A 134,101-nucleotide genomic window follows, 5' to 3' on the forward strand; every position below is an offset into this window, starting at 1 on the left:
TTTTCGCGGGAATAAATTTAATTTCGCGATGTTTTTGAAATCGAGAAAATAAGCAACAAAAGATATTGTATAAATTTCTAAATGATTGACTGAGCCCGAAATACTAGTGGTCTTCTCTAGTCGGCGTCGTTGCTAAGTGTCACGATGTGCGGGGATAATAATTAGCATCGGTTATCTGCACAGAATTGTTACAAAAATCATAGCCATTGTCATTTCATAATGGGTAGCTACAGAAGCCGAGTTACTGTTCATCAAAATTAACCCATTATCGTCGGGTTTTCTTTGATCTTTTTAGCCCGGCAAAAATTCTTCGGTCACTTTGGTTAACAGATGTCTGAGATAAGTAAACATGTAACAGCGAATAATCATCCTCAGTAAATGGAAGTGGATTGTTTTTCACTTTCCACGAAAGGAAGTTGAAACCCCTCGCGGGGGTGGGAGGACTCTTATAGAAGCTATATGGGAATGTGCCTCCCCAAAGTGTATGGTTATTTTAGCTTTATTGCTCAGAAATTGGGCCATAAATATTGTCATTTACCTTGATCTCAAATAGGCTTAGGATTTCAAGAGCCGCGTCGCAACCCCCATTTAAAAAATTTCCGAGGAGTGCCTTTCCCCCCCCCCTCCCCCCCACCCCTTTACTGAGAGTTGAAGTCTCTTAGACTCTCAAAGAGGTGCGGAGAGTAATGTGTAGTTAAGTCGACCAGTTTGTCTACAAAATCGAGATTATTTCAATAACCTCCTTCCGTTTCTTTTGTTCGGATAGCACTTTAAGGGAACTTTTTCGTTTTGTCTGTTTGCTCCAATCCTCATGTTTCGGAAATACACAACAGCTACTTAATTAACACGGTAACCCAGAATTGTTGCAGAAATTTGAGGAAGATGTTCTTGTAAAGCCGGTTCACTTTTTCAGTAACATTTAAGGTGGGCCTATTTAGTGAAATCTCTCGGTTATATACAAAACAAATTCTTTCTGTGATCCAAGAATACTGATTTATCATTCTGCTGGGTTTATTTTTACCTAGAATCTTGTTTCTCTTTTTTGCCCGTGATTGTGAAACTACAATGCGCTTCCGATTTTGAGTCATTGTTCTATTAAAACAGAGTTGACATTTTAAAGGTGTCGATTGCATTATTCTAATAATAAAATGACATTTCAAGTGAATGCCCGCCAGTTAACTTACAGCTTTAGTGTAAATATATCATATTAGTTTAAAAAACAGGGAGGTAGCAAGACCTTTTACATATTTTGCAATAGCCACTTCGTTTTCTTGCAATCGCAGCCAAGAAAAAAACGTTAAAGAAGGTTGCAGACGTCCCATTGACTTGATGAGGTACGTGTACATGTATTGAGTTTTTAAAATCCAAAAAACTCAGTCTTCAGCTTTTCAGTTCTCGCCTTTGCGGGCTAGAAATATTATTCTATTTATCGTTTATATCATACCCAATTAAGACTTGTATCTCAACAACAGTTTACTTCAACTCGGCCAAAGCCATCTGTAAACTTACCTTATAACCTAATCTTTGGCTGATTTTCGAAACATAAAAAAGAAAACAGTATGGATGCGATTTGGGTGGCATTTTATTTGAATTTTAGCTACACTTTCATTTGAGCATTTTAGAACTTTTAGCGCAAGCCATCGATCCTAGCTATTTTTCACACAGTTATATTTAATGTTTCTTCTGCAGTTCTTGTGGGACATCAAACAATGTCACAGCATATAGCGTATCCCATAAATGATTATTTCCTTTATTCTTATCTCCATCCCACGATAGATTGCAACGAGAATGTTGTAATATTGTAATGAGAAGTTAATTGTTGAACTCACGGACTTGGACGGAAATTATAAGAAGTCACTGATTTCTGACCATTTTTTTATTTTTTTGGAAAGGGGTCGAATATGAATTTTGAGTAAAATCGTTTGAGATATTTCATAAGTCCTCTGGTGGAAATTTGAACTAACCTTCTATAATTCTTGACTTATTGATCATTTTCCGGAGTAATATCGTATTTACTCGATTAAACGCCGAGTACCGAATAAACGCCGGGTCTCCAAGGTGGAGACGGAAATAGGCCAGGCCTCTCGGGTATTTGTTTGAGAAATAATAAGCTGCAGGCATATTAGTTAGATACATGTTTGTCAACAATAATGACATGCACAATCAGACGGTAGATTTTCTTAGCCACATGAGAAAACGTAAATGACTCAAGCCTGGAAACCTAAGGCGGGTATAATCTTGGGAGTTGGAAATGCGAGGCAAGAGGAGAAAGCGATGTTGCTGAAAACTTAGCTGAACCGGCTCGACCGGTGCGCTTGTTTCCAATCTCCTTCCGACAATGAGGTCGAGCAGGGCCTGCGCATGTTGTAAACCATAATGTACTGTGAAACCATGGCCAGCGACTGGTTAGATTGGTGAAAACGAAACTGACGTTATCCAGTTACTCAAATTTTAATGTATTGTTGGCTTAAAAAGAACGCACATTTTTGTGACATAGCCTGAACAGAAAAAGTCACCGTTTGTTGACTTTGTTCTTTTTAACAATGAAGCGCGAAAAGCCACGAAAACAAAGTGAATGAAAATGGACGTTGAACTGTCGGACGCGCAGAATTGGAGAAAGCAGCGGAAATTAAAAATACTTTGTCTGGGGTGTCAACGAATCTTCACCAGATCGTTTTTTGTCTCCGATATCAAAACGGGACTTTTCTAACACCAATCGCGTATTTGTTCTTATTCCTCTTTGTAATACATGCCAAGCTTTAACCGTGCAGCGAAACTTTCAGATCCCGGATTTAACCTTTAATTTATGGACACAGGAAAAGTTAATTAGACTTCATTGGTTCATCTGCCTGAATTGGAAATCGAAATCTAGAACAGAGTTTCAGCAAGATATTTGAGTCATTTCGAAATAATTGTATATAAAACGCTTATGGCAACCGGACATCTCAAACCCCAAAATCTTTGAAAAGCGCTATGGTTTAGACCAGCTAACATTAAAATATTGTGTCTCTATTTAGACCCTGCCGGCTGCATGGCCTTTCGATGCACTCCAGAGACAAATCAATAAATTCCTTTTCTTGACTTTCGTAACTAGAAAATGATATTCAACAAAGCATGCTTCCGATGCTTAGCAAATAAAGGCTAAACAAATGATCTTCCGCGCAAATTGAAATCTCAGTCATAGAAAAACCGACGTTTTTACACTAGCGTCATAAATCGAAAAAGGTGATAAAAGTACCGAATAGTTTAAATTCCCGCAACTAATTTTGTCTTCCCCAATATCTGAACTGCTGTTACACAATTCAATTTGTATCTCATAAATTATTTTAGTCGTTATTTGCTGAGAGCGCATTTGTAGAAAGACTAGAAAAACAGCATTTGTATTCAAATTCTCTGGCGCTGAAATGACATCGATTATATTTCCGGCAAAGTTTTTGAACGGCTTCAATTTCCCTCAATTTATTTACAGTTTTTCCACAAGATAATTAACCATACAGTTTCGCAATCAGAATTTAAAGAACTGAATTTTTGAACTGTTTGAACGCAAATCAAGTTGACATTAATAGGCTCCTTTAGAACGTGGGAGTGTAAACCATTCAGTTTTTATTGTTACTTCAAGTGTTCGCGCTTGAACATTTATAAACAAACAGTGATGAAATAGCCTCTATACAAAATAAAACGCATGTGCAACCCTAAACTGTAGCCTTGTAGCCTTATACTCGTTAAGAGGGGCGAAGAGGATGAGTGAGTGAGTGTGCAACCCTAAACTTATCATTTTCTGCAGGGAAACGGCTAAACTGACACGGATAATAGCACACTGAAGTCCCCTAGCTGTAGTTCAACTGAAGCTACTTCCCGTTTTAATTCTTAAAAGGTAAGCGTATTGAGTTAAAGAATTCCTTCAAAAATGTATTCAAGTTTTTTTTTATCAAGTATCACCTAAGTTATTTGCGATATATGACGAAATCGAACGAACTGAAAGTGTGAGGCCAGCCAGGGGAGGTTTTTACAAAGATTACATGACTGCCGGCACCAGTGCTTACTCGTTTCTCTGCCTTGGATCAGAATACCACAGTCACTCAATAGGTCAACCAGTAATCCTCCACAATGTTTTTGGTGGATCCGTCCATGTCACCATGGTGCAAGCACGTAGGTGTTTCAATTCTTTAATTCCAAAGAATTATCAACAAATCAGCTTTATCTTTTCAATAAATGGTGTGTACCAACAAATCATCCGAACTCATTACTGCAAAGGAAATATACTGGAAGGAGCAAAAAAAACATTTATTTTTCCCCTGAAGCTAAATAGCAAATCAAAGGAAAGACTGAATTCAGTTGCAGTACAGCGGGAAACGCGTGGTTAACACGCGCACTGTCATTGTCTTACGGTTTGTAGAAGGCTTTATTTTAAAAGCATCGTACAGCCACAGCAAAATGGATCGAGCTTTTGTTATTATTTTTGAATGTTAAATGGATGTCCGCATAGATACCATAGAATTTCGATTGATAACCCAAATAACATCCGAATACAGAAACAAACGTCCTAGCAGTAGGTCGTGGCAACTATTTAGAAGTGGACGGAAATTGCCTAGTGAGTGATTGAGAACATGAGATTGAGCGAGCTTGCTGGTGACACGGTGTACGTGGAGAAAAAAAAATCATCAGGAAACTCACTTTTTGTCACGTAGTGGCTATCCCACAGTTTTATGGCACGGAGCCAATATTATTTATGTGTCAAACATCAGTCTGATCGGAACACTGACATGTTTTCAGACAATGCAAGCTGTTGTGACTGAAAGCAAATCAAGTGTGCAAAGCCAGTTCCTAAATTTATAAAACATGTCTCGCTTTATAAAATACAAAACGGTCGAGGCTACAAATTTCAGCGCAATTTTTAATATCAAGTCCTCGTCAATGTAAGAGTATTGGTATGTATCAACTCGTTCAAACTCGTTGTATTGGGGGCGAATATCAAAAAACGCAGTTGAAGGGTCAATTGCCTCACCGATCTCAGTCACACAGGCATTTTAATAATGAAATAGTGCGGTGTAATTAGTCGAATCGTTTTATAGGTACAAAGGAGTAGGAATTATATGTGGTTTCCAAAATCAACTCAAAATAAGCCCGAGGCCGAGGGAGGAGGCAAACCACATGTGGTCTACAGGTGATTACCGCCTGACATAAAACAGTAATTGACATTCGATTCGATCGCCAGTTTCTCGTGACTAGCCCCGATCAAATTTCCCAAACACAGGATGCAGTAACGGCGGATGCTAACTCTGTCATACTTTATATTAATTTGCAGCCTATAAATCGAGCAGTTTTCAACTAGTTCCTGTCCCTAACTCCTGTGCAACATGTTCGCTGTGTTTTGGGCCGTTTTGATGCTTGCTACGCTTGGAGAAGGAGAAAGATGCCCCGATAAATGTGACTGCAACACGACCAACGTGCACTGCTCTAAGATGTCCTCTTTTCCAGCTCTGGGCGGTTTTCCGACCAATACAAGAAAGCTGTAAGTTACTATTGCTTTTAATACTGTTTCTCGCTTTTTATATATAACCAATCATCGCTTTGAAATAGCTCATCTCATTTCCTCCCTGCCTTCAAAGCAACTGATCACGCCATCCCAAGTAGAGTCTACATGTGAATGTCATTTATCCCAGCGATGTAAGCGATATGTGTATTTTTGCAGTAAGCTCCTTGCCTCGTGGCATTTCGCAATCGCGTGCAAGCGAAGGAAATTGGGTTTTAAAAATATATATTGTGATTGAAAATAGCGCCTACAGAAAAGCTGGTGAAAGGAAGCTTGCACATGTTACCCCGGTCTTTTAACTACATATTAAAACGACTTCCGGTAGAATCGCTCTGTCCTTTTGTAACATTGTTTTTGTCGCGAGAAAATAATTCCATTATCACGCAAATGATATCGGTCAAGGTACACTGAACTTTAAATGGACTTCACACTTCATTGCACAATCTCAATTCCACAATTGAGATGCACTTTCTTAATCCTTATTGGGAAAAGAATCGGTCTCAACTTGTTGTACCAAAGTCAGATATCTTACAATTCTCGCACATTTGACTGTCAAGTTATCAGGTTATAATCGACTCGTAGGATTTGGCGCGTTCCCGCCTCCCCCATAAACTGCAAAAACAATTACGGAGCGCTCGCAGAGTTTCTCGTTTCGGCTCTGCTCAGTACGTTTCGAAAAAAAATATACCTCTCGTAGGAAAAAAAGGAAATCGTTTCCCACTTTAGCTGTTTCGAATATTTTATTTTATTATTATTATTATTTTTTTTTAATTTTATAGTTGGCGTAACCTAGTAAGAAAAGAAAATTTCTTGCCTAAAAACAAATTTTTCCAGACACCTTTGCAAACATTAAATGCAGAATTATAAGAGTGGGTATGTAATTATTGTCATATTTAAAGTCAACATCAATGCAATAATTAGGTTAACCAGACTGGCAGTGTTCATATGGGCTTAAAAGACTGGCTGAAAATTTCGGGGCGGCTTTTTATATTCTAAAAGCTTCCAAAGTCGGCTTGTTTATTTCCCTTTTGTTTTCCGCGCCGCCGAAAAACCTGACGCGGAAAAACTCCTTCTGCTTGCTTCGCTTGGCTATAATAACCAGTTTCCACCTGCCCGAGAGCTCTCATTTCAGTTCCTTGTTCAAAATTAATTATGAATCTAGAATTTTACTTAATTTGAACAGTAAAAATGCGAAACAAGACTGCCGAACTGAACTAGATATTTAGGGAAACCATTTGAAATAGAAGAAAATCGTTTGCGATGTTTGCTGGGTTTATTGATGTATGTTTTTCTCTGTTTCCACAAAGAATAGCCTAGTGTTTATATATACGCCTCCGAAATGAGATCGTATTTCGAATTTTATATTCCTAATCTCACGATTTTGAGTGCAATTTGAGAAAATAAACGATATGCGTACACGAGTTCAATTAGGGCATCTAATAACAGCAGATAGATAAACTAATACTTTGAAGTATAAGGTTCAAAAACAAATGATTTTGAAAGGCTTTACAAAACTGAAAGAAAGCTTGGAGTCTAAGTTTACCACCAGCTTAGCTTTTTCAAGTAGCAGGCAAATAAAATCATACTGTATGAAAAACAAATTTTATTGATATTCGTTTCAAAGGGATAAGGTTTGAATGAATTTCGTTGTTTTTCCCTACAAAGTGTGCTCAACCGGTTATTCACAACAAAGAACTTTTAGTTTATCAAGGACTCTTTTGTTTTGGCTGCGTTGTCAAGTGAGCTCACAGTAATTATTTCTAAAGATTAGCTGGTACTTTGCTGGTAGTCCTTGAACCACCCAGGACGAACTTTATCGTCTGAGCAGTTCAGAATTCAAAATATTCTGAAACGTTGTGAAAATACGACATTACAAATTACATCAAGTTTTTATCATCCTAGTCAATGGTTTTCTTTTTTCTCCTCATCTATCTCTTGGACATTACACAGATACTGGGAAGAGAAATTACTTGTTGATAACCAAAACTTTCTGCTCTTTATTAAACATTTAAATAATCACACTGGTCACCAGTTTCTACCAGCTGTAAGAACGTTTTCGAAACAAAAGAACATGGATTTCTGCTGTGACCCACCGCAGTGCTTTTGAGAACGACCTGGCTGAAAAACGTAAGCTCTACACTTGGTAGAAAACACAAATATGCAGCTCTGTTATTGACAGGAAACCGCATTGTTTGTAGTTATTTTCAATGAAAAAAGATAGCACTTCCTGTACAATGAACAGTGGTTGCTGGGCAAAAAAAGTGGCGAAGCACGTTTCCAAACGGTCGATGCCGTTTAAAACGACGCTTTTTTTTCACTTATAAAATGTAATGCTAACTTTCGTTTTAAACGAAAAAAAAACTACACATCACTACGCAGGTTTGAACCCAGAACCTTTGGTATGCTAACATTCTTCTCTTCTCTCCCCACTCATTACACCACTACTTAAGTCCATTAAACCCCGAAAAAATATCTAAGGTGCCTTTCTCAAATACTACATCTACAATAGCTGACCCTATTCTAATCAAAGCATGAATTTTACTAATAATCGCCTTATCTGGGCCTGATTTCATCTGTTTTGACCCAGTCCAGGACTATGACAAGAGAAAGATGGCATCGTCCATTCCGAAAAGCTTGGTATCCAATGATGCCAACGATCTTTTTCGAAAGGGAAACTCATCTCGAAAACTGCGTAAACACGCGCGGGCACCGCGTGGTACTCCCTCGCTGCGTTCAAAGCAGTTCTCGTGGCTCGATTGAGAATTCTCTATGTTTGCTTCGCTCTCATCTAAGAGAAAAGAATAGTCTACTGTGAGCTTGCAACCTGTAAAGCAATCAGAAACATGCCACTCTCCAGGATGCCGTACAAGTTCAGTTGCGGCAACATTTCTGTAACATTTGAAAGCTTCACATTTCCTTACCCTGATTCTCAGACGGTCCCCGTGGTTCACAAGGAAATAAAACCTCAAGTTTTAGTTATTCCGTTTTAGTTTTACCAGTGCTTCAACCTTATAATGTCCAGCTTTCTTGCAATTTTAAAAGAGATTAAGATTCGAATTTGGTACACACAAGATCGACCCAAAGCGGGGACAATTTCTTGTCACTGTCGTGTACACAAGGTTGCGTGTTGTTTTGTTGCGAGCACACACGAAGCTTGCCCCAGGCTAGGCACGTTGCTCCCACTCATTCTCCCTGTGATGAAGATACAGTGGAACCTCGATTTAACGAACTTATATAAGTCGTTGGTTTTTGCGTAAAAGTTTAAATTGAGTTTAAAAACAAAACAAAGAAAAAAAAAAAAAAAACAAAAAAAAAAAAAAAAAATAATACGTTCCCCAGGAAAAATATTTTTAAGGTCATTACCCTGAAATAGAACCGAACACAGATTTTTAACCAAACTTCGCCTACTGGTTTAAATTTTGAAATAAAAAAGGGGGGTCACCAGATTCGTTTAGGAGCAGGAAGAGCTTGTATATTTCATATAATTCCTTTATAATTCCTCTGCGAGTACTGCCAAAGTACATATTTTTAGCGATAATTTTTTTTTCAAACATAGGAATTGATCTGTTTTCATTTAAAGAATTCGATCGCTTTACCCATAATATGAGAAAAAATTGATAGGTCACCAGACTCGTTTACGAGAAAGCGACAGTTTACTTCTCTCGCGGACTAAGCTACATAGAAAAAAGCCGCCATTTTGTTTATGTGCGCACGCTCGCACACGCTTATCATGCGTAAAATTCTGCGCAGTAAGGATGCGCAATGCAATACAGGGCAATGACCTATAATACCCCTTTTCAAACGATGTCGATCTCACATACACCTTCTTTCAGGAAACAATCGCAATAATTAAAAAAGCTTAAAAAGCCTTTGTTAAAAATGCTACGACCTAAAGGCTTTGTCACGTATTTTACCAAATTTTTGAACAGCCAAAATTTATATTTGTGTCATAGAAAACCTAACAGTTTTATTAACAATTGCTATAATGGAGCACTGAAACTGTTAACGAGCGTCTTTGGCTTCGGGTGGCTCGGATACGGAATGGTCCAGTTTGCATTTTTCAAGTTGTTTCCGCGCTTCTTCAAAAAAAAATCGATAATTATAGCCGTAGCTTGTTTTCTACCTGCAAATTAAGGTTATACCTTTCCTTAGATGTTCGAAGATAATAATTTTCACGGGTTAAGTTGCCCACCACTAATTTCAAAGAACAGTTAAGACCAAATATCTACGATTCCCGTAACCTATCCTATATCTCTCCATCCATACTTTCATTCTCTTTCCCCCCTCTTTTGCTTTCATTCACCCATCTCCCCCCCTTTTTCCTTTTTTTTTCTATCATCCTCCTCCTTTTTTTTTCGCCCCCCTCCTCTTCCCCCTCCCCCCTTTCTTTCCCAAATTCCCGTAACGTAGCCCCTTCAATAACAAAATCTTGCTTTTGTTTGACCATAAACAATATAGCGCAGTTTCAATTTGGAAAATTTAACACGTTTTTATTCTATTGCAGGCAAATAGTGCAGTCCTCTTTAGCAACCATTCCAGCAGGCGAACTAAACAAATTGAAGAATCTATCAATAATGTATGTATTTTATACTTCTTACATTACTCTACCTTGCAGACTTCCACGGACCATCAAATACATGATCCTAAAGAGATATGTGAGCACGAGGGTGGGGTGGGGGAAACGTCAAGAAAACATCAGAGGTGGTCCCAAGGATTGCGTTTTGCATCGATTTGCGACGATTTGCGTCCTTGACGATTGAAAAGCCAATCGCGACCCTCATTTATCGCTTTTCGTAAACTTATTATTGGACACAACATTTAAAACTCCAACAGATCTTTCTTGGTTGAATTTTCAACAGTAGATCCTCTTCTTTTTCTTCTGTTTGATCCTCAAAAGACCTCCACTGAAAATTGACAATAAAGGGTATTTCTAAGGTTTGACGGATATTATTTTATTTCTTTATCCATTTTATAATTGAATACCAAAGACATTCTTACAGCAGAAATTTTAACACTGGATACAACACTAACGGTACATTTTGATGGGTTTTTTTTATATATATTAATATAATCTTTTCCTTTCGTCTTTGATTCACAGACTTCTGGACAACAACGAGATAGTCAGCATTCAAGATGGCGCATTCGATGGCCTGGATGATCTTTTTGAAATGTAAGTATTTCGTCGAAATGTAGCCTTACAATAGCTCACAAATTAAATTTTAGTTCGTACTTTCCAGGATAGGAATTTACAACCAAGAGATTGTCGAACAATAAGCACAAAAAAGTGGGAAAAGTCACCTCACGCAAAACACCCTGCCCATTTATTTTGCTTCTTGATCGACGGTCCATTAAGGAACGCAGGGGCTGCTTGGAGTCTCTATTTCTAAAATCTTAAATATATTTTAGTCTATTTGAAATTTTATATAGTTCATTCTCACGATTTTCTTTTATATTTCTAGAAATTTGAATCACAACAGATTGACGAAATTTCCCAGTTTCAAGGCCAAATCGCCCCTAAAGAAACTGTAAGTACAAAAATTTCTTGAATTGTAAGAACTTTAAGTCGAATTGGTCGAACGATTGTAAATCAAACTCGAATCAACCATTTCCTCAGGGCTTTTTGGTCAGGGAAATACTATTTTCTGTTTGGATAGTAAGAACTGACTGGCTTACTAGAGCGCGTGACGAGTGTGCGTGACGCGTTACAGGCGAGCGTGAGAAGCGCGCGTTACTAGCGTGTAAACTTTCAGCTTGTGTTCTTGTACCTAATAGCGAGACCTCTGCACATATTGGTCTAAGATAAACGCTTCAAATGGCGGAACATATGTTTGAGGACACTTTAGCCAAGGGCATTATCCTCCAATATACGGGTTTTTTTTTAGGTATCTAAACAACAACTACATCAAAGAACTGTCACGAATATCACTTAACAATCTCCCGGAGCTGCAACTTTTGTAAGTAACAACACATAGAACATCTGGTTACGTGATTTTAAGGGACTGATCATTAAAGTTTTTTGAGTAAGGAGGAGCGATGGTTTGTGCAATTATATAAAAAATCCGGCGACAGATATCAAAACGGCTGAAAAAATTCGTGCAAGGGTAGTCGTGAGGCGGGGAAAAAAAAGATAAGAAAAAATCTTTAAAAAAATTCTTGCATCTTTTTCAGATATTAAACAACAAAACAACCTGAAGGTGAAAAATTGCCCAACCCCCTCCAAAAGGAAATAACGGTCCGTCCCTAACTCTACAATTATGTGTCCATTAGTTTAAAAATAATCATGTAGTTTCAATTCTTTTATTTCTTCTTGCAGAGAATTAGATGGGACAGATATTACAGAAATACCAGCTTATATGTTTAACAAAAACAAAAATCTTTTGAGTTTGTAAGTACTCAGCCCTTGCCGGATTTTTTTTGTGACCACCTTGTTTGTTTGTTTGTTATACTTAAGCGTTTTTCTATTTCATTGTTTTTGTTTCAGTTCATTTTCCCTGCTTCAACGGACTTTTTAAAATCAATTTACCGCTTTTTGAGTTCTTAGATGACTTTTTGTTAGACTAACTAAGTAGAGTTTGTTACAGTAAGAGAGGCAAGCATAGGATAAATGACAACAAAATAGTACTACTAACAAATAAATTTATCTTTTTTGTCAACACTTAAATCATTCTGTTAATTTATGCTTTTAGGAGCCTTCAAAAATCCTCATTGGAAAAAATTGACGACGACGCTTTTACAGATTCAAACCTCCAAGAACTGTAAGTGTTAAAAGACTATCAGTGTACCCTTGAATTCCCAGACTGGGATACATTTGTAGTTCAAAGCTCGCTAGCAGCAAGATTCTACGTCCAAAACCAGCCATTCCAAACCGGCTAGAAAACAAATCCTAGCCAACTATGGCCTAGCATCCCACGCAGTCATTTTTAGAGGCGATTGTGTTTCACTCCTCTCCAAACACGATCGCCCTAAAAACGACTGCATGTGAGGCTAAATATGGCCCAGCTAAGCCTGCAGACAAGTACTCGTTAGTTATTTACTAATTGCAACTTGATCTGACTAATCGTGTTGCGCGACCTCTCCCGCGCTTTTTAACGGCCTTACGTAGTATCCCGCACTTTGTACCTGTAGCCCTGTAGGCATTTTCCCGCGCATGCCAACCGTTACATGTCGACGTCTCACAACGCTTTCCGCCATTACAGATCGTTGTGTGACTCATTGCTTCCGAAAGAGGTGGTTGTCCTCACCGCTTTTCTGCTTGTCTTGCTAGGTTTTTACAAGAGACAAAGATCACGTCATTACCAGCCGCAGGACTTGATCATTTAGAGAAGCTAAACCTTGAAGGTGTTGAAAACTTTTGGTCGATTCCTCCTGGTTTGAGTAGCATCCACGAGGTGTACGTGAGTCAATACAACTCGTTTTTATGCTGCGCTTTCTACTTGAACACATACCCGCGAAAAGTCGCCAGACGAAGTAACAATGGAGGAGATTTAACTTCTACACATTCGACGATAAAAAGTGCAACGAAAGAGCCACCCAACACGGTAAATAGTGAACCGTCTACAAGTGCTCCCGTCACTTCTGAAGTCCCCAGTACTGCGACTACGGCTTCTCACAATTCGAGCCAACACGGAAATTTTTCAACGCCTGCAGTGACCACAACTTCCAACCCATGGGGATGGGGAAAGAGAAAGCGTCGAGATAATCCCTGGCCGGGGGGATTTGAGACACCGGCACCAACAACAAACGGAAGCTCTGCAGGAATTACCCCAGGGGTAACTACCTCTGGGTCAAGTGGCGGGGGTCCAGATATCCCCGGTGGGGATGGGTTTTTGACCGCAACGGTCCCCCTCCAAAGTACAATTACCCACGAAAACACACCAAACAGCAGCATTCCTGTAGTCACAGAACCACCCCCTAAGGACGTTATTTGTTTACCAAAAAGAGACGCTTACCACCCTTGTGAGGATATTATGGGTGCAAAATGGCTAACTGTGGTATCGTTGATGGTAGGAAGTGTGGCACTGGTCGCGAATCTTGTGGTGGTTGTGGTTATGCTGTCAAGCGATCGTCGACTGAATGTTCACCGTTTCCTGATGAGCAATTTAGCCTTTGCTGATTTCTGCCTTGGTTTATACATATTTATACTAGTATGCGTATCGATGGACACTTCAGGCGAATATTATAACCACGTCAGAGCTTGGCAGTACGGCGCTGGATGTAAAATCGCGGGCTTTATCGCGGTGTTCTCCACAGAGCTGTCGGTCTACACCCTAACAGTCATAACAATCGAAAGATTTTTTGCCATCGTGTACGCTATGGAGGTGAATACTCGACTTTCCCTTCGTAAAGCTGTGAAAGTCATGATCGCTGGATGGTTATTTGCTTTTCTTATGGCCACCCTTCCACTTCTTGGCGTGAACAGCTACTCGAGCGTGGCCATTTGTTTGCCCTTCAATTCCGACACAAAAGGTGCCTTGGCCTACGTGGGTGTTGTCTTGGTACTAAATTTTGGAACTTTTCTGGTAATCGCTGGCTTGTACGCAAAAATGTTCCAAGTTGTTGTGGGACCCGGGCCCGTCGAAGGAGCGCCACAGCGAAACGACGCAAAAGTTGCCAAACGGATGGCTTTGTTAGTATTCACTGACTTTGTCTGCTGGACTCCAATCGCCTTCTTTGGTCTCCTAGCAGCCTTTGGAACGCCCCTAATAGGAGTCGAAGATTCAAAGTTTCTGCTCGTTTTCTTCTTTCCACTTAACAGCCTGTGCAATCCATTTTTGTACGCGTTTTTCACCAAAGCGTTTAAACGTGAGTTTTACTCTCTGTTAAGTCGCTTCGGGTTTTGCCACACTCGAGCGTTGCATTACAAGGGCACGCTTTCCTCGCTCATCTACTCACGGTCACGCACCAAGCGTTCTACAATAGCTGAGGACGACACAAGATCGAAGCGTATCTCACAGATATCTGCCACATCTGGCAATGAGACAAGACCTGGGAACGGTTTTCTAAACGGCAACGTTTATGAAAATAACCAATCTCGCACTCCTTTACAGGAGTACATCCCCATGAAGGGTGTTGGTAACCCGGGCTTTGGAGACGAGTCACCGGTGAGCCCTGGCAACGATGACGTATTTTTCGACCCAACAGCCAGGGCAACGAAGGCAGAATTGTCTCCAACGTCTGCGTTGCAGAATTCACGATCGGGAGATGAAAATTCTGATTGGTCAAACCAGAGCACGCCCCAGATCTCGAGAACTCCAAGTATCGGCAGTTTTCACGCAATCGAGGGACCACTAGCTGAGAAACGCGCGAAAAAACAGTCCGTGTCTTTTCGGGATACCCCCCTGGTCCAGATCCAAAAGAGAGACAATTTGGAGGCCAAAGACACTTCAGTTTAATCTACGATGATGAACAAATGCAATCATGTTGTTTTTGGTGCGATTTGGCCTTTGATCATGTTTGTATTCCACATTTTGAATAACCAGTTTCGCCTATAAAAGGAAGTGATTAACTGCCTTTCTAACAATACGTCACCAATCGTTGTCCATGGAGCTTTGAGGCTCTGGTGCCTTTGACTGAGCCCGCAGTTTATGATCAGTGTGGTCTGCTAGCTACATGACGTAAAGGGGAATCGCACGATAAAGAAAAAGACAAATTTTAATTATGAATTTGAACAAGAAAGTGACTTTATCAAGCTTCGATCGAACAGGGCTGGCTTCAGTGTTTGATTCGGGTGATTCTAAATGGACATCAATTCAATTATCCGTCGAAATAAACCTTGATGAGGTTGATATGATTGCAAAACAAACTGTCGAACGCATCTCTTCCAGACGTCACGCTGCAGTCTCACGCGATCTAGAAGAAGGCCTGGTCGTAGGTTGAAAACCTAAGGAAACTTGAAGCCAAAACACTTCAACAATAAGTTATTTAAAACACATTATAGTCTAACAAAAAGTTTTTAATATATTGACGAAATTTAATGTTATCTTACTGGAAAACTGCTTGCATTTAACGAAACTTTGATAATTTATCTACGTAAAGACGAAAAAGACGTGTAACGTTGATGATTTACAAGAATACAGTAGAACTCACATTGAGGCTAGAGTGTATAACGATAACGTTATTTTAAAATAACAGTGCTTAATTCAATAGCCCAGAGCCCTTTCAATTTTTTCTTACCGGATTTAATGGGCCCTGGTAACGAGTGATAAAGCAGATTAATTAGAAAAACGGCCTGCAGAAGAGGTGGCTTAGCGCGTTGCACTCTTGTATTGCATTGTACGTTTGACACTGATCTAACTTAAAATTCCGCGTTAAACCGCCCGTGTTGCAGGCTACTTTTTAGGTCTAGTTACAGTTCATAATTTATATTCCTATCAGATATGTCCAGGATTGAACGCAATGAGATGCACGTTCCCTGACAGGCACACAAAGTGTCCTCGTTAAAAGTCACCAAACACACCAAAATTTGTCAAAAGTATGGAAATGTCAAATAACACAGTCAAACATGAAGTACTCATTAAACAATACTTGCGTTCAATCCTGCACATAAGTGATTCCTATTAGTGCGTAGCGCAGAAAACGACGACAAAAATACCATTTTTTTTTCTAGAGTTTTTTTTGTTTTTACGTTTACCTAATGTATACATCAGTATTACTTATAGCATAATCCTGTGATAAGTATCTAATTTCTCTTTACATATCAATGTATATAATCAGGGGAAAAAAGTGGTGAGAATCATGTCAACAGTCAATAGTCACCTTCAATGTTCTCAACTAGTTAAAGGGACATGGTCAGCGTTCACATTTTGAAAAAATTCCACTTTATCCCGAAATAAAATGGGAGATTTTAATTTTTTTTTTTTTTTTTTTTTTTTTTTTTTTTTTTTTTTTTTTTTTTTGAAAATAAATTTATTTTTTTTTTTTTTTTAAAAATTTTTTTTTTTTTTTTTTTAATTTTTATTGCCGGCGGAAGAAACCTCCCCCCTTAACAAACCGAACCATAAAAATAAGGTCATAGAATGTTGATCGTTTTGTTATGATAATAGCGACGTTTAGATTGGACTACGAGTACGAGATTGTGTACGAGTACAAAAAATTTTTACATCAAATTCTTACGTGTCTATGATATAATTTCTTATGACACCAGTCTTATCCCTAATGTTTATTTATGTGTTAGTCAGCAACAGGAAAGAGTTATAGTTTGGGGGATCCACAATTTTCTCAAAATTGCAAAGTTGTACTCGTACTCGACTTCGTACTCGTAGTCAAATCTAAACGTCGCTAATAAAAGCGTGGAAGTGCGAGGAAAATTAAAAAGATGGTAAAAAACTCTGCCCATTCATACCCTCAGTTTATTTTTATGGTGTAAATGGAAAGGGAAAGGGATAAAGGCAGCCTCGTCCCCAGGCGAATCCGCACTATACGAGTGAGCGGAGAAGGCCTAAAACCGAGCGCGATTGCGCGAGCTCTCCCGACAACCTTGGCGGGTATAGTCACATCAAAACTCGCCGGGGACGACTGGGGACGTAGGCTGGGATAAAGGGATAATTTTTGACCCCACAGGGAGGTAGGTGTAGCCAAATCAGTCCAGTAAAAAAATGGGCGCCCTTCCCCCTGGGTATATCTTTTCCCCTTGTACCCAGTGCTGACAGCGCTGATGTGGAACAAAATTTTCACGCATAATTTTAGTGGGAAATTATCATTGATCGGGTGTGGGAGGTGGAGGGTTCATTTCTTATTTTTTTTCCTTCCAAGTTCATAGAATTTGCAAAATGGTATTTTGAAAGTTGAAATATTCTCCGTTTCAAAGCCGTTGTTCTTCTTTTCAATTCTTTTGAATTTTTTTTTTTTTTTTTTTAATTGTGTAATATTTGTGATTGAAGAAGTGATTGAGCAAAAAATTGTAAGTTGAAGCTGAAATTTCTCAATACGGATAATCCATTTCTTTTACCGTTTGTTTTGAGAATTTGTAGTATACTAAGATAATATCTCTTGGATGATGAATTTTGTTATTCTCGCAACCATTCTACTTGGCTATAAATTGATATTAGTAAGGAGAATCAAGATTTCGATTTTTTTCCTGCGGGGGGGCACATGCTTTTCCAAACGTGACGAAACAGGGAGTTTAGTTAAATGAATCCTAAAATTTCGCTATTGATTCAATTTTTTAATGATAATAAAAGCGAGGAAAATTACAAAGACGACAATGACAACTCTGTCCATTTATACCCTCATTTTATTTTGAATATCGAAATAAAAAAAAAACCGTTTTTTTTTTCCTTTATTTAATTTTTTATTTAATTTTTATTTTTTTATTTAAATAAAAAAAAAAATTTTTTTTTAAAAAAAAAAAAAAAAAAAAAAAAAATCCCCCAAATAGCAACCGAATAACAATAGACCGATTTCGGGAAATTTGCCTGATAAAGCTTCAGATGAGAACTTGCCAGGGCAAAGTTCTCAGACGTAGATAGCGTAAATATCACAGCAGGATCTCCCTCCGTTGTCCCACTCGCCCGCATCCATCAAATCTTCACCATACCACAGACGCAACTCTTGGTATGAGTCAACCGAATAAGGATGGGAAAACAAGAACACAAGCTCGCGGGAATTCGGTGTATATCCGGGAATTTCGGACACCTTAGCACTCGTGATTTACTACAAACTGATCTAGCGGCAAAAGAATTTCATTGGCTGCGGTTGTTATGACAACCCAAAGTCTTTCAGCTTAGAATAGGAGCCACAGCCCCAGTTAGACCAAAAGGAATGGCTGTCGCGTGTCACAAGTCACGTTTCCAGACCGGTGAACCAATTTAATGGCAGCCAGTTTTCCGCCAGAGGCAACGTAGAACCTGCCAAAGTGGTTATCCTTTGCGCCAAAACACACAGGAGAGGAAGTCAGTTTGTGCCAGCAAGCTGTAAATTAAAGAGATGGTAAAACATCAGTTAGTTGATATTAAATTATAATTGAATATCATTTCTTATTAATTACTTAAGTGTATCAGTTTTACGAGTCGAGGTAAGTTATGTTCATTCCACGTCACAGAATTGTCGCTGTTGCAAGTTTATCACTCTAAACCCAGTTAAATTCTGATTTATTGGGATGAAAATTCATCTAAACAAGACTATACTAGCACGAAATTACAAAAATTCGGTAAGAGAGTGAATTAATTACTTTAACAAGCAAAAAAGCATTCTCGTTCCCAGAGCCCGCGTCCCCAAATTAGTCGAAAAAACGCGCTTAGTCAAATGTGAGTTGGTTGGCGCATTTTAGATCAAACCAGAAACTCATAAGGGGTTGAAACGTGTAACGCGCGTTCACAGCGTTTGAATATTTAGTTTTGCTAAGTACCATATTTGGAAACACGAAGACTTCGTACGCGAATGTTTTACACACGTAATGACACACGCAACAACATTTTCGGTTTTGCGGTGAGTTACATGCACTTGATTTTCCGACCTAAACGCCGTAAATTTCTTACAGAAACTAAAGAAATTCATTGAGCGTATTCAAGTGATGTTCTCCAGACTACTTAATGATGATAATACAGGAGAAATTAACCAAATTCAACTTTATTCAACCAAGCTTGTTCAAAAACAAGATAACGTCATTGAGCGCAAGCTAGCGCGCGCTGTGAGTATTGCAATTTTGATTGGTTAATTTTCTCTCCTGATTTTCCAAATATGGTGCTTAATGAAAACAAATGTGCAAACCCTTTGTACAATGCGAATCATAGGGAGTTACACGTTTCAACCCTTATGGGTTTCCGATCAAAGCAAAGAAGCAGAGACAGTGTCAATTTGAAAATGCAATAAAAACAGCCACTTATTAGCGGAGCCCGAAGGGTCGCAGAGCGGAGCCCCATACCCATAGAAAATCCACAAAATAGGAGAACCATGCATTTTGATTTTTCATGGTCGTCGTGGCTTGCGGCACGGTTCGCGGGCGCGGGCGCCTACCGTACGGCGTACGTACGTCGCTCAAACATGGCGGCAATACACCACTTTCATAATGGCGGCCAATTTATTTATTCTTTTATATGTATGTTAATTAGCCCTACTGGCCTCGTCAGCATGTGAAAAATTCAAAAGAATCTTTACTCTAAAACGAGGCCAGTAGGGCTAATTAACATACATATAAAAGAATAAATAAATTGGCCGCCATTATGAAAGTGGTGTATACTCTGTTAACGTCAGCTTACGTGTACATCTTTTGATATTAGACATCCACACTATTCGCAATTGACAGCTGTCAAAACAAGGCATCCGCAGACCAGTATCACATGACCATATCGCGGCTAAGATGTTGAACTCATTGAGGTCGCGTTTTTTTAAAGGTAACTGCTGACCGAATAATGGTTTTACATTGGATCGCGGGCTCACGGCGTATTTGTTTGTCTGTGGTCAGTAAATTAAGGGGGAGGGACAGGAGAGTACATCTCCCTCCTCCCTACTTTTTGCGCCAATTTCTCCCTCCTCCCTACTTTTTGGGGCCAATTTCTCCCTCCTCCCTATTTTTTGCCAAAATTTCTCCCTCTTCCCTAATTTTTTTGGCCATTTCTCCCTCCTCCCTATTCTGTACCTTCCCCCTCTAAATTCAGATTTGAATAAAGGGCAAAGTAAATAACCGGGGAGCTCCGCTTTTAGGCTTGGCTAAATCTATTTAATACAGAAAAACTGACAGCTTACCGTGAGTCATCGTGCTTTCAAGCTTAGCAGGATCGTGTTCTTGAGGATTCCTTGCAGTATCATCATGTGGAAGATCCTTGACAGCATCGCTTTCTTGAGGATCAAACATAGGCAAGTCGTATTGAGGAAATGACGTTGCCAGGCCCAAAGTTATGAAGAAGACAACAAGGAACTTCATATTCTTTAAAAAATACACAACATTAAATAAGTAGATTGCCAGTTTAGCTTGTAGACAGTATTAGATATATGATTTTTGTTCGTCTATCGTAAATCTGCACATACTTTTTAGTCGATTTGTAAAACGATACTGGTCTGCTGTTAGAGGTAGAAAAAAAAGGAGAAACATACCTCGAGGTAAATAAGAAATTAAAACGCTAGCCCTAACACAAGAATTTGGAACGAAGTGAAGGAAAATGTACTTGTTTATTAAGCAAGTTACCTTTTGAGACGGATTCAACTGTTGCTTGTATCGAGCTTGTAGGTAGAAGATCAAGTTTGGACACTCTGAAAGCCTCTCTTGGAATCACCGTTGATGGTGTATTGATCTGTTCATCACGGTCTGTTTAAATATCATCCAATGCCGTCATTAGCATATTTTGTGAACGCCATGAAAACATATGAAAGATCCAACAGGAAACGGATGTTAATTACTTCAGGAAACGGATACAAACATGCAACCAAAGGATACGGAAAACGTACTTTATAACCATGCGTGCACGAGGTATAACTGTGCTTTTTTAAGCTTACTGACAACCTTTTTTTAGCTCTTCAGGCATCGATTTTTGTTCACATGAGTTCCCTTTCTACCAGAAAATTTCCCCTCAGATACTCATTAACGGCTTGGAAAGTTAACATTGACTTTTTTACACTTTAAATGAAACGGGCATGATTTTTTGACCAATTTCATGTCAATCCTTTGTTCTAGACGTGAAAGGTGTCATAAAAAGCTCTTTTGACGTGTCGAAGGCATGGTTACATGCCACGTGAAAAGTATTTCCCGCTTATATTAAAAGACTGAGGCAAATCTTTACGTCGTCAGGGCATTCGACTGGAAATTCACGGGGAAATACACTCCTTATAACCGTCGATTCTTACTACTTGGGCATTATAAAGCGGTTTTATTACATTCCCGTTGTTGAACAAAACGTTCTGATAGTATTATATTCGGGTTACTGGTATAAACATCTCTCTCAGAATGCTGGTAAAATTATCATGCCTTCCTTGCACGTTTTTCGCGCGGCGACCTTTATCCTGCGATCAAGGAAAGTCTGGGTACGATTTTCAGGCGCCCAGGGAATCTGTCATGCTAAAATCATTTTTCCCGGGCATGATAACGGCTCGTTTTCGGTTTATGCCCAAGACCTTTTTTCATGCCTTTGTGCATGAAAACGGCTCGCATAAACCCGTTGTCGTGAGTTTTTTTATGCTGAGCATGAAAATGGCTCATAATCACCCGTTGTCATGGGTTTTTTATGCTGGGCATGAACATGTCTCGTCCCCAGTCGTCTTTTGAGTCCGTCGTGAGTCTAGAAGGGAATCATCATTCGCGTCTTGCAATTGGTATAAGAGACGACTAAGGACGAGTCAGCATGCTGGGCATGAAAATGGCTCATTTCCGGTTCATGCACAACATGAACCGGCCGGAATTCACCTGTTGTCAGAAGTTTTTCCTGCTGGGCATGTGAACCAGATTTTATGGGGTAAATAAAACATAGAAATAAAGGGAAGCCTTGAGCCAAGCGGCCCATACTGCCGGAGCTTATCCCGGTTTCTGTAGCATCAAAGCAGCTAAGAATATTTCTACTCCCCTCTGAATGGGATGCTAGTCCATCACAGCGTACACCCCAAGCATTATGTCACTGGTAACCATTTATACACCTGGGAGGAGAGAGGCACTATGAAAGGTAAGTGTCTTTCCTAAGAACACAACATAGTGACCCCGGCCAGGGCTCAAACCCGGACCGCTCAATCCGCTTTCCGGCGCACTAATCATTAAGCTACCACGCCTCCCACTTCAACGAAGTAACCTCCACATTATACTGGAGGTTATGCAGTGAGATTGAATCACAACAACAAAGATCGTAAAAACTGTTTAAAGTCTCCATCAGGTGAAATTCATTTTAAAATCCCATGTACAAACAATAATCAAATGCTTTGAACAGGCATTGTAAAATAACAAACATGCATCAAGCAACACTGAAAAACACAAGTATAAATCTACACACTTAAATGGAACTCAAGGACTGGTACTACTGCTTTTCTGAACTAAAATAGCTAACTGAGCAAAAGCAAAAAAACTGTACATCATAGATTGCGTGCATGGAAAGTGTCCATAAAATCTCGTTCTAACTAAAAACGTTCAAGTACAAAACCTCAACACCACACATTACACCATGTCTTTCTGATGCGAGGGCAAGGTAGGAATTGTAGAATACAAACAAGATACAAAATAATAATGGGTCATCTGCAGAGATTTCACTACAAAACCTAGGTTCTCTGTGATTATCAAATTACATGTACCCTGTTCTTGCAAGACCTTCCATAGAGATCGGTCTCTATGGCTAATATCTTGTACAACGTAGAGGGAACAAGAAAATGCACACAATTAAAATCCTGGGGCAATGATAACAGGTTCAAGATTAGACTTTGCCTAAGCTCATCATACCTGTAGTTGACCTGTAACATGATAATACGCAAGCAGTTTGGCAAGAACCTCTTCAGGTTGAAGAACAGCTAGCACCAATAGTTAAGTACGATAGAAAAACGTCAGTGCGAATGCATTGAAGATAATTATCTATAGCTCAAAATATACATAATGTATTACTGAGCTTTCTCTTTTAATCAAAGCTAAATGGATGTGTATTACCATGTGACAAGCCTCTAAACCTTGTTACTTTCCTGTCACCTACCACTAAAAAAAACCTAAACAAAAACAGCTAAAGTTAAACAAATCTACTTCTCTAACTACCTACCTACTATCACTAAAACACTTCTATAAACACTTCATGTACTCTATTTATCTCCAAGAAATGTCCATGGACAACCTAATAACCAGTACCACTGCCATAGCTGCCATACTGGTTCTGTTGTTGTGGCTGCTGCTGATAGCTGGCATAATAATTCTGGTAACTCTGGTAGGCTGGTTGCTGTGCAGTCTGTCCATACGCCTGCTGTTGCTGTGTATAGCCTGTTTGTTGGTAACCTGTGGTTGCCTGGTATCCCTGGTTGTAGTTGTAGTACTGGTTATAAGCAGCGCTTGTGCCGTACTGCTGTTGTTGTGGAGTGTAGGATGGGGTTTGAGCAGTGGTCTGCTGTTGCTGTTGGTTATAACTCTGCTGATAGCGAGGTCTCTGCTGCTGATTTGACTGCTGGTGCTGACGGTATGAAGACTGCTGCTGGCGGTAACCTCCACCTCCATACCCACCACCACCATAGCCTCCACCTGATGACAAAGAAAACATTAAAATCAGATCAGGATACATTAACATGATCTACACTACACTACAATAAACTCTCATTGTAACAAAGTTCCTAGTGACAAAATAATTTTCTACCTTTGAGACAAGCATTTTTTTTTTCCATTAGTTTAGGAACATGTGAATAGAGAAAAGACTAAAGACCACAGTAAAAGCTCATAGCAGGACTCAATTTCATAATGATCCACGACTTCAGGGAAAAACCCATTGAATGTGATTTGGAATGAAAATTGTTTCAAAGCTGAGTCTTGATTACAATTGCCTGTAAAGTGTAATCCCCATTTTTCGCACTTCTAAGGTAAATGAAGACTGGTCTGAAAAACTGGTAGTTCAAGAAAACAGGGGTAAAATAAGTGTTCCAATGAGTGAAGGGAAACTGCTTTTAGTTCGAGTTATGAAGCTTTCGAGAAATCAGAATTCCACTGAACCTCCTTCCCATTACAATAGTCAAAGACTCTTATTTCCATTTTAATTCAAATATAAATCATACACAAGACCATTACCTCTGCCTCCACCACGATGATCCCTTCTGTCATGGTACCCTCCTCCACGACCTCCGCGGTATCCTCCTCCTCCTCCTCCTCCATGCCCGTGATAAGGTCGGCCTCCAAACCGCTGGTAAGAGCCACCACCTCCACCACCCCGTCTGTATCCACCACGGTCATCATAGCTTCGATCCCTGTTGTACCCTCCTCCGTGTCGAGGTCTGTCCTCGAATCTGGAGCGTTTGTAAGGAGGTTCTGAACCAGAGCCCGAGCGGCTTCTGTATGAGCGGCCTTCTTTGATGTATTCATCGACAATGCTTTTAGCTTTGGTTTCAGGCTCGTCAGCATAGACAACTTCCTCAAAGAATTCTCCAACTTTTGGAAGAGTAAAACTCACTGGAAGAAACAAGGACAATGTTAATCAAAATGGTCACTGGAGTCCAAATTTTACCAAGTTTGCCACAGACATCAGTTTTCAAAATTTCCTGACTTTTTTCTGATAAAAATAAACTTCCCTGACCAAATAAATACAAAATGCCAGATATGGTAGCAGCCTCCAGTATCGGCTGCCAAAAAAAAAATCCCTGATATCACATTGACCTAAAATGTTTCTTCTACACTGTAGCCTTCAATGGTATTAAATCAGATGTTTAAATTTCCATTTTCCCCGACCTTCAAGAACCTTTTCCCTGACTATTTCCTAACCTGCCGCAACCTTACATACTTATCAATTGTCATACACGTACATTTATTTTTAATAATGTTTAACAGTAGAAACGAGACTGTACATCCTACAATGTACTGGATGACTTCCTTTATTCTCCCAACATACTTATTCAAGATTATTGGGATAATGTTGAGAGAAATTAGTTATGGATCACACTTGACACTCAAAAAAATTATTTGAACAACATACTTTTCATGTCACTGACAGCATTCTCAGGTAGTTCAATGCCTTCCTTCTTTCTGTCCTCTGTCCTCTTTTTAAGCTCTTCTTGAGTTGGAATACACACAATAGCTCGTCTGTTAAATCCTTCAAAAGGTCGGATCTTTTTCTTTTGTGCAGAAAGGTACACATTGGTCTGGAAAAAATCACATAAGTTAAACATACAGTCAATGAGAGTGCACTAACACATACACTGTACATGCACATAGTTCACTAATTTGAGACATTGCGACATGCCAATCAAATTATTTTAAGCCAGTTTACCTGATCCAGAATGTAATTCCTCTTCTTACTAGGTGCCAGCTCAAACAAACGGTGCAGACATTTTGCTGCCTTGTCCATCAACTTGCTGTACCCTCCCACATCTCTCTTCCTGGCAACTCCCATGATCTGAAATGACATTAAAAACTCATTACATTTTCAAAGCTCCTTTCTTGTGGTCCATCTGAGGATTATCCCTAACATGTGGTAAGGAAATTGTAGTGGAATTTAAATCCATGATTTCCAGATTAGATTGCTGTTGCTCTACCATCTGAGCTACAGGGCTAAACAGGAGCAAGTCATGAGGCTTTTACCCTGCCAGGGTAAATTCCGACAAGCTACATGGCCCAAAAAGTAGCGACAGCACATGAAATAAAATCGCGACAAACGACAACCCTTTTGGAAAAACTTAAATTCAAACAAGGAAAAGCATAAATTTTCCTTCAATTTTGCTACCGACAACAACGCGAAGTTTGATAAAACAGCGACACGGCGCATTTTTTAAATTTAGACAAGTGACACGGGAACCTCCCTGGCAGGGCCTCAGTCATGGGTTACTCAGGTGGTAATTCGTGCAAGACAGACATGAAGGACACATAAAAATTGCAATGCACTGATGAGTCACACAGCTAAGCTAATACTGAGTTGGAAACAAAAATATGAAGTCTCTTTAGAACAAAATTGCAAAACAGTATAAACAAACTACAGGATCACCCTCTTTGTGGGGGAAAAAAAAAAAGGAGGATCCACATTCACCACTGCTTTGCTTCAAATCCACAGTAATTACACTGCACTTGATGCATTACCTTCATTTTCTCCATGATAGAGTTTGTCCCAAGCACATTGTATTTCTTGTCTGGGTTTTCACTGACTTGTTTGCTAACCCATGTTGTCTTCCCTGATCCTGGCAATCCAACCATCATAATAACCTACAACATAAACACATCAGTAAGACAATTTATTTCCAAAGAAGTTATCTGTGCTTTATTATAGACATTTTAGTGCATTTAAGGACGTTCGCGCCAAAATTTTCTACTCGATAGATTTTTTTAAAATTTTTACTGCGGCCAGATAATGAGCAACTTGTTTCAGAAAATTAAGTAATGGTCCGTGTAAGAACTAGGCAGGCCAAACACAAAATCGATTAAAAGGTGTTAAGTCTTAATTGTTAATTTCAATTAAATCGACGCATGTGATTGGTCAATATCAAAAAATCGCCCAAAAAAACAAGAAAATCCTGTCAAAAACAACATTTTTTCACGTAGCGATCTTCATGCGACGCCATCTTGGATTTGTATTTTTCACCAAATCTATTTATTATATATTTCTCGAATACATACATGTTATTTATTACAATTGAAAAGTATATATCGTCGAAAATATCGATGAAAATGTCCTTCAAGAGTGACTGCTGCTTTTCACAACACGAGGGGTAACGGATTTGGAAATGTTGACCTGGAACAGTTGTTTGCTGTCGCCTACCAAGAAGAAAATTTTTGTGGCACTGGTAAATGGAGTCTAACTGGTCACAAGATTTGAAAGCAAAAGATATGCTTTTGTAGGGAGAGAATACCACTCCAAACGAGATGCGAATTTAACACTTGCATTGAGGTAAGCTGAAGGCAGTGGAAATATTTTCACACGTCCGCACGTGTTTGTTTGTTTCTTTCGAAACGGGTCTATCTTCACTCTTCTCTCATTCGACTTTGTTATTTTTCCAGGCTGCTCCGTTTTAAACTGCTACGCCACTTCAGAAATTGAACATACAAGTCTGGTGCCGGAATTGCAGAACAAGCGCTGTTCAAAGCTGAACCGTCGCTTCGATTCTTCTTCGGCAAGACAGCATAAACATTTTACAAAAACGAACATTTCGGCGTTCTCGTTATCGCTTGTATCTGTTCTTTGGAGAGTTTCAAAGAAATTTGTGCCAGGGGAATCGATTGGAGTACATGGAGTCTGTTTTTATCAAAACCTTTCCCGCGGCTCGGAAATGGACTTGACCTGGAAACGGACACGACAGACGGCGATTATTATTTTTGTTGATGTGGTGGACATTGCTTCAGCATAAGATGTATTAGAAGACTTGTTTTGAAAAGCATTACCGAACTTTTTCATCGAGGTATTTTTATTTTCAGTCTGTATTTAGAATGTTTGTTGCTGTTGGTGATATTTCGCGCGACTTTGGCGCGTTCCCGATATCCGCGTGAGTTGTTGCTGTTTTGGATCACAAATTGGCAGTTCCTTTGTGAAATCCGAGCGAAATGTTTTTCACGAGGTCGCTGATTGATGTATCGCTGAGTTAACGCCTGTGTCGCACATGGAGGTTGGGTGCCAAGGAACCTGGGGGCTGGAGCTGCCGACCCCGAACCCAGGTAGCAAGAACACCCCGAAAGCCTTCCCTAGCCACAACCCAGCCACGAGCCCCGCCCGCCACACCCAGCCCCATCCCAGCACCCGTCACACTGAAAGAAATTCAGTGGAAAAAAAAAAAAAAATTGAAGTAAGCCACAACGCCTCGAGCACAAAACTCAGTGAAGCTACGCGACTCAGTGAAACTACTAGCACGTGCAAAGGCGCACGCATAAGAACGCAACAGGTAACCGCTGACCACGAGAGCGCCGGAAGTTGCCCGCAGCGCTTGACACGAAGTAAACGCCATGCAAAGGAAATTGCCAGCCCGCCAATGTACGCTAATAAACGCCAAGCCACGCCAACGCCACGCTAACGCCAGACAACTACAGAACAGCCACAATTAGCTCCTAGTCGCTAACTAAGTTAAATAATATATTTAACCTCGTTAAATAATATATTTAACCTCATCTAATCCCAAAGTTATTTTAAATCATTCTATCTTTCTCCCTTTTGGCACGTAGAAATTGTCCAAATTTTAGATATGTTACAGTTTTGAATGTATTGAATGGGTAGCCGAAATAAAATGTTGTTTGAATGGTTTACGAGTTATCTTAATTAAAATTTTAAATTCAAATTTCGCGCTTTTTGCGTATGGGCCAATCAGGTCTCTCAGATTTAATTTGATTAGAGAAATTAGCGCCTGAAGCCTAACTGCCGCTATTTCACTAGCCTATTGTTCTTTTGCCTAGTTCTTACACGGACCATTACTTAATGTAAAAAAAGTTGGGGTCACCGACTTTGTTTCAGAGATAAAGCGTGTGGAAAACTACCCTGATTTTGAAAAATTGGTGTGCGTAATTCAGCAGTGTTTACAAGGCTTGTAGTTAAAAAATCAAAGATTAGTGAACGGAGGCAAACGATCTTAGTCACATTTTGTAAAAGGGCATCTGTTACATAAATAATTCATAGTGTTGATATCCTTTTTGTAAGACTTAACTCTGAAAAAGGCATTAAAAACTGTCGTACGGCAAAACGAAAAGCTCAAAAAGCGTAATTCAAACGTCAGTCGGACAATAAAAACAAACTTCTACTCGTTAGATTTTTTCATTTTCTCGCAAAACGTAGATATTAATTTACAAAAGTAATCCGTTAAGAAAAAAGTAGGGGTCAACAACCATTTAAGAGAGCAAACTCCAAGCAAAGTGAGCGGAACGGCTACCCACCCTATATGTTCTGAGAAAGTTTTCTCAACGCGCACGCTCAATGAATTGTGTGGCATGACGTTGCGACATGAATTACATGCGCAGTGAGGATGCGCACAAACAATTAGCACAAACGTCCTTAAGTGACCAGGAAGTGAAAACTTACCTCGCACTCTTTCTTAGTTGTAGGTCCTCTTGTTCCATGTACCAAAGACTCTTCACCAGCTGACTGTATGAAGGTGTACCCTTCCTTTGCTGGGAACCATGGCTCTTCCTACACAAAAGAAATATACAGTACATGTAAGGTCAAAGCATAATCACTGGTGTCCCAGTATTTTACAGTACATGTACATTCTGGCCTTTGAATAAACAAAAAGACAAACTATTGTAAATAAACAGAAAACAATTGTTTAAGTCCTAACATGTGAGTAGTCAACCAGTTGGCTTTAAACAAAGCATGAAGAAGTTGAACTTGAGCTATGCTGCCTCCACTCAAACAGCCACTGTTACATTTTGAACGACACAGTAGTAATTTTAATGGATAGAAACATTAACAGTCTGTTACCTGAGATCCAAAGTTGACAGTAAACTCAGCATTTTTGATGAGTACGTGAGGGTGAAGGGCCTTGTCTTCCAGATCTTCTGTCAGTTCAAAAGCCACTCCAAGGTCTTCACCATTTTTGCTGAATGAAATTGTTTTGGGATCACTCTCCAAGTCCTAGAGTAAAATCAGCAAAATTAATAAGTCTATTACCTTAAATGATACAGGTAAATGTACAGTGTACTCAAGAAAGACTGGTTCTAAGGCAGCATCTTTCCTGAGTCACTAGGAATTTGTCATAAAATGGTAGTTTGGACTATACTGCTGCTTCACTGCCCTAGCACACATACATGTACAGTAGTAACAAGATTGTAGGTAAGATTCCAAGAATTCGAAGTTGCAGCAACCCTCAGCTTCATCATGCACCTTTTACATGTATTTCAATCACCTGCAGTACACTCAAAAGTAAGTTGACAGTCCTTTGTGCCTTGATCCTCGAAACTTGATTCTCAAAGATTTTGATATTGCATATACAAGAAACCCTCTTTTCTTGATCCTCAAAACTCAATTTTTGCTTGATTCTTGTGTCAAGAAATTCAAGCCATTTGATTGACAAGATGCGAGAATTGAGTTTTGAGGATTCAGACAAGACGGTCAACTTACTTTTTTAGTGGTACTGTACAGTACAACTGGTGTGCAGATTAAAACACAGTTCAACAAAATGAAAACAAGACAGTGTTATAACAATTATTGTTACTTACTAAATAGCACCCAATTACATCATCAGCACCAAATGTTTGCCCATACTCTGTAAACTCTGAGTCTAGAGCTTTCTTTCCTGATGAATCATAACCATATGAGACCTTGTCTTCACCTGAGGACAAAACAGACAGCAAAAGTTGTTAACTAAAAAACCCACGCGAGCCTTGTCGAGTTATAATTTCTGAGAGAAGATGTAAAATTTCCAAGGAATTGGCAGTAGTTGCATGTTATCAAAGGTAGGACCAAAAAGGTAAACATTCATATGTCATGTACAGTAGATAATTAATCCTCTTTGCCCACATTAGCAAAATCTGTGTATTTACTCATAAAAAAAAAATAGAAGACAACTCAAACTGTTGAGTATACCCAGTAGAGTACCCAAGAACTCACATACAATACTGGTACACATATTTCAACTATGGGGCCTGACAATAAGAGTCACTTTATGCTATGGATATTTTACTGCTGCCTAGTAAACAGCCTTTCCTTGGCAGTGGCATTGCTGTTTCAAATACTTACCCAGCTGAAGGTTGGCAGAATCAGCTGACCACCCAACCCTCAAAACATTCTTAGGATCCTCAGCATCAGGCAGGTCTACAGACACAAATGATGTCACCTATGTATAAAAACAAAGACAACTAAGCCTTGTATAATGTACTTGATGATTGCTGAACAAGGTTATCTCCACTAGTCTGGTAGCCAGAAGCTGCTCAAAAAGTTTCAATCATCCACATTTTACTTTGATAAGTACACCAGTGTGGTATTCAAATTTCTATGCTTTGTTTGTAACGGTGTATGGTATAATACAAGACCAGTTGTACCACACTGATGATTTCACTGCCTGCAACATCTGTGGAAAAACTACAAGGAATGGGTTATATTCACACATGCAAATTCATTCTCATTCCCATAGCCCTCATTGCTTCTCTTAGCCGACAAAGCCTTGGCACAAGAAACTAAGGGCTCTGGGGACATAGGATCAAATTTATTTGATTGGCTGTTTGAAACAGAGAATTCTTGAACATAAGTAATAACTCTATCATACATTCTTTTGAAACATCATGACTATCATGACTGCATACATAAAACCGGAAGTCTAGAATCAAGGACTGGAAATCCCGTTTCCCCAGAGCCCTTTGTTTCTCCATCAAGGCCCAGCCGGCTAATTAAGAGAAACGTAAAGGGCTATGGGGACGATCTAACGATGCGAACCCACAACAACCGAATATAAGCATGTCTTCTAGTTCATCAGAATGATGGGTGACTTCTATAATATGTTGTAAATGGGGTTTCAATAAAACATCACGCCTATGATTGTTAATGTGCCCACCTTGCATTCAAAGCAAACTTTTCCTTTAGTGGTACCCCAAGTAGCTCTTGCGCCAGCAAGGAGATATGCAAACCCTTCATCCTCCAATGGTTTGCCACTCAGACCGTCTGGGGCAACTTTCAGATGCAGGTCGCAGTTGTCTAACAAAAAAAAAAATAAAACATACAAAAATTGAAAAAGAAGTCTCCTAAAAAGTGTGCATGACCATACAAGCCAAGCACGTTTCACAACTACTTTAGTGTAAACTAATGATTTCTTGTGAATTAAGTTTTGAAGTGCTCCTTTAGAATCTTATTGTTACAAGTGTATCTAACACATTGTACTCGCCGTTCCTTCCACTTACATTTGTCCAAGACGACTAATGAGTCGTCAAGCTGAATCTCCTCATCCTCGGGTTCAACTCTACTGGAGGGAAAAATGAAATGTAGAAAACTCAGATGAAATCCTCAGTGCAGTCTGCATCTAGCAGACGCCGCCGACTGTTGACCTATCTCCTGGGGTGACAGAAGCATATAGAGTCATTCCATGGATCAATTTGAAATCATGCTGCTACTAACAGATAATTGGTTGTTCCCTGCGCTAGGAAACACTTTTATACCCCTGGTTAAGATTTTTTGGATGCACTGATTTCGCTGCATCCAGCTGGGCTGCAAGAAATTACCTGGCTTCTGTGGAAATCTCTACATCATCGTCAGCGTCTCCATCCTTGTCTGCAGTCTCTCCTGAAAACAAATCCAAAGTAAACACCATTAACAAAGAACTTTTGGTAAAGTACTTTCTGGAGGTGATCAATACCTTATACATCTGATTTAGTTAGTTAGGTTTACATGTTCTTTTACTGTATGTTAGTAACATTTTAAATCTTTATCAGCAGCTTGAATCGAGCAAATGCACTGGAGCAGTCAGTGCCTTGATATGAAAGGTTCTCTGCCAGATGAGGTCAGATAAATGCATATCTAATTTATTCAGCCCCCGTGTATGTTCTGTTCACTCGGTGCTTCCAATCTTGTCTGTAACTCCATACAAGTTGAGAATTGTGGCTCCATTATTTCTCTCACAAATGTAGTTGCATCCTTGGCTCTTAAGTTGTTAAGTAACCATAATAACTTTCTTTTACTGTTTCTCTTGCCATCCACTGATCAATCTTCACATCTTCAGAATCTATCGTCAGATGTGGCTACTTGCTGTAGTGCTTCTACAGCAGTATGATTCATGTTTATATTAAGTATCTTCATTTGATTCTCTGCATTTCTCAGAAAATACAGTAGTTTGCACTTGCACTGCAAGGCCTGTTCTACAGCTCAAGGCTGTGATTGTAGGCTTTTTGTAGCATTGGGAAAGTTTGCCTTTCCCTGCTCGTAAAACAGACACGTACAGCAGAACTGGAGTGACTAACTGCTACCTTAAACACCAAGAGACTTGGACACCAATCCAGCGTGTCAAGTGAGCAGCTCTGAGGGCGAAAGGCTGTCCCTAGAATTTTGAACAAAGTTGGCGCAACACAGGTGAAAACACAGAACACAAGGCAAAACATAACAATGAAGACTTGCTGCACCTGGAAGTTTTGCCTTGCTTTGTTTAATTATTTAATTTAAATACGTAAATCGTCAGTACTGTATATAAACTAGTAATAGCTCTCGCTAAGCTGCCCCCGCCTTTTCATAATTTCTTTTACAGCAATAATCTAAGATTAGTGGATTCTTTTGTCGCCTTAAAAAATTCCGATGGACTACAGGCTCCTCTTTTACTGTGCCATGTACGCCACGACATTGTTTGCTGCGGAATTTCTTGTTGTGTGACGCCGTTACGTCCTGAAAAAATTCGCAAGTTCAAGTCGAATATATTACCTAGCGGAAATAATACGTAACACATTATTCGTGGCGACAACACGTGCCGGGCTTATAACATTCAAAATAAACTTACAATAATTTCCAGGCTTAAATGTCTAGCAATTCCACGAGTAACAGAATATGGCTCATTCAAAGATTTAAGAAAACAATTTTTGATTCTTATTCAACCCACTCTTTGGATAAAATAAACTGACAGTTTGTTAGCGAAACGAATTACCTTCTATTGCATGACAAAGCTCACGCTTTTGTCTATTACTCATCGTAAGATGTAAACGATTTCCGCTTGTTTTCACGACGTTCAGTCGCTGACTAAGAGAAGAAACTCTTAGTCCCTGAATGATACGCCTGTCGTGCTTTTCATGTCATTTTCAATATCATTTCAATTTCACGTACACGTTTCAACCATGTCTTCAAGCAACAAATGTTTCCTTTGATCACAGTGCGACGGCTATTTTTGTCCTTTGCGGCACTGACTTCCGTTGCTCATTTGTGAACGTTTCGGCAATCCTTTGCGAGCATTAGGGCAATCCTTTGCGAGCCGCTTTGACTAAAATCGAGATTTTTTCCGGTACCATTCACTGAATGCACACATTTAACCTATCTACGCGGGGACTTCTAAGGTGCCTCCTCGGGTTCCGGCCTCTGGGCCGGAACCCTGCGGGGGCAATAAATGTAACACCTCAAGAAAATAATAGGACAAATGGCTCACAATCTCATAAAACATTCACTTTTCAAATTGCTATCATGGCTAATTGATGCTATCACCTTTAAGTTGATAATAAAGTACCTGAAAGTTATCTCATGTTTTTTACATCTTTGAATAATTACTGCACTTTAATTTCTTTACAATTCAACACCATACTTTCACTGATATCACAGTAAATTTGACTTTTCTGTAACCACAGGCCTCATACGTCCAACAGTGCAACAAGGACGGATGAGACGAGGTAGCCACTGCACATTCTCCTTCCTTTTCATGTAAGAATTTTTACCAACATGTATTTTAAGGGTGGGGGGAGAGCAAGTATTTCATCAGCAGCTTTTATTTTTATTAACTATTAAAGCTTTGAAAGAATCAACTTTTTCCACTGTAGGTGTTTGACAGTCTTCCCAAAATCAAATTCATTTTCAAAAAATTTTAAACTAATCATTAAACTTCATTAAACAAGTGTAATGTAAAACATCTCAAGCTTAAACTTGTCATTCCCCTGTGCTCAAAGTTATGACAATTAAGTGTTGAGCTTTTTCTTTCCATATACATCTCGTATCTCGTACATCGCTTCTTTTATCTTAACTTGGTACCTAGTTGATGCAGAGTCTAAAGCCTCAACGCAGTCTATAGAACACGAGGCAAATACCATTTACATGTACAGCTGTATTTTACAATATTGAGGTACTCAAACTTTCCTTCTTCTTTTTTTCAAATACTAAGCTTTTATTACTACAACACCGTATGCTGTTGACTAATAAATAATTCACAAAATGTAAACACATTTTGCATTAAAAAAGATACACGATTGACGAAGGTTAAATAATAAAATGTCAGCCATCTTCAGCAAAGACAACAAAACAGAGAATAAATCATACGTTACAACTTAAAAGCCTCGATCTATTTTTTATAATAATAAGCTTGGATAAACAAGGTGAATTACGGAAATAGCCGTGAGTACGAAACTGATAGTATTAAATTTTTGAATAGCACAGACAAAATAAGCTTATGCATGCAAATAAAAATTTCAAACCTTGTGTCGTTTCTGAAGTTGACGCAGATCCTTGATTAGTCTCCATTGGTTCCTCAGATTGTGACACATCTGGCTGTTTCTCGGTAACGCTATCTTCTTTCGGAAGCGTTTCAGGAGCTTTCTCTGTCTCTTGAGATATTTTTTCAGAAGGCTTTTCTTCTGTTGAGACAGCGGAAGCTTGGTCAACTTCTGCAGGCGTTTGATCGACGGTGGTAGATTCGCTATTCGCTGTATCTGACAACGGTTCGTCTACTTTCGCTTCTTCTTCGACGCCATCTTGTTGATTTTCTTCAGCAGAAGTTTCTTCTTTCTCTTCTGTGACTTCTTTCTGCGGTTCTTCTACGCTTTCTTCGACAGCTTGCTCCCCATTTTCCTCGCTGACTTTGGAAATCGCTTCGAGCAAGCGCTCGACAAGAACGGGTTTGTTTCCCTTCGAATCTAGGCCCCGAGCTTGAAGCTCTGACCTTAATTCTGCTACCTTGAGCTTCTTTACAGCTGCCTCGTCAAGATCACTCATGCTGCAAGTTGTTTTAGGAGAAAATTAGAGCTAAAAATACAAATAAAACTCTCAAAACCTCAACACACGTGCAGCCGTTGGAAAAATTGTGATGGCGTTACCCCCCACGATGCACTTGTGCGCATGCGCTCTACCGCAAAATCTCAGTAATTTTACTTCGCACAAATGGCCCTAAAATTTGCTCATTTTTTCCACCAAAAGAAAACAGTAGTTGAATTTTAGTTATTTACGAGGTTAGAATACATGTTTTACAACAAAATATCAAGTGTATTGGCAATATGTTCAAGAAATGACAGAAATATACACGATTTAAAATCATGGAGAGCCATCAGGCAGATTGTTATCTTAACCAGCGGTTAACTTTAGAAATGTAGTCAGCCATGTTGTCTCATTTCTTCATTTTATCTTCCAGAGGAGATACACTGATATTTCGGGATTGTATCCTTTTCTCTACAATTAGATTTAGAATTTAGCTAGCACCAGAGTTTTAGAATCAGCTATTTGAGCTCAATCAATCGTCTCCTTTGGCTCAGTTGCTACTTTTCAAATGCTTTCCACAGCTCTGAAACTTCAGTTTTCATTCCATGTTTTTTAACTTGTCTATGTATAAATGTTCTGTTCTGCTACTCTTGTGTATTATTTTACCATTATTCATTTTTAAGATAGAGGTGATGGTGTGAAGGCGACTCCAGATATCTTCTACCGAAAAATTAAATCTGACAAAGAGAGTCTTCCTCCTATATTTGTAAGTGTAATATATATTTGTATATATTACATATATACAAATATTACATATATATATATATATTACATATATACATATATTTGTATATATTATTTGTAATTTGTAAGTATTAAATTTCCAAGATCGGCCACCTCTACATACGGAGATCGGGCCTTTTCCATTGCTGCGCCGAGACTTTGGAACACACTACCAACAACAGTAAAGAATGCCCCTTCAGTCTCCACTTTTAAAACACTTTTAAAGACATATTTATTTAGGTCGATATATTTTTAACAAGTTCGCCATGTTTTTTATTGTCATTTTTATTCTTATTTTTTATCAATTGTAATTAAATTAGGTTATCCTTAGCGTATTTTTATCTGATTGTAATTTAAATCGGGTTTTTATATTTTTACTTTTAAATTTCAAATGTAAACACACTGAGATGTATGTAAAGTGCGTGCTAAGAACTGTTATTATTATTATTATTATTATTATTAAGTGAAAAAAAAATGAAATTATGCAAGACAAATTTTGCTGCAAGACAAAATGCTGAGAAGCTGGCGTGTTAGCTTTTATGTGGAAAATAAAACTTGTCACATTTGAAAAATTGCTCATATAGATGCCTCTTCACATAAAATGTGGCAAATGTTGTGTCAGCATATGTTGTCCCCAATCTCCCACTGGGCACTGTTTGGGTACCTTATTATTACGAAACCATTATTACTAATTTTCGCGCGTACTTAATTTCACGAAAGTTCGAGAGCCAAATATTTTCGCGAGTATTAATTTTCGCGATTGCAAGAAAAATTTGAGAAAAAGTGTATTAAAATCTGTTGTTGCAGCATTAAAATCTGTTGTTGCAGATCTTGAAACAGACTTTACGGAAGTAAAAAACACTGTTTCTACGACAAACGATTTGTATAATGGCAAAATGGATGTCTTGGCGGATAAAATCGCACAACTCGAAAACACGTTCAAAGTGAAGATCGACTTTCTCTCAGCGCGTGTTATAGATTTAGAAACAAACTACGACTCTCTTTTAACCGAGAACGTCAAGCTCAAGAACGAGATCCAAAACATCAAACAGTTTAATAAAGGAACTATCAAACGAGTGGACAATTTAGAGGCTGTAACCAATAACACCACTTTTGTAAACGCTACACGGGATGCTACACCCGCTGAGCAACCGGAAACATCAGAAAAGAATTCATTGCCTAATAATCCCTTCAATGTGCTACTAACAATTGATCAAGAAAACCATCCTGTGGATGCCGAAAATTCTGTCCACAATCCTATTCAAGAATCCCATCTGTTAGATCATGAAGATTCTGCCCCCAAACTCAACCCGCAACTCAACACAACTCCAGAACAACTCAACACTAACCATCCTCCAGAACACACCGAATCTTCTCAAAACAATGACATAGTCCTTCTTATCGACTCCAATGGAAAATTCATTCAACAAGATAAATTCTCGCGGGGAAAAAACATGAAAAAAATCTTTACACCGACGATTTCTTCAGCGATCGAATCTGTTACTAACCAAAACCTTGGAAGTCCTTCATCGCTTATAATTCACACTGGAACTAATGACCTTGAGAAATCCCCCCCGGAGGCCTGTTTTGATAACTTTCAGGCCTTGATCGACCTGACCGCACAGAAATTCCCACATACCAAGATCATCATTTCTTCGCTTCTGGTACGCAACGACCAGTTCGACGCTACTCGTTCTCAACTTAACAGCCAATTAAGCCGCCTACGATCCTACCCAAATGTCCACTTTGTTAACAACGAAAACATTACGAGTACAATGCTACACGACAGAAAACACTTAAAAAAGCACAAAATAGGACTACTGGTCTCGAACCTCAAGGACTGTGTCTTCAACCGGATCTCAAGGCGTACCAATCCCCAATTGAACACAAAACCACGGATGCCGCCAATCAGTCACCCTCCACCGCTACTGATGGCCCCAAATGTCAAGCCTTTCACTCCTGAATCAAATGGTCCATCATTCAATCACCTACCACCCAGAGTCACAAAAACATACGCGGAGGTAGTCAAGCCACCAACTGGAAATATGGACAGTGACACTCTAGCACAGCTAATAAAACTCTATGAGATGATTCGTCAATCCTAAGTAAGCTTGATACACAAAACGTTTAACTATAATTTATAATTCATTTAATTTATTAATTAATCTCGTTTTTGTTTTCTTTCCTTGATTATTCTTGCACTTCGTCCATTTTTACGCTATAGTTCTTGCCATTTATTGCTAGTTAGATTCTCTATAATGTGTTTTTCGCAGGGTCCCGCCCCTGTGAAAAATCTGTGCAAGCTAAGTTGCTGGAACGTCAGTGGCTTAAAAAACTCGGCTTTCGGATATAAATTGAATGATCCTGATTTCTTAAACCAAATCAATGAGTGTCACATTATCAGCTTATCTGAAATATGGGGATGTGACGACATAGATGTACCTGATTTCAAAATTGTAGCAATGAGTCCTCCAATGAAAAGAAACACAAAAAGACCTGGAAGATGCTCAGGGGGGATCTTAGTTGCAGTTAAAAACTTTTTAACACCATATGTCGAACTTGTGAAACAAACCCCTAATTACATTTGGTGTCGAATAGCTTTTAACCTATTTCAAACAGACAAAGACATACTATTATGTTCGGTCTACATTCCACCAAGAGACTCACCTTATTTCGACCCAGACATCTTCACCAATCTCGAAAATGATATTAATAACCTAAAGAACGATTATTCGATTGTACTAATGGGTGATTTTAATGCCCGTACTGGAACAGAAAATGATTTTATAGTCGAAGGACTTAATGATTTTATACCACACGACAATTTTCCCTTACCAAGACAAGTACCAAACAGGAATAGTTTTGATGGCCACACAAATGAACATGGTAAAACCCTAATCGAAATATGCAAATCATTAGACTTAAGAATACTAAACGGCCGTTGCAAGGGCGACTCTCTTGGGAAAATAACATTTCACGGAAGCCAAGGAATAAGCACAGTTGACTACATCATAACAGATCATGAGACAATGAACATCTTTCAGAATTTTGTGGTCCGTCACCCCTCCCCGTTTTCGGACCATTGCCAGTTATAATTAGTTTCCTGGATAAAAGTTAAGGACTCCCTCACGCTTAAGGAGAACACAAAACCAACGGAAACTCTCTTCAACCTACCGAGACAATATAAATGGAATCCAGATTCTAAAGAAAAATTTATTTCAGCTCTACAGTCTACTGAAGTGCAAAACATGATCTCTGTTTTTGAAAAAGAAAATTTAACTCAAATAGGTGACATTAACAAGGCTGTAGATAAATTTACAAGGATAATAGATGCTGCTGCAAAGAAATCATTACAACCTGTTCTGGACAAAAAGAAGTTCGTTAGACATCGACATTCACAAGTCTGGTTTGATAAAGATTGCAAAAATTTACGAAAACGTTTGAGACGTATTTCGAACAAAAAGCAGACGTATCCTCATGATGAAGAGACGAGACAAGAATACTTAACGGTAAAACGACAATATAAATCCATGTTACAACATAAAAGGCAAAGATACCAAGATACTCAAATACAAGAACTCGTCAAAACAAATGACCCCACACAATTTTGGTCCACTTTAAAAACCATGTCAAAATCGGCTTCCAATACAGCTGATTCAAATGTCCCTGTAGACGAACTGTTAACACACTTCCAACAACTACACTCTGCTCCAAGTGAAGAAACCTTTTCCAAAACACAGGAGACTGTTATAGAAGAACTAAAACGTAATCAACAGTCTCTATTGCATTATAATGAACTTGACAATCCTTTTACGGAGAGTGAAATAAGAAACGGCATTAAAAAACTAAAGAACAAGAAGGCGGCTGGTACAGACCGAATACGAAATGAAATGTTAAAAAGTGGCGGTCACCTATTGATGACCTCACTGAAAAGACTCTTTAATCTTATTCTTGATGCAGGAATGTTTCCTGATTGTTGGTCCATGGGACTGATTACACCTATCTTTAAATCAGGGGAAAAGTCAAATCCAACTAATTACAGGGGCATCTGCGTGACTAGTTGCCTTGGAAAACTATTTACAGCCCTTTTAAATAATAGACTACAAAATCTCACCAAAAACAAAAATCTATTACATCCCTCACAAATTGGTTTCATAGAGGGATTTCGGACATCGGATCACATTTTCTCTTTACGAACTCTTATTGACAAATATGTAACTAATGCAAATAAGGGAAAATTATTTTGCTGTTTTGTTGATTTTCAAAAAGCTTTTGACTCTATATGGCATGATGGTTTACTTTCAAAGCTGATTACCTATAAACTAGGTGGACACTTTTATCAACTGATTTCAGATATGTACTCTAGATCCAAATGCGCCATAAAGTGCGGAAATCGTAGGACCCAATTCTTTAATTACAACAGGGGTGTAAGACAAGGATGTATTCTGTCTCCTCTACTATTCAATCTATATTTAAACGACTTTCCTTTTACTCTAGATAACTCTCGTGATACAGACGCAATTACCCTACCAAATGGAGATCCACTTAATTGTCTATTTTATGCAGATGATCTAGTCCTTATATCTCAAAGTGCTTCAGGTCTTCAAAAGCAAATCGACACACTCCAAAATTACGTACAAAAATGGCTGTTGAAAATAAATCTTCGGAAAACAAAAGTTTTAATTTTTCAAAAGCAGAACCGTAAAAGCACCCGGGAAAAATATTCTTTCTTTTTAAATGGAAACCAAATTATTAATACCCCAGATTACACCTACCTGGGAACAATATTTAGCTCGAATGGGAGTTTCACCTCCTCAAAAAAGAGTTTAGTCGAAAAATCTAGACGTTCAGTATTTGCATTTAAAAGGTATATTGAATTCAACAAACTCTCTATACCCAAATGTAATTTCTTATTTAATGCTGTCTTTCTACCCGTTCTTTTATATGGTTCAGAAATATGGGGGGCATATGATAGCCTCAATCTTAACAAATGGGAGAAAGATCCTATCGAACGCTTTCACTCGCAATTTTACAAATCTTATCTTTGCCTTAATAGAAGAGCATCGAATGTCGCAGCAAGAAATGAAACCGGAAGACTCCCTCTCAAACTAACTATTTTATCTAATACACTCAAGTTTTGGCTTCACTTACTAAACCTTCCGACTTCAAGCGTTGCCAGACAATGCCTTCAAATTTCAACTCAACTGGCAGACTCTGGAAAAAAATGCTTTATGCTCTCCATCTATGATATACTTAAACAATATGGTACCGATTTCTCTACTGATCTACAAACTATGATTGATACAAAAGGAGATAGATTAAAAACTAAACAGTGTCAATCCAAAATAATCGAAAACTTTAAAACTGGTTTAGAAATGCATCAACATGAATTGATTAGATGTAACAAAAAACTGAAATTTTACTCTACTTTCAAAACAGATGTTACTCCCTCTAACTCACTAGAACTAATTACAAATCTTAAACATCGACGGGCAGTAGCAAAACTTAGAGTAGGCAACCATAACCTACGAATTGAAACTGGTAGACATTCTTATCCTAAACTTCCTGAGCATCTGAGAATCTGTCAAAACTGCAGCTCAAATGAAATTGAAAACGAAGAACATTTTGTACTTAATTGTAGTAGATATGATACAATTAGAAAATCTCTAATAGACTACATTGTTAGTAATTATTCTGATTTTAGTTCTTTAGATGCCAATCAAAAAATTATATTTCTCTTTAATAATATAGATGCCTTTCTCTGTAAAAAATTAGGTTACTTCATTCATGAAGCTTTTGCACTAAGAAATGAATCGACAATCGCAACAATTGTCAATTAGTTGATCCTATTACTTGCCCTTACATATCTTTAGATGTAATTCGTATTATTATTATTATCATTATTTTCCTATACTTTTGCAATACCATTTGTAATTGGGAATGCAAATAAAGTGTGTTGTTGTATTAAATTTCGCGATTTTGTCAGTGTTTAATTGGACAGTCGTCAATGATCGGACTAAGTAACTACTGTAAACGTACAAATTTCTGGCTCAATGTAACTACAAGAAGCCTGCAAACGGAAACTTTGGTGACTGTACTAAAGAGGTTTTTGCCAATTTACAAGAGCGAAACAGTAATCAGAGGAAAGGTGCTAGTCAAAAACAAGACGAAAAGATATTTTCAAAGGTAGATAGTTGCAGTTCCAAACAGTTAAAATTTTTGTTCTTATGATATACAATATGGTATTAATTTTCGCATGTTTAAATTTCGCGCAATGTTTTCTTTGCGCGTACTAAATTTCGCAATTATTTTGACATCGCGAAAATCGCGAAAATTAGTACTCGCGAAAATAAGTAAGAATAAGGTAATTGTGAGTGTATCTCTTCTGTCCATTAGGGACATTACTGGCGCTTTAAACTTTGAACTGCTGACAAACAATTGTTGTCAAATGTATTTTAATTTGTCACATAAAAATTGCCCGTGTAAACCCAGCTTAAGGACAGTGCCTCCTTTTGTTACTGTGCACATGTCCCGTGACAAAATCCAGTTAATGAACATATATTTAGCCAGGAACACCTGAAGAGCAACATATTAGTAACCATAAGTGTAAAGTGGCCCAATTAACAGTTAAAAACTGATCACTAATTGCTCAGAGTCAGTCAGCATTTTTGTTCCATTTTTGTTTTTATATTTTTAATTTTAAGTCCTACGTTTTATACATGAGCCTCTGGCTCGGACATTGAGGAAGACCTTGTCCCACGTATGGACATTAAAATTGTATTGTATTATTCCAGATTAAAGCTTAATTATCTCTGAAAAATGCTTGATAACCCCCAATTTTCTTTTGAATTCCAATAACCCTTGCTAAGGTTTCATTTACCACAAATTCATGAACCACAGAAAAGATCCTCGTATTAAGGAGGCACTGTCTTTAACATTCCCAGCTGTTGTATTTAGGAGGCGTGAAACAACAGTCATAAATCTGTATGTTTTTGCAGGCTAAAATTATACCAAAATGACGTCTGATTCACACTAAAATGTCACAACTTTCCTGAAACTAGTGAGAGGGGGGCGTAAGAGTTTGCGGTGATGTGGTTTTGCGTTATTTTTCATGCGGTTTTGCGGTAATTTTTATTTTAACCTGCGGTATTGCAGTTTTACAAGACTACGCGGTGTGCGGTTATTACAAATTTTAGGTCGCGGTAGTCGGTGAGAAAATCGTCTGCGGTAATATGATTCTCTTACGTTTCCACTGGATCCTTTCACATTCAGTTGTTTTGCTTCAGTTAAACAAGCTTGAGCCAAGTGTTTTGTTTTACAGCGTATCAGCTTACACGATCACGGTTCGTTATTAAGCAAACTTGCCGTGTGGCTTGTAATTGCAGCCTCTTCCAGTTAATACTTAATGTGTTTAACTGTTTTATCAAATGATACGTTGACTTGATGACATTCTAGGCCAGATCTTCGGCTCAGATCCAGTCTTATCTACCGTTGTTGGTCATTTGAAATTGCGGTTTCGGTGTTTTGGTAAAATTTGATGCGGTTTGCGGTTTTGTAGGTTATTTCTGTGCAGTTTTGCGGTTTTAGGACCCCCCTTACGCCCCTCTCTAGTGAATTTATTGCTTGAACAGATCTGCTTATTCTGTTTTTAAAGTAAATAGATCATCTTTCAGACTAGTTTTAGCGTTTCACATTTTGTAAAGCTTTATATAATTTGGACAGCTTCTCAGCTGTAAGTTTTAAAACTACCTTTTTTTACTTTTACTTAATGTTTTACATGTGAGCTGCTCACAATAAAAAGAGTAAGCTTAAGAAAACCAACTACTCCTTTCTAACACCTTCTTTGCCTCTACAGAATGTTGATGGTATCAATTTTATCTTCATCAAAAGAAATGGACTTTACTTTGTTTGTACCACAAAGTTCAATATTTCACCAGCATTTGCAGTTGAAGTGCTAGCAAGGTACACAGTTTCAATCATATTATCATGATTATATTTATTAATGAATTACTGTAAAATTCTAAATAAAATAACCCCCCCCCCCCCAAATGCAATGTACCCCTATAACATTTTAAGGTTGAATTAGTAAAAAACATAATGTCAAATACTGTCAGTAGTATTTTTCTCATTCTTTTTTAATGCAAAAATTCTTCCCAGAGTGTCAGATCTATGTAAGGATTACTGTGGCGTCCTTGATGAGGAATCAATCAAATGTAACTTTCCACTTATTTATGAGTTGCTGGATGAAGTATTGGTAAGCTGCATTAATTGTGCTGATCATCAACATTGATGCTATACACATGAATATATTCATGACTCCCTTATGAATGTAGTTAGATTCATGTTGTCCTCTACCCAAGGTACACTGTATAATGTTCATCAGGGTCTCAGCTGATCTTTACCTGCTCTAGTACTATCGCAAGGTCTAAGCTAGGTTTTTAATTTGGGTGACTACAATGTATACTGATAGCTACATGTAATACATACACTGTCCTTAAAATCTGAAACTGTTTTTGAGTAGGCATGTTAGTCGTCTTGATTTAAATCCAAATTCTTCTAAGTTTTATTACAAAAACATATGAAAAACAGTAAGTAGAGTTTAGATATTGATCTAATGGGACTCGAAATAATTATGTCATTAGATAGATAGATAGATAGATAGATACAGGGCATCAAATTGCGCCTAATACAGGCGCCAATGCGACTAAATTTTTCACTTTGGCGACCAAATCCTGAAAGTTGGTCGCCAAATTGGTGACTAGAATTCGCATAATTGCATAATCGACCTCAAATCGCATTGGATTGTTTATTCATCAAAAACTGCACAACGCGTAAATAAATCGCACAGGGTGAGCAAAAGTACACAATAACTTCTTGCTTCATCTAAAGATCTTTCATCTCAGCTAAATATATTAGTTTTGAAGGTTATTTACCTGTCCAAAACTGTAAAAAACCCTCTGATATGGTTTGCAATCGAGCGTTGATATTTTGGGCGGGCAACTTCATTTTTCAGTTTCGACTTAGCCACACAAACAGCCACACAATAAATTTGCTTTCTATCTTTGCTCTTTGTATTGTATTGAAGTTTACAAGGCAAAATGGTTCAACTTGAAATGTTTACATCCATAGATGAAGTCAAAAACATCGCCAAATGACTGTCAAACATCGTGTAGTCTTCGATGCGTACTAAGGATGGGCCGATACTCGATACCAAATATTCGATACATCGATATTTTGACAATTTTGAAAAGTATCGATACTTTCGAAAAATATTGCGCTTTCGATACGTTTTCGATACTGTACACGTATCCTGAGCCAGCGGTCTCCTGGTCAGCACCTGAGGTTTAAAAATGCAATTTTGCACAAACAAATATTGTTGTTCTTGTCAAAATTGAATTTTTCTTGCCTTGACTTGATGTCCACACCAGGGTCCACACATGGCTGATGCAACAGTGAAACAAAAAGATCAAAAAACAACATTCGTGGCTAACATCTATAATGCCAGGACTGTCTTTGAATTCTTAGACGAATCACGTGACATACCAATGACGTCAGGACGGAGATGACGTCATAATATCGATATCGAGATCGATATCGAGAAAAAAGGCAAATATCGTATCGGTATCGTATCGTTTTGAAAAACCTGTATCGGCCCATCCTTAATGCGTACGTAGCACGTGCGCCTATTTTGATTTGGTCAGCGGTGTCCTCTTGTACTTCATGTAATGTCACCAAAAAGTCTTTCCAGTTCTTGTGCACAAAAAGCCATATTTCGAGATTGAAATAAATGCAAATGTGTTGAAAACAATTTATTTTAAAGGGTCTATCTAGTAAAATGAGACAATGAGAAGTGTTTTATTTCTTTATTTAAAAAAATGGCGACCAAATTTTTGGAATTGGCTACCATTTTGGTATATTTAGGAGCCAAGTGGCTACTGGGGAAAAAAGTTAATTTTACGCCCTGAGATAGATAGATAGGTAGGTAGGTAGGTAGGTAGGTAGGTAGGTAGGTAGGTAGGTAGGTAGGTAGGTTATTGATATTCTTACATGACAGTCTAAAAACTGAATTGCGTAAAAATTTACAAAGAGATAAATTATTAAAAATAAAAGTGGGTTTCATTAAAGTCATTTTTACATTCCAAAGTAAATGGGTTTCATTAAAGTCATTGCTAAATAATCTTCTTTGGTTGTTTTCTTTGCAGGATTTTGGTTATGTCCAGGTCACATCAACAGAAAACCTCAAAGCATATGTCTGTAACCAGCCTGAGGTGGTGACGAGAGCTGAGGAACCAATATGGCAATGTACTGGAAGAGTAGTGGTACATACATGTTCATTGTATCTTAAGAAGCAACTAGAGTATCAACAAGCAGCTATTTCAAAGTGAAGAAATAGCCAAGGGTTTCGTTTCCTGATCGCACGCGGAACGATTAAGCATAATAATATAAGTTATAAGTATGGGAGCAAAGTTTAAGGAGAGATGGGTTTGTGAAATTTTTGAGATCCTTGGACAAGATCGAATAAGTGTTATGGAAGAAAAGCAAAACAGCATTTGAATTATTTTGCATACATTCATTTTGCTACTGAATGGTAATTCTTCCATGCCAGCAAATATGAGATATCTGAAGACTCCAGTCGTCTCCTCTTCTAACTGCTCTTATTGGTGGAAAATTTACAAAATCAACAATACGTTATAAACTAAGCTAGAATATTTACACAGAAAGGGCTCTCACTTTGAACAATAACACAGAAAGTGTTGTAGTGTTCAGATTATTTCTAATTGAAATAAATCTCAATAACTGTTTGTCTCCCTGACGACTATATTTTCGATATTTGAAGAACAAGTTTTTACCAGGTTTTTTTGCTTCTACTAAAACGTGTTGACAGTTACAAGGCAGCGTTCTTCTGATTGGATAGTGAAAAAGTTCTCATCAAATCCAAACAATCCCTTCTTGTTTCTAAGTAAACGAGTCAAAAAGACTTATTTTCACAGCAGCTTTCCATGTGTTTCTTAAATATTGTTGCTTATTATTAATCTTCTTCATACATGTACACATATAACATCTCTACCAAAGAAATGCTTCTTATAATTTACGTTAGTTTTCTGGGTCCAAATCGATCCTTGCTTCTTCATCTCCCGTTCAACTGACCATTTAATGTTCCAGTACTCTACTCACAGTTTTACAGTCTAACAGGTTGTTTCTCACAGGCAACTATGTAAACTTCCTGGCTTAATAATAAGGCCAATCTTTGGATCTTTGCCTTGTGGCATGGTGTCCATTGCTTGATCTTACGTACCATTAACACAATTTATTATACATTGGTGTCACCAGCTTGATTTTGATTGGCTATAAGCACGCAGCTAATTCTTGCTTGCTGTTTCTCTTACGTCATACCTACAGACATTAGATTTTACATATGTAGAAGTGACGTCATACCTACAGACAATAGTTTTATGCATGCAGAAGTGACGAAAGGTTGTAAGCTTATAAAAGTATATAAACAATAAAGTTGTTTACTTACAAGTTGACTGTTGTAATGTGCATAATAAAACAATTATTGGATTCGGTTTTCGCATGACAGCGATAATTATCAAGGCCTCAGTTTCTGTTATCCGCCTCAGCCTTGGGCTTCGGCAGATAATAGAAACTTTGGCCTTGATAATTATCGCTATCATGCGAAAACCGAATCCAATAATTGTTAAGTGATTCTCACCCCGAGACTCATGTCCATTCCTCCTTCTTTTAATCTGGGTTTGGGATAGCCATGGAGGGAATGTACAGACATAAAAGAATTTCATTTTTCTTCCATATTTGATAGTATGGCACAGATAAGATGTCCTTACCAAGTGCTGCTGCAAATAAACCTGTGGTGCTTCCAAAGATGGGAAAGGTTAGTATTATGCAAAGATTGTAGGGTCACTTGCAAGATCATCTTGTCCCAGAAGTGCCCATGTAAAATTCATAAAAACAAATTCAAATTATGCCAAGATGTCATTTCTAAAAGTGCTTAAGTTCAAACTTTTATATAAAAAAACTTTTTTTTGAAATTACACAGATTCTTTATTGCCTTACATCCCATACATCAAATTCCACTTCTTTTCCTAACCTTCAAATTTTACATTGCAAAATATTGGAAAAGCAAGCTAAGTTTTCATGAATGGTCATGCATTGCATAATGAAGGTTTTTGTGGTTGTTTAAGTAAGGACATTGATCTTATCCCTCCTACTTGTAGAGGGAAAACAAGCGTGAAGTATTTCTGGATTTACTAGAGAGACTTACAGTGCTAATTGGTTCAAATGTAAGTAATTCAACTGAAATAATGTAGTATACTAAAATGTCCAAATTATTTGGGACATTTATTCGCTGATAATAATATGCTCAATATGTGTAATTGTGTAATACCTTACTTCACTAACTTGACTTGATTTGTACCCAAATAAGGTCTCTTGTCATCACCATTATTTCACCACAGATTTACTAGGGTAGCTGTATAGGTATTTCTCTGTATAGCTAATTTCAACACGGTTACAGTTTGACCAAATTTACATTGTACATGTACAGTGTACAGTAGTAACAGAAAATTGTGATTATTCCATCACTATAAAATATATCATGATAATTTTTTTTATGACTGTTTGTTTAATGACACCAGTTACTATAAGTCTTAAAGCTTCCTGTCGGGTTCTTGTTTTATCTATTTGACTGTCAATCGAACTTTTATTTAAGGGAAACATTTTAAGGAGTGAAATTGATGGCTGCATCCAAATGAAAAACTTTGTTGCTGGTCATCCTGAAGTAAAGATTGCACTCAATGAGGATTTCTTCGTTGGAAAGTCAGATATTATCTCACGAGGTATGTTTACTAGTGCTAATGTCAAGAGAAAAAACAATGATAAGGTGTGTAATTCAATTATGTTTTTCTTGATCAAAATGTAACTCATCAGCTGTGAGTATCATTTGAAATCTGATAAATATCCTACAAGAAAAAGTCACTGTAGATATTTTGCTAGTGGAAGCATAGTCATAGACATAGCAGTTTTTCTTGAAATTCTGTCCAAAGTTGAAAGGCGCAATGAGGTTTACCTCATAGAGAAGGAGAGGGCTGTGCAAAGGCTAAAAGTAGACTGTTGTTTCTTGATAATTAACTGCCATTTTTGTTGAAATCCTAACATGAGAGTACACTCTTTGCATGCTTAATTCATCCCCCATTCAAGAGAAGTCTAGGTTTTACCAAAAGATTCCATACTAATGAGGTGGAAGTAATAATTTTATAAGAGATCAGTTGTTGCTTGATATACAGCTATTTCAATTAACATTGTCAGATCAAAGCTTCAAGGCTACGACAAGACTGAAAGGTAGTATGGGTAGAAGTAGAGGGATGTTAACAAGGTACTTTAGGTCACACTGAATTTTAGAACAAAGTTTTCAAACTGAAAGACATGCAACAGTGAAAAAAACGCTAAAGCATAAGGTCTGAGAGGAAAAACAAATACTTCATGTGCAAAAATACAACCTTGTAGATTGCCTCTACACTGTTACTGGTGCAAATTTCCAATGAATACCCAGACCACCATTCGGTCTTGTCACATAGGCTTGTAACGCTTTTGTCCGACAATGTTAATTGAAATAGCTGTGTAAATGCCTGTAGCTTAAAATCTATTGATTCTTACAGAGCATATATTTTTTGTTTCTGCAGTTGACAGTGTGGCTGTGAGGCTTGACAACTGTACATTCCACGAGTCTGTTGACTTATCCAACTTTGAAACAACACGGACACTTGTTGTTAATCCACCGGAAGGAGAGGTTCAAACCTAATTTTCTTTGCACTGTGTTATTGTATTCTTGATATCTCAAAGTGTTGCTTCCTAAGGCCTGGTTCACACTAGCGACATAACGGCAAGGTCACGCAAATGCAAAAAAAAAAACACCTCACGTTATGTCGTTATGTCGCCAGTGAACCAGGCCTAACTCTGTAATGTTTTTTTTTTAATTTCATACAGTTTATTGTTATGAAATACCGACTTTCAGAAGCCCTGCAATCAAGTCTGCCCTTCACTTTGATTGCATTTGTTGATGAAAGTGAAGACTCAAAGTGAGTATTCTCCTATAAATTGCTTATATAAACTCCTAAAGCAACAAAAAATCTCAGTCCATAATATTTCAGACTGTCAACTGAAACAGAAGTAAACCACAGATAATTTTTCATGGCCAATCACTTAAGCTGCATCTAGCATAAGGAGCCAATCACAAATCATCCAAAAATATACAGTCACGAAAAGGACGGGAAAAGTCATGTGAGGCTTATTCTGAACATTATTGGCTTAGAATATAAACTCCTTCAATCTGATAAGTTTGAGCATGCTGTATGAGTCTTATGGTAACTCTCTTTTTCTTACAGTCAGACAGACAGACAAAGACAGTTTACTGCAAAAATAACCCTGCTACGTGTATCTCAAACTCGGTTATCTCAAAAATATTGTAGCTGAATTTAACCCTCCATCTCTAACTGAAGTACATGTACATCGTAGTTAGTACAACCGAACTCACTAGAGATAACCAAAACGTCACTATTTTTTACAGTTGTATTTGAACAAGGCGACTAATACTAATAATAATATTCTTCAAAGTATTTACCTGTTTATAATTTAATTTAGGTTCTAAAATGCAGGAAATAAAACTTAGCCATTGTTATACTGTACTACATTTTTTTTTTAGGAAAATACGCCAACCCTGTCATTTTGAAACCCTGACATTTTAATAGTCCGGCGGCATAGCTCAAAATTTCGGCTGAATTGTGCACTTTTTGTTACCAGCCTGAAATTTGGCACACAGATAGAGACTATCGAGATAAACATTTTAAGCTATAGAACCACCTCGACAGAGACCCTGTTTCCATGGAAACTGCATTTAAATGAGCTACATGTGGAAAGCGATTTTCTTCATGTTTAACAGGAGATATGGATATGTGGGTGTATAGGAATGGCCCGGAGCTGCCCTGCCGAGATGTACAACGGAATAAATTGCCATCGCCATAGCAACCGCATCTTAATTTATGCAATTTATGCATTGTTTGCAAGTTCAGATCAGGAAATTGAAAACCAAATCACTCATCATTCACACTTTAATTCCTTTCTTCTGCTAGTTAATCTGTCCATAATTATACTCTATTTTCCAGCTTATTTTTACTAAATTATAATATAAGCAAACTTCTTATTTTTTGTCTGTGTCTCTGTGTTGCTGTATTTTGTTGTCTTAGTCCTATCTAAATTTTATTCATCTTGTATTAAAATTTTAATTTAATTTAGGGTGCAAATGAAGTGTTGTGTTTTGTTGCTGTGTTGTTTTTTGTGTTTAATACTTCTCTTTAGAGGTACAATGTTGAAATTTGTCATGTCTTAATATGGCAACCTAGATAACTGCTGAGTTGATATAGCTTTTCACCGCTAGCGGCTCTAGTGACATACACAAAGCGATAGATATTGTGTCTTTCTAGATCAAAATGATGTCTGGAAACTATTCTCTTAAACATTTTTATGACACGCACAGACACACAGTGAAGTCCAAGGTAAATTAGCCTTTTACAGCACTCGCATCTATTGTTGCTACAGTTGGTCTTGCAGCCACATAGGATGAACTCGTGACAGAACATTACAGCTTCAGGCAGTGTGCACCGTATCCGTCGCCATGTTTCCTCGCTGAACGTCCAGTCCCATTCTTCTGGGTGCGATACCTTGGTTCCTCTATCAGATAAAGATGTTGATTATCGAGGTTGCCTCCGCAATTCTAGCAACAACTATTGCCTTTAGTTTGGTAAACAATGGACAATCTGCTCGGGAGGGGACTTTAATTTCGGCTGTTTCTTTCCTAGATCAAATTGACTGGCCTTCTCAAAAGATTACCCGGCCCCTCTATTATATTTTTGACACCAGGGGTCTGAAATGATCCTTGAACCTTGTTTAACTTGCATTGAAAGTACTCTAGCCTGCGTCGCAGCCGGACGTGTCACAAAACCTCGGTATAGTATACCGAGGTTTAGTTTCGTCTGCAACGCAGGCTAAAAGTACTCGTGATGGGGCAGCATGTGGGTGCTTGTCTTCATCACTATGTTCAAACTGTCTGAGGACCAACCTCGCTAGTTCAGGTCCAGATACCATCCACTTTAGCAACACACTTGGATTCTCTGTCAGGCCCCCGCCGTCCTCTTTGATAAGTTCAATTTGTATAGGGTTCGCGGTTTCTTTCTTACTTCTCCACGTGTAAATCGCATCAGCTTCTTCTCCCTTCTGGACCTTCTAAACAGATTTCACATACTTCCTGCATTCCTGTTTCTGAAGAATAAAAAAAGCTTGCTGCAGTTTCCTTAAGAGAGTACCTAGTGCGCGTAATATGTGCACAGTTGAGAAGCGATTCCGCCTTTTTCCTGCTGTAGTGATCTTAGCTTGTGACAGAACTTCAACCCATCCACTGCCAGCGAGCCAGGTTCCGAAAGCCTTTAATGCCGCCTGCTCGATGTGAAGACCACCAAGCATGACTTCCAGCTTATCTTCCTATGTACGATTCTTCTGAGCCCACTCGACTGTTTTTGCTAAAGCAAAGAGCGGCTGATCGCAAGCAATAACCACAGTATGTCCCGGACTTACGTACTCTACGGCTTTGCCAATAGCAGTTATAGTGTGAGTTATCATCGCCTCGGAATGAGTGCAATCTAAAAAAGGCAGTAGAAAGCTTATACACTTTTAACACTTGGGGGTACTAGCTCTATGGTGCTTGCACGAAATATTCGTTTCCCCTAAGTGGCTCTATGGTGCTTGCACGAAATATTCGTTTCCCCTAAGTGGCTTGTCCCCCCTAAAAGAAACAGCATTTTCTGTCCTACAGTCGTACTAGCAATACCACATCTCAATATCACCTGGTTATGCGATGCATTTCCTTCAATTTGTTTTTTTTTCCTACTGAAGCGTTTTCAATTTGGTAGTATTTTACTTCCTCATTGATACTACCTTATTGATACTTGTTTTGCAGGACTTAATTTTCGCGATTTTCGCAAATCGCGAAATTAAAGATCCCGCGACCCGCGAAAAATTTATTTTTAAAGATTTTTATTTTATTTTTATGTTTTTAACGTATCTTTTGGCCAAAGTGCGAATAGTAAGTCCGGCGAATCGAAATATTCCCTTTTATTTCCATTTTCGCGAAATTAAGTTCTCGCAATATAGTGCGTGGTATGACTAGCCCATGACGCATTCTGCCTCAAACGCGTCTCAGCAATTCTCTCTCCTGCATCTGGCTCTGGTAAGTCTATGTAAAGTTCTTTAGTCTCATAAAACTCTGCAAATCCTTTTCAAGGGTGAAATATCCAGCACCACGGTTGCTCCGTTTCGAGTTTGCTGGAAATTCACTATTCTCGCTTGTATGTTCTTGGCAAAATACGCATTTGCTTCAGCATTTTGGTCTGATGATTTCTTCATATTTTTTTTTTACTGGAAGACATAGCTGACCTAAAAAGTTTAAACAACGGCCCAGTAATACCAGCTGGTCACTGAAAATCCGCTAACAATTTTCCCTTTTGCCTGTGCTAAAATGCCACTGCGAAAATAATATTGCCAAAACACGGGCAAATGAAGACAATTAACCGGCAAGTAACAAATTTGCATACAATTTTTGCACGCATAATCATCTACTAGTTTTTGTATTTGTTTGTATGAATGGCTCATTATTACATCAAAATTTATTTTTTTTAGAAGTAAATGTTTAAATTAATACCAAATTTTCACTTTTTTGCACAAATGATTGAGTCATTCCTGAGTTACTAAAAGATGACGAACGTCTTCGCGGGGGGTCTCAGCGAGGAAAAACTTGAACACCATTTACAGGCAATACGGTGAAAACTGCGAGTGGTTCTATAGCAGAAGTTAATCACCATGCATATCTCTATTGATCTGCAAAATATGAGATTAGTAACAAAAATGACACAATTCTTCAGCTATGCCGCCGGACTATAACATTTTTCACTTCCCTTGCAAGTTCGAGAGTGGGGTCTTCTGTAAGTTACTATTAATAACATATTTTTTTCTAATTTATTAGGAGTCTTGAAGTAGTGCTCAAGTTAAGATGTAATGTTCCTTCATCGAGGTAATGTGACGAACAGAGCTTTCTGCAAGACATAAATAGTTATTGAAATTTTATTTTTCTATATAACGTGCCTGAACTCTGATTAGAGAAATTTCTGCTTACAAACGAACTTATTTTTCAACCCCTGCTGAAATAGTGCAAAATGTAAACAAATCATCCTACAGTACATGTATGTGTAACAAAGGATTGAAGACGCCCAACCTCCTTCCCTAGACTATGAGCAGTCCCTATTTTTTCGCATCAAAATTTTCGCTTCAAGCTCGACGGACTCTGCGAAAAAAATAGGGACTGCTCATAGTCTATCCTTCCCAGGATCTCGCTTCCCCTTTTCCCCTGGAGTGTGAGAGATCCTGGGATTGGAGGGAGTTGGGGAGATAAATGCTTCACTTCAGTCCTAAACAAGCAACCGACTTAGTGAGATCTTTCATAACGTTATGTCCTAGAGTCGCGGTGACGTAAAACTCAGCTTGGAGCCAGGCCATTGTCACTGTGTTGAGTTTTGGGCAAGACACTTTACTCTCACAGTGCCTCTCTCTACACGGGTAGCCTGATAAATTGCTAAGGGGGGGGGGGGAAGGAGGTAACCCTGCAGAGTGGACTAGCATCCCATCCAGGGGGAGTAGTAACACTTTCAGCTGCCTTATGCTACAAAAACAGGCACGATGTTAGGCAGCCTTTTCACAACAAGGCTCTTATTTACTTATTACTATAATTTTCTGTTTTCTCTTTAGCTGTGCTAATAACATTGTGGCCAAGCTTCCAGTTCCCAAGTCAACAGACAGGTATGGTTATTTATACATCATGTATGTAATTTGATAGGACGGTAGCAAAATTCTAAAATCTAAAAGGCTATTTCTGAGTTACCCTTTGCCTCTGTTTTCGGAGTCTATATGCGAAACTATTCATGAAAATGGGTTTCACCTACAGGTCCATTATCTTGCAAATCAAACTCATTCTCATTTGAATGGTTTTGCACGTACGTGTAGTTACTAGTCTCGTTTTGAAACAGGCAAAAGGTCACTCGAAAGTGGCCTAATCTGCCCAACCCATATTTGTCACTATAATTTTAAGTTTCTCCTTCAAACACCTTGATTAGGAACAAATTCTCCCAATTAGAATTATAGAAAATGTACGAAAACAATAAAAAGAATTGTGATGTCGATCTATCCTCTTTTCTCGTCACCAGTGTTTCACATAACATAACATCCGGGACACAGACAGGAGAGTTCAAGTCATCCGAGAAAGCCTGGTACTGGAACATAAAGAAGCTACAAGGAGGCTGTGAGATCTCAACTTCTGTTAAGGTTAATACTGTTACGCGGACAGAACTAAGTGCTTAGCAAAATACATCTGTCACAGAACACTTTCTACCAGTAGAACTCATGAGTAACTGGTGGAGAACATGTAACTGGCCACAAGCGCAGGATTTGCTCAAGAATTCTAAGCAATCTACAATTTTATCACCGAACTACCTTATTACACGAAATTTTCGCGAATTGAGTGTTCAAGTTTTTCGCGAATATTTTGCAAATCGCAAAAATTTGAAGTCGTGAAAAAGAAAGTGGTTTATTTAATAAAGATGTTAAACAAGTTCTCCAAATGGGCATAAATTAAGTGTCGCAAAATAACACTCTTTCCAAAATGGCGAAATTAAATTTTTGTGAAAATTTGCGCAATAAGGTATGTTGTTTCTCGTTTTGTAATAGTTGCATACACCCATCTCTCGATCCTTTTAAACGCATGAAAGATTACTTTTATACTTCACCTTAAATTCAGATTATATTTTCTACAGTACGTTTTTTTCGTACTGTCAGGTTCACATGAGTGAAAAACGAAAATCTGCAAGAAAAGAAATCGGTCCCGTGAGGTAGGTCGAAGCATGAGACAGTTATGAACGTGTAATTTCTCCTTACAATATGCATACATTGTTAAGCAAATATGTAATGAGAATAAAGAAAATCATCAACTAGGGAATATTGTCTTTATGTATCACCAAATTCAAAGCTGATTGTTTCTTATTCTGTTCGTTTGAAAGGAGTTTGATAAACTGTCCCGTCTTCAACCCGCATTTGTCTCCCGTTCGCTAAAATATTTATTTTTTTTATTCCAGTTTGGAGTTCGAAATACCGATGCATATCTGCTCCGGTCTACAAATCCGATATGTGCGTGTACAGGATCGCGAGAAAGCTCACGGCCCTTTCCGCTGGGTCCGTTATATCACTCATAGGTAAGATATGTAATTTATTACCGGGCAACCTTTAAAACTCTAAAGAACCTGCCAAAGTTGATTCGTAGAAAAAAAAACAGACCTTGTGCAACTGACCAGTTTCCCGATAAAGGCAGTGACCTAATGGAGCGAGAGTAGACGCTGTTACACTAGACAAGTTTTTGCGCAACTTGCCTCACAATTTTGTAGCGACTCTAGTTGCACGAGAAATGGTCTCGTGTAACACGCTGTGAAATAAACATGTCTCACAATGAAATGAGCTTGTCTTGGCGCCGGCAGCAAGCGATGCACGGAGTGAAATCAAGCTCAGTGTTCGCAAAGATCACGACAAAGCTGAGATGAGGGATCTTGGTAACCAGGCCAGCCCGATCAACTGGGCCCATGAAATGTTTCGAAGTGTTTCGAAGGGGTGTTACACTAAACAAGGTTTACTGCAACTTAATGTCAACTTGTTTCATACGGCGCTGAAAAATTGCGAGATACATGGCAGGGAACATTTGCACGTGTAACATTTGAAAGTTTCACGGAACATGCATTAAGTAGCAAGCTTTGTGACAACAGAATATATCCGATTTGTTTTACCAATCTTTTTACTTTTCTTTCTAGTGATTCTTACGTCATTCGAATATAATGGAAGACTGCACAGAGTGAACTGAAAAGACAAAAAACATGCAACGGTAATGCTACTGTGCATGGTCTGTGACGTCATACGTGTGTGACAAGCGGGAAAGGAAACCTGGACATAAGGCAATGTCCTGTTGATTCAGAAAGTTCCAAAGTACTTCAATGAAGATATTGTATGACAGTAGTCATGCAGTACAAGTTTACTATCACTGCCGTAGGGATACCCGTGAAATGGCAAGAAAAAACCGTCATGGAGAAACCTGACGCCCAGCAGTGGCTATAAAGTATGTAGTTGTTATGAACCAGGAATAGGAGAGAAGATGAAATAAAATTTCATTTTTATACTTTGTGTTCTTTTCTCAAGTGTACAAAAAATTAAATTAATCATTAAAAATCTTCTATGAGTATTTGAGGGCCACAACTTTATGGTTATCGTGACAAATTTCCCCCTCCCGATCCCATTAATTCATCTTGATATGCAGATCCAGTCGTTGCCGTCCAAAAATGAAACTGAACTTTGAAAGGGTGGTGGGTGCTTTGTGATACATAAAAAATAATCAAAATTCATTGAAAGCGCGCGAGACAATTGTAATATTTGACAGGAATAAACTAGTCAAAAATCATCCTTTCTGGCTATCTCACTGTTTTCGTAGTATACTAAAACAACTATTCACCTCAGTGTCGGTGGCTAGTTAACAACTATTCACCGAAGTGGAGGTGGCTAGTGGCGGATATTTACTGAGCCGCAAAGCGGCGAGGTAAATATCCGCCACTAGCCACCTCCACTTCGGTGAATAGTTGTTAACTAGCCACCGACACTTCGGTGAATAGTTGTTTTTGTATATACTCAAACAGTGAGATAATATAACCCAAAAGGATGACTTTTGATCAGTGTATTGCGTTAACGAGTACAGTTTTCGTGCGCGAGTTGCTCGGAGGTGAATAGTTGACAATTATCCTGCGAAATCGCACGGAATATCGCCTGATACTTAGCCAACTCGGCCTACGGCCTCGTCGGCTAAATCAGACGATATTCTGCAAGATTGAGCAGGATAATTGTTTTATTATTCAACAAATTGTCAACGAAACACATTTTGCAGATGGAATAACTGTTATTTTTATTTGTGTTATATCATTCCCCCCTTGCTGGAAATTTAAGGGCCAGAAATTCGGCATGGTATTTTGGGGGTTAATTTTTGGTCCAGGGATTTTGGGTTTTGTTGGAAGCCCTAGGGATTTTTTTGGCACTTGACTTTCGCCCCCATTCGATCATCCCCGTCACTTGAAATCCCAAGTATCCCCCCTGGGGGGGGGGGCATATATAGGTCTACTACATATTGCTATACAGGTTGCTTCGTTGTAAACTGAAGGAAAACTAGTTTGTATAGTGTGATTGTCCTGGTAGGAATAGCCGTAAAAGAACCGATAAGTGACTGACGTTTCGACAACCCGGGCAGAAGTCATCTTCGGAGTCACTTAATTATGTCGGTTCGTATTCATCCCAGTATTGGGCTAATTTCGAATGTAAGAGACCTCTGATAAACTTTTTAAGGTTATCAAAAATAGTTAAAAGATCTCTAATAAAAGTAAGGGTCCAAAATAACTCATTAAAATTTAAATATCTAAAAGATGACTAGATGATCTAAAAATGGCTGTATCACCATGATTTATTTTTTTTTTTTTCATGTATAAATTGCCTTTAAATACAAGAAAATTCAAAATAATATTTTACAAGATGGAAAGGAACAAAAGAGGAAACAACAAACTATGAAGAATAGGAAGATTGAAATGGACAGTAATTTACAAACGTGAAAAATTTAGGCTAATTTTTCAAAATGTGTCACAGCCCCTTTAATGATCTAAAAGATTTCTAACAATCTGAAAGATCTTTGTTGATCTTAAAGATTTGGAGATCTCAACTAATGATCTTAGACAGAAGTTAACACGAGCGCTAATGATCAAAAAAATCCCTGAAATGTACTGATTGCAAGGGTATCTGAAATGAGATCTCTGATAATCTAATTAACCTAATCTCCGTTAACGACCTAAGATGTTGAAAAGATCGATAATTACCCCTGGGGATACTCCTTATGTTAGCTATATTGCTATCTGCAAAGGGGTATGGTTTTCGAGCCGTTTTGGTTTGAAATGTGGTAAAGTTATAATTTTTGTAAGAAAAAAAAGACTTACGATTTTTTAGTCAAAAGACTTGGAATGTCGTTGTACTGTTTTCCCGTATCGTTTAAGGCCTTAAGTCGCGGTCCTAAGTCCTGGTGACATAGCTGGCACAGGAATTTCTAAACAGCAACAGGCGACATGATTACGGCACTGAAATGCGATAGCAACACAATAAACGCTAAGAAAAGACAGCGACCTGATTGAAAGTTGTGAATTTACGAATAATAGCTAAATATTGGCAAAGTAAATCTACGATAAATATCACATGAAAGTAACTCAGAATTCAGGAAATGAGGTGCGCATTTTTGAAAGCTCAAATTTTCAAAATTTTCCCAGCACCGGCAAAGCCCCATGCCCTCACTCTGGTTCACTGCCTTTCACTAGCTTTTTCCTAGCCTGGTAGTAGGGGGAGAGCGAAAAACGCAGGCAAGCTCTCCCCTTACTACCGAGAGCCTGGAACAGCCTAGCTTTTTCCTAACCTGGAAAAAGTGCAGCAGTTCCTCGAAAAGGGAAAACGCCGATGATGTTTACAGTAAAACCCGCGTATAAGAACCTGAATTTTTTAATTTAGCCTAAACAGGTTCTTATATAAATGGTACCTAAAGCAAATTTAGACTAATAAGGTTCTTAAAATTGGTTCTTATATTTTCTTATATGAATTTCATTTAAATAAACTATAAATATCATCTCATAATACAATATAAATCATTTATACCATAATGACATACAACACGGTACTTTAGCTTGAAAGAAAAAATGTTATGTCTAACAGGTTCTTAAAACCCAGGTTTTTATACTGCCAAGATGCGGCAAAAAAGAAACTTAAACGCTAAAGATATCTAACAATCTTGGTCATATCAGGTAACAATATCAAATATCTTTGATAAACTTAATAATCCAAAAGACGATGTAAAAGAAATAAAACGTCTAGACTAAAGAATCAAAAGATGTTTTTGATGGTCTAAAGGTTTTAAATATCAAAAGGAACAAAGATTTATAGATACAGTTAAGGCATGACGTCACCAGTGACTTAAATATGGTGTACCAGCTCAGCCCGCTAGTTCACCTTTTTATTTCTCGTGGTACGTTTATAAACGACCAATCTGCGTTTCAGTGTGAAGACTATTTTCGCGTAACCAAGGTTGGTATACAGTTTCGATCCTTTTTTCGGTTCTTGTATTCTTTCAGCGACATCATAAATTTTATGTTTTCTTATCTTTTCTTATTAGTGTTTTAATGTTGAAAAAATATATATATATAAAATGTTGAACAGTTAGTTCTAATATTTGGTCTTTAAAAGAATATTTTTTGAATTACTTTAAGATATTTGATTAATACTGTAAATTTTAAGATTGAGGTTGGCTACATATAGAATATAACGTTTTTTATGGTTATTAGCAATTTTCAAGTGTCGGCTGCTATAGGAGATTCTCTTGTATTAGTCTTTAATTTCTGAGATTTTTTTTTAAGGAATGGACAAATTACGACAAAAAAGAAAGAAGTAAAAGTAATTTCATAGCACAGCTTAGCGGTGTATTGTCAATAAAATGCTTCCTTCTTAGCACTGATAAACTAAACAACGAGCCGAAAAACTAGGGAGTAGAAGTGTGTCATTTTTTTAAGAATATACGACGTATAAAGCTCAACTTTTCCGTGACTTGTTAACTTTTGGCTCGAAAGTGGAGAATTTCTAAAATTTGAAACTTTTATTAGCGGCAGTTTGTAAGCCGGTTTTTTCATAATTTATTCTCTACCTTAATTACAGGCATCGCCTTTTGTTTTACCGAACAGGTTTTTAAGATGATATCTTTCCAATGCCAATTAACTTTGTTGGTCTTTCTGTGCCTCGCTGTGCTTCGTGTATGGATATTCAGGTGTGATGAAAAAATTGCTTTTGATTTTCTTTTTTAGCTCTGACCGACTAGAACACATTGCGTAAACTTTAAGACAAGTTATAATGTGGACATTTAAAGTACGCAATCTCTCTTGCATACGAACAAAACGCAGCGACCCTTACTAAGGCTCAAACTTGGATGTACGCTAATCTAGAGAAATAGGTGCAAACCATTTTAGGTTATTGTAATATAATCTAGCAGAAGATGACCATTAAACTTTATATATTCTAATTACTATTCATGGTAGCTTAGGCAAAAATTAAGGAAAATACTTTATTTCGATCAAAAGACGTTATTTCACATCTTTAAGGGATAAACGGAGAAGAATGCCCCGTTAAGATTGCTCAGAAGACCTCCCCAGCTTGTCAAAGGAAACGCTGTCAGGAACTTCTGGCCAATAGGCAACTCTATCAGTTGGCGCCACTCCCCGGCTTAAAATCGGGGTGAATCATGAATTAAATCTATAAAATTGATAGGAATCATGAATCTTCGTGTTCAATAACTTGAGAATCATAAATAACAAGAGATGCATGGCTAAAAGAATCATGAATAACAAATGAATGCTTCAGTCCCTTTAAGTGCTATTAGCATAACGTTTCGCTTTGTTAACCACAAAAATCTCTTTTTTAATATCATTGGCTGTCAGTGGGTATAAAAATGTTTAATTTGCACATAGTCACATGCATAGTAATGTTATTGATCTGCTTCGACGGGAAGGACTTGTTCTTGAAGATTGGTAAGTAGTAAATGATGTGAGTGATGCAGTTTAGCTTTATTCTTGCACATGCATGGCTACTTAAGCTTGCAATCAAACTGGCTATGATCGTGAGCCACTGCACTCGAAAAATGAATTATGAAAAGGTTAAAATATCAAAGCCACTGAACTATGTTCGCTCGTATTTATCGATTGCTCGTGGTCTAGTAGTACTGCCGGGTTAAAAGGTGCACTATCCTTTTCCTTCCCTTGCTCTCATCAACGCAAGTAGATTTAATTCTTTTATACTTTGAACATGGAAAGTTATTTATTGAAAATATCACTATTCAATAAAACTAGTAACCTCATTTGTTCCGCGACAACTAATATTGCCCGGGTTTTTAACCACGGCTCAAGATATTTTCACTTTTTGTCTCGTGTCGTATGACGTTGTCATGACGACACGAGATAATTGTACAGGGGGGGAATTTTCCCGCCATGTCAATATTTTTCCCGCCATGTCAACATTTGCTTTGTGAGGCCGCGGAATTTTCCCGCCATGTCAACATTTCCTTATTGATCGATCTGAGTCCGCCGGAATTTCATATCAAAGAACTAATGTTTCTTTACAAAGGTCGCAACTAACGCGCTGGTTTATTAAACAGTAGGTTAGGAGTATTTATTGTAAAGGGCTTGTTATGTAAAAATACAAGCACGCTAAAAAGAGATGATGTTTTTTTTTTCTGAACTTGCAGCAAACGAGCAAATTTTTAGTGGTCCAACAGGCAATAAAAATGGAAATAAGGCCTCTTTTAGCTGGCAACAGTGCCTATCCGCTAACGAACTGGCTAGTGAAACCCTAACCGGACAGAGGACGCCTGACTCAGAAGCAGAGAAAGTTTAAAACCTAAAGTTCGGTGCGCTACGATCTGTAGTGGAACAAGCCAAAGTTCGTTGAAGAATTGCGTTGAAAAAGGTTGAACAAAAAACGAGCATCCTAAAAAAAGACTATGATTGCTACGTGACTTTTGCACAACATGTGTTTTGAAAGGGGTGACCTTTGTGGCACGAATAACAACAATTTAACCCTTTAACCGTTTTTTTGTTGTGGGCTTTTCTAAGAAGGTTTGTTGTCACTGGTATTAGGAGCATAACAAACAGTTGAAAGCATGGTAAACTATATATGGTTTTTAAGAGCACAGAATGTGCTTTCTGCTGTTGAGGAGATTTTGATTGACAGGTGAACCCCTATGGAGTTATGACATCATAAATGTACATTTTTGGTAATATTTAACCTATGAAAGTTAATTATTTGTAGTTAAACAATCAAGAGAATAAGTGCTAGGAGCTTTTTGGGGCTAAAATATGTAATAACAGTTTGTAACAGACTGACTGACAAAATTTCAGTTAAATAGATAAAATTGTTTGCAAGTATGACAACTTTGAAGTTGGCAGATTTTCACCCTTTATTTTTCATTTTTCACTACTATGCAAGATCACAAAGTTGGTTTGAACACAATCAGTTAATTTTAAATGGTCTCTTCCATATCATAGTTCTTTTGAAAGAGCAATATCTTCTCATACTTAAGAATACCTGATCAACTTATAAAACTTCATTATTTTTTCATAGCGGGTATGTCAATTCATCGTTCGCCGGCGAACGATAACTAGAAGAAAAAGCGTAAAAGGGTTAATAACAGAAGATAAACGATTAGATAAAGACAATTATTTTGATGGCAAATCTTCAAAAATGTCAACTGTGGCGTTTGTTTCAGTCCATTTGCCGGCTCTGGGCGTCACGGAACATTTCAGCCGATCGTTCAAATCTTGCGTTGTGCTGTTCCATACTTTTTTCCCACATTTGAATAAAAGAACTCTGCCAGTCTGGAGTCGTACTTTTTTGCCTTTCTTTTCTCAGGCGGTTCTGATTCATCGAGAGAAACATTTACACTTTCGATTTGCAAAGCCTCGTTTACACTCGGCTCTGAGATAAAGGTAGAACTCAATGTATGACCGAAAGAGGGAAATTATATTTAATGAGTTTTCTTAGGATTGAAGAGCAGAAATGTCAATCTAAAGCGCAAAACATACATTGTTTTGTATTTTTTTGACCCGAGGATTGACCTGAGTCAAGTGGCACTACATGTAGGTTCATATATCCTGCTGTGAATTCCACGCTACAATATATAAACACAACTTTTATAGACGACAACAACAGCCTTTTCAGTGGATGAATGAAGCTATTAAGAGGAATTCACGTACATGTGACGCATTTTTTTCCTTTAAATTAGCTGTACGCTTTTCAATTTTGGATATATTTGAGCTGCAGCCAGCAGTTATCAAAAAAAATACAGACAAGTTTTACGTTCTTTAAATAACATTCTAACCTTTGCGACAAGATTGTACTGAAAATCAATGAAAATCAATTGTAACTCAAGCAGAAAACGCGTAGAAGAAGAATGAAATACACCAGGTTATTACAAACGCATAATACAAAATACTAACCGAAAGAGAGAAATTATATTGTTGAGTTTTAGAACGGATCTGAAAAGCAGAAGTGTCCGATCAACAAGTCAGTAGATGGACCTGCCTGTAGAGTTTCCGTTGTCGTTCAGTTGTGCATATAACGCTGCTGTATACTGCAACTTAAATTGAGCGAGAAAAGCAGTTTTTAACTTTTCTTAATGGATGAATGAAGCTCTAAAATCTCTTTGGAGTGTCTTGTCTTGTGGTCGCTTGTAAAGTTTTAATTAGTGCAATTGTAAGATGTATCAGAATAACAGCTTTACTTTGCCAATTTAAAGAATAGCGTGCTTTCATTTGATATCTATTATTTTATCTTGTGAGTTTTGGAAAGTAGTTGAAAATCATTTCTGTTTACCAAGCGTAGGAAAATGGTGCAGGTTTCAACAGGATATTTACTGCTCCAACTGTATTTATAGAGATTACCGTCGTGGAATATAGCAGATATAGCTTTCATATCTACGTAACTACTAATGGTAAAAATGTTGCCGAAAGGGAGGACGATGTAAATATCAGTTGTTCGATCTGTAACCATTGTTCTTATCCTTGTGTAGACAACCGTTTTTAAATTTAGCCGTGGGAATAGATTGTATCGGGGTTAAAGAGGGATTGTAATCTAAGCAATTAGTTGGCGGTTCGGGATTGAATGTCAAAGTTAATCTTGCACACATAGCACATGTCGTTTGAACAAAAGGTTTGAATCGTTTGAACTTTGAATCGTTAGTCGATTGAATACCCAACCATTTTAAAGTTATGACCAGTTATCAAACAGCGTAGCTCTGTGTACAAGTTAAAGTCTCCCTTTAAAAGTGAGATTTGAAAACGATTTTGTGCGAGTTAAACACTACTACATTGTTTATTGCGTACGTTCGCGCGGAATCACGTGTCAAGCAAGATCGAATGTTTTTCTAATTAGCAGAACCTAGCAGGATATTTCATTCAGTAGATTTCATCCAATAAGCAGGCCAGAGTCTAAGCGCGGACCGGCAGAAAATTGCGAAGAAAATGACTGTAATTTACACGTTCATCAGCTGCTGCGTTGTAGCTTTGGCGTTACAAAAACATTAAGACCGGCTCAAGAGTGACCAAAATCAAATTTCTCCTCACAATATCAATACTAAATCAGGAGAAGAGGTTATAAGAATTAACAAAATCATCACCACTCGCATGTCATTATCACACAACAGGCTAAGCGGTCACGAATAAACACCCAAAGCGATACTTCATAAAGCGTGACGAAAAGCACATGGTATAAGTATACAGTAGAATGAATGCTTAGTGAACCAAAGTGCAATACAGCGTTTTTCCACAGCTAAGTATCTGTCTGTCATCTTTTTCTGCTGTTTTTGGAGTCCTATAACTGTTCAACGGCCAGATGCTGAAGTGTACTTTGAATTTAATTTTTTATGTTACATACACGCTTTTCAATTTTCGATATCTTTGCAAGCAATAAATAGACGTGAAAAGCGATCTCTTTTTTAAATAAACTCTGAAAAGTGACACGAGACACTAAGCCCAAAGGGCTTTTGATTTATTTCTGGATCACGTAAACTTAGATTGTCAGTAATCGATAGCTTTTTGCAAAATGGTGCAGTGTTTTGCAGTATGAAGGTTTTTCAGTTTTAAACATAACTAAAAAGTCATCATAGACCATATCGTGCAGGATAACGATAAATGCAATTTCACCCCGATGACATTTTTTCCGTGTTGCAAGGCTCCTTAATTACCCTGTTATGTTTACGTGTTCAAGTATGACCACATTATGTATACACACACGGAGCAGATCAACTGTGCGCCTTTATGGTAGCGCTGGACCCTTGCAATCATTATGTATGTATTTATTTAAAGAGTTTGAAAGAACTGTGACGACTGAAGCCGACAACAAACGAAATATTCACACTCACTCACTCAACTCACTCAAGCCCTTAGCCCCGAGTGGAGCATAGGCCATTGACGATTTCAGTTCTATCCTGGGCTAGCCTTCCCATTCATGAGAATTTTTATCTTTCGATATCTTAAAGTTCATAGTCATAATTAGATTCACAGCTTTGAATATAGCACACGTTGTTGTGAAGCCAATCTTCATACACATGTGTCTTCATAATTATGCCAAGCTGTCCTCCCCTTCTCTGTATATAAGCCACCTTAATCAAGAATGCCTGCCTGTTGCAAGTCACTTAAACAGGTTTCGTTTGCGTCATTGCCGTGGTCACATCAAGGCTACATCGAAGCATTCGTTGACGGTAAAAAGAGAAAGAGTATCTCACTTGGAAAATTAAAACGTACTAACGGTGGAAAAAGAAGTTATTAATCTGGCTATGTCACGAAATAAAGTGTTGTGTTATTGTGCCCGTTATGGTTGTTGAACAATTACAATGAAATCAAGTACAATTGCTGAAAGCTCTCCAGTGAAATGCTAATTTTAATGGTTAATGTTGTGAAATTTTCTTCAACCAAATCACTCAGAACCGATTCAACAGAGTTTAATGCTGGTTGAAAGAGTTGATCAGTCAATTAAGCCAAAACAAAGCATAATTATCTCTGACTCAAAGGTGCCGGAATGGTGAGATCCGTGACTAGCAGAGACCCCGAGACGGAGCGACCGAGATTTGAATATATTTAAAAAATGAGGTCCCAAGACTTAGTGCAGAGAGAAACTCGCAGGTATTTCTTTACACAAGTTTAGAATATGCATTTTGTTTTTTTATAACAAACCATACCTCTTCCAATGCGTAAAAGCACTTGAAAATATTTAGCAGTTAAAACTGCTATAATGACTGGTTGTTCGAGATGACGTCAAACCTAAGCACTCATCTCAGCTTCCTATTGTTTTGATCACTGGATTGAAGAACTCCTTGGGCGATTCTTTGTTTCTCAATGGAATGGTTTCTTTGAAGATAGCGAAGTGTGATAACTTGAAGATTACTTGTTTATTGGGCATTCTGCGGACCTGCGCAACCCGGCCAAAGAAATGAAGTTTTATCGCATAAAGTTGTAGGACTAAGAGATACTTTGAACAGTTTAGTTTCAAAATATCATGGACAAATTCAGCCTTCATCGATTGACTTGCTTTCTTTAAAGAGCAGCATGAATTTTAAAAGTTAATCATTGCTTTGTTCGGTATGACTCGCCAAGCATGACTTCAAAACAACTTAATTATTGTTTAGTGGTTTTGTTGAAAGGCACTGATAGTCATGGAAATATCGTGCTTATGTTACCAAAATGATATTTAATTTGATGGAATTTAATGGTGTTTCCAGTTCAAATGATGAGAATTAAGATTAATAATATTAAGAGTAAGTCCAGTTTTTGAACGTGATAGCATGTGTATAAGTTGCGTGATCTTATCTTAGTAAAGTGTAATGTACTGGCTTGTTAGCATATATAAGAACAATTGCGTCTGTTGCGTTCCATTACCCCTGCAGAGTACAGTACTTATACCCTACAGAGTAGAGTTCTTATAGTTAAAGTATACAAATCCTTCATATTGATACATAAGATCGGCATGTTGAGATAACCTGCCTTCCTATTGGTTAAACTTGGCCAAAATGGGTGGGAGAAACCATGTGGAAAATCTCATGAAAAGGCAAGGGTGAGAGCATTTGATGACTCTTGCCTTGTAATACCTGAAGGGCAAACATCTCTTTCAACTTTGGAAAAATCGGCTGGAAAACTAAGGTATGAAAATTTTCTTTAAAGATATCCTAAAACGCCCTTAGTTGTCTTAGCTTTTGCGCATATCGCCAACTTCAGAAGCATCAAAATGTGTTTTTGTAAGACAATTTCTAAATTCCTGTCGATTGTTAGCTATTGTTGTCTGCGAAGGTGTAGACGCTCGGAATGAATCAGCAGATTGCTCGACTTAAGTTGCCACATACATCTTTGCCTGCTTTGTGATATTTACTGGAATTGGTACACTTAAATGTACACTACAGTAGTGTCCTAGAGAAGTAAGACGCGCCCTTCGATCCCGCTCTTTCGAATCGTGGGAATTATTTAACAATTATTCGCCGAAAGCGAGAAGTGATTATTCAACAATAATCACTGAACCTCAGGCGAATAATTGTTTTAGTATCATTTTCAGAGGTGAATACCAAGAACTGCAAAATAACAATAGGAAACACGAAAACAACAAACACAAGTGCTCGCTTGCATACGTGTAAACCAGTTAAGGTAATTCCCTAGAAATAGAACTGCTCATAGATTTCCAACCAAACTTTGCCTCTTGGTTGTTTACCTTAGGGGAAGTTAAATTTTAAAATAAAAATGGGGGGTCACCGTATTCGTTTAGGAGCAGGAAGACCTTGTATTTACCATATAATTCCTTATATTTCCTTTGCGAGTACTGCTGAAAGTGCACGTTTTCGGTGATAATGTATTATTCTGTCATAGAAATTGATCTGTATTCATTTAATAGAAAGAATTTGATCGCTACTTTCGAACTAAGAGAAAAAAATGATAGGTCACCGAACTCGTTTACGAGAAAACGATGATTTCTCTCTCTCGCGAGCCAAGCCGCACAGAAAAAAGCCGCCATTTTGTTTATGTGCGCGCGCTAGTTACGCGTAAAATTCTGCGCAGTAAGGATGCGCAATGCAATACTAGGGAATCACCTTAAATTCATCGATTGAAATCGTAATTTACAGTCAAGTTTTAGCAATAAAACGGAACAAAACAAACACTACGAAAAAGATAGATATCTGTTACCTTCCTTTGTGACTTGTGAGCAATTGTGTGAATCCTCTCGAATTACTAGCTCCGGTGAGAAGATAGCCTGCGAACGCAGACGTATTTCCGGCTGCAATTTCTCTTTGCCGAAAAATAGAAACGACAGTCTGGAATACGTCTGCGTTCGCAGGCTAGTAAAATGTTTTGCCAGTCGATCTGACTGAGTACATGGCCGCGTGAGATCTCCAAAACCAACCATCTCTTGAAAATATTTTCAGTACAAAAGCCTTGGAAGTTAATTTGCAAAATTCCCAATGTTTTAAATATCCAGGACTTAGAGTGATTTCTTTTAAGTGATAGAATTTTTTTTATTCAGCAAATGCCGCCATGTTCACTAGCCTGGATGGCAAACGTGGCATGGCTTATGTAGCCAAACCTTGAGATGCCATATTCCCCGCCTAGCGCGGTGAATATTGTGTCATAAACCGAGCTTCTCGACCAATCAGAATTGAATTAAGACATCAGTCAAAACCGCCCTCTTGAAAACACGTGCTTTGCGGGCCGCAAGTAACTTAATTTTAACCAATCAACGTCGCAGACGCGGGAAAACCATTCAGGTGCGTACGCGTACAGTTCGAAGCGTACAGCAAGCTAAGTAAGCTTTGAAATTAACGCAGCCTCGAACAGTTTCTCACTGAGCGAATTGTGTTCGGAAAGAAAAATCAAAGTCTATTTGTTGTAAATGGAACAAAATGCAGCCAAAAAATCGGATTTAGAAGCAAATGCACAAGCGAGGAGACAAAGAGAGTAACTTCTTGTTGTCTTGCGAGAAACGAAACATCGTTCACTTGAATGTCTTGAATTGTGTATCTCCGGTCGAGCTAATTTAGCTAAAATAAATTGCAGGAATTTTACGCCAAAATTCAACTGAAAAATGTAAGTTTGTAAAGTATTATTATCCATGAATCAAACCATGCCTCATCGGCTAAGCTATTTTATACTACAACTACACAATAAGACATAGGCCTCAGTGGTATCGTGCAAAATTTTTATTGCGACGAAGTACTTGTGTTATTGAAAATGTTAACTTCATTAAATGTGTTAGCTATCTGGATGCTATTTGGCCTTGTTTATTGATAATAAAATGACCTTTTCGGGAATATTGTTTATTTGCTCCCTGGTAGTGTCCATTTAAGGCCCTTGCGCTTCGCGCTCGGGCCGCAAATGACACTATAATACGCGGGCGCAAATAAACAATACAGTAAACACCCGCGTGTAAGAACCTAGTGGTTTAAGAACCTGCTGGCAGAAATTTGCCATTTTAATACCCCAAAATATAAGAACCTGTTTAGCCAAGCAAATTTCAGCAGGTTCTTATATGTGGGTTATAGAAAATTTTTATGAACATTTTTAACAGAACATCCCAAACTGTATTTACAAATAAAGAAAAGACAGATTCACATAGACTGTAATTGTCTTCTTTATACCTTGCATGAGGCTTGAAGCAATACAGTTATGAATAAATGCTGTATAATGAAGGACCAAACCCATTTTTTTTCTTCTCGTACAATCAAAAACTATGGCTCCTCCTTAGAAATTAAGAACCTTATTAAGAACCTACTTAGCCCAAATTACCAATAACTACCCCCAAATACAAGAACCTATTTTACCAAACTTAGAAAATTGTAGGTTCTTACACGCGGGTGTTTACTGTATTCCGTCAAAAAGTCATTTTATTCCTTTATTTAAAAATCTCCGTTAACGATCTAAGATGTTAAAAAGATCGCTAATTACCCCTGGGGACACTCCTTATGTTAGCTTTATGGCTATGTGCGGCACCAAAGGGGTATGGTTTTCGAGCCATTTTGGTCTGAAATAGGATATAGTTATAATCTTTGTAAGAAAAAAAAACACTTCTTATGATTTTTTTAGTCATCCATCAGATCCGTTGAAATCCGATTTAAAAACCTTTGTTTAATGTTTACGTAAACCAAAGCAGTTACATGGTACAATGTGGTGTGAAATACGGTAAAGGCCTGGGTTCTCGTCTGAAACTGAATAGATTAGGAAAAAAATTCGCATATTTTGGTTTGAAGTAGGGTGCGCGTTTTAGGAATCGCGGCTCACACACTCAACCAAACATGTACCCTCTCCCCGGGCTCAAGGATCTCTGATTACCTTTAATTAAAGAGTTCTCTAACAATTTTTTAGATCAATAAGATCTCTGATAATCTAAAAGATCTAAAAAAAAGATATTTAACGATTTAAAAATAAAAAATTGGTAAATATATTTTTTTAGATCTTTTAGATTATCAGAGATCTTATTGATCTAAAAATTGTTAGAGAACTCTTTAATTGCAGAAAGATCTCCGACAGTCTTTAAAATGTAAAAAGGATCTCAGATAACGATCCGAAAAGTTTAGGAAATCTCTAATGATCTTGATCTGAAAGATATCTAACAATCTTGGTCATATCAGGTAACGATATTAAATATCTCTGATGAACTCAATAATGTAAAGAAGATGTAAAAGAAATGAAACGTCTAGACTAAAGATCTTAAAAGATTAAAAGATGTTTTTGATGGTCTAAAGGTTTCAAATATCAAAAGGAACAAACATTTATAGATACAGTTAAGGCATGACGTCACCAGTGACTTAAAGGTGGTGTACCAGCTCAGCCCGTCAGTTCACCTTTTTATTTCTTGCGGTACGCACTTTTATAAACGACCAAACTGCGTTTCAGTGTGAAGTTAAAAGACTATTTTCGCGTAACCAAGGTTGGTGTACAGTTTCGATCCTTTTCTTGGTTCTTGTATTCTTTCAGCGACATCATAAATTTACTGCTTTCTAATCATTTCTTATTAGTGTTTTAATGTTGAATATATATATATATATATATATATATATATATATATATATATATATATATATATATATATATATATATATATATATATATATATATATATATATATATATATATATATATATATATATAACTACCAGTGGATAAACTGAAGACTTCATCTGCTATTAAAGTGCTCAATGGTAAAACCAGAGCTGTGAATAAAGAATGAATTTCTGGAGTCGGACTAGTTCAAAAACATTTAAGAGGAAGTCCGCCAGGACTTCGAGTAGTTATTGGACAAAATTATGTACCAAAACTATTTACACCTGATTGCAAGCTTTTGTGTTACTGCTTCAAATATCTTATCGAAAGAAATCTTTTCTAACAACACCAAACATCGAAAACAAATTTTGAAGTTCCACTGAATTCCCCTGAATCGCTTATAAGATGTGAACTTTTGCCCATAGCTTGTGAACTTTGAATATCATTTTCTCAGACTCTGATAAGAAATAGTTGTACCAGAATTATTTCCACCTTATTGCAAACTTTTTTGTTACTGCTTCAAATATCTTATCAAAAGAAATCTTTTCTAACAACACCAAACATCGAAAACAAATTTTGAAGTTCCGCTGAATTCCACTGAATCGCTTAAGACGAACTTCCAAAATGGCTACACGTGAGATTTTGCCTATACCTTGTGAACTTTGAAATTCATTTTCTCAGACTCTGATAAGAAACTGTTGTTGGTGTTATCACGGATAATTACTTACATCTTTACCTTTTATTAAGGGTAGGAAATAACGCAATAGGATTTAAATTATTCTGGTACTTGATTTTTGTCCAACTTTAATAAATATTACTCGACTTCCTAGTGGATTCCGTCTTAATTGCTACTCGGAGTTTCATGCCTCTTACGAAGCAATCATCAGGCAACTGACTACAATAACGGTTACATGAAAAGATATACAAATTTGAAAATATGGAACAATGCCTACTAGCGTGACATGTTAAGATGCTATTGGACGACAAACGTAAACAAAAAATGTAATCTTTGCCTAGTATGGGAGAAATATTTTATAATTTGTAAACCGGAAATGTCGACACTCAATCAAAGAAACGAACTGACATCGATATGCAGACATTCTAAGAAATTCCTGTTAAATACCGCATTTACTTAATATAGATTTACAAATCGTTTTGCGCTTTTATATATATATATATATATAAAATGTTGAACAGTTCGTTCTAATATTTGGTCTTTGTATGGGATATCATCCCGGCGCTGGTCGCAATCAAACAGAGGACTGTATCTATCCAACAATATTAAGTTTATTTCAACGTTCCACTCGTACACTTCAACAATCTAATCTATTCTGTCCGTACTTTTACAATGCTGTTTCATTTACTTAGATTACTATTATCCCGTGATTACCACTGTCGATCAAATGTCAATTAAGCTTGTTTATTCTGCAACAGTCTTTAAAAGAATATTTTTTGGATTACTTTAAGATATTTGATTAATACTGTAAATTTTAAGATTGAGGTTAGCTACATATAAAATACAACGTTTTTATGGTTATTTGAAATTTTCTAGTGCCAGCTGCTACAGATTCTCTTGTATTAGTCTTTAATTTTCTGAGTTATTTTAAGGAATGGATAGATTACGACAAAAAGGAAACAAGTAAAAGTACTTTCATAGCACAGCTAAGCGGTGTTTGTCCATTATTGTTAATGAAATGCTTCATTCTTAGCAATGCTAAAGTAAATTACGAGCCAAAAAACTAGGAGAGTAGTAAGTGTTGCATTTTTTAAGAATATACGACGTATAAAGCTCAGATTTTCCGTGACTTGTTAACTTTTGGCTCGAAAGTGGAGAATTTCTAAAATTTGCAAGCCAGTTTTTTCATAATTTACTCTCTACTTTAATTACAGGAATCGCCTTTTGTTTTACCGAACAGGTTTTTAAGATGATATCTTTCCAATGCCAATTAACTTTGTTGGTCTTTCTGTGCTCGCTGTGCTTCGTGTATGGATATTCAGGTGTGATGATAAAATTGCTTTTGATTTTGTTTTTTAGCACTGACCGACTAGAACACATTGCGTAAACGTCTTAAACCAATAAGCTTTAAGCTCGAAAAATGAATTATGAAAAGTTAAAATATCAAGGCCACTGAACTAAGTTCGTCCGTATTTATCAATTGGTCGTGGTCTAGTAGTACTGCCGGGTTAATAGGTGCACTATCCTTTTCCTTCCCTTGCTCTCAATTAACGAATGTAGATATCTTTCATACTTTGCAGAAAGTTGTTTCTTGACAATATAATTATTCAATAAAACTAGTAATCTCATTTGTTCCTCAACAACTGATATTGCCCGGGTTTTGAACCAAAATATTTTCACTTTTTATTTCTGGATCACGTAAACTTAGATTGTTGTAATCGTTAGCTTTTTGCAAAATGGTGCAGTGTTTTGCAGCATGAAAGTTTTTACTTTTTTACATAACTAAAAGGTCATCATATCGTACAGAATAACAATAAATGCGACTTCACCCCGATGACATTTTTTCCGTATTGCAAGCCTCGTACCCTGTTATGTTTAACGTGCACATGCATGACCACATCATGAGAGCACACACGGGGCACATCAACTGTGCGCCTTTAACGAAAGAAACATACAATTCCTCTGCAGTGAGGAGGCTTGACTTGATTAAACAGTATCGTGATCATTCGAAACACTTAAAACGACTCAAATTCATTCTCAAATTTTGATCAACACATTTAATAATTATTCACCTCAGGCAAAGCGATAATGATTTAATTATCTCCGAGAGAAGAAGTGGTTATTCAACCATAATCACTGAGCCTGAGGCGAATAATTGTTTTAGTATACTTTTCAGAGGTGAATAACAAGAACTGAAAAATAACTATAAAAACCCAAAAACAACAAACACAAGTACTCGCTTGCATACATGTAAACCAGTTTAATTCATCGATTGAAATCTTGAAAACCATCTATTGAAAATATTTTCGGTCCAATTGAGTCTCTTGGTCTTTTTTTTTTTTTTTTTTTTTTTTTTTTTTTTTTTTTTTTTTTTTTCCTTAAGCCTTGGAAATAGTTGATTTGCAAAAGTCCCAATGTTTTAGATATCCAGGACTTGGAGTGATTTCTTTTAAATGAAAGAAAATTTTCAGCCAGCAAATGCCGCCATGTTCACTAGCCTAGATAGCAAAAACTCCCGGTGGAAGTTTGTACTTCAGTTATCAGGACGGAAGTAAGTACTTCTTTTAGTCTTTATACGGGGTGGGGGGGGGGGGGGGGGGGGGGGGGGGGGTTAAGTTAAAGCCGTATTGAACTCATTTTAGACCCCCCCTCCTCCAAAGTCCCTTACGAAAACGAGATTGGCCGATTGGCTGTTTGGTATTGTCTTTTCCTAGATATACTGTAACTTCGAAGACTCAGTAAACAGTTTTATTGCCACCAAACCAGACCACAAGTCCACAACTGAGATCACAAGAATTCCAAGAAAGATGAAAAAGTCCTCTCATTCAGCCAGCTATAAATTACTCTCAACACAACCAGAGGAACAGCAAATATACATCACTGAAGAAACCTCGACAGAACAAGAAAAGCCCGCTGCAAAATCTTCCTTTTGGAAAGCTGTCGTTAACATCATGACTGCAATCGAAGGCACAGGCCTCCTCGGCCTGCCTTACGTGATAGCTCGAAGTGGCCTGGTGGCGGTAGCGGCATTGCTCGTGGTTCCTTTGATCACTTACTACACTGGAGCAATATTGATAGACTGCCTTTATGAGAAAAATGAAGCAGGTGAAAGAGTTCGTATCAGGTCTAACTACAAGGAACTGGGGCGAGCCTGCTGGCCTCGTTTTGGTGGTACGATAGTTGCTGCTGTCCAGTTGATCGAGCTCTTTCTTTTCGCGTCGTTGTACCTTGTGTTGTGCGCCTCGCTTGGAAGCAGTATTTACCCGATGTCAAATGAACTTTGGATGCTAATTGCAGCTGCCATTGCATTTCCAGCGATATTCCTAAAGAATCTTTCCCAGGTGGCTTGGTTAAGTTTACTGAGTGTGATAGCTTTATTAGTAGCTGTAATCGCTGTTTTGGCTATTGGAATAGCACATCACTCCACATGGGATGTTAAAGCTATCTTAGTTTGGGACATAAATGAAATACCAATCGGCCTAGCAATTATCATATTCAGCTACATTTGCCATCCTATTTTACCTGGCGTCGAGGAAAGCATGGCAAAAAGATCACAGTTTCATGCAATGTTGGCATTTTCCTTCATCTTTGTTATGATTTTTAAGATAGTTTTCTCTGTCTGCGCTTTCTTATCGTTTAGCTCAAATATCCAAGAAGTGATCGTTAACAGTCTTCCCACGGGAGTTATACACATCCTGATAAACGCAGTTTTGATTGTAAATGTGATATTCTCATATCCATTCATCGTCCTATCAATACTACAAATAATCGAAGACACCATTTCCAGCGAGTCATTCCCCTGCAAAATCCCTGACCTTGTTTGGTTTATTGGTGTCCGTGTAATAACTAGCCTCATCATACTCTTGCCTGCTATTTCCATTCCACATTTTGCACTTTTCATGGCATTTATTGGAAGCTTAACAGGCTCTTGTGTTGCCTTCATCTTTCCCGCAATTTTTCACCTCGTGCTGAAAAAGAAGGAGTTTAAACTCTACCACTATGTTTTTGATGTATCAATTATAATCTTCGGAATACTTGCTAGTATTCTCGGGTTAGTGTTCACTGGAATGTCTTTGTTTAAAACCATTTCTTGAATTACTGTGATAAATAGGCAACTGAAAGGGGTTTTTTGTGGAATGAAGCAGAATAATGTAATTATATTTCAAATTGACAAGCACGTGTAGTTATTTTGTTCTTTCATTTATTAATTTTTTGCACGTGTTCATGTACAGGGACGTGGTGCATTTCAAAAACTTGGCCATATTTTTCAAGTTTGTCCCTCGTAATCGATCCGTATAAATCTTACTCAAACTGGACCATCCTTATTTATTTTCTGTTTATTATCTCTTTGTGTATTTCTACCTCAGAAAACTATTATTTTGAGACTTATTTCAATTTAAAAGTGATTTTGTGTAACAGTAAAAAATGACTTTAGATATGGTGATATAGTTCCTTTAATTATATCTGTAAATTGTGTTAAATGACTTTATCAGCTGGTTTGAATGATTGATCTTTAATTCTTGCTCAATATTCATTACAGTTAGGTATACTTGTGACTGAATAAAACTCCTTGTTCTAATTAATACGTTCAGTTTTACGCCTTTTGTGTAGCAATTTCAATATGTAACAGAAGAAAAGAAAAGAGCCCATCCCCCACTACCCCTCGGAAAATAGCGGGGGGGGGGGGACGTAGAACTGGCACCTTGCTGGCTGCTTTTACAATTTTCGACGATCAGTCTCCTCATTTAATCATAGAAGAACCCCCCCCCCCCCCGGCATAAAGCTTTAAAACAGCTAAGGAATGCTGGGAAATTCCTTCTGCATTTCTCGCACAGTTTATCTGAATGCTTATCATTAGAAATTCATAATTGTTCATAATTTAACTATGAACTTTGGATATCAATTTTAAATCTTCGCAATTGGGCTGATAAAATGTCATAGTGTCCTTGAATTTCTCTCAGAAATTTAACCAAAGAGAACAAAAACCAGGGGGAGAAGGACAAACAAAAACGGACAAAAAACGGAGACATTTCAGGGGTGATAAATTTTGATGAAGTACTTTCTGTAAGGTAAGCGGGACCTAAGTATCTCATAAATAGGATAGGCCACGCGGCCTTGATTTTACTGTCATAGCGCCGACCACACAGACCACTGAACAATTTTTGACCAATCCTCCTCCCCTGGTGTTGGTTAACAACTCCTTATATCCCGAGATTTATCCTCGCTGTCTTCCTCTTTCCACAACAATCCGCGGACCTCTCTCCCATGCCTTAGTCTCACGATGTAGTAAGAAGCAGACAGTGAAGATAACAGTAGTACTATTTGGTTAAAATAAATACCGCTCACATTTCCTTACAAGGTGTTTTCAAGACCAATATATTATGGTAAAAGTATCGTTTAAGAGAGGGAGAAGAATCGAAAAAAAAAATAAAAAGGGTTCGGTTCCATAAACCAAGCGACAGACTCCTTACAAAATGTAGAGGAGATGCCATAGGATAAGAAGGATAGGTAGCACACTCCATATATCACGCCACAGTATCAAATGTCAAGGATTTTAATATTTAATATGCAGTTATGTTCAATGCTGTGTCTTTGAGACACTGCAATCTACAATGGCTTTATATTCAGGAGAACTTTTTTACGCTACATGCACAAAATCTAAATTTAAATTAGAAATTCCTATAGCTTTACAACGAACAATTTGCGTCAGTGGCGAAAATATTGATGTCTTCTAGTGTTTGTTTTAACTTCACAATTTTGTTTTCCTTCTCGGTTTCACTGTGTTGTGTTGTCGTCGCCTCCATTTCTACGCTCCGTGGCATGTTTGACACGTACACCCCGTAGCGTGAGATACCTTCTTTGTACTTCCGTCGGCGCAAGATATAACTTCATCCCGCCATCCCGTACTTTTACAACATTGGCATTCAGTTTTGTAAAAAGGAAAATTCATTGTAATTTTACTCATGGATTTACAAGTCCCTCTGCACTTTGTAACGGTGAAATCGTCTCCTCCGCAAATTTTGATCATCTCTGCCTCGGGCTCGCACGTGACTCCCCATTGAGCCCAATTCGCCCAAGTCACGTGACTAAGCAACAGTATGGCGATTGCGAAACAAACAGGATTTGTCATTGCTCTGAAAAGTAAAAGTAGGGCTGATTAAATTTGGTGATGTTTTGTTAAAAGGGGTTAGTTCGCGCTATTGTGTGATGATTCAGTTACTATAGCAACTGAGGGCCGATTTTAAAGTCGTAACCTGAACTGGGTTTAAAGGGGCAATTTCACGGTTTTTTAATTCTTTTTCTTGTTTCTTTTCAATTGAAGGAAACCTCAAATTTTTTTTTTTCTAAAAAAAAAAAAAAAAAAAAAAAAAGGGGGCCATGGTCTTCATCAAATTCTCTTTCTTTCAGATAGTGCCAAAATACAATAAGAGGAGATTCCATTGCCTTCTTTGTAGCTTCGCTGTTTTTTTCGGGCCTAGAAGAGAAATCCAACCGCTCTTCTTCATCTCTGGAAAACTAGCTGCCATTTTTCTCTCGGAAGTGGACAAAACTACGCATGAGCAGAATATTATTTATAGCAAAATCACTGTCAGACGCGAATGCGCACGAGCAGACCATTATTTGTATGCAGTTATTTGCAGATCACGTGGTGGGCTCTCGGCCAATGAAAAGGAAGAAAAAGTTGCATCGAATGATAAATGAAATTATCAGCCATGCAAACTATTTTGATTTCTTTTGTAACAACTAAGTATTGAACTAAAATTCTATAAAAAAAACTGTTCTCTTATTATCAGTTCCAAAAGCTGTAAATAGAGTTAATAAAAGTGTTAAAACCTCATGGTGTCTTTTTCTGTGTTTTTATGGCTTCTGGGAGGTTCCTGGCCATTGTGGGCGAGTATCTTCTCAATGGCCTTTAGGAACCTCTTAAAAGCGATTAAAAAACAAAGATACAGACAACAAGTAAAGTTTTTAACGGGCTTTAATTCACTTTAACTGCAACTTTTTCAAGGAAATGTGAAATGCTTAGATCGAATTTCAGATCGATGAAAACTCTTATTGTTCATTCATCGTACCATCTGGTTACCCGGCCGTGCAAAACCCAACTAAACCTAAGCCTAACCAAGTCTTAAAGACAACAGCCTGATATAATCAATGAAATAGTCTAAAATATGGCAGAGAAATTCAACAGGTTCATTAATTTACTGAAATATTTCGCAAAGTTCGTTTTTTAATTCGTATTAAACTGAACATTTCGGCAGAAATTAGATTCTCACCCAAAAATAAGCAGCTTACACGCTATATGCGAATATTTACCATGCGTTCAAACAAGACATAAAATGATGGTCGAAACCAGAACGTATTCGTGCCGTCGTACAAAGGCATTCGTACGCCCCTTATAAATAATTTACACATGAAAATTGAAAATTAATTGAACGCTGTGACCTTTTCCCCATTGCAATACATTTCAGCGATGTACCGTTACTTTACCTCTCTTGTAAATTTAAGCCTTCGTTCTGTTTTATGGAAGTAAGCTGCCACTTTAATGCACCGCTTTCATACGGCGCTCCTGACGGTTAAAGAGTAATTGAGACCAAAATGTGTCACATTTTAAAGGGAAACTTACACCTGTAGCCTTTTGTTATCTCGTTACATCAAAGCTTAATGAGTTTTATTTATTTGTTGATGTTAGTTTCCGCCGAAAAAGTTTTCTTTAGGAAGATCTTTCAAGACCTAGGGACCCCGCACCAGGAAGTTTTCGAAATGAAGTTTCCTTTCTATTCTTATTTATTTCCGATTAGTTGAGGTATCTTAAGTGATCAATATTGAATTCTCTCCTTACCATATTAATACTTTGTCAAGTAGACAAATGGTGAAAATGTAGAAAATTATCAACAAGGGGAAACTATCTTGTTGGAGCGCCGAATTCTCCCAACTTTCATTAAGTGAAATGCATGGTAATTAGTTGGGAGAATATTTACTTCGACTTAGTATAAGTCTGTTTTATCTCGTGTGTAAAGCAAAAAAAGAAGTTTGGCAAATGATTCGAATGTAAATTACATTTTTAAAGCGAAAAATCACATTCATGTCTTTAGGCTAAGCCAACGATTAAAGAGAGTTCTTTAAGACTTTGCCAACTTTTTTTCCTGATTTATGAAAAAATGATAACAAAAAGGGCAATTGAAAAAAGTCAGTAAAAAAAGATCAAACAAGCTTCGTCTGTTTTCAGTGATTTAGATTACTGATGGTATTTACAATAATAACAAACTTATTTATGTGAAGCTAAAAAATACAGTTCATATTCCACCGGAGCAAAATAAAGAAAAATTTGTCGAGGTTGGGTGATGGGTATTTTTAAAGGAACAATAAAAGTCGGCTTTTTCTCACCATGTTTTGAGATTTGAGCGATTTTCAGAATAAACTAAGACTGACTTCAAATCATTTATAAATTAAAGGACATAGCCCGTTGGTTGGTACTTATAAACCAAACTCTTTGTTTTCATTTTTAGATCTTCCATTCAAAACTTTAATAAAAATTAATCTCTGTTAGAATTTTTGTAAGGTGCTACGCTATCAAACGTTTAAAATTGATCAAAACATTTCTAAGAGTCTCTAGAGCTGATAAAAATAATCCATTTAAATTTAATAATCAAGTCTTGACATGTTCAGAGTTAGAAAACAGATACGTTTATGATAAGGATTTATTATTCAATCGAAAAAAAAAACACATATACAAGATAGTGATCAAAGCGCTTGAGATTTTGATATCATTTGCCGGCGATAAATCCATTCAAATTAAAAAATGTTAAAGTTGAAAGTCTCTCTGGGTTTTATATAATCATTTATTACCATGTTAAGTTTTTCTAAGTGTCGAAGCTAAATCTTAAGCTATAATTTAGTACTCTTTTCTTTTATTAGAATCGGGAAAACGCCTTACTTTATCACAGTTCACGAACTGGAACAGAAGAAAGCCGGTTTATATTATTAACGACCGAGAGATATTTTAAGCCAAGAAAACTTTGTCACGATAAAGTTCTTTGCCTGTTTCAAAACTCAACGCAAACACATTCAAATTGTGATTTAATTATTATAATTAAGTTTAGAATTTTTGGGACAAAATTTAAATGTTAAAAAAGATTCGACGTTCGGATAGTTTAGTTGTTTGTTTAGACGCACATGTATATAAGTTATATTTCCTTACCTAAGCTTGGACGTCTTTGAGTTCTTTGGCAACTGTTTCGGATGGATACCCTCTTTCGGTTTTATTTCGTAACTGTTTGCTAGCTAAATGGCGTCTGCAACAGAAGGTTTCGCTCTCTGGGAAAGCAAGCTTCTGTTGAAAAGAAAATTTTTACATTTGAATGACATGTGTTTGCATGCGTCGGAAGAAGCAGATGAAATGAAAGAACGATTAAACGAAATAGGATTGTATGCCTGACAATAAAGCGGAAACCGAATTAATGAGATCAGTTAAGAATTACAATTTAATTTTGATGACATCAAGGGAAACGGTGCGAAAAGTAAGGCGTGGGTCATTTAGTTTAGTAAAGCTCGGAAACGCTCACGTCGGTTAGTTTTAACGCACGTATACATTCATTGTGTTTAAGGATTGAAGCGGGCGTCAATCGACCAAAGATGTAGAAGCGTCGTTAAAAGGCGTCGCTCTTTGTTTTTATTTCTTACGGCGTCGTAAAAAACGAATTCGACAAATTTAGCGTGGTGATAATACAAAGCCTTTTTATTAGTCGAAGACGGGCATTTTGAGCTAAATGCTCTTGAAATTAATGCCGGATTAACGCTATTCTCAACTGATGGAGTACGTCCTATGCCATTTGATGTATTCTCATCCAATAAACAAAGACGCGAAATATTCTAATCAAAATTAAATTAAAAACGCATCATCTTTGACTAGCGAGTTGGGAAGCAGGTGAAATATCACGAATTATAGCTCGCGTAGTCTTCTGAAGTCCGGTTTCGCAACTTATTTTTTTCCGATTTCGCAACTGGTTCAAGCTTTCCTTTTTCTGAATGTACACATAAATAATTAATCAACCACGTACTACAAGATTCACATTTTAACGGTTCGGGAACTAAAGCTTGCTTCGAAACCTTGTTATACGTTTAAGTGTGAGTTTGTCTAAATTTTAAACCACGCTACTATAACCGTTCAATTTTATCAGACAGTGCTTGAAAAGAAAACTTTCGTAAGGAACGCAATAAATATAAAATTAAAACGTGATGTTTTTCATAAACTGACTTCAACGCAAAACACTTTGGAGCTGTCCGTTTACCTGTTATTGCAGTGCACAAACAACTCAATCAATTTTTAATAGAGTTCAAGTTAATTACTTCTTGTAAACTAAAAAACGAAATGAACTTACATGGCAGTTCTAAGCTGTTTTTACTTTCATTTTTCCGGAGTCCTATTCATAGCGAAAACAAACGGGGGGCGTTTTTAAGGAACAAAAGATAAGATTGAATAAAGTTCATTTAGGATCCACGAGTTTTAGGCTTACAATTTAGAACACCTGGCTTCGTTTATCTTGTTTAAAAATTGATCAAAAGCGAGAAAAGGCAACCTAGGTCGAATACAAATTCAAACTCAGGAGTCGCGGAGCTGCAGTATTTTATAATTAGAGGTCCACAAAGGTAAGCAATTTGAAAGTAACCAAATGGAAAATGTTTCAAACTTTATCTTTGAAATCTTCGCTACTGAACTCAAAATATTTGAATTTTGCTTGTTTTAACACTTTGTCAAGGGAAAACTTTGCTTAAGGTTATTAAGGCAAAACACTCTTTTTAAAAGTGAGCCTTTCCCAAAAGCCACATTAAACTGAACGACTTGAAAGAAAAAACTTCAACACTTTAATTCGTAATTAAAACGTAGTAACTTTTCTATATTATCTAAATTTGGTATTACAGTTAGTTAAATTTTGAATTCAAATTTGTCTCACATTTTGTCAACCAGTTTATTTGAGATTTTGCTTAAGGTCTGTTACTGAAGTAATATTTAAAATCTTAAGAAAAAGCGGAGACACGACATCTCTTTCAGTTATTACTTACTTATTTACGATGGTGTTCTGATTAAAAGCTCAGGTCAGATTACTAGAATTTATCCTTCTATCTTTTTTCCGTCGCTGTTTTCGATATTTCGATATCCTGAATCATGTCTGATAAAAGATAGCCTGTTGAATTTCTTTACAATTTTCGTTCCTATCCCATGCAAGGATAATGGGTTTATGCTTAACCAAAACTCCTTTAATTTATCTTAGCTTACTAACTAAAGCCGTAGTTTTCTACAAATAAGTTTATAGTTTAAACTCAGATTATATCGTGAATGTAAATGCAGTGAAAACTATTTAATTTTTTTCGTTTCTTTAGCTTAAGGGTCATTTCGAAATCTTTGCTACAAAGCGGTAAAATTTGCTTTGGGTATAACAGCAACCAAAATTGGTTAAAAGAATAAAAAATAAATAAAATAAAAGTGAAAATCTGTCGGCTAATTGAAAGCAATCGGTTTCAGTTAAGTAATAAATGCTCTTAGCGGGGCTGAATATGAATTAAAATGAACAAAATTATAAAAGCAAAATAATAATAACTTTAAATGTAACGTAAAAGAATATCGGATATCTAGCGATTAACGGGAAAATCGTTGAGAAACAGTTAAATGATAAAATTATATGCGCATTTTTGGTAGTGTTTCAAAAATGACATTAAGGAAACCCGTTTGAAGCTAGAAAATGAATTTGTACTATTTCATGATTCCAGGCGGAAACGAGAATGGGACAAAGCAAGACTTAAATTGTCGAACTGTTGCCTCATCGCATTAAGTCTATAAGACCTTTTATGGTCAGGGCAAAGTTACTTCAAATTTAATCAACATTATCATTCAATTTTAATAAAGGTTTTTATCTGCTGAAAGAATTAATGGACGTTCTGCGAAAAAGTGACTTACGGTCGATTTAAAGGAAACTTTTAAGCATAATTATTTCACGCGAAAATTGTATCTCTATTTAGCTAAAAACGTCGGTCAACAACTAAAGTGTGGATTGTTATAGAGTTTCTTATCATTACTCTAGCTTAAAAAGTATATTTCCAAATAAGGATTACCGTGAAAACAGCAATAACAATAAAAATAAATTAAAACTTCCCTCAAAACGAATTAACAATAGCTACAATTATAGACATTTCATACAAACTGACAAAATCGACTATAAAACGATTTTCAGTTTAGCTGTCTCCAGCGGAACTTATAACAATATCAAGTCGAAAAATTTTCTGTATACTCCCACTGTCAGAAATTAGCAAATTGCTCGCCTATTTTTCTAAGCTGCAAAGTTAAAGCCCGCTAATTGAAAATAAAACAAAAGAGATCTATTTGTGGAAACACAGAAACAAACCGAAATATATTTCTCGAACGTTAATGGAAACAGAACAAAAAACATGAAATTTAGCTAAATCAATAAATAGCCGCTCTTTTAAATTGGCGCTAATGTTTGATGTAAAGCGGCGAAACCATCATCTAAAAGTATACTCAACACCAAAAAAGTCTAAAGAACAATATTCCTGGTGTAAAACCTATGAAGAGAGCTTAGTAGAGATTAGTATTTGTACGTATACCTTAGAGAGTGAAGTCTTGCTAAGTTCAAGTGCAGAGAAACAGAGAGTACGGAAAAAAACCCTGCATGTAAAACCCTTATCGTATCATTGGCAAGGAAGTGATTTTCTCGCCGTGCCGGATATGATACAATCTTTGTGACGTCTGATGCAAGAAAATAAATTTACAGATAATATCTGTTTCAATGATTTTAGGTTAAAGCTTCCTCATTCGTCGAACACATCGAGTATCGCGTTCCGGGGATTAAATGTACTTTTGTCATATTAATAACAGTTTAATTAAAACCTCATTTTCTATGTTAGCAGTCAAAGTTTCCACTGCTCGTTAAAAGAATGCAGTTTCATTTATTCTGACACGTTTAACACCATCAGCCAGTCTAGCTACTACAAAAGCAGGTAATAATTTTATTTTTTCTTTATTTTTTAGACAAGAAACAGTTCCTCTTTGCTAAAATTGATTCTGTTGTGTCTGCGGGAGCAATTTACTTAGTACTAAAAAATGACAGTTGCATTTTAGCGGTTTACTTTCTGGTGGTATCGAAAAACTCCACACCATTGAATTAGGGTAAAACTGAAATCGTTATTTCAGTAATGTGGGTACGCAATCAAGCGAAAGAAGTCTTAACGCAAACTTATAAAGGCAGAAACATTTTTCTCGCGAACTAGCCATTTTTTTTATTGAAAAACGTTCAGCTACACCGATTTACTAAAGTAAAGCTTTGGTCGTAAAATAGTCTCATTCCTTGAAGTTCTAACAATTATCAGCATGTTATTTCTCACAACAATTTGATTGTCGAGTGTAGGAAAGAGGTAAAGAGAATAAGGAAACTCATCAACTAGAGAATATTGTCTTGGTCTTCCACCAAATTCTCACAGCTAACAATTAAAAGCCTATAACAATCGATAAGGAGAATTTATACTCTGAGCTAGAATGAGGTTTCACTATGTATCCTCTCTTTAAAACTTGTTTTTGCAACGAATGAAAACAAACTCTAACGAAAGCTTACGATAAAATCTATTCTAGAGGCATGCCCTTTAAAGATAATAGTTCTTGTTCATTAGTGTGGAGAAATAATCACGATTTTTACGAAAAATAGCGATGACAAAGGTCTTGACAAATACTTTACTTTAAGTGCACAGCTGTGAGTTTTAAATACAAACGTGTTATTTGTAAAGTAAGAAGTGAAAATGGTAGACTTGTTGTTAACAGCTAATGCACCAATTAGGAGGTGCAGAACTCAAACAACAGAATCGTGCATATTAGATGCAAATATTATACCATTAATTTGCATTCCAAAGACGTCATTAGTCGGTTTTTGCAAATTCACTTACCGATGAGCGTAATGACCTGACAAAACAAGATAAAAAGTTACGATTGAACATCAGCTCCAAAAACCGCGACTTACATAATTCCCAACTTCACTTTTGAAGTATGCCACGGCGAAAGATTTAATTGACGCAAGAAATTCCATAAAACCTCTGACTTAACTATTATGAGTGTGCTTTTTTCGTCTTCAAGTGCCTAGTTAAGGATAGCCAACGATATTTAAGCTCGAACGCTAAAAGAAATGCATGTTATCAGGCAATATACTGAAGATGTCTGTTTTTACGAAATTCACTAAAAAACGTAATGAACTTGAAAATCCAAATCTAAATGAATTTTACTCAAAGTTGATGCCAAACAACCAACTTAGTTTTCTTAGCAATTCAACAAACCCTTTTTGTGATTAATAAATGAAGTTGGAAAAACTGCAGGCAAAAAGACAATTTCGTTTTTCTGTTATCATGTTAATAATCCTGCTCATATAATTCGAAAAGCCAATACTGCAGGAACATCTACATGTTTGTTTTGCAGGTAATGTTCTTTCCCCAGGCTAAAACGTTCTTTGAAATTAAGTTCCATTTAGCATTATCTCTTGAAAATTCTGTGTCCAATAAGACTGTTGCCGCTTATTCAAATGTACGTTCATATAAGACACAGTGAAATATAACGTTATGTTGAAATCTATTTATTCCGTCCTCGGGTGGCTAGCTGCTATCATTTGAAAACCCAGATAAAAATCTATCTCGGTAACTTCGCTCAAATTATTATTCTGATTAAATTAAGGACCTTAAAAGTCTACCCACGTACTTTGAAATGCGCGTAGGCGATGTCCTTAAAGATGACAACGTAATTTGTCAAATACACACACGTAATGGTAAATAGCTTGCGTAGGAACTTTCATCAGTTCCTTCCTTCGCCGGAAGAAATTCTTCATCTGCACGCAAGCTTTAATACTTAACCTGAGATGACGCAGTCTTAAGTAATCTTGTCTTTCTCTTTTTTTCAATTTCTGAACCTGTTTGCTGCTTCTTAAAAAAGGTTAAGTTGGGTTTCTAAGCATAGTGCGCCCGATGAGGGCGGCGGGGGGAGGAGGAAGAGAACAGACAGGCGGCGTGCCCAGGGGCAGGAGGACGAGCACAGCAATGACAGGGCGGCTCCTTAAAAAAGGTTAAGTTGGGTTTCTATAGCATGAAGTGACTAAGAGTATTTCTTAACTCCCCTCTGGATGAGATGCTAATCCATCACAGAGTTACCTCCAGCATTAATTCGCCGGTACCCATACACCTGGGTGGAGAGAGGCACTGTGAGAAGTGTCTTACCCAAGAACACAACACAGTGTTTTCCCCACAGTGTTTTTTTTTCAATAGAACATTTTTTACAAGTGGCACGATCCAAAGATATCGCTTCAATAGTTTTCTGACCTCAGGAGTGATGGGTGAGGTATCACTGCTATCCCATGAACACTTGTGACTAAGGCATTCTCTATTTTCCAATTGCCCATAATGCACTTTGTTTGCCCCCCAAATTTTGCATAAACTATTGTTTTGGAAATATGCAGTCCTCCCAAGAGAACTTGAAAACAATAGTTTATGCAAAACTTGGGGGGCAAACAAAGTGTATTATGGGCAATTGGAAAATAGAGAATGGAAAAAAATACAACCGTTCTCTACGTCAGAATGAAGAAATTTGCCGTAGTCCCACTCTGGAGCGCTGACCAGAACCTATAAAGTTTTAGAAAGTGTTTAATTGACAATGCAAATTTTAGAGATTGGACAGCAAGTGTGTATATGTATGTGAATATATCTTTGTAATCTTTATTTGTGCTTACAATATTGGATTAACTAACCAGCTATATAATTAAGAAAATAACTTAAAAGTTTTAGTTTTTCCTCAGAACAAGTGTGTATTTTTTGGTCAAAATGTGTGCTTATATCTTTGTGACCTTGAGTCATGTTACACCAACAGAAATATGAAAGCACAGACGCTACTGCTCCAAGCTACCCTTCTACTGGTCTTCGTTGCCTGTAGACAGGTGCATGGAATGCACAAGGAGGTGTGCGACAAGCCAACACTGTCCAAAGTCAGCGTAAAGGTTGTCAACTGCCAGGAGAGAACCGTCCTTCTGAAACAATGTGCAGGAACATGTCTTTCTGAGGAATCTTACCAAGGCGAAACCTGTTGGTGTTGCAAGCCGGTCAAGAGAGTTCAAATCCCTGTAGATGTACTGTGCACTGGTGGCTATGTGCATACACAAATGATGGAGCAACACGAAGAATGCTCTTGCTCAAGATGTTTCGGACAATAAAGTATGACGGATATTATTTAAGATGGTCGCCTTCCCTTTTGTGATACAAATGAAACCTTTGTTATTATTTTTTAGGCCAGAACTTTTACTGTAATATGGATAGTATCTCACTAAAATCACTCCTTTCGGACGCGAAATGCAAATTTGTACTTTTACCATTCTCGTACCCAGAGCCCATAACCCTTCTGGTCTGGCAGGATGGGGGGATTTGGGGACGAGAATGTTCTCTTACAGTCATGGCAACCGTACTGCAAACTGAACATGCTTCAAAATCTCATGAACCAAAGTATAAGATGCGTATGTTTTAATAGAATCTCCTTTAAAAAATTGAAACAGATTTTATCAGTTACTGTCGCAGACAATGCGCAAGTAGTTTTTCAGCCTTTTTTCCTATGCCGATGGGTGACTGTGCGTGAGAATGGACTTTTATACCGGAATTTCTTAACAATTTCAATATTTCACTCAAATTAAGATGATGAACTACTAACGGTATCAATGAAAATACTGTATACTAAATTGGAGGCATAGAAAAGGAAATATCAACGTCGACTGTTATTTTGGTCATTTATCAGTTCTCAGTTAGGAAGATGCTGTCGAGTTATGATATCTGTGACGTCATATAATGTCTTTCGAGACCTCCCATAGCCAACTCAATTTTCGAAAAGTTTTGAATGATAAGCTGTTGGGAAAAGTTTACTAAAAAACTGTGGTAATGTACATTACAAATTACTTATAAAATTCCTTACTTAATGAATTTACTATTAAAGATTACAAATGATGATTTCGTAATTTTTAACAGAAAACCAGATTCTGTAATAAAACTCTTAAATTCGATCAAGGCCTTTTAAAGTATCCCTTCATATGTTCACAAGGTTTGTTCGCAAGGTTTATTTGTATCACATCTGGGTCAGCATATCATGCGATTTTATCGATCGTGAATAAGTTTCGTCGAAGTAGCGGTTTTCTGATGGTAAACAACAATGGACTCCGGTAAACAGACATTTTTAAGAAATAAATCACTGACTTAGGCATATATTCTATAGGTTGGTATAAAATTATAATAATAAAGTCTTATAAAGGAAAGATTATAATTGTATTAATTACAAATGTAACTAAACGCTGGTGCTATTTTGTGAATAAATACCCTGAACATTGCTTTTGTTTTAGTGAAAATTAAATGGCCTATTTATTCACTGACTTTATACTCCGGCTAAACGATCGAACTTTTTTATCCCGAATCCAACACAATGTTTGAAAAGCATGTTTGACCGTTTAGCCGCCTCTCTCAACATTGCATCTAAACGATTTCCCACGTTTGATCTAGATTAAACATTTTCATCCAACAATTTGCTTTACGAGCAAATGTTAGATCGTATAGTCACATCTGGAAACAAAGCAAGCCCAAGCTGGAAAAAGCAACCAATCAGGAGCCGAATCTATGTGACGTCGCTGCGTAATTTTAGCGGTTATACGCACAAAGCCGGTTATGTGAGCTCGCTTTGTTCGACGTTTGATCAGACATTGTTTGCTTGTTTAGCCACCTCATGTTGTGTGCGACAGACACCATGTTGGACAAGAATGATTGATCGCTTTACAACATACGCGACTGGCAATTTGATCCCCAAAGGTCACTTCCAAGTGCACCCCAGCTATCCACTAATAGTCCATGCGGAGAAAATGGAGAAACCAAAACAACTCCAGCCCTGAAGAAGAAACACAAAAAATCAGAGGCAACAATTACTTTAAACGACCAGCGGAACTGCGAGCCTCCGTTGACAATCATTCAACGTTTACCACCTTATCTGATCTATTGAAAATATGGCAATAATCTTCGAAACAATCAATTTTCATCCGCACTTATAAACTTAAGCACATACTTCCAACCGACACTGGACAAGAGACATCTAATCAACCTACTATAAACAACCCATCATCCATCGATAAGGGGACCAACTGCCGAAACATCACCACCGAGCGCAAGCCACACGGCACCTGATTTTCCAACAGAAACACACCAACACCGCTCCTGGAACGTCTACATCCACAGACAAAAAAAGAGAAAGCAGAACCCACCCCAAAACAACAAATCAACCACAGAGAAGCAGAACAGTACACCCTTCTTCACAGCCCAATCTGAGACCTAATTATTATCACGAGGACAACCTTTGTCCCCCACCCAAGAATAGGTAGAAATAACATTGTTTGCACGATTCACTGAATAATTTTTCCAACAAAATAATCTCGCAGATTCAACTAATCCACCTGATGATAAACAGAAGCGCAGATCAAGGGCTCATGGACTCCTCCAAACGGAAGAGACGCAGCCCTGGATCAGTACAGGACAAGATCCTAACGTTCGGGGGAGCAACGCCTGACTGTTGTAGTCGGAGGACATGAGATGTGATGGCGGAATAAAGGTTAATCAAATTGTTCAATCCGGTTCAATTCTCCTTTATTACCAACCAGTTCGGCACACAACAAATACTGTATGCATGCTAATGTTAAAAAAGTTAAGCATAAGCTATTCCATCTAATCAGTGATTTTTCCCATTACAATTTTCTTACTTTAAAGACAATAAGACTCTCTATTTCCAGCTTTAATACTATTCATTAAGTGGGAAACCTCCACCCAAGTCGTTAGATCCGGAAAAAGTCTAAATATTTTTAAACATATGATACGTAAATATGACATAAGTTTACTCGTTGATGATGGCTGCAAGGGCTGTTCCCTCTGCTCAATTTTAATAAATTTATTCAGTATCATATCATTTTTTACATCAACGTTTTAGCGACTATCATGCGATTTTTACACCTTTAAGCCAACTACAACACAACCTGCCATATCATCTGTATGCTGATGACACGCAACAATATATATCTTTTAAGACTGATGGCTGTGCAAAGTTGCGTGTTGAACGATGTCAGTGTTGAAGAAATAGACCGGTGGATGAACTACAATGGGCGCCAAAAGTCCTTGAGACAGTTGGTTGAAATTTTTACTAATTTAACATTCCCATTTTTCCTCCTTAAATCTGGCGCAGCTTGTGAACCACTCCCCCTACCCCTTTTCAATGTTTTACACAAAGGTGGCAAGTCTTGCAGATAGCAAATCCAGCATTGTTTCGGAGGGGGGAGGGGGAAATATCGAAGGGGTGAGGGGAAAGTTTGTCCAAGGTACTCAAAAAGTGCCGAGTGTCTCAACACTTTTGGCACCCATTGTAGTCGTCATTAGCTCCAAATTCGACATGGCCCTGATCTTGAACATATTCGGGTTGGAGATAGGTACATTGCCCCTAAGTCGTCTGCACGCAACCTAGGAGTCATCGTGGACAATTGCCTTTGTATGGAACAACATGTGAAAAAGATATGCAATGAGGCAAATTACTATCTCAGGTACATATCAAAGATTCGCAAATATCTCACTCAGGACTCTGCGGAAATTCTCGTTCACGTTTTTATTGGTTCCAAGCTCAACTATTGCAACTCAATTCTGTATGGTATTCCGAAAAAATTAATTTGTAAATTACAGCGTGTTCAGAATACAGCTAAGATTTTGAAAAGAATATAATTAATTTTGTGTGTTGGAAAAATTGTAAATACAAAACAATTATAGTTAAAGAAAATTTTGTTTTTAACTTAACTCTTTCGATATTAAAAACAGCAGAACTGGCCAATAATTAACTAAAAGAAATTTAAAAACATTAGCGAGGATTTCAGAGGTTGTCATTGACGAATCTGTGTGAATTAACTGTTCTATTTCACAACCAGTTGCAAAAGCAACAGTTAAATTTGTTTAAAACACCCTAAATTTAAGCCAGAATAAAAATTTATTTCTATCTAAATGCTTACGAGCTGGGTGTCCACCGTTAAGTTTTAATATGGCCCTCCAGGCTGGGGGTTGGGCAGAGGGCTAATAACCCCCTCCTGTAATACAGCAGCTTTATTACAGAAACCAAAACCAGAGTGAGTCATGATATCACTGCACCAGATGGTGTGGTGACCGAGAATAAGAACACCCAGTTGGATGACCGTACGAGACAGAGAATGACGCCTAAACCGCCAAGGAAGCTGCTCTCTCCAAAATCAAGTGTGAAGATTGGGCAATGGAACGTCCGTACTATGTATGAAGTAGGAAAATGGGCACAGGCAATTGCCGAAATGCGGCGGTATGACCTCGGCATATTTAGCAATAGTAAGATGAGGTGGAATATTTGTGGGAGAATGACAACCGCTACAGGAGAGATAGTGCTATACTCGGGAAAGGAAAATGCAAACAGAGGAGGGAAGACCGATGCAGTCATGGTGGCGCTCTGGAATGGCAGAGCTGAAAGGAAAAGATGTATCTTGGGCTGCTGCCAAGAAAGTAGCCAAAAATAGGACCAGATGGAAGGGAATGGTATCTGACTTATGTTCTGCAAGGAAATGAAAAGCCTAAAGAAAGAAGAAGAACGGAAACTGACCAATGGTAGGCCGCGTTAGGTGAGCATCACTTTAGTGCGGTCAGTTTTACATCTACCCGTCTTATGATTATAACACTTTTTTTCTGTCTTCATCTTGTGGACTTGGCAGGCTCCCAAAAAGCAGTAACTAAGAAGGCTTTGCATTCCAGGTGAACTTAACATAATTTTATTTTTTAATTATTTGCATTTTTAAATTTGAAAAGAATGTGATTGGGTTTTCATGCAGTGCCTTGAGCAGTGATTGTAGGCCCTGGATTTTAGAAGTCTACATTAATTATATACAGTCCGGCATGTCTGATTTTCTGTCTTTTTCCCCCTCTTTAGGAGGCAAAAAATATAAACAATTCTTTGCTACAGTAGATCGTGGAATGTAGTCTACTTGGTTACTTGTAATAAGTGCAATTAACAATACATAGGATCTGCCATCAATCAAGCGTTAGGTTCCAGCTATGCTCATGGGTAAGAAAACCTGTAATGTCGCTATTCATTTTCATCGAAAACAACGGTGTCTTCTAATTTGAATTTTACCATTATAGAAGATGACACTATGAGAAGAAAGGGGACGCCATGAGACAATATGGTTGGAGCAGAATTGAATAGAACAGGAAGATACAAATGAAAGAAGAAAGAAAGAAGGAAAAAGAGTGAAATAGTTGAAAGAATGAGAAGATAAAAGGAATCCCAAGTTACAGGTCTCCACACATTGCAGACCTGTGATGCTATTATCTACCTTCCTGCACACATTTCAGACCTGTGATGGGAGATAATCTACCTCTCTGCATGCATTGCAGAGAGGTAGATTGCTGCTAGACAACTGTCTCCATTTCTACACCAAAAGGGTAATGGTGCTAGTAAAACAAAAATAATGTTTAAGAGGCAGTTATAATAATTTGCATATTTTTTACCATATTTCAGATATTAATGAGCAATCCATCACTGGCTGATTTAAACAACTTGAAAAAGAGGAAAATCAAGAGCAACAAAAGAGCCTTGACAAGTACATCAGTTACTGTATACAAATACCAAAGAAGTTTTGAATGAATGTGGTTTGAACTTTCATAGGTGGTGTTCAAAACTGTCATTGTTTCCTTAGTGTGACTGGTATTCCAAAGGTTACAGACCTAGAGCTACGAAAGAACTTCTAAAAATTGAAATAAATATGATCATATTATGTGGCTGTTATGTGTAAGATTTTGAGTTTGGCATTTTGGCACTTGCAACCAAAACTTGCCAGCACTTACTTTTTCTAAAAGCAAGCTTGAACTTCAAGTTGTTTTATGCATACCAAAAGCATCTTTTTCATTTAAATTTTCTCTGGCGTGTATTCACTTTCTCTGGCGTGTATTCATCTTTTTCATTTAAATTTTCTCTGGCGTGTATTCACTGGCATCAATGGCTGAATTATCATCATATACCATCAATACCTTTGAAACCTTTAATGGTACAGATCAGGCGGTAAGTGAAAGTTCCACGTCTCATGTTTCAGTTCGTTACTAAAGTGGTCACGCAACGTTACGTGACACCCAAAGTAACAGCTCAGATCGTTGTAGACTTTCCTCACCCCTTAGTTTCATTTTTTTATCGTTTTATATTTAACTTTTTAATTTATTTATTGTTATTCTTTTATAGTTAGTATATTGTAGAAGAAGAGTCATATCATATGGATACACTGCAATAAACATGTTATTATTATTATTATTATTATTATTATTATTATTACAAGTGAAACCGGTAAAAACAATATATAATTATATATTCCATAGAAAACAGGAAAATGTGAAAAGTTAAAAAAATAGATTAGTGTGTATCAATCTGCAGCTTACTTTTATAAGTAAATGCCTACATTGTGCGGTTCCAGAAAATTCCATACTCACCCCAAGGATGGTCAATGGAAATTCCGAAGGGGAGGGAGGGCGCAATAGCCCAAATTTTAAAAAGAAAGTATGAAGCTAAACTGAAAGCTCCAGGGGGTCGGAAGGGTCCATCCTTGGGGTAGGTATGGATATTTTTGGAACCACACAATATAATTAAACTGCCATTAAGGTCGGGACACACCAGACGACACGTCGCTGCAACACGTCGCGGCGACAGTCGCCTCGTGTGACATGCGACAACTATGTCGCTGCAACAGAATTTTGTCGCTGCGACGTGTCGCACGAATTCAAACTGGTTTGAATTTGTGTGACACGTCACAGCGACAAAATGGCCGCGGCCGCACTTGAGAGTTAACTGGGTTAATTTTCTAGTAACCCGGTTAAAAATTTCCTCACAACTTAACTCGGTTAAAGTAGGGTTACGAAAACTAACTCGGTTAATATTTTTTAGCGGCCGCATTAAAACCAGACTGACGTGAGGTGCTATTTATAAACAGGCACAATGGCCGGCTTCCGTGATCACGTTATCATTTGTACCATCATTCTCCTACTGTTTGGGTATATTTCAATGCGTTCTCGTCTTATGCAGTTTTTTTTTGAGTTTGAGAAGTTCCTGTGGAACCCGCTGTGGAACAGTTTGAACTTTCGCCTCTGATGACTGAGGCGAATGCGGTGTTTCAAAAATTGCAGGCATAAATGCACTGTGTAGACTTGCCAGATACGGCGAAGCCGCAGCCGAAGTAGCTTGCTGATGATACCACGGTATCCCTTCTTGAACTAAATAATCGTTCCCCTGGCTCTCCAGTTCTCTAGTACTAAGGGCAACTAACGAATTAAACCACGAACTGTGCGAATTGTGGCCAGCCGCCATGTTTGCGTGTTATGAAAAACATCGATCCTCGAACATCTCATCTTACACGGTGATGATTGACAGATTTGACAACCAAGACAATAGTCGAATCTGATAAGAAACCACTAACCTGGTTAAAACCACGCAGAAAGGTAGTTTAGAATTAACCTAACTCGGTTAAAAAATCTTTTGTTCTTTGATTAATTTCCATGGGAACCGCTAACTTGGTTAAGAGTCGGTTAACTCTCCAAATACGCGGCCGCATTAGACATTTTTTTAACCCAGTTAATTTTAATTGATTAATTGGAAATAACTCCGTTAACTCGCCAAGTGCGGCCGCGGCCAATGAGCGATAGCAGCGTTGTCGCAGTGTGTGTACACGTCTGCGACTAATCGCTGTGACAAGTCGCTGCGACAAAAAATGAATTAACCAATGAGAGCCATATTGAATATGGAAAACTAGTTTGCATTCCCACTCTTCCAAATTCGCTGTTTGTGCACCAAACAAACACCTTGTTGCAGCGACTTAGTTGTAAGCAGTACACACGGAGCGACTTGTCGCCGCGACCTGTCACTGCGACTCGTCGCATAGTTTGTCTTGACCTTTACACTATTGAAGACACTTTAGCCTGTGCTAGAGTAAATTTATGGTCTGCGATAATAATTTTGTAAATTCTCTGTAATTTCATTATTTTTATTGAAACAAAGGAGCAATTGTAGAATACCCCGCCATTATTCGTCTGCTCCCGTGGTCCACAGTCCGCAGTGAAATTTTGTTGTTAAGTTATATTTCACTCATAACGCAGTCTGCAGTCATGCAGTCCATTGATCAAGATTGGATTTAATTGTTATAATCGCCTGCCACTGCGGTCCACAGTCCCGTAGTGTTTTATTTGAAAATTATACAAAGTCTGCTAATCGCCTGCCACTGGGGCCCGTAGTCCCGTAGTCAATTCTAAGAAATGCTAGAAAACGTTATAATCGCCTGCCACCGTGGTCCGCAGTCCCGTAGTGGATTTAAGAACAGTAGATATCCTGAACACAATATAAAGGCTAACCGCAAGCAACCTAATCGCAGTCCGTAGTGTACCCAGAATTCTACATGTTAACAATATATAGTGTTGCCCTTACAAATATAGATAGCTAACCGTGAACAGGCTAACCAAAGTGCATATTAGGCTAACCGAAATGAATAAGTAGGCCTCTCTAAACACAAAACATTCTGTCCCATGTGTTCACTATGGGACTGTGGACCACGGTGGCAGACAAGAAATGCGTGACTACGGACAGCGGTGGCAGGCAATCTAAACACCAAACTTTTTGTGTCGGACCGTGGACCGTGGACCGTGGACTGCGGTGACATTAAAATCAGTTCAGCATGAAATTTTGATATTTGTATGGTGACTGCGGACTGCCGTGGCAGTCATTTCAGTTTTGCAAAAAAGTGCCGGGGTATTCTACAATCATGCCAAAACAAAATAGTTTTGTCATGAACCCAGAATGGTTTCAAAACTTACATGTAATAAAGTGTCAGTATTCACATGTAGCCTTATTGGGTTCTGGGATGTTCATATTACATAAATAGCTATAAATGTCACTAAAGTATATTCAGGTTTAAACTTGTAACATGTGGGAATCAATCATGTGACAATTTTATTACATTAACACAATGTGTATTTTTAAGTTCATTTTGACTAAGAGGAATGTCATTGCACTCTTCAAGTCACCTGTAAATAGAAACAAAACAAACAAAAACTGTTTATTTTGATGAAATTGCTATTTTTCCAGCATGCAGACTGTATATTAAATGGCCTTTTCCAGTGTGTGAAAAAAAAACCTGACTGCTTTCATGTTGGGCTAGTGGATTCAATAATTTTTTCCACTTGCTAGATAGCCAAATGACATTTATGGATTTTTATTTTTTGAAACATGGGACTTTGGGTAAGCATATAATGGTTTCACCTTGCACAGTCTACCTGGGTCAGGCCAGGAAGAAATCAATTTTCTTTGCACCCTTCCTTTCATTAATCATAATTTTGCAGAAAAAAATGGGGTGTCTGGAAAACCCGAATAGCGAATAGCGAATAGTCGCGAATAGCGAATAGTACGAATAGTGACGAATAGTCGCGAATAGTGACGAATAGTCGCAAATAGTGACGAATAGTCGCGAATAGTGACGAATAGTCGCGAATAGTGACGAATAGTCGCGAATAGTGACAAATAGTCGCAAATAGTGACGAATTAAAGACATGTAGTTCCTAATAACAACTAATTAAAAGAGTCTAACTAATTAAAAGAGTCTCACCTAAATTAGCACTTCTAGGCAGACTTGCAGGATTCTTAGAACTAAAGATACTCCTAAGGATCTACAAACAAACAATTCTTCCAGTGATTGACTACGGATGCATTTTATGGCACGAAAGTAATAAGTCCCTGTCTGACAAACTAGAAAAACTACAAAACCAAGCCATGAGAGTAATTCTCAAGGCTAATAGAACTACCTGTACACAACATATGAGAAACAACCTGGGACTACTAACACTATATAACAGGCGACGATTTCTTCGATTTATTTATATTTTTAAAATTGTTAATAAACAAAACTGTCCTAAGCAATTATAAGGTTATTATTTTACCAGTAGAAACGAACTCCACGGCAGAGCATTACGGAACAGTGGCATTATCGACCTACCCCAAGCCAAAACCTTATCGGGAAGAAGACATTCAAACATGCTGGGGCAAGTGACTGGAACTCGCTACCTACAGAACTAAGAAAACAAACTAAACTATCTTCTTTTAAACTACAACTCTTTAAACATCTGAAAGAAATTGACATTAAGAATCATAAATGCTCAGTCTAATTTTTTTTATACCAATGCATGTTGATATATTTTAAAAGTAAATTTTAGGTAAATAATATGTATTGTAATTTTAATCCTAGATTTTACTACTGGACATCTTGTTAAGACCAGCATTTTTTATAAATGCTGATAGATTTCTTTCCAGGTTAAATAAAGCTTTTATTATTATTATTATCATTATTATTATTATTATTATTATTATTATTATTATTATTATTATTATTATTATTATTAATCCAACAACGTGGGATTTCCCCGCTAAAATGGATGCTTGGCGGGAGAGAAGGTATAAATGATAAACAGAACTTCTCATGTTATATACCGTTGAAAAAGCCTTTTTATTAGCTTATAATTGTGTTATCTGTTTTCTTACCGGTGATTATCAGCCCCAGGCAGAGTCCAGAAAAGAAAAGGGAATAAAATTAATGCAAGCAAGCGTTGCGTGACGAGCCTAAACAACAGCTGGGAAAGAGACGTTGGCATTGTTGTTTTTAATAACACAACTTCTATTGTCTTTTTACATTGAACAATTAATTACAGAACACTTTTCTCTTATTTGTATTTTATTGTTTTGCTAATAGAACATACCTCGGATCGCGATTCATGACAATGAAATGTGAGTAAATACAGTTTATGGTCAGTCGGCATTGAGATATAGGCTTAATAGATCAAAAAAAGTGATTCATATAGTTACATCTTGACTTGAATTCTCTTTTAGAGTGAGCGGGCAAGCATATGAAAAATAATATGCTTGAACTTTTAGATTGCTCTCTGCATGTGGCGGTAAATTTGGTAGAAACCCTGTAGGCTTATTCACGGCAACTACTTACGACTATTCGTCACTATTCGCATCTATCCAACGACTATTCGTGACTATTCGTCACTATTCGCGACTATTCGCGATAATTCGTCACTATTCGCGACTATTCGTACTATTCGCTATTCGCGACTATTTGCTATCTGCTATTCGGGTTTTCCAGACACCCAAAAAAATGTCAGTCTTCATTTGAATTTTTTACATTGCTAGTTGTAGTTTAAAATGCTACTGAAGGCCATCCAACAACTGAAAATACATGCCTTAAAAAATGTCAAACAGCTTTTTTATAAAGTAGGCAAATGTCTGGTCAAAAAGTAGATCTTTTAAAGATTGGCTGAAGAGATCAATAACTACCTGAACTTGTTATAATCCATAGTTTAACTCACCAGTAATTCAGAAAGTCCTCAGTTCTGAATTCTGTAAATCCTGTTTACAAATTAGACATTCTATTAATCCCACAAATTACCTGTATACAACAAAATGCAAAAGACACGTAAATCTATGTCTGGCAATACAATACACATCATGGAAAGATAGAAATTTAAACTTCAGAAATGGTCTCATTTATTTCTTTGCGGCCGGAAATGACCACATGTTCAATATTTTGACAAACATTTCCTCACGTATAAATAATGAAAGGATGCGATTCTTATTAAATCGAAGTAGCTTAACATTCAGATGACAAATATAAATAACAATTACATGCCTCGACGAACTGAGTGACATTACTATGACACTATCGCCTCAAAATTGACAAGATTTATTTTGTTTATCGCCGAGCTCGGCTTTAATTCCAGTGAGCTAAGTTTTAGTACGATTCTATCTTTAGCACTTTTATAAATCTTCACATAAACGCCGAAGACATAAGCTTAAGCCAGTCTTCAAAATGAAATTATAGTACAACGAGAAACGCTTACCTCAAGTGACCTCAGGTCACTGTAAGTTTCTGTTAGAAATGTTTGCGAAAAGATTCCACCGTTTCTCCTCATTCCATATTCTTGTTCAGTATCGGGAATACAAATAAAGAATATCGAATACCCTTTGTTTCGGGACTCGTGATCGCGTCAAGAAGAAAGAACATTGACAAAACTATCCTATAGAACTCGAAATTGCAAAATCACTCCACCAGATCGATCGACGCCATTTTGAAAATGCGCCCGCAATACGGACCGCGGGGAATCCGCAAGCAGTGGGGCACAGCTTAAACTCTCCCCAAGCGCCACTCCTTTGTCTGAAAGAAATTACATCCAACCTCGCCAAAAGCAATAAAAATGAAAAGAAACTGACAACGCTATAATAAAGAGCATACACTCAAGCCTTTGGCAAAATTTTCTTGTATTTCAAATGCAAATGGTCGTTGAGTAGGAAGTCAACAAACTTTTCAATTGTATTTTTTACTGTTGTACTTTTTCACGAAAAAGTAATAATGGCCATTTTTAAAAACACTATTTAAAAAACTACAACTTTGCTCAAAAAGATCCTAAGAGAGAGGTTCTAGTAAAGTTTTCAAGCGAATTTAAAAATGTGATCCGTTCTGGTCACGTGACCGATGACGTCATAACAATGGGATTTATTAAAAACTACTTCACATATAAGTATCTACCAACATGTAATTTCTTGTTACCTCGCATTTAATGCAACGCCAGATACGCACTTGTACCCAGACTCCCATTTTTTGAAAATTGTGCATAGCTACCTTAATTTTGATATTTTGTTCGGTACCTGGGCAGTCCGAAATGCCTCACACCAATGTGCTTCAAACTGCAATTACTGCTTTTTCAGTAATAAACTATTTTCGTCACAGTGAGCAAAAACGAACTTCTGAGCAGTCACGTGACTAATGACGTCATCGACCTACGACTTATATAAGAAGTAGTTTATGGTAAGAGTTATTTCTATACGACGTACTACTCCTGCTGACTTCAAACTGACCAAGTTATTTGGCATTGACGATTTTTCAGTTGCAAAGGATTTTGGGAAGGTTTTTATTATAATTATATATTGTTTTTATAATTATTATTATTATTATTATTATTATTATTATTATTATTATTATTATTATTAATTATTTGATTTGGAGGCTTCCTCAGGGGTTTCAGGGGGCAAGGGAACATGGCCATTCAATTTCTGGGAACATGGGAACAAAAGGAAAATAAAACTGGCAACACGGGAACACAAGCATATTTTAGGGAACAGCAGGGAACACCGAAATCGAAGAAATACTTTTAGGGAACACGGGAACATGAGAAAAATTTTGTTAGGAACAAGAGAACATCCCCCCAAACGTTAATTACTTGAAAATCGCTCTTTATGCATAGGAGTAACGTGCTTTCTTTCCATATTCTTTTAGCTGAAGAAAGAGATTTGCGAAGCTCACGATAAACTACGAGCACGTTACGAAGAGCTGCTAAGTTCTCACTACTCACTAAGTTCAGGCTCGTTCGAGGTGAATAAGTTGGAGCTCAGCTCTGATTTCAAGCCAGGGTGCCTCACAACACTTGTAGAGAATTTTGGAGACGTTTTGGATATAGATAACATTACGAGAACAAAGGTGAGTTGTAACAGAATGAAGACATAGCTAGGAGCATAACCAGTACAGCATCTAACGCTTAACATACTTAGGCCATCCCAATAAAATGTTTCGTTTCCCGTCACCCCGTCTCTTGTGATGGTGGGTCGGTCGGTCGGAATCAGGTCACACACTAGGGCTTCATCCATAGACTTAAAAGTACAGCATAATAAACTGTACCACATGAAAGTACCACAAGAAAGTACGTTACTATTTTTATATTGCAAGGAAACTGGAAATAGGGGTCAAGAAAAGCTTGAGCCACACCCAGATTGGTCTCTTTTAGGGGTTCTTTTCAAAATTTCCGACGAGCATCCCCGTCCGTTTCATATAGGAGTCCCCTCCCCCCCGGGTCTTAACCACTATGTGGTGAACGTCAACGATGTCTTTCTCTCTTTGAAACCCCTCTTGAGACAAGCGTCCATGTTAAGTTTTCGAGATAACGAACCCTCGATATAACGAACAAATTTCATCAGTCCCTTGGCACTTCGTTAAGTCGAGGTTCCACTGTACGAATAAGTTAAAATTCAGTAAAACGTTGTGTTTTTAGATTCAGCTAAAGCTTACACAAGAATAGAGTGGAAAAATAATGGGGTTATTAAATTTTAAGATTATTTTGCCAGATAAATACACGCTTTAGAATATTTGTTTTTGATAACTTAATTTTCCATTTTAGAATTTTGAGGAGGTGAAGTCTTGGCGAAGAGAAGTCAAGCTTTTGAGAAGTGAAGTCAAAACTTTAAAGAGGTCAGGAGCTCTAAAAATGTGTGGACTGTAGATCTTCTTGTCAGCAGAGTTTTAACAACCGAAAGCAAAAATCTAAGGAGGCATTTCCAGCCAATCACAGCAAATGTTAGCTACGTAACGGACTAATCACAATTTGAAACAGAAACGTGCAACCCGTGCAAAGCGCAGTTTGCTCTGATTGGTTAAGCACTTTTCACGAGTATTTTCTCTTTGAAACAATTATAGAGATTAGAAAACTCAAAGCTAAAGCAGATTCACAAGTTCTTTCGAAGTCAATTGAAAACCGTCTTATAGGCTAAGAGTGAAAGAAACGCTTCAATCAGAGTGAAAATTATATAGCCTCCCACGCAGACGTTCTGTGAGTGAAACACGATCGCCCCTAAAAAGGACTGCTTGGGAGGCTAAGTGAAAATGGAGTCAATTTAATTTGTACACCTTCAGTAAAGGTTTGCCCTTAAATTTGTTACTAAGTTAATACTAAGTTAATGGTTCAGGAGTAATTCTCGTCTTTTGTTGCCCTGCTACTCTTTGAGTAACAAAAAAGCAACTGAAATTTTTTTTCATGGGCAGACGTTTAGATAAGAAGACTAAAGGACTAGAGGAGTCAGATCTTCTTCTTTTTGAGGCAATACAACAAAAGCTGGACATCTCCAAAGAAAAGGATGAAATGCAGGCAAGTTAGGTTGTTACATATGTTACGTTCACTCCTTTTTTAGCTTGACAGCCTTCCGCACTTGGAGGTGGGCTCCTTTCTTTCCGAACGGGGAGAGTGCACATGCAGAGTTTGTCAAAAAGAAGGCCGCATCGATTGGTTCTTGTCCTGGCTACATCATACCTTGCCTACTCGCCATGAAGGCCTACCTCACCGCAGATAAAAGCACCATTAGAGGTGGCCCACAGGAGATGCCATGCAACCTGTACATGGTTTTTGTTGGGTCGCCTTCTGTGTTTCAAAAATTTGGTGTGTTCAGGGCTATTCTGAATGGAACAGCCACCTTTTTTTCCTCTTGTCATTATTTTGTTTGTGTACATTTTTAAACGCATTTTGAGTGGTATATATTTTTAATTGCTTTTCTCTTTAATATTAATTATATTTTTACCAGTTCTATGTTATTTGCTCAAAACCAGTTCCATCTGTTTGGTCCATTTCCAAAATAATTTCCAAGCAATCAGTGCACAATAGCAAAACCAGAATGATGACGATATGGGAAATGCAAAATAGGTACCAGGTCTTGCAGAATGAGGAAACAGCAGTTGAAAAAAGTGAAAAAGTGGAGCTGGACATTCAGGTGATGAAGATAGGCAAGTAACATGAAACTCATTATTCTAGCATTGTTTGAAACATTGAATCATTGTTTAAATCAATTACAAGCCCACAGGAGATGTCGTGCACCCTGTACACACGACAGGTTTTTGTTGGGCGCCTTCTGTGTTTCAAATATTTGGTGTGTTCAGGGCTATTCCAAATGGAACAGCCACCTTTTTCCTCTTGTCATTATTTTGTTTGTGTACATTTTTTAAATAGATTTTGAGAGGTATATTTTTTTGAATTGCTTTTCTATTTAATATTAATTATATTTTATACCAGTTCTATGTTATTTGTTCACAACCAGTTCCATATGTTTGGTCCATTTCCAAAATAATTTCCAAGCAATCAGTGCACAACAGCAAAACCAGAATGATGAAGATATGGGAAATGCAAAATAGGTACCAAGGTCTTGGAGAATGAGGAAACAGCAGTTAAAAAAAAGTAAAAAAGTGGAGCTGGACATTCAGGTGCAGATGAAGAAGGCATATACAGAGTGTTATGTATGGCATACCGCTGGCCATTATGTTTGATTGTTCACATTAAACCATGCGGTTTTGTAGATCCAACATGGCGTTCACTTTGTGTAATTATGTAACATGGTGTCAATATAGTGGGATTTGAAGCGCCACCGACTTTAGCCTGTTCCAGGCTCTCGGTAGTTGAAGGGGAAAGCAAAAAACGCGGTCCCCGGGCAAGCGAGGAAAAAATGAGGGGGACGAAGGCGAGCGAAGGAAAGAGAGCCTGTAAGAATTTCTTCAACGACCCTCTTCCGGTATAGCAGGAACTGCTATACCCTCTGATTGGCTGATTTTGCAGTAACGTCAACACCTCGGAACAAGCGTCAGTCAGAAAGATAAGCGAGCCTGTAAGAATTTCTTTAACGACCCTCTTCCGGTATGGCAGGAGCTGCTATACCCTCTGATTGGCTGATTTTGCAGTAACGTCAACACCTCGGAACAAGCATCAGTCAGAAAGATAAGCGAGCGCGGTCCACGCGCGTGATTTCGGGGTTGCCGAATTTTGTTCCAGTTTAGAAGGTTGTCTTTGAGATTTTCTTGATATTCAAACGCTTTAGAGAACGGAACAAGAAATCTGCCTGAACTGTGAACCAAGCTTTATTGTGGAAAAGAAGTTTTCTCTATTTTGCCAACTGGATTCAGGAAAAGTTTAATCTTTCAGCTCGTCCCACGACGACTGCGATGAAATCGGAAATGTGTTCCTTTGTAGTTGCCTCTCCTTTGGTTTCGGTGATGTTGGACCAAGTTGAGCAGCTGAAATAGCTTGGATTGTCGGCGGAACTCAATCATATAGGCAAATATAACGGGTAAATTAACAGGCAACAGGCTTGTGCCTGTGAAAACCTATATTTGAATCATGCGGTGCCAGAATGTAATGCAACGAACACGGGAGGTAAAACCTTGACATCATCGATCTCAAGAGACAAAGCGCTTGATCAAATATTTAATGCAAGAAGCATAACCTTTACAACACAGAGTGTCTCTCTAAAACCAACTTTAAGTTTTCTCGAAGTAAAGCCACAACAATCTCTGGAGAAGCCGCACAAAGTTTTATTTAATTATCATCCGTGATATGATACAAACAAACAGGCCGGAATCACAATTATTAAATGCAAGTATAAACCATCATTTTCACGGATAAATTGCTGACCCTGTCCTTCCAGAACAAACATCTTGAGAGCGTAAAGCATATCTTGCTTACAAACAGGAAACCATGCGGCGCAGACCTTTGGCCTCACGCGAGAAACAGGAGAACATCTCTAGCTAACTGACAGAATGTCATTTTTACTTCTCAACACCTCATTATCTGAAAAGTAGGTGGAAGAGGGTCGTTAAAGAAATTCTTACAGGCTCTCCTTCCTTCGCCCTCGTCCCGCCTCATTTTTCCTCGCTCACCCGCGCGCGTTATTCGCTCTCCCATAACTACCGAGAGCCTGGAACAGGCTACACCGACTTGAACAGAGCCTCACGAAATGGCAGAAGGTTACACAAACTTGTTGTGTAACTGGCCAAGAATGAACTGGGATGCTTCGGACCTGAGTAAAGAATGGGAAAGGTTTTATCAACATTGCAAATTCACATTCGGAGGACAGCTCAGCAAATGCACCGAAAAGGAGAAAATATGTAACCTGATGAGCTTCGTCGGCGATAAAGACCGGGAAATCTACCTCACCTTCGAAGTGTGACCAACATTGATTGCATCTGCGCTTTCAACTTTTCTCTTCCATTTGTTAATCCTTTATGTGCATGCATATCTGTTGGGCACTTAGCCTTTTCAGCATTTATACTTTTACTTTTCACATAAATGGATTTACCATTAATTATAATTATAAATAAATTAATATCATTAATAATTATACATTGCATACATGTAGCCATTTCAATTTAGATTGTGTTTTCATATTTTTGAATTTTCCAATTGAACATTTATTACTTACCATGAATATTCCTTCAGAATCTGGTTTTGTTCTTTTGCTTTCAGTCCTTTTATTTTGTTTTTTGTAAATCTGTTTCCGAATAGTTTGGAAAAGACACGACCAGCCTCAATAGGCGGCAATGAAGAAGACCATAAAGAAGAACGAAGTATCAGTTGACGATACTAAAAAATGACCCAGACTGGGTCATACCCGCAAAGTTGTCTGGGTTAAATGCAAAGGTACCCTGGTGTAAGAAATTTAAATTTAATCAACAATGAAAAAAATCGATGTGGTAAGAAAGCCAGATGATTTCATTTAGACTTAGGTAATGGCATTTTTTTAACCACAAGAACAGTGATCTTACATGAAAGTGAGGCTTTAGAGCCTATATGAGCACATATGACTACTCTTGTGTCAACAATGTAATTGAACACCACCCAATTTCTGTTTCAATTATCATCCTATACAATAAGCCGCCTTGACACCTCTGATGCTGGAGGTAAGCTTATCATCAGCTGATAAGCATTGGCCTGAGTTACATGCACTTTTTGCTCAGTGGTAACCATAATACATAAAAAGGCCTCGAAATTTACAATACGACCACAGCGAAGGCGACAACCTCAAGATCAAACCAGTTATGGCGGCGCTAGAAGCTTATACAAAGCCCCAAAGCAAAACAGAAGTGATGCTTCAAACTGTCTTCTGTGGGAATCTTTCTGTAAATCGTTGTTGCTTAAAGACATTTTACTCAAGCTAATAAAATATGAATTGATTCGGCATTTATTGAAAAGTGTGTCTTTAGTTAAAAAATTGTCACACATTTAACTGATTCTAATCCATTGTTACTATACATCAACTACACATATTTAACGCATATATCAACATTTACTAAACAATTAAATTTTTCCGGTCTTGACACCCATTGTTTTCACGTTAATTTAACATCAACTTCGCAAATTTAATGCCCATACAAAAAATCAACAAACAGTAACTTTACAATGCTATTGCGGTTTCTTAACTACCAGTAATTGCAAAATTTCACACTTGGTGCGTGCTTAATTACAATGCACTTTCACTTTTATCTCTCTCAATTGGCGACAACGTATCAGTTAGCATCAGTCACTCGTCCGATCAACATGTCGAAGTTAGCCAAAATTGCGAAACAACACGAAGTTACTTGGGCTCAGCTCAATCGCCGTCTAATCTCGCTGCCATTTAACTACGATTACCTCTTCAAGCCAAGCATTGCAGAGTTTGTCAAAAAGAAGGCCGCATCGATTGGTTCTTGTCCTGGCTACATCATACCTTGCCTACTCGCCATGAAGGCCTACCTCACCGCAGATAAAAGCACCATTAGAGGTGGCCCACAGGAGATGCCATGCAACCTGTACATGGTTTTTGTTGGGTCGCCTTCTGTGTTTCAAAAATTTGGTGTGTTCAGGGCTATTCTGAATGGAACAGCCACCTTTTTTTCCTCTTGTCATTATTTTGTTTGTGTACATTTTTAAACGCATTTTGAGTGGTATATATTTTTAATTGCTTTTCTCTTTAATATTAATTATATTTTTACCAGTTCTATGTTATTTGCTCAAAACCAGTTCCATCTGTTTGGTCCATTTCCAAAATAATTTCCAAGCAATCAGTGCACAATAGCAAAACCAGAATGATGACGATATGGGAAATGCAAAATAGGTACCAGGTCTTGCAGAATGAGGAAACAGCAGTTGAAAAAAGTGAAAAAGTGGAGCTGGACATTCAGGTGATGAAGATAGGCAAGTAACATGAAACTCATTATTCTAGCATTGTTTGAAACATTGAATCATTGTTTGAATCAATTACAAGCCCACAGGAGATGCCGTGCACCCTGTACACACGACGGGTTTTTGTTGGGCGCCTTCTGTGTTTCAAATATTTGGTGTGTTCAGGGCTATTCCAAATGGAACAGCCACCTTTTTCCTCTTGTCATTATTTTGTTTGTGTACATTTTTTAAATAGATTTTGAGAGGTATATTTTTTTGAATTGCTTTTCTATTTAATATTAATTATATTTTATACCAGTTCTATGTTATTTGTTCACAACCAGTTCCATATGTTTGGTCCATTTCCAAAATAATTTCCAAGCAATCAGTGCACAACAGCAAAACCAGAATGATGAAGATATGGGAAATGCAAAATAGGTACCAAGGTCTTGGAGAATGAGGAAACAGCAGTTAAAAAAAAGTAAAAAAGTGGAGCTGGACATTCAGGTGCAGATGAAGAAGGCATATACAGAGTGTTATGTATGGCATACCGCTGGCCATTATGTTTGATTGTTCACATTAAACCATGCGGTTTTGTAGATCCAACATGGCGTTCACTTTGTGTAATTATGTAACATGGTGTCAATATAGTGGGATTTGAAGCGCCACCGACTTTAGCCTGTTCCAGGCTCTCGGTAGTTGAAGGGGAAAGCAAAAAACGCGGTCCCCGGGCAAGCGAGGAAAAAATGAGGGGGAGGAAGGCGAGCGAAGGAAAGAGAGCCTGTAAGAATTTCTTCAACGACCCTCTTCCGGTACAGCAGGAACTGCTATACCCTCTGATTGGCTGATTTTGCAGTAACGTCAACACCTCGGAACAAGCGTCAGTCAGAAAGATAAGCGAGCCTGTAAGAATTTCTTTAACGACCCTCTTCCAGTATGGCAGGAGCTGCTATACCCTCTGATTGGCTGATTTTGCAGTAACGTCAACACCTCGGAACAAGCGCCAGTCAGAAAGATAAGCGAGCGCGGTCCACGCGCGTGATTTCGGGGTTGCCGAATTTTGTTCCAGTTTAGAAGGTTGTCTTTGAGATTTTCTTGATATTCAAACGCTTTAGAGAACGGAACAAGAAATCTGCCTGAACTGTGAACCAAGCTTTATTGTGGAAAAGAAGTTTTCTCTATTTTGCCAACTGGATTCAGGAAAAGTTTAATCTTTCAGCTCGTCCCACGACGACTGCGATGAAATCGGAAATGTGTTCCTTTGTAGTTGCCTCTCCTTTGGTTTTGGTGATGTTGGACCAAGTTGAGCAGCTGAAATAGCTTGGATTGTCGGCGGAACTCAATCATATAGGCAAATATAACGGGTAAAACAGGCAACAGGCTTGTGCCTGTGAAAACCTATATTTGAATCATGCGGTGCCAGAATGTAATGCAACGAACACGGGAGGTAAAACCTTGACATCATCGATCTCAAGAGACAAAGCGCTTGATCAAATATTTAATGCAAGAAGCATAACCTTTACAACACAGAGTGTCTCTCTAAAACCAACTTTAAGTTTTCTCGAAGTAAAGCCACAACAATCTCTGGAGAAGCCGCACAAAGTTTTATTTAATTGTCATCCGTGATATGATACAAACAAACAGGCCGGAATCACAATTATTAAATGCAAGTATAAACCATCATTTTCACGGATAAATTGCTGACCCTGTCCTTCCAGAACAAACATCTTGAGAGCGTAAAGCATATCTTGCTTACAAACAGGAAACCATGCGGCGCAGACCTTTGGCCTCACGCGAGAAACAGGAGAACATCTCTAGCTAACTGACAGAATGTCATTTTTACTTCTCAACACCTCATTATCTGAAAAGTAGGTGGAAGAGGGTCGTTAAAGAAATTCTTACAGGCTCTCCTTCCTTCGCCCTCGTCCCGCCTCATTTTTCCTCGCTCACCCGCGCGCTTTATTCGCTCTCCCATAACTACCGAGAGCCTGGAACAGGCTACACCGACTTGAACAGAGCCTCACGAAATGGCAGAAGGTTACACAAACTTGTTGTGTAACTGGCCAAGAATGAACTGGGATGCTTCGGACCTGAGTAAAGAATGGGAAAGGTTTTATCAACATTGCAAATTCACATTCGGAGGACAGCTCAGCAAATGCACCGAAAAGGAGAAAATATGTAACCTGATGAGCTTCGTCGGCGATAAAGACCGGGAAATCTACCTCACCTTCGAAGTGTGACCAACATTGATTGCATCTGCGCTTTCAACTTTTCTCTTCCATTTGTTAATCCTTTATGTGCATGCATATCTGTTGGGCACTTAGCCTTTTCAGCATTTATACTTTTACTTTTCACATAAATGGATTTACCATTAATTATAATTATAAATAAATTGATATCAATAATTATACATTGCATACATGTAGCCATTTCAATTTAGATTGTGTTTTCATATTTTTAAATTTTCCAATTGAACATTTATTACTTACCATGAATATTCCTTCAGAATCTGGTTTTGTTCTTTTGCTTTCAGTCCTTTTATTTTGTTTTTTGTAAATCTGTTTCCGAATAGTTTGGAAAAGACACGACCAGCCTCAATAGGCGGCAATGAAGAAGACCATAAAGAAGAACAAAGTATCAGTTGACGATACTAAAAAATGACCCAGACTGGGTCATACCCGCAAAGTTGTCTGGGTTAAATGCAAAGGTACCCTGGTGTAAGAAATTTAAATTTAATCAACAATGAAAAAAATCGATGTGGTAAGAAAGCCAGATGATTTCATTTAGACTTAGGTAATGGCATTTTTTTAACCACAAGAACAGTGATCTTACATGAAAGTGAGGCTTTAGAGCCTATATGAGCACATATGACTACTCTTGTGTCAACAATGTAATTGAACACCACCCAATTTCTGTTTCAATTATCATTTGGCGAAGAGAAGTCAAGCTTTTGAGAAGTGAAGTCAAAACTTTGAAAAGGTCAGGAGCTCTAAAAATGTGTGGACTGTAGATCTTCTTGTCAGCAGAGTTTTAACAACCGAAAGCAAAAATCTAAGGAGGCATTTCCAGCCAATCACAGCAAATGTTAGCTACGTAACGGACTAATCACAATTTGAAACAGAAACGTGCAACCCGTGCAAAGCGCAGTTTGCTCTGATTGGTTAAGCACTTTTCACGAGTATTTTCTCTTTGAAACAATTATAGAGATTAGAAAACTCAAAGCTAAAGCAGATTCACAAGTTCTTTCGAAGTCAATTGAAAACCGTCTTATAGGCTAAGAGTGAAAGAAACGCTTCAATCAGAGTGAAAATTATATAGCCTCCCACGCAGACGTTCTGTGAGTGAAACACGATCGCCCCTAAAAAGGACTGCTTGGGAGGCTAAGTGAAAATGGAGTCAATTTAATTTGTACACCTTCAGTAAAGGTTTGCCCTTAAATTTGTTACTAAGTTAATACCAAGTTAATGGTTCAGGAGTAATTCTCGTCTTTTGTTGCCCTGCTACTCTTTGAGTAACAAAAAAGCAACTGAAATTTTTTTTCATGGGCAGACGTTTAGATAAGAAGAGTAAAGAAACAGAGGAAACAGAACGTCTTCTTTTTGCGGCAATAGATCAAAAGCTGGAGCTCTCCAAAGAAAGGGATGAAATGCAGGCAAGTTAGGTTGTTACATATGTTACGTTCACTCCTTTTTTAGCTTGACAGCCTTCCGCACTTGGAGGTGGGCTCCTTTCTTTGCGAACGGGGAGAGTGCACATGCAGAGTTTGTCAAAAAGAAGGCCGCATCGATTGGTTCTTGTCCTGGCTACATCATACCTTGCCTACTCGCCATGAAGGCCTACCTCACCGCAGATAAAAGCACCATTAGAGGTGGCCCACAGGAGATGCCATGCAACCTGTACATGGTTTTTGTTGGGTCGCCTTCTGTGTTTCAAAAATTTGGTGTGTTCAGGGCTATTCTGAATGGAACAGCCACCTTTTTTTCCTCTTGTCATTATTTTGTTTGTGTACATTTTTAAACGCATTTTGAGTGGTATATATTTTTAATTGCTTTTCTCTTTAATATTAATTATATTTTTACCAGTTCTATGTTATTTGCTCAAAACCAGTTCCATCTGTTTGGTCCATTTCCAAAATAATTTCCAAGCAATCAGTGCACAATAGCAAAACCAGAATGATGACGATATGGGAAATGCAAAATAGGTACCAGGTCTTGCAGAATGAGGAAACAGCAGTTGAAAAAAGTGAAAAAGTGGAGCTGGACATTCAGGTGATGAAGATAGGCAAGTAACATGAAACTCATTATTCTAGCATTGTTTGAAACATTGAATCATTGTTTGAATCAATTACAAGCCCACAGGAGATGCCGTGCACCCTGTACACACGACAGGTTTTTGTTGGGCGCCTTTTGTGTTTCAAATATTTGGTGTGTTCAGGGCTATTCCAAATGGAACAGCCACCTTTTTCCTCTTGTCATTATTTTGTTTGTGTACATTTTTTAAATAGATTTTGAGAGGTATATTTTTTTGAATTGCTTTTCTATTTAATATTAATTATATTTTATACCAGTTCTATGTTATTTGTTCACAACCAGTTCCATATGTTTGGTCCATTTCCAAAATAATTTCCAAGCAATCAGTGCACAACAGCAAAACCAGAATGATGAAGATATGGGAAATGCAAAATAGGTACCAAGGTCTTGGAGAATGAGGAAACAGCAGTTAAAAAAAAGTAAAAAAGTGGAGCTGGACATTCAGGTGCAGATGAAGAAGGCATATACAGAGTGTTATGTATGGCATACCGCTGGCCATTATGTTTGATTGTTCACATTAAACCATGCGGTTTTGTAGATCCAACATGGCGTTCACTTTGTGTAATTATGTAACATGGTGTCAATATAGTGGGATTTGAAGCGCCACCGACTTTAGCCTGTTCCAGGCTCTCGGTAGTTGAAGGGGAAAGCAAAAAACGCGGCCCCCGGGCAAGCGAGGAAAAAATGAGGGGGACGAAGGCGAGCGAAGGAAAGAGAGCCTGTAAGAATTTCTTCAACGACCCTCTTCCGGTACAGCAGGAACTGCTATACCCTCTGATTGGCTGATTTTGCAGTAACGTCAACACCTCGGAACAAGCGTCAGTCAGAAAGATAAGCGAGCCTGTAAGAATTTCTTTAACGACCCTCTTCCGGTATGGCAGGAGCTGCTATACCCTCTGATTGGCTGATTTTGCAGTAACGTCAACACCTCGGAACAAGCGTCAGTCAGAAAGATAAGCGAGCCTGTAAGAATTTCTTTAACGACCCTCTTCCGGTATGGCAGGAGCTGCTATACCCTCTGATTGGCTGATTTTGCAGTAACGTCAACACCTCGGAACAAGCGTCAGTCAGAAAGATAAGCGAGCGCGGTCCACGCGCGTGATTTCGGGGTTGCCGAATTTTGTTCCAGTTTAGAAGGTTGTCTTTGAGATTTTCTTGATATTCAAACGCTTTAGAGAACGGAACAAGAAATCTGCCTGAACTGTGAACCAAGCTTTATTGTGGAAAAGAAGTTTTCTCTATTTTGCCAACTGGATTCAGGAAAAGTTTAATCTTTCAGCTCGTCCCACGACGACTGCGATGAAATCGGAAATGTGTTCCTTTGTAGTTGCCTCTCCTTTGGTTTCGGTGATGTTGGACCAAGTTGAGCAGCTGAAATAGCTTGGATTGTCGGCGGAACTCAATCATATAGGCAAATATAACGGGTAAAACAGGCAACAGGCTTGTGCCTGTGAAAACCTATATTTGAATCATGCGGTGCCAGAATGTAATGCAACGAACACGGGAGGTAAAACCTTGACATCATCGATCTCAAGAGACAAAGCGCTTGATCAAATATTTAATGCAAGAAGCATAACCTTTACAACACAGAGTGTCTCTCTAAAACCAACTTTAAGTTTTCTCGAAGTAAAGCCACAACAATCTCTGGAGAAGCCGCACAAAGTTTTATTTAATTGTCATCCGTGATATGATACAAACAAACAGGCCGGAATCACAATTATTAAATGCAAGTATAAACCATCATTTTCACGGATAAATTGCTGACCCTGTCCTTCCAGAACAAACATCTTGAGAGCGTAAAGCACATCTTGCTTACAAACAGGAAACCATGCGGCGCAGACCTTTGGCCTCACGCGAGAAACAGGAGAACATCTCTAGCTAACTGACAGAATGTCATTTTTACTTCTCAACACCTCATTATCTGAAAAGTAGGTGGAAGAGGGTCGTTAAAGAAATTCTTACAGGCTCTCCTTCCTTCGCCCTCGTCCCGCCTCATTTTTCCTCGCTCACCCGCGCGCGTTATTCGCTCTCCCATAACTACCGAGAGCCTGGAACAGGCTACACCGACTTGAACAGAGCCTCACGAAATGGCAGAAGGTTACACAAACTTGTTGTGTAACTGGCCAAGAATGAACTGGGATGCTTCGGACCTGAGTAAAGAATGGGAAAGGTTTTATCAACATTGCAAATTCATATTCGGAGGACAGCTCAGCAAATGCACCGAAAAGGAGAAAATATGTAACCTGATGAGCTTCGTCGGCGATAAAGACCGGGAAATCTACCTCACCTTCGAAGTGTGACCAACATTGATTGCATCTGCGCTTTCAACTTTTCTCTTCCATTTGTTAATCCTTTATGTGCATGCATATCTGTTGGGCACTTAGCCTTTTCAGCATTTATACTTTTACTTTTCACATAAATGGATTTACCATTAATTATAATTATAAATAAATTAATATCATTAATAATTATACATTGCATACATGTAGCCATTTCAATTTAGATTGTGTTTTCATATTTTTGAATTTTCCAATTGAACATTTATTACTTACCATGAATATTGCTTCAGAATCTGGTTTTGTTCTTTTGCTTTCAGTCCTTTTATTTTGTTTTTTGTAAATCTGTTTCCGAATAGTTTGGAAAAGACACGACCAGCCTCAATAGGCGGCAATGAAGAAGACCATAAAGAAGAACAAAGTATCAGTTGACGATACTAAAAAATGACCCAGACTGGGTCATACCCGCAAAGTTGTCTGGGTTAAATGCAAAGGTACCCTGGTGTAAGAAATTTAAATTTAATCAACAATGAAAAAAATCGATGTGGTAAGAAAGCCAGATGATTTCATTTAGACTTAGGTAATGGCATTTTTTTAACCACAAGAACAGTGATCTTACATGAAAGTGAGGCTTTAGAGCCTATATGAGCACATATGACTACTCTTGTGTCAACAATGTAATTGAACACCACCCAATTTCTGTTTCAATTATCATCCTATACAATAAGCCGCCTTGACACCTCTGATGCTGGAGGTAAGCTTATCATCAGCTGATAAGCATTGGCCTGAGTTACATGCACTTTTTGCTCAGTGGTAACCATAATACATAAAAAGGCCTCGAAATTTACAATACGACCACAGCGAAGGCGACAACCTCAAGATCAAACCAGTTATGGCGGCGCTAGAAGCTTATACAAAGCCCCAAAGCAAAACAGAAGTGATGCTTCAAACTGTCTTCTGTGGGAATCTTTCTGTAAATCGTTGTTGCTTAAAGACATTTTACTCAAGCTAATAAAATATGAATTGATTCGGCATTTATTGAAAAGTGTGTCTTTAGTTAAAAAATTGTCACACATTTAACTGATTCTAATCCATTGTTACTATACATCAACTACACATATTTAACGCATATATCAACATTTACTAAACAATTAAATTTTTCCGGTCTTGACACCCATTGTTTTCACGTTAATTTAACATCAACTTCGCAAATTTAATGCCCATACAAAAAATCAACAAACAGTAACTTTACAATGCTATTGCGGTTTCTTAACTACCAGTAATTGCAAAATTTCACACTTGGTGCGTGCTTAATTACAATGCACTTTCACTTTTATCTCTCTCAATTGGCGACAACGTATCAGTTAGCATCAGTCACTCGTCCGATCAACATGTCGAAGTTAGCCAAAATTGCGAAACAACACGAAGTTACTTGGGCTCAGCTCAATCGCCGTCTAATCTCGCTGCCATTTAACTACGATTACCTCTTCAAGCCAAGCATTGCAGAGTTTGTCAAAAAGAAGGCCGCATCGATTGGTTCTTGTCCTGGCTACATCATACCTTGCCTACTCGCCATGAAGGCCTACCTCACCGCAGATAAAAGCACCATTAGAGGTGGCCCACAGGAGATGCCATGCAACCTGTACATGGTTTTTGTTGGGTCGCCTTCTGTGTTTCAAAAATTTGGTGTGTTCAGGGCTATTCTGAATGGAACAGCCACCTTTTTTTCCTCTTGTCATTATTTTGTTTGTGTACATTTTTAAACGCATTTTGAGTGGTATATATTTTTAATTGCTTTTCTCTTTAATATTAATTATATTTTTACCAGTTCTATGTTATTTGCTCAAAACCAGTTCCATCTGTTTGGTCCATTTCCAAAATAATTTCCAAGCAATCAGTGCACAATAGCAAAACCAGAATGATGACGATATGGGAAATGCAAAATAGGTACCAGGTCTTGCAGAATGAGGAAACAGCAGTTGAAAAAAGTGAAAAAGTGGAGCTGGACATTCAGGTGATGAAGATAGGCAAGTAACATGAAACTCATTATTCTACCATTGTTTGAAACATTGAATCATTGTTTGAATCAATTACAAGCCCACAGGAGATGCCGTGCACCCTGTACACACGACGGGTTTTTGTTGGGCGCCTTCTGTGTTTCAAATATTTGGTGTGTTCAGGGCTATTCCAAATGGAACAGCCACCTTTTTCCTCTTGTCATTATTTTGTTTGTGTACATTTTTTAAATAGATTTTGAGAGGTATATTTTTTTGAATTGCTTTTCTATTTAATATTAATTATATTTTATACCAGTTCTATGTTATTTGTTCACAACCAGTTCCATATGTTTGGTCCATTTCCAAAATAATTTCCAAGCAATCAGTGCACAACAGCAAAACCAGAATGATGAAGATATGGGAAATGCAAAATAGGTACCAAGGTCTTGGAGAATGAGGAAACAGCAGTTAAAAAAAAGTAAAAAAGTGGAGCTGGACATTCAGGTGCAGATGAAGAAGGCATATACAGAGTGTTATGTATGGCATACCGCTGGCCATTATGTTTGATTGTTCACATTAAACCATGCGGTTTTGTAGATCCAACATGGCGTTCACTTTGTGTAATTATGTAACATGGTGTCAATATAGTGGGATTTGAAGCGCCACCGACTTTAGCCTGTTCCAGGCTCTCGGTAGTTGAAGGGGAAAGCAAAAAACGCGGCCCCCGGGCAAGCGAGGAAAAAATGAGGGGGACGAAGGCGAGCGAAGGAAAGAGAGCCTGTAAGAATTTCTTCAACGACCCTCTTCCGGTATAGCAGGAACTGCTATACCCTCTGATTGGCTGATTTTGCAGTAACGTCAACACCTCGGAACAAGCGTCAGTCAGAAAGATAAGCGAACCTGTAAGAATTTCTTTAACGACCCTTTTCCGGTATGGCAGGAGCTGCTATACCCTCTGATTGGCTGATTTTGCAGTAACGTCAACACCTCGGAACAAGCGTCAGTCAGAAAGATAAGCGAGCCTGTAAGAATTTCTTTAACGACCCTCTTCCGGTATGGCAGGAGCTGCTATACCCTCTGATTGGCTGATTTTGCAGTAACGTCAACACCTCGGAACAAGCACCAGTCAGAAAGATAAGCGAGCGCGGTCCACGCGCGTGATTTCGGGGTTGCCGAATTTTGTTCCAGTTTAGAAGGTTGTCTTTGAGATTTTCTTGATATTCAAACGCTTTAGAGAACGGAACAAGAAATCTGCCTGAACTGTGAACCAAGCTTTATTGTGGAAAAGAAGTTTTCTCTATTTTGCCAACTGGATTCAGGAAAAGTTTAATCTTTCAGCTCGTCCCACGACGACTGCGATGAAATCGGAAATGTGTTCCTTTGTAGTTGCCTCTCCTTTGGTTTTGGTGATGTTGGACCAAGTTGAGCAGCTGAAATAGCTTGGATTGTCGGCGGAACTCAATCATATAGGCAAATATAACGGGTAAAACAGGCAACAGGCTTGTGCCTGTGAAAACCTATATTTGAATCATGCGGTGCCAGAATGTAATGCAACGAACACGGGAGGTAAAACCTTGACATCATCGATCTCAAGAGACAAAGCGCTTGATCAAATATTTAATGCAAGAAGCATAACCTTTACAACACAGAGTGTCTCTCTAAAACCAACTTTAAGTTTTCTCGAAGTAAAGCCACAACAATCTCTGGAGAAGCCGCACAAAGTTTTATTTAATTGTCATCCGTGATATGATACAAACAAACAGGCCGGAATCACAATTATTAAATGCAAGTATAAACCATCATTTTCACGGATAAATTGCTGACCCTGTCCTTCCAGAACAAACATCTTGAGAGCGTAAAGCATATCTTGCTTACAAACAGGAAACCATGCGGCGCAGACCTTTGGCCTCACGCGAGAAACAGGAGAACATCTCTAGCTAACTGACAGAATGTCATTTTTACTTCTCAACACCTCATTATCTGAAAAGTAGGTGGAAGAGGGTCGTTAAAGAAATTCTTACAGGCTCTCCTTCCTTCGCCCTCGTCCCGCCTCATTTTTCCTCGCTCACCCGCGCGCTTTATTCGCTCTCCCATAACTACCGAGAGCCTGGAACAGGCTACACCGACTTGAACAGAGCCTCACGAAATGGCAGAAGGTTACACAAACTTGTTGTGTAACTGGCCAAGAATGAACTGGGATGCTTCGGACCTGAGTAAAGAATGGGAAAGGTTTTATCAACATTGCAAATTCACATTCGGAGGACAGCTCAGCAAATGCACCGAAAAGGAGAAAATATGTAACCTGATGAGCTTCGTCGGCGATAAAGACCGGGAAATCTACCTCACCTTCGAAGTGTGACCAACATTGATTGCATCTGCGCTTTCAACTTTTCTCTTCCATTTGTTAATCCTTTATGTGCATGCATATCTGTTGGGCACTTAGCCTTTTCAGCATTTATACTTTTACTTTTCACATAAATGGATTTACCATTAATTATAATTATAAATAAATTGATATCAATAATTATACATTGCATACATGTAGCCATTTCAATTTAGATTGTGTTTTCATATTTTTAAATTTTCCAATTGAACATTTATTACTTACCATGAATATTCCTTCAGAATCTGGTTTTGTTCTTTTGCTTTCAGTCCTTTTATTTTGTTTTTTGTAAATCTGTTTCCGAATAGTTTGGAAAAGACACGACCAGCCTCAATAGGCGGCAATGAAGAAGACCATAAAGAAGAACAAAGTATCAGTTGACGATACTAAAAAATGACCCAGACTGGGTCATACCCGCAAAGTTGTCTGGGTTAAATGCAAAGGTACCCTGGTGTAAGAAATTTAAATTTAATCAACAATGAAAAAAATCGATGTGGTAAGAAAGCCAGATGATTTCATTTAGACTTAGGTAATGGCATTTTTTTAACCACAAGAACAGTGATCTTACATGAAAGTGAGGCTTTAGAGCCTATATGAGCACATATGACTACTCTTGTGTCAACAATGTAATTGAACACCACCCAATTTCTGTTTCAATTATCATTTGGCGAAGAGAAGTCAAGCTTTTGAGAAGTGAAGTCAAAACTTTGAAAAGGTCAGGAGCTCTAAAAATGTGTGGACTGTAGATCTTCTTGTCAGCAGAGTTTTAACAACCGAAAGCAAAAATCTAAGGAGGCATTTCCAGCCAATCACAGCAAATGTTAGCTACGTAACGGACTAATCACAATTTGAAACAGAAACGTGCAACCCGTGCAAAGCGCAGTTTGCTCTGATTGGTTAAGCACTTTTCACGAGTATTTTCTCTTTGAAACAATTATAGAGATTAGAAAACTCAAAGCTAAAGCAGATTCACAAGTTCTTTCGAAGTCAATTGAAAACCGTCTTATAGGCTAAGAGTGAAAGAAACGCTTCAATCAGAGTGAAAATTATATAGCCTCCCACGCAGACGTTCTGTGAGTGAAACACGATCGCCCCTAAAAAGGACTGCTTGGGAGGCTAAGTGAAAATGGAGTCAATTTAATTTGTACACCTTCAGTAAAGGTTTGCCCTTAAATTTGTTACTAAGTTAATACTAAGTTAATGGTTCAGGAGTAATTCTCGTCTTTTGTTGCCCTGCTACTCTTTGAGTAACAAAAAAGCAACTGAAATTTTTTTTCATGGGCAGACGTTTAGATAAGAAGACTAAAGGACTAGAGGAGTCAGATCTTCTTCTTTTTGTGGCAATAGAACAAAAGCTCGACATCTCCAAAGAAAAGGATGAAATGCAGGCAAGTTAGGTTGTTACATATGTTACGTTCACTCCTTTTTTAGCTTGACAGCCTTCCGCACTTGGAGGTGGGCTCCTTTCTTTCCGAACGGGGAGAGTGCACATGCAGAGTTTGTCAAAAAGAAGGCCGCATCGATTGGTTCTTGTCCTGGCTACATCATACCTTGCCTACTCGCCATGAAGGCCTACCTCACCGCAGATAAAAGCACCATTAGAGGTGGCCCACAGGAGATGCCATGCAACCTGTACATGGTTTTTGTTGGGTCGCCTTCTGTGTTTCAAAAATTTGGTGTGTTCAGGGCTATTCTGAATGGAACAGCCACCTTTTTTTCCTCTTGTCATTATTTTGTTTGTGTACATTTTTAAACACATTTTTAGTGGTATATATTTTTAATTGCTGGTTCAGGAGTAATTCTCGTCTTTTGTTGCCCTGCTACTCTTTGAGTAACAAAAAAGCAACTGAAATTTTTTTTCATGGGCAGACGTTTAGATAAGAAGACTAAAGGACTAGAGGAGTCAGATCTTCTTCTTTTTGTGGCAATAGAACAAAAGCTCGACATCTCCAAAGAAAAGGATGAAATGCAGGCAAGTTAGGTTGTTACATATGTTACGTTCACTCCTTTTTTAGCTTGACAGCCTTCCGCACTTGGAGGTGGGCTCCTTTCTTTCCGAACGGGGAGAGTGCACATGCAGAGTTTGTCAAAAAGAAGGCCGCATCGATTGGTTCTTGTCCTGGCTACATCATACCTTGCCTACTCGCCATGAAGGCCTACCTCACCGCAGATAAAAGCACCATTAGAGGTGGCCCACAGGAGATGCCATGCAACCTGTACATGGTTTTTGTTGGGTCGCCTTCTGTGTTTCAAAAATTTGGTGTGTTCAGGGCTATTCTGAATGGAACAGCCACCTTTTTTTCCTCTTGTCATTATTTTGTTTGTGTACATTTTTAAACGCATTTTGAGTGGTATATATTTTTAATTGCTTTTCTCTTTAATATTAATTATATTTTTACCAGTTCTATGTTATTTGCTCAAAACCAGTTCCATCTGTTTGGTCCATTTCCAAAATAATTTCCAAGCAATCAGTGCACAATAGCAAAACCAGAATGATGACGATATGGGAAATGCAAAATAGGTACCAGGTCTTGCAGAATGAGGAAACAGCAGTTGAAAAAAGTGAAAAAGTGGAGCTGGACATTCAGGTGATGAAGATAGGCAAGTAACATGAAACTCATTATTCTACCATTGTTTGAAACATTGAATCATTGTTTGAATCAATTACAAGCCCACAGGAGATGCCGTGCACCCTGTACACACGACAGGTTTTTGTTGGGCGCCTTCTGTGTTTCAAATATTTGGTGTGTTCAGGGCTATTCCAAATGGAACAGCCACCTTTTTCCTCTTGTCATTATTTTGTTTGTGTACATTTTTTAAATAGATTTTGAGAGGTATATTTTTTTGAATTGCTTTTCTATTTAATATTAATTATATTTTATACCAGTTCTATGTTATTTGTTCACAACCAGTTCCATATGTTTGGTCCATTTCCAAAATAATTTCCAAGCAATCAGTGCACAACAGCAAAACCAGAATGATGAAGATATGGGAAATGCAAAATAGGTACCAAGGTCTTGGAGAATGAGGAAACAGCAGTTAAAAAAAAGTAAAAAAGTGGAGCTGGACATTCAGGTGCAGATGAAGAAGGCATATACAGAGTGTTATGTATGGCATACCGTTGGCCATTATGTTTGATTGTTCACATTAAACCATGCGGTTTTGTAGATCCAACATGGCGTTCACTTTGTGTAATTATGTAACATGGTGTCAATATAGTGGGATTTGAAGCGCCACCGACTTTAGCCTGTTCCAGGCTCTCGGTAGTTGAAGGGGAAAGCAAAAAACGCGGGCAAGCGAGGAAAAAATGAGGGGGACGAAGGCGAGCGAAGGAAAGAGGGCCTGTAAGAATTTCTTCAACGACCCTCTTCCGGTATAGCAGGAACTGCTATACCCTCTGATTGGCTGATTTTGCAGTAACGTCAACACCTCGGAACAAGCGTCAGTCAGAAAGATAAGCAAGCCTGTAAGAATTTCTTTAACGACCCTCTTCCGGTATGGCAGGAGCTGCTATACCCTCTGATTGGCTGATTTTGCAGTAACGTCAACACCTCGGAACAAGCGTCAGTCAGAAAGATAAGCGAGCCTGTAAGAATTTCTTTAACGACCCTCTTCCGGTATGGCAGGAGCTGCTATACCCTCTGATTGGCTGATTTTGCAGTAACGTCAACACCTCGGAACAAGCGCCAGTCAGAAAGATAAGCGAGCGCGGTCCACGCGCGTGATTTCGGGGTTGCCGAATTTTGTTCCAGTTTAGAAGGTTGTCTTTGAGATTTTCTTGATATTCAAACGCTTTAGAGAACGGAACAAGAAATCTGCCTGAACTGTGAACCAAGCTTTATTGTGGAAAAGAAGTTTTCTCTATTTTGCCAACTGGATTCAGGAAAAGTTTAATCTTTCAGCTCGTCCCACGACGACTGCGATGAAATCGGAAATGTGTTCCTTTGTAGTTGCCTCTCCTTTGGTTTCGGTGATGTTGGACCAAGTTGAGCAGCTGAAATAGCTTGGATTGTCGGCGGAACTCAATCATATAGGCAAATATAACGGGTAAAACAGGCAACAGGCTTGTGCCTGTGAAAACCTATATTTGAATCATGCGGTGCCAGAATGTAATGCAACGAACACGGGAGGTAAAACCTTGACATCATCGATCTCAAGAGACAAAGCGCTTGATCAAATATTTAATGCAAGAAGCATAACCTTTACAACACAGAGTGTCTCTCTAAAACCAACTTTAAGTTTTCTCGAAGTAAAGCCACAACAATCTCTGGAGAAGCCGCACAAAGTTTTATTTAATTGTCATCCGTGATATGATACAAACAAACAGGCCGGAATCACAATTATTAAATGCAAGTATAAACCATCATTTTCACGGATAAATTGCTGACCCTGTCCTTCCAGAACAAACATCTTGAGAGCGTAAAGCATATCTTGCTTACAAACAGGAAACCATGCGGCGCAGACCTTTGGCCTCACGCGAGAAACAGGAGAACATCTCTAGCTAACTGACAGAATGTCATTTTTACTTCTCAACACCTCATTATCTGAAAAGTAGGTGGAAGAGGGTCGTTAAAGAAATTCTTACAGGCTCTCCTTCCTTCGCCCTCGTCCCGCCTCATTTTTCCTCGCTCACCCGCGCGCTTTATTCGCTCTCCCATAACTACCGAGAGCCTGGAACAGGCTACACCGACTTGAACAGAGCCTCACGAAATGGCAGAAGGTTACACAAACTTGTTGTGTAACTGGCCAAGAATGAACTGGGATGCTTCGGACCTGAGTAAAGAATGGGAAAGGTTTTATCAACATTGCAAATTCACATTCGGAGGACAGCTCAGCAAATGCACCGAAAAGGAGAAAATATGTAACCTGATGAGCTTCGTCGGCGATAAAGACCGGGAAATCTACCTCACCTTCGAAGTGTGACCAACATTGATTGCATCTGCGCTTTCAACTTTTCTCTTCCATTTGTTAATCCTTTATGTGCATGCATATCTGTTGGGCACTTAGCCTTTTCAGCATTTATACTTTTACTTTTCACATAAATGGATTTACCATTAATTATAATTATAAATAAATTGATATCAATAATTATACATTGCATACATGTAGCCATTTCAATTTAGATTGTGTTTTCATATTTTTAAATTTTCCAATTGAACATTTATTACTTACCATGAATATTCCTTCAGAATCTGGTTTTGTTCTTTTGCTTTCAGTCCTTTTATTTTGTTTTTTGTAAATCTGTTTCCGAATAGTTTGGAAAAGACACGACCAGCCTCAATAGGCGGCAATGAAGAAGACCATAAAGAAGAACAAAGTATCAGTTGACGATACTAAAAAATGACCCAGACTGGGTCATACCCGCAAAGTTGTCTGGGTTAAATGCAAAGGTACCCTGATGTAAGAAATTTAAATTTAATCAACAATGAAAAAAATCGATGTGGTAAGAAAGCCAGATGATTTCATTTAGACTTAGGTAATGGCATTTTTTTAACCACAAGAACAGTGATCTTACATGAAAGTGAGGCTTTAGAGCCTATATGAGCACATATGACTACTCTTGTGTCAACAATGTAATTGAACACCACCCAATTTCTGTTTCAATTATCATTTGGCGAAGAGAAGTCAAGCTTTTGAGAAGTGAAGTCAAAACTTTGAAAAGGTCAGGAGCTCTAAAAATGTGTGGACTGTAGATCTTCTTGTCAGCAGAGTTTTAACAACCGAAAGCAAAAATCTAAGGAGGCATTTCCAGCCAATCACAGCAAATGTTAGCTACGTAACGGACTAATCACAATTTGAAACAGAAACGTGCAACCCGTGCAAAGCGCAGTTTGCTCTGATTGGTTAAGCACTTTTCACGAGTATTTTCTCTTTGAAACAATTATAGAGATTAGAAAACTCAAAGCTAAAGCAGATTCACAAGTTCTTTCGAAGTCAATTGAAAACCGTCTTATAGGCTAAGAGTGAAAGAAACGCTTCAATCAGAGTGAAAATTATATAGCCTCCCACGCAGACGTTCTGTGAGTGAAACACGATCGCCCCTAAAAAGGACTGCTTGGGAGGCTAAGTGAAAATGGAGTCAATTTAATTTGTACACCTTCAGTAAAGGTTTGCCCTTAAATTTGTTACTAAGTTAATACTAAGTTAATGGTTCAGGAGTAATTCTCGTCTTTTGTTGCCCTGCTACTCTTTGAGTAACAAAAAAGCAACTGAAATTTTTTTTCATGGGCAGACGTTTAGATAAGAAGACTAAAGGACTAGAGGAGTCAGATCTTCTTCTTTTTGTGGCAATAGAACAAAAGCTCGACATCTCCAAAGAAAAGGATGAAATGCAGGCAAGTTAGGTTGTTACATATGTTACGTTCACTCCTTTTTTAGCTTGACAGCCTTCCGCACTTGGAGGTGGGCTCCTTTCTTTCCGAACGGGGAGAGTGCACATGCAGAGTTTGTCAAAAAGAAGGCCGCATCGATTGGTTCTTGTCCTGGCTACATCATACCTTGCCTACTCGCCATGAAGGCCTACCTCACCGCAGATAAAAGCACCATTAGAGGTGGCCCACAGGAGATGCCATGCAACCTGTACATGGTTTTTGTTGGGTCGCCTTCTGTGTTTCAAAAATTTGGTGTGTTCAGGGCTATTCTGAATGGAACAGCCACCTTTTTTTCCTCTTGTCATTATTTTGTTTGTGTACATTTTTAAACGCATTTTGAGTGGTATATATTTTTAATTGCTTTTCTCTTTAATATTAATTATATTTTTACCAGTTCTATGTTATTTGCTCAAAACCAGTTCCATCTGTTTGGTCCATTTCCAAAATAATTTCCAAGCAATCAGTGCACAATAGCAAAACCAGAATGATGACGATATGGGAAATGCAAAATAGGTACCAGGTCTTGCAGAATGAGGAAACAGCAGTTGAAAAAAGTGAAAAAGTGGAGCTGGACATTCAGGTGATGAAGATAGGCAAGTAACATGAAACTCATTATTCTAGCATTGTTTGAAACATTGAATCATTGTTTGAATCAATTACAAGCCCACAGGAGATGCCGTGCACCCTGTACACACGACAGGTTTTTGTTGGGCGCCTTCTGTGTTTCAAATATTTGGTGTGTTCAGGGCTATTCCAAATGGAACAGCCACCTTTTTCCTCTTGTCATTATTTTGTTTGTGTACATTTTTTAAATAGATTTTGAGAGGTATATTTTTTTGAATTGCTTTTCTATTTAATATTAATTATATTTTATACCAGTTCTATGTTATTTGTTCACAACCAGTTCCATATGTTTGGTCCATTTCCAAAATAATTTCCAAGCAATCAGTGCACAACAGCAAAACCAGAATGATGAAGATATGGGAAATGCAAAATAGGTACCAAGGTCTTGGAGAATGAGGAAACAGCAGTTGAAAAAAGTGAAAAAGTGGAACTGGACATTCAGGTGCAGATGAAGAAGGCATATACAGAGTGTTATGTATGGCATACCGTTGGCCATTATGTTTGATTGTTCACATTAAACCATGCGGTTTTGTAGATCCAACATGGCGTTCACTTTGTGTAATTATGTAACATGGTGTCAATATAGTGGGATTTGAAGCGCCACCGACTTTAGCCTGTTCCAGGCTCTCGGTAGTTGAAGGGGAAAGCAAAAAACGCGGGCAAGCGAGGAAAAAATGAGGGGGACGAAGGCGAGCGAAGGAAAGAGGGCCTGTAAGAATTTCTTCAACGACCCTCTTCCGGTATAGCAGGAACTGCTATACCCTCTGATTGGCTGATTTTGCAGTAACGTCAACACCTCGGAACAAGCGTCAGTCAGAAAGATAAGCGAGCCTGTAAGAATTTCTTTAACGACCCTCTTCCGGTATGGCAGGAGCTGCTATACCCTCTGATTGGCTGATTTTGCAGTAACGTCAACACCTCGGAACAAGCGTCAGTCAGAAAGATAAGCGAGCCTGTAAGAATTTCTTTAACGACCCTCTTCCGGTATGGCAGGAGCTGCTATACCCTCTGATTGGCTGATTTTGCAGTAACGTCAACACCTCGGAACAAGCGCCAGTCAGAAAGATAAGCGAGCGCGGTCCACGCGCGTGATTTCGGGGTTGCCGAATTTTGTTCCAGTTTAGAAGGTTGTCTTTGAGATTTTCTTGATATTCAAACGCTTTAGAGAACGGAACAAGAAATCTGCCTGAACTGTGAACCAAGCTTTATTGTGGAAAAGAAGTTTTCTCTATTTTGCCAACTGGATTCAGGAAAAGTTTAATCTTTCAGCTCGTCCCACGACGACTGCGATGAAATCGGAAATGTGTTCCTTTGTAGTTGCCTCTCCTTTGGTTTTGGTGATGTTGGACCAAGTTGAGCAGCTGAAATAGCTTGGATTGTCGGCGGAACTCAATCATATAGGCAAATATAACGGGTAAAACAGGCAACAGGCTTGTGCCTGTGAAAACCTATATTTGAATCATGCGGTGCCAGAATGTAATGCAACGAACACGGGAGGTAAAACCTTGACATCATCGATCTCAAGAGACAAAGCGCTTGATCAAATATTTAATGCAAGAAGCATAACCTTTACAACACAGAGTGTCTCTCTAAAACCAACTTTAAGTTTTCTCGAAGTAAAGCCACAACAATCTCTGGAGAAGCCGCACAAAGTTTTATTTAATTGTCATCCGTGATATGATACAAACAAACAGGCCGGAATCACAATTATTAAATGCAAGTATAAACCATCATTTTCACGGATAAATTGCTGACCCTGTCCTTCCAGAACAAACATCTTGAGAGCGTAAAGCATATCTTGCTTACAAACAGGAAACCATGCGGCGCAGACCTTTGGCCTCACGCGAGAAACAGGAGAACATCTCTAGCTAACTGACAGAATGTCATTTTTACTTCTCAACACCTCATTATCTGAAAAGTAGGTGGAAGAGGGTCGTTAAAGAAATTCTTACAGGCTCTCCTTCCTTCGCCCTCGTCCCGCCTCATTTTTCCTCGCTCACCCGCGCGCTTTATTCGCTCTCCCATAACTACCGAGAGCCTGGAACAGGCTACACCGACTTGAACAGAGCCTCACGAAATGGCAGAAGGTTACACAAACTTGTTGTGTAACTGGCCAAGAATGAACTGGGATGCTTCGGACCTGAGTAAAGAATGGGAAAGGTTTTATCAACATTGCAAATTCACATTCGGAGGACAGCTCAGCAAATGCACCGAAAAGGAGAAAATATGTAACCTGATGAGCTTCGTCGGCGATAAAGACCGGGAAATCTACCTCACCTTCGAAGTGTGACCAACATTGATTGCATCTGCGCTTTCAACTTTTCTCTTCCATTTGTTAATCCTTTATGTGCATGCATATCTGTTGGGCACTTAGCCTTTTCAGCATTTATACTTTTACTTTTCACATAAATGGATTTACCATTAATTATAATTTTAAATAAATTGATATCAATAATTATACATTGCATACATGTAGCCATTTCAATTTAGATTGTGTTTTCATATTTTTAAATTTTCCAATTGAACATTTATTACTTACCATGAATATTCCTTCAGAATCTGGTTTTGTTCTTTTGCTTTCAGTCCTTTTATTTTGTTTTTTGTAAATCTGTTTCCGAATAGTTTGGAAAAGACACGACCAGCCTCAATAGGCGGCAATGAAGAAGACCATAAAGAAGAACAAAGTATCAGTTGACGATACTAAAAAATGACCCAGACTGGGTCATACCCGCAAAGTTGTCTGGGTTAAATGCAAAGGTACCCTGGTGTAAGAAATTTAAATTTAATCAACAATGAAAAAAATCGATGTGGTAAGAAAGCCAGATGATTTCATTTAGACTTAGGTAATGGCATTTTTTTAACCACAAGAACAGTGATCTTACATGAAAGTGAGGCTTTAGAGCCTATATGAGCACATATGACTACTCTTGTGTCAACAATGTAATTGAACACCACCCAATTTCTGTTTCAATTATCATTTGGCGAAGAGAAGTCAAGCTTTTGAGAAGTGAAGTCAAAACTTTGAAAAGGTCAGGAGCTCTAAAAATGTGTGGACTGTAGATCTTCTTGTCAGCAGAGTTTTAACAACCGAAAGCAAAAATCTGAGGCATTTCCAGCCAATCACGGCAATAGCTACGTAACGGACTAATCACAATTTGAAACAGAAACGTGCAACCCGTGCAAAGCGCAGTTTGCTCTGATTGGTTAAGCACTTTTCACGAGTATTTTTCTCTTTGAAACAATTATAGAGATTAGAAAACTCAAAGCTAAAGCAGATTCACAAGTTCTTTCGAAGTCAATTGAAAACCGTCTTATAGGCTAAGAGTGAAAGAAACGCTTCAATCAGAGTGAAAATTATATAGCCTCCCACGCAGACGTTCTGTGAGTGAAACACGATCGCCCCTAAAAAGGACTGCTTGGGAGGCTAAGTGAAAATGGAGTCAATTTAATTTGTACACCTTCAGTAAAGGTTTGCCCTTAAATTTGTTACTAAGTTAATACTAAGTTAATGGTTCAGGAGTAATTCTCGTCTTTTGTTGCCCTGCTACTCTTTGAGTAACAAAAAAGCAACTGAAATTTTTTTTCATGGGCAGACGTTTAGATAAGAAGACTAAAGGACTAGAGGAGTCAGATCTTCTTCTTTTTGTGGCAATAGAACAAAAGCTCGACATCTCCAAAAAAGGATGAAATGCAGGCAAGTTAGGTTGTTACATATGTTACGTTCACTCCTTTTTTAGCTTGACAGCCTTCCGCACTTGGAGGTGGGCTCCTTTCTTTCCGAACGGGGAGAGTGCACATGCAGAGTTTGTCAAAAAGAAGGCCGCATCGATTGGTTCTTGTCCTGGCTACATCATACCTTGCCTACTCACCATTAGAGGTGGCCCACAGGAGATGCCATGCAACCTGTACATGGTTTTTGTTGGGTCGCCTTCTGTGTTTCAAAAATTTGGTGTGTTCAGGGCTATTCTGAATGGAACAGCCACCTTTTTTTCCTCTTGTCATTATTTTGTTTGTGTACATTTTTAAACGCATTTTGAGTGGTATATATTTTTAATTGCTTTTCTCTTTAATATTAATTATATTTTTACCAGTTCTATGTTATTTGCTCAAAACCAGTTCCATCTGTTTGGTCCATTTCCAAAATAATTTCCAAGCAATCAGTGCACAATAGCAAAACCAGAATGATGACGATATGGGAAATGCAAAATAGGTACCAGGTCTTGCAGAATGAGGAAACAGCAGTTGAAAAAAGTGAAAAAGTGGAGCTGGACATTCAGGTGATGAAGATAGGCAAGTAACATGAAACTCATTATTCTACCATTGTTTGAAACATTGAATCATTGTTTGAATCAATTACAAGCCCACAGGAGATGCCGTGCACCCTGTACACACGACAGGTTTTTGTTGGGCGCCTTCTGTGTTTCAAATATTTGGTGTGTTCAGGGCTATTCCAAATGGAACAGCCACCTTTTTCCTCTTGTCATTATTTTGTTTGTGTACATTTTTTAAATAGATTTTGAGAGGTATATTTTTTTGAATTGCTTTTCTATTTAATATTAATTATATTTTATACCAGTTCTATGTTATTTGTTCACAACCAGTTCCATATGTTTGGTCCATTTCCAAAATAATTTCCAAGCAATCAGTGCACAACAGCAAAACCAGAATGATGAAGATATGGGAAATGCAAAATAGGTACCAAGGTCTTGGAGAATGAGGAAACAGCAGTTGAAAAAAGTGAAAAAGTGGAACTGGACATTCAGGTGCAGATGAAGAAGGCATATACAGAGTGTTATGTATGGCATACCGTTGGCCATTATGTTTGATTGTTCACATTAAACCATGCGGTTTTGTAGATCCAACATGGCGTTCACTTTGTGTAATTATGTAACATGGTGTCAATATAGTGGGATTTGAAGTGCCACCGACTTTAGCCTGTTCCAGGCTCTCGGTAGTTGAAGGGGAAAGCAAAAAACGCGGGCAAGCGAGGAAAAAATGAGGGGGAGGAAGGCGAGCGAAGGAAAGAGGGCCTGTAAGAATTTCTTCAACGACCCTCTTCCGGTATAGCAGGAACTGCTATACCCTCTGATTGGCTGATTTTGCAGTAACGTCAACACCTCGGAACAAGCGTCAGTCAGAAAGATAAGCGAGCCTGTAAGAATTTCTTTAACGACCCTCTTCCGGTATGGCAGGAGCTGCTATACCCTCTGATTGGCTGATTTTGCAGTAACGTCAACACCTCGGAACAAGCGTCAGTCAGAAAGATAAGCGAGCCTGTAAGAATTTCTTTAACGACCCTCTTCCGGTATGGCAGGAGCTGCTATACCCTCTGATTGGCTGATTTTGCAGTAACGTCAACACCTCGGAACAAGCGTCAGTCAGAAAGATAAGCGAGCCTGTAAGAATTTCTTTAACGACCCTCTTCCGGTATGGCAGGAGCTGCTATACCCTCTGATTGGCTGATTTTGCAGTAACGTCAACACCTCGGAACAAGCGCCAGTCAGAAAGATAAGCGAGCGCGGTCCACGCGCGTGATTTCGGGGTTGCCGAATTTTGTTCCAGTTTAGAAGGTTGTCTTTGAGATTTTCTTGATATTCAAACGCTTTAGAGAACGGAACAAGAAATCTGCCTGAACTGTGAACCAAGCTTTATTGTGGAAAAGAAGTTTTCTCTATTTTGCCAACTGGATTCAGGAAAAGTTTAATCTTTCAGCTCGTCCCACGACGACTGCGATGAAATCGGAAATGTGTTCCTTTGTAGTTGCCTCTCCTTTGGTTTTGGTGATGTTGGACCAAGTTGAGCAGCTGAAATAGCTTGGATTGTCGGCGGAACTCAATCATATAGGCAAATATAACGGGTAAAACAGGCAACAGGCTTGTGCCTGTGAAAACCTATATTTGAATCATGCGGTGCCAGAATGTAATGCAACGAACACGGGAGGTAAAACCTTGACATCATCGATCTCAAGAGACAAAGCGCTTGATCAAATATTTAATGCAAGAAGCATAACCTTTACAACACAGAGTGTCTCTCTAAAACCAACTTTAAGTTTTCTCGAAGTAAAGCCACAACAATCTCTGGAGAAGCCGCACAAAGTTTTATTTAATTGTCATCCGTGATATGATACAAACAAACAGGCCGGAATCACAATTATTAAATGCAAGTATAAACCATCATTTTCACGGATAAATTGCTGACCCTGTCCTTCCAGAACAAACATCTTGAGAGCGTAAAGCATATCTTGCTTACAAACAGGAAACCATGCGGCGCAGACCTTTGGCCTCACGCGAGAAACAGGAGAACATCTCTAGCTAACTGACAGAATGTCATTTTTACTTCTCAACACCTCATTATCTGAAAAGTAGGTGGAAGAGGGTCGTTAAAGAAATTCTTACAGGCTCTCCTTCCTTCGCCCTCGTCCCGCCTCATTTTTCCTCGCTCACCCGCGCGCTTTATTCGCTCTCCCATAACTACCGAGAGCCTGGAACAGGCTACACCGACTTGAACAGAGCCTCACGAAATGGCAGAAGGTTACACAAACTTGTTGTGTAACTGGCCAAGAATGAACTGGGATGCTTCGGACCTGAGTAAAGAATGGGAAAGGTTTTATCAACATTGCAAATTCACATTCGGAGGACAGCTCAGCAAATGCACCGAAAAGGAGAAAATATGTAACCTGATGAGCTTCGTCGGCGATAAAGACCGGGAAATCTACCTCACCTTCGAAGTGTGACCAACATTGATTGCATCTGCGCTTTCAACTTTTCTCTTCCATTTGTTAATCCTTTATGTGCATGCATATCTGTTGGGCACTTAGCCTTTTCAGCATTTATACTTTTACTTTTCACATAAATGGATTTACCATTAATTATAATTATAAATAAATTGATATCAATAATTATACATTGCATACATGTAGCCATTTCAATTTAGATTGTGTTTTCATATTTTTAAATTTTCCAATTGAACATTTATTACTTACCATGAATATTCCTTCAGAATCTGGTTTTGTTCTTTTGCTTTCAGTCCTTTTATTTTGTTTTTTGTAAATCTGTTTCCGAATAGTTTGGAAAAGACACGACCAGCCTCAATAGGCGGCAATGAAGAAGACCATAAAGAAGAACAAAGTATCAGTTGACGATACTAAAAAATGACCCAGACTGGGTCATACCCGCAAAGTTGTCTGGGTTAAATGCAAAGGTACCCTGGTGTAAGAAATTTAAATTTAATCAACAATGAAAAAAAATCGATGTGGTAAGAAAGCCAGATGATTTCATTTAGACTTAGG

At 38.1% G+C, this 134,101-nt stretch overlaps 5 protein-coding genes across 9 annotated transcripts; 4 read left to right on the forward strand and 1 right to left on the reverse strand.

Moving 5' to 3' along the window:
- The first annotated feature begins 4,680 nt into the window (after positions 1-4,680).
- Positions 4,681-15,772, forward strand: LOC144629997 (putative glycoprotein hormone G-protein coupled receptor). 3 transcript variants are annotated; one of them, XM_078488257.1, is made up of 9 exons: positions 4,681-4,928; positions 5,306-5,512; positions 10,038-10,109; positions 10,632-10,703; positions 10,993-11,058; positions 11,416-11,487; positions 11,820-11,918; positions 12,220-12,288; positions 12,798-15,772. In XM_078488257.1, the coding sequence occupies exons 2-9, from the start codon at positions 5,358-5,360 to the stop codon at positions 14,923-14,925; spliced, it is 2,733 nt and encodes a 910-aa protein (XP_078344383.1). In that variant the 5' UTR covers positions 4,681-4,928; positions 5,306-5,357; the 3' UTR covers positions 14,926-15,772. The 3 variants fall into 3 exon arrangements, with proteins under 3 accessions (XP_078344383.1, XP_078344384.1, XP_078344386.1); XM_078488258.1 differs by lacking the exon at positions 4,681-4,928 and adding an exon at positions 5,092-5,164; XM_078488260.1 differs by lacking the exon at positions 4,681-4,928 and having other exon boundaries at positions 5,211-5,512; positions 11,847-11,918.
- A 6,527-nt stretch (positions 15,773-22,299) lies between these two features.
- LOC144630326 (heterogeneous nuclear ribonucleoprotein U-like protein 1) lies at positions 22,300-35,798 on the reverse strand. Of its 3 annotated transcripts, none has more exons than XR_013566504.1 (14): positions 35,163-35,798; positions 32,232-32,292; positions 31,914-31,972; positions 31,571-31,710; positions 30,760-30,856; positions 30,240-30,352; positions 29,503-29,655; positions 29,104-29,211; positions 26,190-26,312; positions 25,387-25,512; positions 25,093-25,258; positions 24,195-24,572; positions 22,970-23,657; positions 22,300-22,930 (listed from the first exon to the last, which is right to left on the reverse strand). XR_013566504.1 is itself a non-coding variant. In XM_078488679.1 (13 exons), the coding sequence occupies exons 1-13, from the start codon at positions 35,677-35,679 to the stop codon at positions 23,260-23,262; spliced, it is 2,442 nt and encodes an 813-aa protein (XP_078344805.1). In that variant the 5' UTR covers positions 35,680-35,798; the 3' UTR covers positions 22,300-23,259. The 3 variants fall into 3 exon arrangements, 1 of the variants encoding a protein (XP_078344805.1); XR_013566503.1 differs by having other exon boundaries at positions 31,914-31,975; XM_078488679.1 differs by having other exon boundaries at positions 22,300-23,657; positions 31,914-31,975.
- Positions 35,799-35,864: 66 nt separating this feature from the next.
- On the forward strand, positions 35,865-57,769 carry LOC144630372 (uncharacterized). Its single transcript, XM_078488738.1, has 16 exons — positions 35,865-36,117; positions 36,342-36,424; positions 44,297-44,403; positions 44,599-44,695; positions 46,644-46,760; positions 48,260-48,331; positions 48,675-48,740; positions 49,169-49,295; positions 50,139-50,245; positions 50,443-50,534; positions 54,527-54,574; positions 55,306-55,356; positions 55,761-55,878; positions 56,389-56,441; positions 56,685-56,801; positions 57,408-57,769. Exons 1-16 carry the CDS (start codon positions 36,060-36,062, stop codon positions 57,430-57,432), a joined length of 1,338 nt encoding a protein of 445 aa, XP_078344864.1. The 5' UTR covers positions 35,865-36,059; the 3' UTR covers positions 57,433-57,769.
- Positions 57,770-75,755: 17,986 nt separating this feature from the next.
- LOC144629650 (vesicular inhibitory amino acid transporter-like) lies at positions 75,756-77,042 on the forward strand. The gene has a single exon (XM_078487881.1). The coding sequence runs from the start codon at positions 75,756-75,758 to the stop codon at positions 77,040-77,042; it is 1,287 nt and encodes a 428-aa protein (XP_078344007.1).
- Positions 77,043-102,166: 25,124 nt separating this feature from the next.
- On the forward strand, positions 102,167-104,052 carry LOC144629651 (uncharacterized). The gene is made up of 4 exons (XM_078487882.1): positions 102,167-102,232; positions 102,405-102,605; positions 103,300-103,370; positions 103,941-104,052. Exons 1-4 carry the CDS (start codon positions 102,167-102,169, stop codon positions 104,050-104,052), a joined length of 450 nt encoding a protein of 149 aa, XP_078344008.1.
- The last annotated feature ends 30,049 nt before the right edge of the window (positions 104,053-134,101 follow it).

This window comes from Oculina patagonica, chromosome 11, assembly GCF_052425735.1.
Source record: "Oculina patagonica isolate OP01 chromosome 11, crgOcupat, whole genome shotgun sequence".
Taxonomy (NCBI): domain Eukaryota; kingdom Metazoa; phylum Cnidaria; class Anthozoa; order Scleractinia; family Oculinidae; genus Oculina; species Oculina patagonica.

What these genes read in the sequence shown, in the direction of transcription:
- LOC144629650 (XM_078487881.1), top strand. Translation starts at nt 75,756, where the DNA reads ATGAAAAAGTCCTCTCATTCAGCCAGCTATAAATTACTCTCAACACAA.
- LOC144630326 (XM_078488679.1), bottom strand. Translation starts at nt 35,679, where the DNA reads ATGAGTGATCTTGACGAGGCAGCTGTAAAGAAGCTCAAGGTAGCAGAA. An exon ending in TTCTGCCAACCTTCAGCTGG is followed by an intron (nt 30,353 to 30,759) that starts GTAAGTATTTGA and finishes TTTTGTCCTCAG; the next exon opens with GTGAAGACAAGGTCTCATAT. An exon ending in GGAATTACATTCTGGATCAG is followed by an intron (nt 25,259 to 25,386) that starts GTAAACTGGCTT and finishes GATTTTTTCCAG; the next exon opens with ACCAATGTGTACCTTTCTGC.
- LOC144629997 (XM_078488257.1), top strand. Translation starts at nt 5,358, where the DNA reads ATGTTCGCTGTGTTTTGGGCCGTTTTGATGCTTGCTACGCTTGGAGAA. An exon ending in CCGACCAATACAAGAAAGCT is followed by an intron (nt 5,513 to 10,037) that starts GTAAGTTACTAT and finishes ATTCTATTGCAG; the next exon opens with GCAAATAGTGCAGTCCTCTT. An exon ending in CTCCCGGAGCTGCAACTTTT is followed by an intron (nt 11,488 to 11,819) that starts GTAAGTAACAAC and finishes ATAATCATGTAG; the next exon opens with TTTCAATTCTTTTATTTCTT.
- LOC144629651 (XM_078487882.1), top strand. Translation starts at nt 102,167, where the DNA reads ATGGCCATTCAATTTCTGGGAACATGGGAACAAAAGGAAAATAAAACT. An exon ending in CTGGCAACACGGGAACACAA is followed by an intron (nt 102,233 to 102,404) that starts GCATATTTTAGG and finishes ATATTCTTTTAG; the next exon opens with CTGAAGAAAGAGATTTGCGA. An exon ending in ATAACATTACGAGAACAAAG is followed by an intron (nt 102,606 to 103,299) that starts GTGAGTTGTAAC and finishes TTTCCATTTTAG; the next exon opens with AATTTTGAGGAGGTGAAGTC.
- LOC144630372 (XM_078488738.1), top strand. Translation starts at nt 36,060, where the DNA reads ATGTTGTCTCATTTCTTCATTTTATCTTCCAGAGGAGATACACTGATA. An exon ending in AGTTGCTGGATGAAGTATTG is followed by an intron (nt 44,696 to 46,643) that starts GTAAGCTGCATT and finishes TTTTCTTTGCAG; the next exon opens with GATTTTGGTTATGTCCAGGT. An exon ending in AATGTACTGGAAGAGTAGTG is followed by an intron (nt 46,761 to 48,259) that starts GTACATACATGT and finishes CATATTTGATAG; the next exon opens with TATGGCACAGATAAGATGTC.